The sequence below is a fragment of the Podarcis vaucheri genome (genome assembly GCF_965113315.1).
Source record: "Podarcis vaucheri genome assembly, chromosome: 6".
NCBI classification, from domain to species: domain Eukaryota; kingdom Metazoa; phylum Chordata; class Lepidosauria; order Squamata; family Lacertidae; genus Podarcis; species Podarcis vaucheri.
In genome coordinates this window covers 84758218-84882362 of record NC_138764.1, presented here as the reverse complement: position 1 = coordinate 84882362, position 124145 = coordinate 84758218, and the positions used below count along the sequence as shown (strand labels likewise).

At 43.1% G+C, this 124145-nt stretch overlaps 4 protein-coding genes across 13 annotated transcripts; 2 read left to right on the top strand and 2 right to left on the bottom strand.

The window, feature by feature from the left end:
- The first annotated feature begins 19240 nt into the window (after window positions 1-19240).
- Window positions 19241-28288, top strand: TTPAL (alpha tocopherol transfer protein like). 4 transcript variants are annotated; one of them, XM_082226400.1, is made up of 5 exons: window positions 19241-19360; window positions 22052-22506; window positions 23767-23960; window positions 24671-24781; window positions 25601-28288. In XM_082226400.1, exons 2-5 carry the CDS (start codon window positions 22068-22070, stop codon window positions 25874-25876), a joined length of 1020 nt encoding a protein of 339 aa, XP_082082526.1. In that variant the 5' UTR covers window positions 19241-19360; window positions 22052-22067; the 3' UTR covers window positions 25877-28288. The 4 variants fall into 4 exon arrangements, with proteins under 4 accessions (XP_082082526.1, XP_082082529.1, XP_082082528.1 ...); XM_082226403.1 differs by lacking the exon at window positions 19241-19360 and adding an exon at window positions 19426-19557; XM_082226402.1 differs by lacking the exon at window positions 19241-19360 and adding an exon at window positions 19598-20031.
- Window positions 28289-28592: 304 nt separating this feature from the next.
- On the bottom strand, window positions 28593-40635 carry SERINC3 (serine incorporator 3). 3 transcript variants are annotated; one of them, XM_082226241.1, is made up of 11 exons: window positions 40440-40633; window positions 37753-37805; window positions 35940-36101; window positions 34926-35086; window positions 34160-34239; window positions 33437-33574; window positions 32676-32845; window positions 32157-32247; window positions 31601-31784; window positions 30799-31023; window positions 28593-29408 (listed from the first exon to the last, which is right to left on the bottom strand). In XM_082226241.1, the coding sequence occupies exons 2-11, from the start codon at window positions 37759-37761 to the stop codon at window positions 29270-29272; spliced, it is 1359 nt and encodes a 452-aa protein (XP_082082367.1). In that variant the 5' UTR covers window positions 37762-37805; window positions 40440-40633; the 3' UTR covers window positions 28593-29269. The 3 variants fall into 3 exon arrangements, with proteins under 3 accessions (XP_082082367.1, XP_082082368.1, XP_082082366.1); XM_082226242.1 differs by having other exon boundaries at window positions 37753-37802; XM_082226240.1 differs by lacking the exon at window positions 37753-37805 and having other exon boundaries at window positions 40440-40635.
- Window positions 40636-55802: 15167 nt separating this feature from the next.
- PKIG (cAMP-dependent protein kinase inhibitor gamma) lies at window positions 55803-82251 on the top strand. Of its 4 annotated transcripts, XM_082226578.1 has the most exons (5): window positions 55803-56102; window positions 62292-62362; window positions 72882-73061; window positions 80764-80942; window positions 81271-82251. In XM_082226578.1, exons 3-5 carry the CDS (start codon window positions 72922-72924, stop codon window positions 81348-81350), a joined length of 399 nt encoding a protein of 132 aa, XP_082082704.1. In that variant the 5' UTR covers window positions 55803-56102; window positions 62292-62362; window positions 72882-72921; the 3' UTR covers window positions 81351-82251. The 4 variants fall into 4 exon arrangements, with proteins under 4 accessions (XP_082082704.1, XP_082082703.1, XP_082082705.1 ...); XM_082226577.1 differs by lacking the exons at window positions 55803-56102; window positions 62292-62362 and adding an exon at window positions 72057-72106; XM_082226579.1 differs by lacking the exons at window positions 55803-56102; window positions 62292-62362 and adding an exon at window positions 72235-72348.
- A 4798-nt stretch (window positions 82252-87049) lies between these two features.
- ADA (adenosine deaminase) lies at window positions 87050-121921 on the bottom strand. 2 transcript variants are annotated; one of them, XM_082226376.1, is made up of 11 exons: window positions 120938-121921; window positions 113829-113890; window positions 112383-112505; window positions 110149-110292; window positions 107406-107521; window positions 99093-99217; window positions 95906-95977; window positions 94714-94815; window positions 94427-94494; window positions 93105-93234; window positions 87050-90584 (listed from the first exon to the last, which is right to left on the bottom strand). In XM_082226376.1, the coding sequence occupies exons 1-11, from the start codon at window positions 120971-120973 to the stop codon at window positions 90480-90482; spliced, it is 1083 nt and encodes a 360-aa protein (XP_082082502.1). In that variant the 5' UTR covers window positions 120974-121921; the 3' UTR covers window positions 87050-90479. The 2 variants fall into 2 exon arrangements, with proteins under 2 accessions (XP_082082502.1, XP_082082503.1); XM_082226377.1 differs by lacking the exon at window positions 120938-121921 and adding an exon at window positions 118877-118917.
- Window positions 121922-124145: the final 2224 nt, after the last annotated feature.

Below are 124145 nucleotides of genomic sequence, written 5' to 3'. Positions count from 1 at the left end.
GGCCGCACCGGGCGCAACATCTGGGGGTTAGGGTTAGGGGGCGCAAATCCATGGGTTAGGGGGCACAAATCCACGGGTTAGGGGGCACAAATCCACGGGTTAGGGGGCGCAAATTACTTGCCTTGCCCCGGGTGCTGACAACCCACGCTATGCCACTGGAGACACGTAGCTATTGATAGACAGGCAAACAGATCTTTAACATACAATCCTATACCTGTCTACTCAGAAGCAAGTTCCATTTGGTTCAACAGGCTTTGTTCCCAGGTCAATCTGTATGTGTAAGGATGCAGTGTTGCTAAAAGGCTACAAAATACCAGAGGTGCAGCCTGTGAGCTCAGAAGTTTTCAGGATAAGTGCACAAAAATTTTAGGCAGATTGATTGGTTCTGAAGAAAGCGGTGCTCCCACAATTAAATAAGGGAACAGTTCCCCCCCAAACCCCCTCTTGAATACACCTCCATAAACCATAGCCATCTTAGAAGGGACATTTCCCTTTTCTCTCCCTTTCATGGATCGGTCATGCATTTGCTCAGGCATTTTCCTGCTTGAGACAAAGCACTAGATGGCAGCTCTTCTGTATGTTGCATCAGGACAGCATCCTCCACTGCACCCAAGGGCAGCAGGCAACGGCCATGCACGGCACACACAGCTGCGTCCTCCCAACACTTTGCGGCCACGCCCCAGTATCTGCCGCCTGAGGCAGCCCCCTCGCTCTGTTTAACGGTAGGGCCAGTCTCGCCTCTGTTGTTTCTTAGACCTGGGCAACCTAGGAGGGTTCTTGGTGTGACAAGATACAGTGGTACCTCAGGTTACAGATAGCTTGGGTTACAAACACTTCGGGTTACAGACTCCGCTAACCAGGAAGTAGTACCTCGGATTAAGAACTTTACCTCAGGATGAGAACAGAAATCGCGCTGTGGCACAGCGGCAGTGGGAAGCCCCATTACCTAAAGTGGTACCTCAGGTTAAGATCAGTTTCAGGTTAAGAACGGACCTCCGGAACGAATTAAGTTCATAACCCGAGGTACCACTGTATTTTTATTCTTCACTTAAAGCTGAGACCCTGGAACACATTGGTGGGTTCTACCTTTGAGGCTCCAGGGAATGGTCTAAAAGCATTGACTGGGCTCGGCAGATGGCCTGGGCCTGGAAAGCCTCCTAGCATGCTACCTTCAGCTCGCTTGAAGAGAAGTGGGATATAAATGTGATGAGATAGTGTCCCTTTCCAAGGACGTCTGTACTTGCATGGCTGAGACAGAAGCACCCATCCTGTGGGACCACTAACCCGAGCCAAGTAGGTTTTGTGCCTGCCTTAATCCTTCGCATAGCTCGCTGGGTTAAGTGGATGACGCCAAGGCAGGATAGAGCCAACAAAGCACAAAAGGAAGATAAAGTGAAAGTTAATTTGTTACCGGTTGTAAAAGTGAAGAAACGCACGGAAGATTAGGAAAGGCTGTAAACAGTTTTCACCCCCTCCTCGCCAATCACAAGACCTCTGTGTGCCGTCGGTCGGACATGGCAAAACATGTGCACTGAACCACAGAAGAGAGATGCAGACGTGGTGGTTAAGGGAGCAGGATCGCAAGGGCAAAGCATCACCGACCGGCATGGTCCTCCTGGTACCGGGAGTTTGCCTGTGAGAGACTAGCAGCCATTGGTGCTCCAGTAGGATCCAGCAGTGACTGACTACAATTTCACTGGAGATGTCTGAAAAGGAACAGAGGGGCTACATGTGGAGTTGGACGTCTTTCTGGACATGATAGTTGGAAGGATGACCCCTTCAAGAAATGGAATGACCCCTTAGCCTCAACATGGGTGCTAAAGCGTTAAGGAATAGGGGCTCCCCAGTGAAGCGGCATGCAAATGGGGTGGTGGTGGTCCATTTTCAACTTAGGTCCAGAATAATCAAGCAGGTGAAGCAACTCCCTTCTGGGGGAAAGGCTGCAGCATTTGTTTGGGACTTCTTAGGTAAGAGAAAGGTAAGAGGTAAAGTTGACGACACTATGCTTGGCACAGAGAAAGTGGACAGAGAAGAGTTTTCCTCCCTCTCACTAGAATTGGTGACCATCCATCCACTAATGAAGATTAATGTTGGAAGATTCAGGACAGATATTTAAAAGTACTTCTTCGGGGAACTGTAGTCCCTTAGAGGTGCTGACAGGATTTAGGAGACTCCATATTCCCCTCCCAGAACTACAGAGTGTTTTAACACTCCCTCCCTCTTCATAGGAAACCTGTAGCTCTTTGAGGGGAGTAAGAGCCTCCTAACAACTCTCAGTACACTTCACAAACTCCCAGAATTCTCTAGGAGAAATCCATTACTGTTTAAAGTGGAATCATGGTGCTTTAAATGTTTGGTGTGGACGTGACCATAGCCATTCTTGAAGGAGACAAGTCACTTTCAGGTATGTGTGCAATCAGGAATGGAGAAGCAGTGGGCAAAGAGGGAGGCCTTAGCCCTTCCCATAATTCCTGGCTCCAAGTTGTCCCCCTCAGTGGCTCCACCCATCGACTCACCCACCCACACCCCTGAAGCGTTCAAGTACGTTTTAAGGACCCCCACTCTCACCTCTCCACTTCCATTTACCAGGGATAACATTTATTTCTCTAAAAGGACCACCGCCATTTGATATCATTAGTTCTTTATCTTCTTTTAAGGTAAAGGGAGCCCTGACCATTAGGTTCAGTCGTGGGAGACTCTGGAGTTGCAGCGCTCATCTCGCTTTATTGGCCAAGGGAGCCGGCGTACAGCTTCTGGGTCATGTGGCCAGCATGACTAAGCCGCTTCTGGCAAACAAGAGCAGCGCACAGAAACGCCATTTACCTTCCCGCCATAGCGGTACCTATGGATCTACTTGCACTTTGACGCGCTTTCGAACTGCTAGGTTGGCAGGAGCAGGGACCGAGCAACGGGAGCTCACCCCATCACGGGGATTCAAACTGCCGACCTTCTGATCGGCAAGTCCTAGGCTCTGTGGTTTAACCCACAGCGCCACCCGCATCCCTAATCATATATATACAGCAATCCAAAAAAATTCCCTATTAGAGAAAATGAGGCACAGCACAGCACAGGTCAAGTTAAGCACTTAAGTCTCTCTGATTTCAGTGGGAAATCGGGGAACCCTGCATTGAAATTTATGAGTTGCAATATTTCAACTAGATTGCACTCATGGTGTTTAAGATTATACACTGCTGTGAAGTGAACAGCGTTTCTTCCTTTTCTCCCTTAAGTATTCCTGAGTGAGCTCCTCTAAAAGGCTTCAGAACTTTCTCTACCACCTCTATGGTCGTTTAAAACTTCTTCGTGGAATATGGTGCCGCTGAGAGCATTTTATGGCCCCATATATTATGCTTTTTAAAAAAAATCCACCAGCTATTACTGCTATAAAAACCCACACCTATTCAAAGGCCTGATGGCCATAAAACTGAGAGGCTTTGGGGACGGCCCAGAGACGTGGCAGTGCTGAGACAGGCATTTACGTGGGCCAGCCTTCTCAGATCCTTCAAGGTTGAATGCAGTTGAATTTTTGTGCAGTTCGTTTGGTGACAATGGGCTGCCTTCTGTAAAAAAGAAAAGAAAAGGAGGGTGTCCCGTCCTTTTCGAGGAACCACGCTAAGGAGGAAGTTCTGTGCATGAGTTTTGGAGCTCCTGTCTTAACTCATATTTTATAGAAAGGCGAGACTCACCTTCAAGAGTAAACACTGTGGCTAGAACTGCAAATCAAAACTCTGGCCCATAAAATCACGGCACAAGATTCCCAGCTTTGCTGTGGGTGTGTACGCTGCAAGCAGCAGCAGCAGCACCGCCATATATAATAACACTGACTTCTGTTAAACCACAGACCTTATTTATAGGGTATATCGACACTGACAAATCAGTACCCTGGGGTTAGAGATCTTTCACGTTGGCTCACCAAACTACAGTTCCCAGGATTCCTTGGGAGATGCAAAGGACCCGACAGAGTTGTACAACAGTGATAGGGCATGGCTACTTTCTGAACCTAAGGGTGAGTTCACATAGAACACCACAGAATTCACTGAAAGCTTACAGCTATGATGAAATATACATAAGGCTATTTGTGACTTCTAACCACAATAGCTATGTTCTACCTCCGCTATTGGAACATGGGTGACGCTGTGGGTTAAACCACAGAGCCTAGGTCTTGCCGATCAGAAGGTCGGCGGTTTGAATCCCCGCGATGGGGAGAGTTCCCGTTGCTCGGTCCCTGCTCCTGCCAACCTAGCAGTTCAAAAGCACGTCAAAGTGCAAGTAGATAAATAGGTACCACTCTGGCAGGAAGGTAAACGGCGTTTCCGTGCGCTGCTCTGGTTCGCCAGAAGTGGTTTAGTCATGCTGGCCACATGACCCAGAAGCTGTACACCGGCTCCCTCAGCCAATAAAGCGAGATGAGCGCTGCAACCCCAGAGTCGGCCACAACTGGACCTAATGGTCAGAGGTCCCTTTACCTTTTTACCTCCGCTGTCAAGAGACAGCTAGCCTCGAAATACTGGTTGCTGATACTCACAGAGCAGAGTGCTGTGGTCCTTCTTGCAGACTTCCCACTGGCATCTGGTTGGCCACTGTGAGAACAGGATTCTGAACCACATGGGCCTTTGGTCCGCGCTAGAAGGGCTCTTATTAGGTACTGTGGATGCTCTCAAGTAGCCCCCATTGGCTTCTTTTTATGTTAAGTGATGTCGAAAGAGAGGTGGTTGCGTCAGGCTGCCAGTATCCCCAGCTGGAGATCCCCAGTGCTTTATACCAGATGTGGGCAGACCTCCTGCTTGCAAGATCTGCTTTCTTTTTTTAACAGAACCTTTAAGATCCACCAGTCAGAGTGAGGTGCAAAAGACATACACTTAAAACTAAAGGATTCTGGGCCTGGGAATATATTTTGACCATCAGAACCAAACTAACCTTCCACGTAAAAATCCAATCCCACCTCCCAAACTCTTTTAATTTCAACAGTGCAAAAGATTTAGGGCAGGGGAGTCATTTTGCTGTTGCCACTTGAAAATATTTGGAGTCCGGATTCCTTGCCAATCTACTTTCGATTACCTACCTTTCCTCACTCTTGTCTTAAAGAAATGGAGATTGGCTGACAATAAGAAGGCAGGAGGGTAACGATGTCCATTCCAGCTCATGTTTGTGGCATGCAGTGCTGTTTCCATTCTGCTGCAGTTCGACTTCCAACAAAACAACATTATTTGCCTTGCTGTCCGCTGTGGGAAGAATTTCCGTTAATGAATTAGTTAATTAGTTGCATTATTATGTTATCCCTTACCATTCATTTCAGTGCAATGGAAATGCAGTGCAAACTGGGTTGTGTCCTCAATTCTGGATTAAGAACAAACAGCAGCAAATGCCAGTCATAGTCACTGGACTGATTTCCATTCTGGACATGAGACAAATAAGCAAACAGCAGCAATTTCCACCACCGTTTCTGTCGGAATTCTCTGACACCCCCTAACTGACAAGTCCTAAGAGCTCCATGTCAACAAAGGTCTTTTGATACATTTCAGTTCCATCTGTAATATCTGTGAGTGTCCATATGTATATGATGATTCTGATACCTAGTTTCAGGATGATGTATTTTGTGAAGAAGGATCCCTTTGTCCTAAGCAACTTTATTTATGTGACACTAAATATTTGAAGACGCAGGTGGCGCTGTGGGTTAAACCACAGAGCCTAGGACTAGCCAATCAGAAGGTTGGCGGTTCGAATCCCCGCAATGAAGGGGTGAGCTCCCGTTGCTCTGTCCCTGCTCCTGCCAACCTAGCAGTTCGAAAGCACGTCAAAGTGCAAGTAGATAAATAGGTACTGCTCCGGGTGGGGAGGTAAACGGCATTTCCGTGCGCTGCTCTGGTTTGCCAGAAGCAGCTTAGTCATGCTGGCCACATGACCCAGAAGCTGTCTGCCAGCTCCCTCGGCCAATAAAGCGAGATGAGCGCTGCAACCCCAGAGTCGGCCACGACTGGACCTAATGGTCAGGGGTCCCTTTACCTTTACCTAAATATTTGAAGCTAGGAGGCATTTTCTGAAATACAACTGTTTAAATGCAAGCAAATTGCTTCTTGGAAATGACACCAAGGAAAGAAAAGAGAACCGGAACACGTTTTTGCTGACAATAAAGACATGTTCATTTTGGTTCAACTTACGACCCCCCCCCCAATCCTTTTAACTAATAATCCTTCCAGGAAACTTTGGGAACAAGTCAACTGACACTCTGCAAATTACCGCAGAAGGAAAGTCATTAGCTCAACAGCACATTCCCTCACCAGATGTGTTTTGTTAGGTCCAGTTTTTGCAGAGGGCAAAAAAAAATAATGTGCTGCCTTTTGGAGAAGAAGCCAAACATTAATGTGATTGCAAGACAACACTGTAAAAATAGAGGCTGGCAGTGTTTAGGTTTGCCTGTGGAGGCCTTTGGGCTGCAGAACCGCTGTGTTTGTGGCGTCTTTCACTAGATGTTTTCCTACACTCTGCGTTTTGGTCTCTGATGCTACAGCAGTAGGCAATAAAATATTGGATAACTAAAATGGGCTCTTCATGCCAAGCAGCTTGTGGATTAGATTTGTTTAAAGCTGCTGGCCAAAACTATCATTTGCAAGGGATGGGCCACCTCTGCACCCATGAATCCAGCTCCAGTGTACTTCCATATCTGAAACCTGTTTATATGGAGGGCTTATTTCCAGGCGGAACTCGCCGGAACTCAGTTCCAGCACCTCTCTGGTGGGCACCTTTGCCATTACAAGAGAACAGAGGAGGCATTCGTGGGGAGTTCCGGCACCTCTTTTTCTAGAAAAATTGCACTGTGGACATGCCATACTTTTAAAGCACATTCAGAGGACATTCCCCTCCCCACCCGATAAATACAAAGAATCCTTGGAAGTGAGGATTGTTAAGGGTGCTGGGGATTGTAGCTCTGAGGGGTAAACTGGTTCCCAGGAATTTTGTGTGTGTACTTTGAATGTGTTTTAAATGTATTGTGTCTACACAGCCTTACTGTGGCTGTGGAACAGAATGGAACAGAATGAGGTAGAAGAAATTATATGACTTCAGACCAGTGTTCGAAACTCCCATTGTTCTAGGCGCATTTTGCGACAGGGAAATTCGTTAGTGCGAGCAATTTCTGAGCTCTGGGCGCAGTACTGCACCAAATATTTCAGATTAAAACTGCAGAGTGGAAGGAAAGGAGGACCTTTTTTCTGCCTCACCACTTCCAGCTACTCTCTGGAGACTGGAGAAGAGACCCTCTTAAAAATATTAGGTTGGTGGGCAGGGGTAGGACCAGTGCCCGATTTACATATGAGCTAAACAAGCTATAGTTTAGGGCGCCACTCTCTTGGGGCCCCCCAAAATTTTTCACTATTAATATACTTCCTTCTTAATTGTATTTCAGTTCAACAATTATTTTGATAAAATACATTATTTTGTTACGTGCACATGGCTTTAGATGCCTATTAGGTCCATAAATTACCATATAGCATATATTCAACATAAAAAAGCAACAATTTGTTGTTGACAAAGGACAGCTGGACATATAAAGGGCCCCATTACCTTCAGTAGTAGCTTAGGGCCTCATCAAACCTAAATCCGGCCCTGGACTAGACCATGTGAAAAACGGACATAATATTTTAGCTGCAGTGCATTCATTTTCAGCTTTGAATTTTTGCTATATGAAATATACTCAGAGTTGCAAAGTGATTTCATGCTCTTTATTCAGCTCATAGTGGTGAGGAGGAATGAATAATAGTCCCCTCAAAGTATCTGCTTTATATACATTATTTACACAATGGGCTGCACATGATTGGTTAATTCTGGAATTCTACTGTAAGCCAATCAGATTGTTGATTCACTTATATCTGGAGCATGATTGGGTGGTTCCTGCCAACCAATCATACTGCTGCATTCTGAATCCTATTGTTCTAGGACCAATCAGACTGCTGCAATTTGGATCCTATTGTTCTAGGACCAATCAGACTGCTGCAATTTGGATCATATTGTTCTAGGACCAATCAGACTGCTGCAGTTTGGATCCTATTCAACTCAGTACATAACACCCCTCCCCTCTAAGTTCCAGTCCTGCCCGGGAGGTCGCATTCATAGTCCTCGAGGTACGCCGGTGGCCTACGTGTGCGTTGCGGCCTGTGGTGTTCCCTGGTCCGGGGTTCAGGTTCTGGCTCGTGTTCCAAGGATGCTGGCTGTGATGGGCCTGTTTGGTCTGGCGCAACCGGCTCGCTCAGTCGTGGTTCTGGTTCCGGTGTCCTTTCGGCCTCGCGGGTCCTCTCTGTATTTACTGATTCTGCCTCTCCTGCTGGCCCCTCCTGGTCTATGGGCCTCACTGCCCCTCTGTTCCCTTGGGACTCCTCTGACCTTTCCTCCTCCTGGTTTTCTCCTGGGAATCGTCGCCGTATCTGGTCACAGTGGCAGCGCCAGCATTGCCCCCCATCCGTTAGCACCTCGTACGACACGGGGCCAGTGACCTTGGTGACTGTGGCGGGTACGCATGCTGGGCCTGCCCCAAAATTCTTTGCGTACACTGGGTCCTGGGCCTCGAAGGTCCGGGGGTTCCTGCCTTCCCCCACCACTACCTCATCCTGAGCTCTATCGGGGTGAAGGCGGTCCAATCTGATTGCAAGGCACCGACCCATTAGTAGTTCAGCGGGGCTCCGGCCAGTCGTTGAGCTGGGGGTGCTGTGCTGTGCTAGGAGGAATGTGGCAAGGCGGTACTCCCAATCCCCTTGCGTCATGCGGCGAAGGGTGTCCTTGGTGGTCCGCACCATGCGTTCTGCTTGGCCATTGGTGGCAGGGTGGAATGGCGCCGAACGGATGTGGCGGATGGTGTTCTGCGCTGTGAAGGTTTGGAATTCTCCTGACGTAAATGCAGTCCCGTTGTCTGAGACGAGAGTGTCAGGGAGCCCGTGGGTTGCAAACAGCCTGCGTAGTACCCGGATGGCTGCGGATGTAGAAGTGGACGGTACCAGTGTGACTTCCAGCCATTTGGTGTAGGAGTCCACCACTATGAAGAATGTTTTCCTCTGAAAGGGGCCAGCGAAGTCCACATGCAGGCGTGACCATGGTGCTCGGGCGGACTCCCAGGACTGGACTGGGGCCCTTGGGGGATCTGGGCGGGATTCTTGGGCAGGCCTGGCAGTGTTTGACGCAGGCCTCTATCTCTCCGTCGATCCCTGGCCACCACACATAACTCCTGGCAAGGGCCTTCATTCTTACTACCCCTGGGTGTGTCTCGTGTAGGGCTGTGAGGACCCTTTTGCGGAGGGGCTGGGGAACAACGACCCTGCTTCCCCATAACAGGCACCCCTTGTGGGCCGACAGTTCATGTTTGCGGGTTGTGTAGCCAGCGAATTCTGGCCCAGGGCTGCTGCTGGGCCATCCCCTCCACACCCAGTCCAGGACCCGGGAGATGACCCTATCTTTCTTGGAATGGTGTGCAACTTCTTGTGCCTGAATGGGGCGGTCGGGAAGCAGCTCCAGGCTCATAACCTCTTGTGCTGAGGGTGTCCGCATGGCCCATTGCCTTCCCCGGGCGGTGAATCAGTGCATACTGGTAGCTGGCAAGGAAAATTGACCACCTGAGGACGCGAGGAGACAGCACTTGGGGGGGTCTGCTTTTTGGGGGCAAACAAGCCAAGCAACGGCTTGTGGTCAGTCACCATGGAAATCATGGAATTTTTTTACTCCCTTCACGATTGCCAGACCCTCCTTGTCTATTTGCGAGTAGTTCCACTCGGTTGCGTTGAGTGTCTGGGAAAAGTATGCCACCGGTACCTCTCTTCCATCCGGGAGTTGGTGTCCCAGGACAGCGCCAATGCCATAGGGCGAGGCGTCACATGCTAGCACCACTGGCAGCCTCTCGTCGAAGTGTGCCAAGACCGAGTTTGAGACAAGCAAGTCCTTGACTGCCTGGAATGCAGCCTCCTGGTGCTGGCCCCACACCCAAGGGGCCCGCTTGTCCAGGAGTCTGTGTAGGGGCTCTGCTACCACCGCCTTGTGGGGAAGGAAGGAATGGTAAAAGTTCAATAGTCCCAAGAAGGCCTGAAGTTCAGTCTTGCTCTTGGGCGCTGGGGCATCACAAATGGCCCGTACCTTGTCCCCAGTCAGGTGGACCCCTTCTGTGTCCACCATAAATCCCAGAAAGTCCACCTGAGGCACTCCTAGTAGACATTTTTCCCGCTTCACCTTGAGACCCGCCGTCTGGAAACGGTGCAGAACGGTGCGGAGGCGGTCCTCAAACTCCTCTGGTGTGGGCCCGGCAATCAACACATCATCGAAGAAGGGGGTGACGCCAGGAATCCCTTTAAGGAGAGAGTCCATTAGATTCTGGAATATGCCTGGTGCCACACTGACACCGAATTGCAGCCGCTTTACCCTGAACGCTCCTCTGTGCGTCACAATCGTCTGTGCCTCTGCTGTGGCCTCATCTACTGGCAGCTGTTGATATGCTTGGGCCAAGTCCAGCTTGCCAAAAATTTTCGACCCAGCCAGGGTGGCAAGGACATGGCTGGCCACTGGCACTGGGTATGCATGGGCCAATCAGACTGCTGCAGTTTGGATCCTATTCAACTCAGTACATAACACTATATATATAAAAAAGTGCGCCTAGACATTCCATTGCTGCACCCATAACTTTAAGGTGCCATTGATTTAGCTCCTAGCTTTCATATCTGTTTCTCGCACTGCTTCAGACTGCAGGCAACATAGACAATGTTCGTGCACACCCAACTGAAGTGCTGCCTTTGATGGATACTTCGTTTTCAGCCCCAGAAGCTGCTGCCGACTCCTCCAGTTATCCCAGCAGGCAAATCACCCGATTGATGGATCCTTGCTCTGGGCCAAATCTAACCTGAGATCTGCTGTTAGCAATAAAGTTGTGGCCTTATTTAATCCATGCTCTTGTCTATGGCTCATTATAGTTCCTTTGTTTATGGCCCATTATAGTTCCCAGCACTTGCACCCTGCATGGATCACCCAGCATTGTTGACGCTCACTTGCAATGGCTTACCTACATTTCAGGCATCCATTTTCCCCAAGCTCTAATGGAAAGACCAGGGTCTGTACCCCATGACCTTTTGGATGCAGAACATGTGTTCTACCACTGAGCTACAACCGTATTTCCAGTTGTGCCAAATTCATTTGCTAGGGCTGAAAGCACTGTTTTATGACCTGCCGGGATGGATGTGATTCTGGGAGCTTCCCATTCTAAATCTTTCCTGCTCATGTTCTGTTGCCAGGCCTTTATAAAATATAGCTCACCATTCTGAGCTGTACATCAGCTCTGGGACATGTGGATGAATGGCGCTATAAACAAATGGCAGCCAGAGTTGGTTTATATTTAATGGGCTCCATGTAATGGTCTTCACTTCTTGACTCACGTCAGGTTCTCAGCCTGGGAAAATTATCTCCGGTTTTCATTTCTTCATTAAAAAACAAAACAAAAGCTTCTCCACCATTAGCAATAAAACCTTTTACGGCCATAGGGAGGTGGTTGATTTGAAAGCTGGGCATATCTTCAAACAGAGAAAGCCTGGGGAAGATATTTAATCTCAAAACTGAACAAACATAACAAGTCCAGCCATAAAGATAATCGACCTGCATTGCAGAGAGCGAAAGGGCCAATCCTGAATTCTTGTTTCCTAAGGTGGGCAGGTCGAGGCTCAGAATTGGCTTGAGTGGCAGCCTTCCAGGGTTTTCTGTAACTAAGATAATTCTCGTTATAATATTTTGTACTGAATATACCATACTTTTGAGGCACCTCCCTGAATCCTGGAAACTGTCGTTTACCCACAGAGCTACAATTCCAAACACCCTTACCAAATTACATTTTCCATGATACTTTGTGTAGAAGAATGTGCTTTAAACATGTGGTTTGTGCATAGCCTTGCTCTGTATTTAAGATCATCATAGCATCCATAGGATGGTACTGCCTGGTGGTGATGTCATGGCTCAGGTAAATGAAGTGGCACACTGACTTTTGAATTCACGAAACTCTTTGTCAGATAGAATGAGAGAGAGAAATAGCCAATTCTTAGTCCAACAAAAGAAACTAGGAGTTGTTCTAGTTGCCATCTGTATTGGAACTAAATTGATTTTATATGTGTGGTGGTGTTGTTGTAAATGCGCTACAACTACACACACACACACTTATTTATGCAAATATTCTAATTGGGTTGTAAACAATGGAGCGCTAGGTAACCCTTGCTCAGTTGGAATAGCTCAATTGGTAGAGCACGAGACTCTTAATCTATTATTCTTTCTGTTAGTGGAAGAAGTCATGCTTGCTCACAGGAGCTTTCCCTGGTCTCCACATACGATACACCCCATAAATCTGTTCTGGGCTTCCCCCCTCCTCCAGAGCAGATTTGGGGTAGGCGCAAGGGGAGGAGAGTGGTGAGGGGAAGTTCTGTTGCACAAGTATAAAACCTCATGCTAGCGGCACAAGTGCATTGGAGATTGCCCAGTGGTTTTGTACGTGCAATTGTGCCCTGCACACTTTTATTATCGTGAATCGCTTTGGGGTGCCTCATTGCAGGCAATCCATAAATGAAATAAACAACCATGATAAATAAAAAGGGCCACTCCATTTCTGTGACTAATCTGTTTTAGATGCTTTTTGATTCTGAATTTTAAATTGTTGTAAGCTGCCGTGAGAGCTGTAGGTGAAAGGACTGACAGCAGATTTAATGTTAATAATCAATAAATGGGAACTGGCAAGGGGATTGGGACATTCTGTATGTGATTTGTGGGTATCAGGTGTGCAAATTATGATGCTAAACACACCAACAACTGCCTTGTCTCTCCTAAAATGTGCACACCCAAGTTTTCAAGCCCCATGGATTTAAATGGGAACCAAACCTCCTAAACTTCTTCTGGATTGTGTTCAGATGCTGGAATTTACCTTGGTGGCAGGGAAAAAGAAAACAAATCTGTTTAAAGTAATTGAACGTTTTATGGATGTTTTAACAGGACACCTTTACTGATGGAATGAAATGTGATTACTTTGGGACCAGACAGAAGATCATTTGAATGTGTTTACGAGTATATTTTGAGGGGTTTTTTATATATATAAGAAAGCTGACCTTGGTGATAAAATTTCACCCAAGGAAAAAGTCCAAATCGTCTGCCTGAGTTCAAAAATTAATCAAAGCAACTCAGCCAAACCCCATTAATGCTCCTGTTTATATAAGAGGAGGCAGTGGCGCTTCTGTGGAGTCAGGCTTCAGTTCTGTCCTGGTGTTTATGATTACTTTTTTGCGGTCAGTGAAGGAGTCTGAAACTGCAGAGTGCTGCTGCCATGTTTTGGAAACGTTTGGGATCCTGTCTGGTTTCCAGGGCAGCATCAGAAGACCTCAAGGACACTATTTGCCACACCACGCTAAGCAGAGCTGCTGGCTGCTGACTCAGAAGGTTCACAGGTCAATGTGTGATTAGCAGATGACCATCATGCACATTGCTCCTTCGGGGAACATCAGGAGGACTCCCAAAAAGGACTCTCTCCCTCAATGCCCAGTGCTGCTGACCTGCTGCCACACATAAAAAGTTTGCCATCACATACACACAATCACATTTCTGCCCTCTATACAGTGGTACCTCAGGTTAAGTACTTAATTCGTTCCAGATGTCCGTACTTAACCTGAAATTGTTCTTAATCTGAGGTACCACTTTAGCTAAAGGGGCCTCCTGCTGCCGCTGTGCCACCGGAGCACGATTTCTGTTCTCTCTCTTTTTTTTAATGATATTTATTAAGTTTTCAAAGGAAAAAAGTTACATAAGTAAAAAAAATAGACGAAAAGACAATAGAAATAAAAGAAAAAAGGAAAATACAAAATACAAAATACAGAAAAAAGTTAAAAAACATTTAAAAAAGGGAAAAAACATCAATCTTTCCATATCATATAGTCATATCCTTGCTTCCCTGACCTCCTCACACCTCCCTTTTTTGTATTCCAGTTCAGTTAGTTAATTCAGCAGTTTCTTTCCCTCTTTATTTTTATCTTAATCCTTTAACTTAATATAACTTTAAGTTCTCACCTATTATTAATCCATTTTTCATACACCTTTAAAACATTCCTGCTTAAACCACTTAACTTCATTCTGACATCATTCTAACATTCATTAATTTTGCAATATTTCTGTAAATAGTCTTTAAATTTCTTCCAATCTTCATCCACCGACTCTTTTCCCTGGTCCCGGATTCTGCCAGTCATTTCTGCCAGTTCCATATAGTCCATCACCTTCATCTGCCATTCTTCCAAGGTGGGTAGATCTTGCGTCTTCCAATACTTTGCAATAAGTATTCTTGCTGCTGTTGTGGCATACATAAAGAAAGTTCTGTCCTTCTTTGGCACCATTTGGCTGACCATGCCCAGGAGAAAGGCCTCTGGTTTCTTCGGAAAGGTATATTTAAATACCCTTTTCAGTTCATTATAAATCATCTCCCAGAAAGCCTTAATCCTTGGGCACATCCACCAAAGGTGAAAGAATGTACCTTCAGTTTCCTTATATTTCCAACATTTATTATCGGGCAAATGGTAGATTTTTGCAAGCTTGACTGGGGTCATGTACCACCTGTATACCATTTTCATAATATTCTCTCTTAAGGCATTGCATGCCGTAAACTTCATACCTGTGGTCCATAACTGTTCCCAGTCAGCCATCATTATGTTATGTCCAACATCTTGTGCCCATTTAATCATAGCAGATTTCACCGTTTCATCCTGTGTATTCCATTTCAACAGCAAGTTATACATCTTTGACAAAATCTTAGTTTTGGGTTCTAACAGTTCTGTTTCTAATTTTGATTTTTCCACCTGGAAGCCAATTTTCTTGTCCAAATTATATGCCTCCATTATCTGATAATAATGAAGCCAGTCTCGCACTTTGTTTTTTAATTTCTCAAAACTCTGCAATTTCAGTCTATCTCCCTCTTGTTCCAAAATTTCCCAATATTTCTTTCCCAAGAAACCAGAGGCCTTTCTCCTGGGCATTGTCGGCCAATTGGTGCCAAAGAAAGATAGAAACTTTTTTATGTACGCCACTACAGCAGCAAGAATACTCATCGCAAAGTATTGGAAGACACAAGATCTACCCACCTTGGAAGAATGGCAGATGAAAGTGATGGACTATATGACTTTGGCTGAGATGACTGGCAGAATCCGTGATCAGGGGAAGGAGACGGCGGAGGAAGAATGGAAGAAATTTAAAATCTACTTAAAGGACTATTACAAACTTGACGAATGCTAAAATGTTAAGGTTTACAGAAAGAAAGGGTTACAGTGACACAAGATTGGAGAAAAGATAAGATTAAGATGACAGAGGTTTGAAAGAAATACATATAACTTGCTAAAAAACTTTGGACATGTGGATGCAGAAAGGGGGGGTATGGGGGAGTCTGAAGAAAGAGATTTTTGAAAAAATATTATGAAATACTATATGTGTTTGTATGTTGTTTTATGTGTTTGTTTGTTATAAAAACTTTGTAAAACCAATAAAAATCTTTTTTTTAAAAAAAACAAAATTTCCCAATATTTCGGCCATCTGACCTCCATATTAAGCTTTTTCTGAGCTTTCGCTTCCATCGGTGACAGCCACCTTGGAGTTTTGTTTTCCAATAAGTCCTTATATCTTATCCAGACATTAAACAATGCTTTCCTGACAATATGGTTTTTAAATGCTTTATGTGCTTTGACCTTGTTGTACCACAAATATGCATGCCATCCAAATACATTATTAAAACCTTCTAAATCCAAAATGTCTGCGTTTTCCAGAAGTAGCCATTCTTTCAACCAGCAAAAAGCTGCTGATTCATAATAAAGTTTAAGGTCTGGCAGGGCAAATCCACCTCTTTCCTTTGCATCTGTTAATATCACGATTTCTGTTCTCATCCTGAAGCAAAGTTCTTAACCTGAAGCACTATTTCTGGGTTAGCGGAGTCTGTAACCTGAAGTGTATGTAACCTGAGGTACCACTGTATTCCATAACCACTGCATTCATCAAACACAGTTAAGACCCTCTCCTGTAAGCATGCCTTGCAAAGTATGTTTGTGTGTGTATCTGAGAGCCCTCCTTTTAAAAATCACAAAGTACTCCCACAACAATCAATCTGGATCTCGCCAGTTTTTCCCCTCCCATCAAATATCTTCTATAGCTCAGCTGGTAGAGCACAGGGCTCTTATTCTCATGGTTCTGGGTTCGAGCCCCACACTGAGCAAAAAAAAAATATTCCTGAATTGTCGGGGGTTGGACTAAAATTGCCCTTGTGGTCCTTTCCACTTCTACCATTCTACGATTCCCTGCCACAGCGAATGCAGGGGAGCACAGCACCAGAACTTCGCTCAGATGGGGGCCGAGAGGCTTCCCTCTCCTCAGCTGAGCATTTCAGGGATGTTTTGATACCCCTCCAGCCGGAAATGCATCAGGCCTCCCTCAAAGGTGTCTGCCTTTGCCTAAGCAGGCAGGCAGGCTTCAACTTTCCTTCTGGGGTGGTTGGGCGTTCTGGGAGGAAAGATGCAGTCTTTCTTCCCAGGTGAAGGCAAGTAGGCGGCAGTCAAGCGCACAGAGCCTGAGAAGCATGTTCTCCATGCATCTAGCTGCCAATATATTGCAGCTCCCTGGCTGCCGCCATCACAGCGCAGGCAGGCAGGGAGAAGGAAGTGCACTGAGCTGGCAGCAGCTGGGGAGCCGCAATGTATCGGCAGCTCAAAAAGTCTGAAACCGGTTATCGTGATGTGAATGCCATACCGGTTACAGACAATGAAACGGAGGATCGCCCAGCTCTACTAAACAGCATTTTTACGTTATGCTCTTCAGGCCTCTGGGTTACTTCTAAGCCTGCCATTATGGTGTCAGTCATTCAGTATTTTGGGATGAGCCTAAAAGCGAATTTAAATCCATCCTACAGAAAGAAGTAAGACTATACTGCAGGGGTCAGCAAACTTACCGTGCCTCGGGCCAGTGTCTCCAGCGCTGATCGCATGGCAGGCCGGAGGAACGTGTGCCCATACACGTGCAGACATGCTATTTCTAGCGCACTTCTAGGTCAGAGGAGCACTGGAAATACCTTGTACACATGTGCACGGGCCTCCTCCAACCCAGATGTGCACCGGAAATAACACTTGTGCATGCGCAAATAACGCTTGTGCACGCGCACAAGCTATTCCCGGTGCTCCTCCAACTCGGAAGTGGGGAGCCACACAGCGCAGCACTGGTAAGAGTGGGCAGTGGCAGCGGGTGGCGGGGGTTGCTGCGGGCCTGATAAACAAGTCCCTCGGGCCTTATCCGGCCCGCAGACCTTAGTTTGGGGACCCCTACTATACTGTATGAAAATTGTACGCATTTGCGGCCCTGCTTCAATTTGTGACGTGCATTTGGCACCCTCTGCTGGACAAATGTTTTAAGTGAACTAACTGGAACAGATTACAGCTGGCGTTGCCCCCCATGATGCTCTCCAGACAGGGCTGAATCAACTACCATCATACCTCGGGCTGCAAATGCTGTGGGTTGCGCATTTTTGGGTTGTGGACCACACCAAACCTGGAAGTACCGGAACAGGTTTCGGCGCTCGTGCATGCGCAGAAGCACAAAATGACATCACACGCATGCGCAGAAGCACCGAATTGCATCACGTGCATGCACAGATGCAGCGCTGCAGGTTGCCTCCCACACAGATCACGTTCGCAACCCGAGCTATGACTGTATGAAACTAAGGTAGGATTGCCATATTTCAAAAAGTGAAAATCCGGACACAAAAGTTGTTGAGATTTTTTTCCTTTTTTTTGGAGGGGGGAAATTGTTGAGCTGCTGCTTCTTTTTTTTGGGGGGGGGGTAGGACAAAATCTACACTTACAAGCGTAGACATTTCCCCAGACATTTCCTGCAATTTCCGTCCATACACTGTTTCCGGCAGCCAAATACCGTCTATGTCCAGGAAATTCCGGATGCATGGCAGCCCTATCTAAGGAAGCTTAAGCTCCAGGGCCCCTAATCCACTGTCCACATCACTTAACAAAATCAAACTGGTTATTTTTGGGTTGTATATAATTCAACAACCCCGATGTTTGAGAGTCAGTAGCACAGATGTTGCAAAGGTGGAATGTCACGGTAAATTGGCTGTTCTGCTAAATAGCGCTTAAATTCTTTATGTATATTGTCTCTAGAAAATGACATCGCAGGAAAGCTCTCATATGATGAAACTGTACTTGAATATGTTGCTAGGAAAAACCAGAAAAAGAGTATTTTGTAAAATGTGCTTCATGTAATATGAGATAATCCAATACAATCTGAAATGTAGTAGTTAATTGAAAAAATAAATTGTGGTGACATGACATGGGACAGCCCCACTGAAGATAACAGTGGCTACTCAGACCTTGTTGCTGGTTGCGAAGGGGGCGAACCTATAACAGTTCAAGCTTCAGGGCATGGGCGTTGCCAAGGGGGTCAAGTAAATAAATAAATAAAAATACTTAACTAATTGAGGTTCTGCCCCCACCCCAACATAAATCCTGGCTACGCCCATGCTTCAGGGACCCAAAATTGTAGGTCTGCCACTGACTGCAGATGTTTCACACCACAATCTGATGGGCCAGATGTTCTGGAGTTGTGGTCCAAAACAACTGGGTTGGAGAAGAATGCTTTAAGCGGTAATGAAAACAAGCACTGAGCCTTATTGTAACAAGAGAAGCTTCCTTTTGCCTAACACCTATTGAGTCCAAGCATATTGCATGATTACATTAAAAGCCTTAGGTCATGTTTCAAAGCCCTGCCGCAGAATCCGGACAACATATCCAACTCTGCCCTTAAATTAACTTTTTAAAGGTGCGAAGTACAAAGACGAGCAAACACACTAAAAGTGCCCTGGAGGAGTCTTTCCTGAATTGCCCTTTGGCCAGTTTCTTTTCTGCAAATAAAATATAGATAGATAGATAGATAGATAGATAGATAGATAGCAGGGTCATTTCAAAGCACTTGCGATCCTTTAAAAAAAAAAAGGACAAAACCCTACCTCTTGTTTAACTCTACCTTATTAGAGCTTGGATTCCCGTCCTTTCCTCTACCCTCCCTGACCCTGCGCAAGGTGGATTTTAAGCCCTGACATACATCGGGAACCGGAATTACGGCTCCGAACCAACAGACTGCGGCCCTTTGCTCCGCAACTGCGCCGCCTTCCAGGAATTCCGCGCATGCCCAGTCACACACCTAGTTTACCCTCCGCCCACCCGCGCGTTCTTAGGTTCACTCAGAGCGGGCCGAGATTTGTGATGTCACGCGAGTGCTTCCGGGTCGCGAGCGGGTTTTCTTCCTGGAAAGTGTCCCTTCAGTTTCCAGTGGAGCTGGAGCTGCGGTGAGGGGACGGGGAGACCGGAGGGAGGGCGGGAGAGAGGTGTCGGCGTCCGCTTTCCGGCTGCCCCTTCTGAGGTGGGAGCCCGGGGAGGCCTGGCTGGCGGTGGCCGGGCTCCAGCCGAGGACTTGGGCTGCCTCCTGGACGTCGTTTCGGCAAAAGCCGCGCGCGGTTTCCCAGGGAACTGGAGGCTTCCTAAGGTTACTCGTGAGGAGGGAGAGTTTTTCTTCCCTCGGGTGGGAGCGGGGAAAAGGCGGCCCTGCGAAACTGGCAGGCGATTCAAGACCAGTAACTAGCCCGGATCCAGCCAATTACCTGGGTTCCATTGAAACATATGAGCATAGCTGCCAACTTTTCCCTTTTCTTGCGAGGAATCCTATTCGGAATAAGGGATTTTCCAAGAAATCCCAACTTTAATGAAGTGGCAGACAAAAATGTTTGAATACATAGAATTGGCGAAATTGACTTTATAAGATTCGGAACCAAAGTTCAAAAAGGATTGGAGTAAATTTGTTGAATGTATACGGAGCAATTGTAAGAATTTAAAAACTGTAGCAGGGTTAATGTAAATCTTGTGATGTGGATGGAGTGTAAATAAGAAACTGTAAGAAAAGATTTGAGACATGAAAACCGTTGAAGGGATGGAAGGAAGTCCAGGCGCAATAAGGCGCAGAGTAAATAAGAAGACATACAAATTTTTGAATGTAAGAGTATTTATTTTATTTGTTGTTGTTACAAAAAAGCAATAAAAAGTATTTGGAGGGGGGAAATAGAATAAGGGATTTTCCCTTTAAAAAGGGGAAACGTTGACAGCTATGCATATGGGGCTTGGGAGTCGCTCTTCGCTTTATTTTGCTTTCAGTGGGGTCAGAAGTGTGGCTGGCATGGCCTGGATCCAGCCTGCTTTGTACGAAATTGCGAGGAGAGATGTGCTTTCAGAGAAGATGACGGTGGGCATGCTGTACATCTAGTGCCAGATTTACGTACAAGCTAAACAAGCTATAGCTTTGGGCCCCACTCTCTTGGGGGGGGGCCCCAAAAAAATAAAGGGGGAAAAACCTGGATGTACATTTCCAAAATAGAAGATAAAAAACAAATAAAATAAAACCTACATACAGCAACCTATTAGGTCCATAAATTACCATATAGCATATATTCAACACAAAAAGTGACAATTTGTTGTTGACAAAGGACAGCTGGACATATAAAGAGCCCCATTACCTTCAGTAGCTTAGGGCCTCATCAAACCTAAATCCGGCCGTGGTCTGGATCTAGTCAGATGTGTACGAAATTGGGAGGAGTGATGTGCTTTCAAAGAAAGTGGCGGTGGATATGCCATGCATCTAAAGCAGCAACACCTACCCACTCCAAGAAAAAGAACATCAGGGGCTGTAGTTTTTTACCCCTCAAAGAGCTACAGTTCCCAGATTCTTTAAGGTGCAAGTGCTTTAGATATATGCGGCTAGTCAGATTAATGGGCAGGAAAACACCTGTCATTGCCTGTGAGTTATGGTAGGTATATGACACCTAAATGCTCTGCGGAAGCATAGTTCTGTTTGACTCCTAGATTCTGGGATTCAATGTGGGAGGGTTGCTGCCTTCATGCCCTTGCTTGTGGGCTTCCAGGAAATGCCTGGTTGGCTACTATGAAAAACAGGATAATGGACTTGATGGACCTTTGGTTTCTTCTGGCAGGGCTTGTCTTGTGTTTTTATGAGGGACTGTTGTAACATGGAGTTGTAATTCTGCCTTTGTCCTCACCTGTCTTCCCCCCACCCTGTCAGCTCATAACCTTAGGTTGACAAGTTTTAACACTTCACATTATCAAGGAATAGTTACAGCTTTGGTCCCCAGCACAATAACAATAGATTTGTCCATAAATTTTGGCATGATACTCATAGGTAGCCATTGGATACTGCTCTTAAATAGCACATGTTTTCCTTTTCTCTCCTGCATCAGGGATGTTTGGTTTAATGTGTTGTCTGAACCCAGGCTCATATTTTGTCTCGCTCCAGATGAACCTTGAGAAGAATGCTGTTGTGCTGTGCTCAGCTCTTTCTTGTGAGTTTCCCATAGGCATCTGGTCGGTTACTGTGAAAACAGGAGTAGATGGCCTCATCCAGCAGGCTCTTCTTGTGTTCTTACAAATTGTAAACCAAGAACAAGATTACAGCTCATCCTTTGTCTGAATGAGACAAACTATGAGCTTAGGTTCCTATAACACGCTTAACCCTCAGCAGTAAAAGACTCGAGGCCACAATCTCCTCTCCAAGAGCTCACACGCTCAAGTTTTTGCATTAAGTGATAGTTTGGCTTACCATTCCTGCAAATTGAGTTCTGCATCACTTTCAGAATATTGCAGCTCTTAGTGGAAAAGCACCCTTCCCTTTGAAGTTGAAATGAAATCTTATATGCAAATTTAAGTGGTAGGTGATATCTAACAGTATCTTGTCATAAGCAATGTGCAGTTATACTAGGGTAGGTGGAGCTATTCCTGTACAAACATTTCTCTGAATCAGAGCTGACTAAAGAATATTTCAGAGTGATTTTTAAGCCCAAATAGAACCAATAATTAGGTGTTTTATTTTGGAATTCTTAAGACTTACATGGAAGACTAGGTAGATGCTTCTGACCACTTTTCCTAGATGCTGTTTGTTCATAGTATTGTGTTGCTGTTTTTTATCTTCCTTGCAGATTTTCCCACTAACCAATGTCAGGAAATGGTGATGGCACCATTCCAAGTCCCTCTGTGGGATCTCTGTCAGAGATTGAGGTCCTGCCAGATCAGCCAAAGTATGTGTGCTCATTGTCCGCTGAGCTTGTCGCCAAGGCACGTGAAGAGCTGCAGGAAAAACCTGAGTGGCGGCTTCGAGATGTTCAAGCCCTCAGAGACATGGTGTGCAAAGACTATCCTAACCTGGGAACATGTTTAGACGACGCTTTCTTGCTCAGGTTCCTTAGAGCCCGGAAGTTTGATTATGACCGGGCACTTCAGCTTCTTGTGAACTATCACTGCTGTAGGAGGAGTTGGCCTGAAGTTTTTACTAACCTGAAACCATCTGCTATAAAGCCTGCCTTAGAGTCTGGTTTTGTCACTGTGCTTTCTCACTTAGATACTGAAGGACGTCATGTTGTTTGCATTCGCCCAGGTATTTCTTTTAATACTTCTTCTCCCCCTTTGGTTAACTGTTTAGGATTGCTTCTTGTATCTTGCTACCAAAATCTATTTTTAAAAAAGATACAAATATTTCATTTGATGCTGATCCTTTCTTTCCCCTATTACCAATAGTACTGCATTGCCCAGTAAAATGCTGTTAATGACTTGAGAACTGTTTCATTAATTCACGTACTTCAGGGAGTTCAGTTTTCAGAACACATTTTTTTATCTCTAATTTCTGTATGAGGAGATGGGATGTTGTTGTTGTTGTTTGTTGTACTTATATAATTTCTAGAGGACTGAAATCCTACATTTCCTTTTGTTCCTTCCTGGCATTCCATAAATATTTAGTTTTTCTTCTTGTTAACACCAGTCTTTTAAAGTAACACTTTAAATTGCTACTTAAATCTGAATTGTACATAGGAGACAGAATACGTTTTCAATGCTAATATGGTATGTTGTAACATAATATATGAGCTAACAAAAACAAACATCCTCAGTACATACATATAGTATTTTCAGGCATATATTATCATTGAGGAAATCACCAAAAATATTTCAAATTACAGTTGTGAGCTAAAACGCTGGTGCAGACATATCTTAGAAACTCGATTTTGAGTAGGCCTGCCTTAAACAGACCATAAAGAAGTATGATATTTTTGATCTCTAATGGAATGGTTTGGACAGTGTACTGTTGAAGAAAGTAACTGGGATTTATTTGTCCCTGATTGGTTAATCTACTGCTGTTATGTTCTGGGTCCAATTCATTGACATAGGAGAAAAGATGTGGTGACGACAGTTTTATGGATGGAGGCTGACAATTTGGCCTCTTAGTAGTTTAAACCTCCAGTCATCTTGTCCTGACCTTTGGCCAACACCATGCATGGTGACAGCCCAGAGAAAAAACCAGGCAAGCAATTTTAGCACTCCCTGCCTGTTGAGATCAAACAGGTGCCTTCACTTTGCTCTTTTGGGTGCCTGCAAAAAAGCATTCTTGTTTTGATAAACCTAGCCAGGTGAAATAATTTTAATCGGTTTAAGTATTTTAACTTTTGTGTGTTTTAAATTATGGTTGTGAATTGTTCTTGATTTTATTGTTTTATCTTTTTGTAAACTGTTTTGAGGGTTTTTTTTGGTTTTTTACACACTAACCGTGTATAAGTTTTATGAAATAAATAAGTGATATAAATAATAAGATGTACTGTTGGTTTATTCAGCTTTGCAACTTATCATCTCTGTCTTATAACCATAGACAGATGGATCCCAAGTAACTACCCAATTACTGAAAATATTCGTGCCATATACTTAACATTAGAAAAGCTCATTCAGTCTGAAGAGACCCAGGTGAATGGAATTGTTATCCTTGCAGACTACAAAGGAGTCAGCCTATCTAAGGCATCTCATTTTGGTCCCTTTATAGGCAAAAAAGTGATTGGAATTCTTCAGGTAAGATCTGAATCTATAAACTGAAAAAATACCGTATTTTTTGCACCATAACACTCACTTTTTTCCTCCTAAAAAGTAAGGGGAAATGTCTGTGCGTGTTATGGAGGGAATGCCTACGGGTGGCATGCCTACGGATTTTCCTCCTCTAAAAACTACGTGCGTGTTATGGTCGGGTGCGTGTTATAGAGCGAAAAATACGGTAATTATATAACCAACAAATATTAAAAGCCATTTCACTTGACACAGCTGCTTTTGGAATTGGGTGGGTTTCAACAAAAGAGTGGAATATCTTTGTGAGCATAGTTTATCTTTGAAACAGTCTTCATTTTCAATTGAAAGAAACCTGGATTTTAATTATAAGAGATCCTTATGAAGGTTCGTGTAATCGGTATCTTCTCTTAAAATATTATATTTCACCTTGGATAAGACGTGTGTGTACTTTAAAGTGTTACCTTGTGGTGTCCTCTCAAGGAAGAATGAACAGCACACATCTGTGCTTTTAATCTTCACAAATATATATAAAAATAAAAAAATTGAATCTTCACAAATGTGCATGCTGCCTACAGATCTTTTGTAAGGAGCTATTTTTGTTCCATTGTGAGTTCATACATCAGTAAATTAAATGTGTGTTTTTGAAAACTGGTAAAAGCTATTCATAAAGTAACCAGTATTTATTTATAAACCTGACTGGTATTTTTTTTTTTTTTTAGGATGGCTTTCCTATTAGAATAAAAGCTGTCAATATTATAAATGAACCTCGAATATTCAAGGGCATTTTTGCCATCATCAAACCCTTTCTGAAAGAGAAAATAGCAAATCGGGTAAGTGGCTATTTTTATTTATTCATTCATTTAAAGCATTTTAATCTTGCTTGTCAGCTGAAAATGCTGCCAGAGCAGCTTACATAACATCAGTAAACACAAGACAACCCTTGCCCCAAAGGCTTACAGTCCAAAAGACACAACAAAAGTAGCTAATATTGCAGACAGGCTATTGTTCATTCATAGAGGTCAGACTAGCAAGTTGCATATATCTGTAGTGTAATTGTGACCAATGAAATTCTACTTGGCATAGCTGGAAGGGGCCTCCTCTTATCTTCTCCCACTTTGCACAGCTTACAATGGCAGAGGAGTAGTGGCTGTTGCATCCAGGTGGGTAAAGGTAAAGGTACCCCTGACTGTTAGGTGCAGTGGTGGACGACTCTGGGGTTACGCGCTCATCTTGCTCTATAGGCTGAGGGAACCGGCATTTATTCACAGACAGCTTCCAGGTCATGTGGCCAGCATGACTAAGCCACTTCTGGCAAAACAGAGCAGCGCACGGAAACAAAATTTACCTTCTCACCGGATCAGTACCTATTTATCTACTTGCTCTTTGACGGGCTTTCAAACTGCTAGGTGGGCAGGAACAGGGACCAAACAACGGGAGCTCAATGTGGTAAATTTGTTTCCTGCCATTCACCAGCAGGCCCCAGGGTGGGTCACAATTTAATATTACGATCAGCCTGGTCTCTTGTTGCCACAGTTGTTTGGATACACAATGTGAATTATACTCTGAATTTCTTGAAATTGAGGTATCACATTATTATTTCAAGAATACTGTATCAGTGTTGTTGAAACTTCTGGGTTTTTCTTTTTCAGTTTTTTCTTCATGGGTCAGACTTGAGCTCTCTTCACCACAACCTTCCACCATGGATCCTACCTGAAGAATATGGGGGCACTGCAGGGAAACTGGATATCTCTGCCTGGAATGAGCTGCTGCTGGCCTCAGAAGATGACTTCCTGTATGATGCTTCTCTTCTGGCTCCCTCCACTGACTCTTCTCCTCTCGACCCATTATTGACTGGGGAGATTGATGAGAAACAATGTGATGACTCTTTGCGAAGCTTGAAAACGCAACTCTATTCCTGCTATTAACATAGCAGTTAAAGCTTCCAAAAGGTCACCTTCCTGTTTACAAAGGGATTACGAACTCTGCCTCATTCTTAGGTAGACTGTAGCCTAGGGGTAGAGACAGCTGAGGGAGGCACTTTACATTGGAACCAAAGCAAATTAAAAAGGGGAAGCCATGGAGCAAGGTGAAGTTCTACCACAATCCAGGAGAAGGGTGCAGTTTTGAGGCACCGTAGACGTTGTGGTTTCTTGACCCTTTGCAAACAGCAGCATCTCCTAAGATTAAACTTATGTGACTTAAGGAACGTTGCTAACGCCAAGGTTTTAAGCACAATTATTTGGAAGTAAGTTGCTCTGAAATTAATGAGACCTGCTTCCAAATGAGCAAGTTTAGGGTCAAAGTGCTAGACTTTCTCAGGCTGAAAAGAGCTAAAATGGCCAACAGTTTTGACAAAGCGGAAGCGTCATAATGCATTATACAGTACTGACTTTCCCTAGAGAAGTAAGAAATAATATTGGTTGTGTGATATAATGGTAGCTGTTTTACGGCAGGCTAGTTTCTAGGAGTAAATGTCGGGCTGCCATTCTGATACACTTTGGTTTGACATGCTCTGATTATCGCTATCGTTATTCAGTTATTTCCACATATAAGCATATTCTCTTCTCTTGTAGGGGGTGTGTTGCCACTGAGATGCAAACCTTAGACTTGAATCTTGCAGACAGGGTTTGCAAATGCAGTGGGTATCCTTAAAACCACTGAAATCAATGAAAGCACATGTTCACTCTGCCTAATAGAAAGCATTAAAGAATCTGTACACCGTTTTTATGCCCATACTTGAATTTGTACCAGGACCAACTGAAAGGGACAGGTAATTCTGCTTATTAGCTTAGCTGCCAGTTAATACCCTGCCTTAGTTATAGAATTCTATTACCATAGGTCTTGGGGGGTGTAATACAGAAACTGTCATAGTTGTAGATGTCTGTCCAGCAAAGCAAGGGTGCTTGTTTAGACGTGTTTATTTCTGAGTCTCTGTAAACCAAATGGACAGGGTATTTTACAAGCACAATTTCTGTTTTGTAAATGTAACTATTTTCCGTTCAGTGTGTGTGTGGAGGGGGGGATGTTATCAGTTGGACCTCAGTGCTAAATTGGCTTCCTTTTACAAAGGTCACTTTCCGCCATCCTTCATGGTTGTCCTTGTTAATGTGCATTAGTGCTTTATGTCTTCCTTTTATTTGTGGCTTATCTCACGTGTTTGGTCTTGGAGTTATGTACGCAACTTCCTCTTCTTTCATAGTCTCCGAGTTGTAGATTAACCTAGATATTTGTGACATCCAGCACTTCAGACTGAAACCTTTTTGGAGATTGAATTGACTGTTTCATGTTTAGAGGGAAGCAGGTCAGCACTTATTACCACCTCACCTTTTAGCACTTTCAACTAGATGGTTGGAGCTATTTGCAGAGGCTTTTACTTAGTGCCAACTACAGACCAGAAACTGGTGCTTATTGTAAATATGAGATAAGGTTTTCAGCTGGTGGACTTTTTGTATTGTCAGTGCCAAACTTGTATTTCCCCTCACATTAAAGAAAAAAGCATAACCATCTGCCTCTGTATTGCCAAAAGGTGAAGCAATTTTGTGTGCTTGAACTAGAGGCCCCATTGATTATACTATGTGGTATGTTATCAAAATAGGCCATCATAGGCATTTGAAACAGGTTTTATTATTATTACTCAAAGCTTTTTACAAGTGTTCTGAAATGGATATACTAGGTGTAAATATTTCTTCTGGCAGTCACAGGTAGCTCCTGTGCATGTAAGAAGTGTGAAAACACGTGATACTGAATGATGAAGTTCATTATTGTGCAGAAAAAGATCTAAACTCGTCTTTTAATTTAAACTGTCCCTCTAAGTTTGGGGCAAATTAAACAGCTAGCATAGTGTTACAGAAGTTAAGGTTCAGGTATTATGTTTATACTAATGCACTAATTTTTCAAGTAGAGATATTAGCAGCTAATATATCTAATGTATCCTCGACCTTTATTTAAGAAATTATTTGGTCGTATTGAAACAGTACCAGGCCTTAAGAAAGAGACATTGGTAACCTACCACAACTGTCAAATTGCCTTTAAGTCTAACAGAAAATGAAAGATACTTGAATTTATACAGTGGGCTTGACAGGCACTATTAAAATTTTTGAGGTTTTTTCCAGAATAGTAGTTGAGGTGCTTTATTTCTACTGTTCCGTCAGTCAGTTTTGGCATTTTGCTAAGTAAATTGTTTCAGTATTTGTTTTGCCTTTTGCTGTATGTAGAAGTCAGGTGTTTGGTTACAGTATACACCTGTGAGAATTTATTTTTATATTGCATTTTATAAAAGGAATAGTTTAATTGTAACTTTATGCATGAGTGGATATTAAACCATCTACCTTAAGACAGCCTCATTATTTCAAGACAATATTTGCTTCCTTGTTAAGTCCATTTTAAATTCCAAGTGTATCAGTAAATACAATTAACACAATGGGATTTGACTGCCTTCTGAAGCCATCAAGGTATGTGAAAGGGTGGGGATTGGATTATTTTTTTAAAAAGCAGCTCAGGGAGAGAACAACTGATCTTCCATTCTATGGTGCTCATTATCCCAATTTCCAGACATGAATTGATTTCTCTGAACTGTGGTTTGAAAAGATGTACAGGATTTTTCATACCTCTGCCCAATATAAAGAGACACTGAACAGGTAATTTTAATCAAACATGTTTATAGTGCAAATGCCAAGATTGACAAAACGATGCACTGGCTTTTACTCACATCGCAAATATTAGACAAAAAAGCACTTCAAATTACTTTAATATAATTTAATTAAAGCATAGTAGATACTTGATTTGGAATTAACTGACAAATACTAAAGTTGAGTAGAACTTTTCTATAAAATTGGTCTTCTACAGTGATCCAAAAATTGCTGATTTGAACTTCCCATACTACATAGCATGCTGCTCCATTGAGAAAAACAGATTCTGTATGTTAAAACGCCATTAAGCATGTTTTCTTGAAGTGGAATGTACACCTGCAGTATGGCTTTCACTTCCATATACTGAAGCATTAGAATAACTTTAAAATATATTACTTTAAGCTCAAGCAATTCTTCTTTCAACTCGGTTGTTTACACTACTGGCTTTTTTACGGTATCAAACAGCACAGCTGTAGTAGACTAATGGTAAAGCTAGCTTTCATTTAAACATATCAAAATGTACAGAGCTTAGATTTTTGCATCAAGCATTATACAAGTTAGCAGCTTTCTATTCATCTGTATATGTTGCAGGAGAGATGGTTGGAGCCTTGGCTCCAAGAAGCAATACAGACCATTTGGCTTTCAGCAGAGAGGAACTTCATGCTTCTATGCTTTCAGAGAAATTATCGTTTAATTGAAGTCCCGATTAGGAAGGACAAGAGGTGCCACTAAGGTCCAGAGATAGAGGAGGAGACAAACCCAGCTGGAGGAGATCTTCACCCAGACAGCTGGCCACTTGCTTGTCAGAGTTTTGAATTCGGCATCAGGGCTGTGGAATGAATAAATGGTAAAAATGAATTAAGCTGTAACTTAAAGCCTAATTTATTCATGCAAGAAACTAGGGGTTAGGGTGACTAACAGGAGCACTGTAACCATGTCTACTCAGAAGTAAGTCCCATGAAAGCAACTGTTTCTTCCTGTCAGTGCCCGAGCGGGCTAGCAGTTGACAAGATGTCATGCAGTTTGAAGCATAAGAGAACTACCATATTTTTCGCCCTATAGGACGCACCGTCCCATAAGGCGCACCTAGTTTTTTTGGGGGGAAATAAAGGGGGGAATTATTTCCCCCCCAGGCACGGGGCTGGGGAAGCCCGAGCTTCCCCCGACCCCAGCCCCCAGAACAGGCAACTCTCCGCAAGCCGTGGGAGCCCAGCGCCAGGCTCCTGCGCCTTGCGGAGAGCTGTGCAAAGCCTGGGCACGCTGAGCTCAGTGCGCCCAGGCTTCAGCATGCAGGCAACTCTCTTGTGGAGAGCTGCACGAAGCCTGGAGAGCGACCCCTCTCTCCAGGCTTCAGCGAAAGCCTGCATTCGCCCCATAGGACGCACACACATTTCCCCTTCATTTTTGGAGGGGGGGAAAGTGTGTCCTATAGGGCGAAAAATACGGTATCTAGCTTAATGAGTTAATAGTCAGAGCTGGAATATTACAGTGGCTTAACAGGAAAAACAAAAAGATTCAGCTGTATGACCTATATCATACAGACTGAAGCAGGTACTATGCCACTACCTTTATTTCAAACTTAATTTGGCTATGCGCATATCTATTGTACACTGAGGAATTCTAGAGACAGTGATAATTCTTTTAATTCCAACAATCAGCAAGGCTGGGAAACGAGACTACTAATATACTTCATTAGATACTTAAAAAGGGCTCAGATACACCAAGTACCTATCCTACTTTATAGAGGTTCAAGTCCTACAATTTTGAGACACAACTAGAAGCAGCAAATTAAAGCACACGTTATGAGCTGCAAGCTTCTGGCTTTACTCACAGGGTGACTTTAGGTAAGCCACACACACATGGAAGTAACTGACTTTCATTATATACAGCGAATGCATGTAAAGCTCTCGGCATTAAAGCAGTCAAAGAATACTATTATTCAGTAATTGTGGAAGATCAGATAGTTTCCCTTGCATCTCTAGGCAAGGCTGGGAAAGACAATCTGAAAGCCTGGCAAGATGCTACCAGTCAGTGTGCACAATACTGAGCAACATGGACTAATGTCCAACTTGGTATAAGGCAGATTCCTAGGTTCCCATTTTTTAAGAAAGTAAATTTAAAAATAGTAGTTAATATTTGAGATGATTAAGATAAGCTCACTGTACTTGTCAGCAACAAAATTATACTATCTGATTAAATCTCCACTAGGCTATTCTTACCTGTACCAATTAGTAAGAGTCATCATGATATACAGGGAGGCAAGGAACAGCATGAAGTGGAAGAAGGCATAACTGTACTGGACACCATCCTTTTCATTATCTGGGACCCGGCGAATTTCTCCATCTTCTACATCGCTACCAGTTCCAGTAGTATCATCCAAAATGACGCTGTCACTTGTCGACAGAGTCAGTTTGCTCACTTGACTGTTGTTGGAAGATCGGATACTGCAAAACAGTTCAAGGAAGAGGGTGTTAAATGTTTCAGATTGAATAAGAAAGTTGAAATCTACCAGAAAATAGTTTAGCCTTATTCAAAGTGCCCAAGAACACCTGAGTCTATAAGTATGTAATGCAATTCTACCACAGATGCTATGTAGACCTGGCTACGTAAGCTGCTTGGAAACGAGACCGCTGGAAAATATATAATCTGCTTTCAACTCTGGGAGGAGGAATGAATTACGAGTGTCAAAAATACATTGAAAATCCTTAGAAGGGGTGGGAAAACTATGGCCCTTTAGAAATGGATGGACTACAACTCCCAACTTTCTTGACCATCAGCCATGCTGGGAAGAGATAAAAATTCATGGAATTCCATTACAGTTGAAGTCTAGCTTAAATACTTTATTAATGGCATAAGATGCCCTACTGCTCCAACAATTTGATGAAATGCGCCTAACTGTTTGTTCAGTTAATGTTTCCCTTGATTCAAAACACAGCAGCTACCTGTTCATTACACCTAAACCTAAGATGCGATTCTCAAGAATTTCCCTGAAGTTTTGAAACTACAGAGATCAAATGTTACCTGGAATACAAGAGACAAAGTACGAAGACTGTAAGTCCAACAACGCTCTGTGCATCCCACCACTGCAGCTTTTGTGGTCCAGGTGTAGGAACAACAGGTACAATAGCAGTTACATTTGCTGGGATGGAAGTAGGAGCAGCTATCTGGCTGATGATGTTCAGAAGACTTGGGTTACAGATGCGTTCTGGAAAATAAATTCCACAGATTTATAAAATCGTGCTCACTCTCAGGAGAGTTTATAGCCTAGTAATATACCCAGAATCTCTTTGCCTGTCATACTGAAAATGCTCTACAAAAAACTTCCTTCTAAGGAATTCAATCTAATTCTTTCCCCCATCATGAACTCACAAAGGATATATGATTTCCAGATATGAGGTAGCCGGACAAGAGATTATTTGTTGCCTTCATACTTAACCAAACTGTGCATCTCTTAGAAGCCTGCAGGATTCAAATTCCTAATACACTCAAAGATTCAGTATATTTTTATTTCTTTGCAACTGTCTCCAGTACCATTATTGTTTTGAAGGCACAATTATCTGCACTTATGAAAGCTTACCAGGCTCATTGGACATGGCTGACCAAGTCAGGTACATCGTGTAGAGAGTAATGATAGAAGACTGGAGAAGGCCAGAACGAGGCTGGTGTTCCTGTTTGAGAAAAGCAAATTTTATATAACTGAACTGTACCTGAACCATGTAGATTGCTTTTTTGTTTAACTCCATGTTGGTTAGCCTTGACTGGAAAGATTTCACTTTCACTACGATTTAAGGCTTCTGTACAGAAGCATAAGTAGAGGCACAAGAACTACTTGGGGAACTGATGCTTTTCTCATGCCACCCCTACCCACATATATTATTTCATGTATTTTAATACAGCCTCCAGACTCTTCTTTCAATATCCAAATTGTTTCTTGCAAGCAACTCTTCTATAAATGACTATACAATCTTGCTAGTTGTGTTCCCCAGCCCTCGCATAAAATGTCTGCTGTCATATTGCGTCTCAATGCAGTCAGCTAAACATTAGGTCAGCCTAAGCTATATCCCACACAATAATCCCAATGCAGAATTCATCATACCTGGACTTTTGGAAGGACTGATGTGATTGACACAGCAATGCAGACAAGCATATTAAAACTGATGAAAAACTTGTTCTCAGTACAGGCATCAGGTTTTGTGTAGAAGACATAGAAGAGCACAACGGCAATAAAGGACAGGGTGTAGAAAAGGCCAGTACATGCCAACAGAGCTAAAGAAAAAGCACATATCAACGTTCAATTGTTAAATTACAATGCAGTTTTTCAAAAGATTATCAGAACACCTATTAAGACTCTGTTTCAAATAGGAAAATATTATCCCTCTCATCCATGGGAAATACTGACATTCCGCAGGGCTTGCATAATATAACACCACAAATTAGTTATAAAGCATTTTCTTATATTATATAGCTGCCTTCGCAACTTTTTACTAATAAACAAATTTAATATTCAAAAGTGCTATACAATCACACCAATGTCTCACGTATTTTCTCCATAATGAAAGAAGAGCAACTACCTGGTTTGCTCAGAGGCAGGCAAGACGTTGGCAAAGTTAAGATTTAAATGACATATCCTTCATTATGAATGTCACAACTTCTTATGCAACACCCAATACACACCTTGCTACAGTGATAGCATTTAAGCAACAATGTTTAGCAGATGTTGGTGGATCCCATTTTTTTCACTAGGCACGAACTTGTTTTATCAACAATGCCGACACGCTGGCCAATAAACACAGAGTTTCATACTAAACTTCTTGCCTCTTGCTGATTTTTGCTACTCTCAAGTTAAACGGCACTTACCAGCATACCAGCATTTTGAGTTTCCTTCTTCCATTCGTTCAACCCAGGATTCATTCCAGGAGTGCGCAAAATCAACAAGCAGTACCAGCTGGATTAAAATGAAGCAGAAGGCGCCACAAGTGCCAATAGCAAACAATGCTAGAAAGAAAAGGAGAATGTTATAATCAACCTCTTAACTTTTGACGACCTCTGGCTAAATATATTTAAAGGAAGTTATAGCCTTTGGGTGGAATTCAGCATCTTGCTATGATGAATGTTTCCTCCCCACAAGCATTTCAGCTTACCAGATAGAACCATCCCCCCTTTCTGCCCTCTGTACACTATTCTTGGTGTTCTCCTGACCCCCCTCCGAGTCAATTTTGGGTAACGGGCACACAGAGCAAAAGGAGGAAAGTCCTGTTGTGTAAACTTCGGCTTACAGAGCTCATTAGGTGAATCCAGCCCTTTATCTGCTAAGTGAGTGGGCAAACGTATATGCTCCTAAAAACTTTTGCATTTAATAAGCCCCAGCCCTTCATGAACCCAATTCTTTTAAAAAGAACAGTTCAGCAAAATACGAGCTGTCACCATAGTTGTGACTACTCTAGGAACTCATAAGTCGCCCCCCCAAGGCATGAGAACAACTGAATCAACGCTTAATAAGACACTTTACTGAATACCAAATGCTTCACTGAATAGCAACAAGCTAAGGGAAATTCTATTTCCTCATCCATCAATGCTTGCCTGTTGTGAAAGGTCCTTCTGGAATGTAAAATGCTCCAACCATGATGCCAACAATGGCAGCTATTTTGAAGAACCAAAACCTGTTTTTTAAAAAAGCAGAACACTGATTAGAATAATTTCTCTTAAGCTAACAAAGTCAAGCACCTTTAAGGGTTGTGCCAAAGTATTATAAAGATAGGTGGTCACGTATATCTCTGCAGTTACTTGGGTTGCAATCTTAATCTCACTTAGCTAAAAGGAAGCCCCATGTCTACTTCAAGCGATTCATGACATATTGTCTTTTTAGATACTGTATGTTTCACCTGCTCCTGGTAAATAACCCCCTGGTGATCCCTTCCTAGAGACCCTAACCTAGGGGTGAGAACATGGTCCCAGATCTCCACCAAGGCCTGCCTGCCGGATCCATCTCACAGGAGAATGGGGAAGCACCCAGGAGCCAAGGACTGATGAGCCCCAAATGGAAGTGTTAGGTTAACACCTCAAAGGTAAGCCCCATCAAAGTTGCCCACTTAATGCCTAGTATCCAGTGGACATAAAGCCCACTCTGTCCCACAAATGCTAGAATATATTTAACTGGACTTTGCTGTTAGTCTATGAGTATCTTTTTTAAAAGTAGAATCTAGGGGTTATACCTCTATTTCGCCTCACGGGGGCACTAGCTCCCACTCAGTAAAACACGAACATATTCACTTGGCCATTTTCTATGCTTATGAGTTTAATACTCTGGGCAGAGGAAAGAAGAGACCAGTCCACATTCCCAACCTACCCATTATGTACAGAAGCCCTTGGATCTTTACTTGATTTCACTTGTATCATGATTAGTGAGAAGAGAAAGAAAAACACCGCCATGGCAAAACTGACTCGGTAGACTGCTCTGTATCCAACCAATTCTTCACAGTGAACCACCTTATCACAAAATCCAGGCACCTGAAAGAAGAGAGCAACAAAGCCCAAGATTTTTCTCAGCTGAAGCAGACCTTGAAGGCACCTTACAAAATAATAACAACACACCATTTTACTGAACTTTCGGCATATGCTTCCATTGCTCAACAAGATTTGAAATGCTGATGAAAAATGAAAGCTGATGTTCTCTTTGCACTACCAAATGGGTGGCCCACTTTACAGTATTTTGGGGCTTCATAAAGCCCACAAACTATACTTAAATCACCCTGTGTTATGGCAGACAGACTAGAAGTTTCATAACCCCTCAGGAGGTTGTGGACTCTCCTTCATTGAAGGTTTTAAAGCAGAGGTTGGATGTCCATCAGTCATGGATGCTTTAGTTGGGATTCCTGCATTGCAAGGTGTTGGACTAGGTGACCATTCCAACTCGTATGATTTTAATGCAGTGACATAACACAAACTCATCTTTAATTGAACAGAATAAAGTAGGATCAGCTGAAGGCCCCAGGGCCCCAACCACCAACATGCAAAAGAGGTACACACCTAAGCAGGGAAAGACTACTATTGCAGCAAACCAGAGAATCCTAGTGAAATAGCATTTGAAGAGAGATTGCATAAGGTGGCTAACTGAAGCTTAGCAAAATAAATCTAAAGATCTTCAGCTTATACATGGAACATTCTTCCAATATTAGCTGAGATAGGACACTGGAATATGAGTCCAGTCAAACAATCCACTTGCCCTTCCCTTCTTACAGCAAGAGTCTAATGAAAATACTATCTTCTCTTATTTCAGTCTCTGTTGCATGCCATATGATATGTAGGTGAATCTGTGCACCGTGACTTGTGTTACAAACACAGTCACAAAAAGTCTCAGTACCTTTTTCAGCTGCATTTCCATTCCTGGTGCCAGCATGATACAAGCAACAACAGTACTTAGTAGAAGCAAGAAGGCATAAATAAGCCGAGTCACCGTAGAGTTCTTGCTGTTGGGACAACAGCGACACAGCAAACATGATGCACCGCTGCACAGACATGGTATCTGTAGAATGGAAATGAAAATATTATCTTAAGTGTTAACTCTTACATACAAAGTACATACTGTGTATAGAGTCACATGAATCTAAAAGGTAAAGGACCCCTGGACAGTTAAGCCCAGTTAAAGGCGACTATGGGGTTGTGGCCCTCATCTTGCTTTCAGGCCCAGGGAGCCAGTGTTTGACCACAGCTTTCCGGGTCATGTGGCTAGCATGACGAAACCACTTCTGGCGCAACGGAAATGCCACTTACCTTCCCACCACAGTGGTACCTATTTATATACTTGCACTGGAGTGCTTTCAAACTGCTAGGTTGGCAGGAGCTGGGGCAGAGCAAAGGTAGCACACCCTATCATGGGGATTTGAACTGCCGACTTTCCGATCCGCAAGTCCAAGAGGTTTGGTGGTTTAGACCACAGAGCCACCTGCATCCCACTAAATCTATCAATCTATCTCTACCATGAATCTATCACCATCTTATAAACAAGTATAGTTAGTTTTTAGAAAGAGAAAGAGTATATGGTTTAGCACTATGTCCAAATTGTGTACAGTGGTGCCCTGCAAGACAAATGCCTCGCAAGACGAAAAACTCGCTAGACGAAAGGGTTTTTCAGTTTTGCGTTGCTTCGCTAGACGAATTTCCCTATGGGCTTGCTTTGCAAGATGAAAACGTCTTGCGCTTTTTTCTTAAAGCCGCTCGAAGAGGCGCAGTTGCGACGGACCGTGCTTCGCAAGACGAAAAACATCGCAAGACGAAAAGACTCGTGGAACGAATTATTTTCGTCTTGCGAGGCACCACTGTACGTAAAATAATCATAAACCACAACATGTTCCTTAATGGCTGACATATTTTCAGAATGGTTTGTGCTATTTCTCTACAGATAAACCACTCTCTAAATTTAAAATGGCTTTTCAAACTGTAGCTTTGTCAGATAGCGTTGTAGTTGGGGAACCAGCCAGAGCTAAAAAATGGTGCCATTTGCTGCTGACTCCATCTGCACACTGGATCAAGGAGCACCCATAACTAGATGATTTGTAGAAAATTCTTAGAGCCATACAAAAATAAAATTGAAATATATTAAAATATTCTATAACAAGTCATATATCTGGGCAGTCACAAGAAAATAAAGAAAACTCAAACTGGTTCATCCACAAACAAGCGCTTTAAGCCCCGTGTTTCATAAAAAGAGCAGTCAATGTCTGGCAGCCTTTTTGGCTGATTTAAGAGGAAAAAAGCAAGTGCTAGTTCCAATTTAAATTGTTGATTATAGTTTATCCATCTTGTTTTATTCTTGAATGTGCTGCTTAACGTATATTTTATTGCTAATTCTACTCCTAGTGGAAAGCTGGCTGGAAATAAGCAAAGGCAGACCAGTGAACCATGCAGATACACTATGGGTTGCTACCTGAACAGATGAGTGCCTTCGTCTTACAGCAGCTTTTGAGTTAACTTATTTCTGGTGGCATGTTATCAGTTCTCACAGGTACATTGGAATATCCCAGCAGCCACTTTAAGAATCAATGAAGTGGATGCTGTAAAACTATTGTACTGCATGTTTATTGTTAGTTGCAAATGCCCACGACTCATGCCTCAGGTTCATGCACACACACTGCACACTCCATTTACTCATGCCTGAAAACAAAGGAACACAATACCTTGCACATATGCACATAACTCTCTCTTGATAGGGACTAACTCCAAACTACTACTGGAAAAAGAAAAATAGGCAACTCAAACTGGTGGTGGCGAGGGTAACTCATTTCTACACTACTCTGAGAGGTCATGGAAACGCTGAGGAATATCTCCGAACAACTTTCTGTTCTTTCAAGTGCATGGAACTGCTTTGCAAATGGATGCCATCATTTCAGTGAATTATGAAACATTTGATAACCTGGCAGCACAAAAAAGCTTACTTTTATGTAATAAAAAGTCTTAATATTTGGATGCACTTTGAAAGGAGTTATAGCTGCTAATGTTAAGCTTCATGCCCTCTCTGATGACAAGAAATATGAAATCATCCCTTGTTCAATTGGCTATGACAGCTCTCCCTTATTTAAAGAGATGTTGCCTATTTAACATCACTTAATCTGAATTAAGCTTGCTTATTCTAAATGCCTCAGTGCTACTGCAGATGAACACACATTCTGTATTCGAACATACCACAGTTGTGCTTGTAGAGATCCTAGTCCCCCCCCAAAAAAAAAAATTAATAAAAATTTAGGCTGATCTACTAAACCCATCCAAAACAGCCAAATGGGGCCAGACCAAGAATGTTGATAAAAAAGGACAGTCACCTAATACTGGATTTGTAATACCTGCTTACACAGGAAAAAGCTCATGGATAAATGTTAGCTGTCAACGTGCTGAGAAGGCTATGACTCAGCCACCACTTCCTGGATTAGGAACTAACATCATTCCTAGAGATGAAATCACAGGTCTTGGTGAAGAGAGGAAAGAGAACCACAGTCCAAATGAACTCTCCTTCCTTGCCATAAAGACAAACAGTAGGCAAAAATAATTTTAAAAAACACAGCCCCCCCCAAAAAAAATCTGATGTTTAGGACAGCAACCACTTCCAGAATTATTCTTTTTAAAGCTATAGATAAGAAATATTAAACATATGCCAAAAAAGAGTGTAATACTACTTTGTATACAGTACAGGAATGTAGCACATCAGAGGTTTTCAAACTGTGACCTGCGATTTTCTTGCTCCAACACTGGTGCGCTCTAGCAGTTTCCCACTAAACAAAACACCAGGCCTCTTTCAGCAACCTAGTCCAAGGAGAGTGATAGCATTGCTTTTGACTGAGGGGGGCGGGTGAATTCATTTATGTATCTTCAAACTTAATCCAAAAGCAAGGTGTGTGTTAGCTCTACAGTGCAGAACAAAATGAAGTTTTATTAAGCCATCCACTGAAATCTGAGCAATTCTAAAGTATGCCACAAAAAAGAAGTTTGAGAACCGCTGCCATATTACAAGACTGAAGATCCAAATACCCTATCCTGTTTCCGATTTGATATTAACCTGCCATTACTAGTTTTGCAAAGGAAGCCCAGTATTGCAAAACGCCCTGGATCCTGTGATCATCATCTGAGGCCTTTTTTTCGCCACAAGAGTTCTGGAGCATGGCAATATAAGAATAGGATGGTTCCCCCCTCCCTTTATGGAATACTCTCTGAAGGGAGGCTTGTCTGGTGCCTTCACAATATCTTTAGGCTGACCAACATTCTACACGGCCTTATAAATGTGTAGGTGGGAGGGGGAAGTGTTACTGGTTTGTTTTTGTTCTTATTATGTATTTTGTGTGCTGAACATTGTATCTTTATGTTGCAAACCACCTCGTGATCTTTGGAGGAAGCGTGGTATACAAATCCAAATAAATAAACCTGAAGTGAAGAAAGGCAAGATTATACCAACAAAACTGGATCGGCCTAACAGGGAGAAGCGAAAGCATATCTACACAGAAGCAAGCCTCAGTGAGCTTGAGTGGGGCTTAAAGGTGAAGTAAAGGTAAAGGGACCCCTGACCATTAGGTCCAGTCACGGACGACTCTGGGGTTGCGGCGTTCATCCCGCTTTACTGGCCGAGGGAGCCAGCATTTGTCCACAGACAACCTCCGGGTCATGTGGCCAGCATGACAGAGCCACTTCTGGCGAACCAGAGCAGCGCACGGAAACGCCGTTTACCTTCCCGCTGGAGCGGTACTTATTTATCTACTTGCACTTTGACGTGCTTTCGAACTGCTAGGTTGGCAGGAGCTGGAACCAAACAACGGGAGCTCACCCCGTCGCAGGGATTCGAACCGCTGACCTTCTGATCGGCAAGTCCTAGGCTCTGTGGTTTAACCCACAGCGCCACCCACGTCCCTTTGGAGCAAGAGTGGTATACAAATTCAAATAAATAAATAAATCTGAAGCGAAGAAAGGCACGATTATACAAACGAAACTGGATCGGCCTAACAGGGCGAAACGAAAGCATATCTACATAGAAGAAAGCCTCAGTGAGCTTGAGTGGGGCTTACTCGCGAGTAAAACGGGCATCGGAATGTGGCCTCAAGGTCCGTTCAGACCAGCAGCCATCATGCAAGGGTTCTTGCGAGGCCCCAAACCTGGGTATTTATGGAGGAATAGTGCTCCTAGGCACGGAGGTTTCGCTTTGAACCCCAGAGCCGCCAAAGGCACCTGGGGGCGTCTGTCGAGGCCGCCCCCTCAGCCTCTGTGGGAAACGGCGGCAACCCAGACACCCAGAAACAGGGAATGGGGAACGACGCGGCCTATTTCCCTCAGTCCGGAAGCCGCCTCCCGGCGGGGCCTACCCGACCTTCTCCCGCCAGGTACTTACCCAGCTGGCCAAGGAACAAACCCCTAGCACGGCCCCCATGGCGGCAACGCAGCCCCTCCGCTCTCTGCTTTCCCCCGCCTGGGCGCTTCCGCCTCACTCCGTCGCCTTCCTCTCCGGGCCTGGCGCCGCCTCAGCCGCTTCTGCCGCCGCCGCCGTTGTTGTTGTTGGCTCTGTGGTCGCCGCCGCCACCCTTCCGGGCCGCGCTGATTGGCCGGGCGCCGCAGGCCCGATCATCGGGGGTGGGGTCTGAGCAAGCCGACCAATGGAAAGGCGAGGCCCATCCTGTCGCGAGGCCGGAAAAGGGGGAAAAACAAAAACAGAAAAAACAAGAGAGGAGGGATGTGCAGCAGGGTTGGCGGTGACGCAGTGACCATGAGCGACGCTGATTGGCCATAAGGTTTTTAAAGGACAAGCGTTTATTGTCAGCGGTTGGCCTATTAGAGATCTTGGTCTCTTCGAGGGGGTGGGACGGAGGAGAAGGGTCCTTCCCCCCCCCCTCGCCTATCTTCAATGGGATTAGCCGTCGTTGGTGCGAACGGTTCCCTTGGCAACAGCCTCTTCAGAGCTTGCTTGGTGGATGGGCTGCGACTGAAGGATGGCGTTACCTGGGACCAGGCACTTACTTCGTCATCTGCCTTGCTCTGCAGGCTGTTGCAGGAATTTATGAATTGGGTGGGGGGGGGGGTTGCCCCTCCAGCAGATATCATGCACATGCTACAAAAATCAGCACAATCACTTTTGTGATTTGTCCCCACAAAACACTTCATCACAGTTTCTTCCTATCTATTCAAAGGGCCTTTGCTGCACGATACCAAATGTAAGAATTCACTGATAAATGTATCTATGTACTCACTGGGAAAACTACAGAAATTCATATAGACATAATAAAAAAATTCCTTCCAGTAGCACCTTAAAGACCAACTAAGTTAGTTCTTGGTATGAGCTTTCGTGTGCATGCACACTTCTTCAGATACACTTCTTCATATAGACATGTGAGCTCAGCTACTCAGCAGCCCCTCTGCCTGAGGGATAATTCCTGGCATCCTGACACCTGAGTGCCAGACAGGTAGCCATTCCAGAAATAACAAACCCAGATGAGGACAAAAGGGTGTGGTTAACTTGGCTGGGAAACAGGGAAATGTAAATATCTCTTTTGTTACACTTGATGGGTGTTTGGTGGAGGGCAAGGAGAACCCTGGGGCAAGGTCCAGGATGCTCAGATTACTGCAACCAGACCTCCCCTTTCAAGATGTGACCATGATGTAACCATGATGTAGTTGGGGGGGGGAGTAACATGGGGATTAGCAGCTAAAAATGTTTGGGTGCTCTTTTGTTCGGGCTTCCATCTTGTTCCACCTTGTGGCAGGTGGGAGTCCTGTCGCAACAGTCTTCAATAAAGACCAAGCCTACTGGCTGCTGTTTTGCTCTAGTATTCCTGGCTGGTGTCCTTGTTTTTTGTCCAAGGGAGCCCTCAGATTTCTCTGTTAACAAGGCCTAATGTTGTTTTTGCAGTTGCTCCTTAGCTTCAGCCAGTTTTGCTCAAAAGCAAAGTAAAATTTTACTCTCAAGAACCAAATACATAAAATTTAAAATAGATAAATAAAAAGTTGCTTTCATGTTTCTGCTCACTTGTAATGCAACACCCGGTGGAGGTACAGAAACCCTTGAAATGATCTCCACCCAAACTGTGTCCAAAATTCGTTAACAACTTGTATGATATAAAAATGTGTTTGTGTTGCTAAGTTGTGAAACGTTTCATAAGCCACTAAAATGGTGGCCTCAATTTGCAAGCAGTCTGTTAAGATATTTAATGCTGGTCTATGACAACAGTTTTCCTTTTTGGATTTCCCACAGAAATGGTAAATCCGGATTAAATGTGGGTGGAGGAGTATGGGCTGGCAAAATGTGTGGGTGCTGCAACAAACAAACAAACAAACAAACAAACAAACACCTTTGCATGCAGGAACAGTAGCGATTCCATAATAAACATTCATTTGCCAGTAAGTACTGTGATAGGAATTTTGAGGTCTTAGATGTATGTTAAATGTTCATAAGTGTACCAACCAAGCACGTACATAGATCAGCACAGGAAGACCGACCTGAAACCATTTTGATTCCCAAACTGAGCAAATGTTTTCTCTGCAAGGTCAAAGGAAAATGGAAAAGCCTCCCCACTGTCTTTTCCTTCACAAATCCTGTCTTAAGGCCACATTTAAGATATGAAAAGGGTATGAGCCTGACCTGGCTCAGGAACTAAGTATTTATCATTACAAAAGACTGGCCAGGCTCCCCAGGCAATCCAGTCAAGTGACCATTAAACAGGTAACCTGGCAGGCAGGAGGTAAACAAACCACTCAGATTTCTCATGTAGACCGCCCTTTCTGTGATGTAGGTATGATGTATGGGGGGGGGTCTTGAGCTACACCCCTTCTGTGATGTATGTATGATGTTTCGGGGGGGGGGGGTCTTGATCTACACGGTGGCAAATTCAAAAGTCTATAGAAGGGCTTGCACACCATTGTTCTGGGTTCCTCCTCCCTCCTGTGTGTGGTGAGTGAGGACCCCGTTGCAACAGATCAATAAAGGTCAGGCTTACTAGCTGCTTTGCTTCTCAATATTCTCTGGTTGGCCTCTGTTATTTTCTCCTACCAATAGGGAACCCGTGTAAGGACTCTATATGGGCTCTTGCATACCCCATAAGGCAAAATGAGCAGATTTCGTTTACAACAGTACCCTTTATGCCATCATAAGCTTGCAGCAGCCATTTGTGGTGTTCACCAGATAACTGCCATATGACTGGAATGTAATTCAGAAATATGTGCAGCTTAGTAAATCTTAATCATAATAATAATAATAATAATAATAATAACTTTTTATTTGTACCCCACCCTCCCCAGCCGGAGCTGGGCTCAGAGTGGCTAACATCATATAAATAATACAATATGCATAAAAACAAGCAATCAGTCGATTAAAATGCATCCCAAAATTAATTCAAATAAATTAAAGTTAAAGTTAAAACTGGACAAATGACAATCCTCAAGTGAAAATTGAAAGTGGTTAATACTCGCCAGGACCAAATGTTTCCACTGATATTATAAGGACCTGTGAGCGGGCTGGGAAACCTCCTTCGTGCTTGTTCTTATACAAAGAGAAAATGAGTCAGACTGAACCCTGAGCAAAGGCCTGGCGGAATAGCTCCGTCTTGCAGGCCCTCCGGAAAGATGTCAAATCTTGCAGGGCCCTGGTCTCTTGTGAGAGAGCGTTCCACCAGGCGGGGCCACGGCCAAAAAGGCCCTGGCTCTGATCGAGGCCAGTCTAATCTCCCTGGGGTCCGGAATCTTCAGGGTGTTGTTATTTGCAAGCATGTAAGGTCCTCCGTGGGACATACCAGGAGAATTGGTCCTGTAGGTCTCCAGTACTGTTAAAGATCTTAGACCAAAAGGAAGTCAACACTTTTTTGTGTGTGGTTACACTCCTTAGTTACAATCTCCTTTCTGTTACTGCTTGTACATAATATGTTGAGAGTCCTGCGATCCAACCATCCCTGCCAGGTGCTAAATAGTGGCTCATGGTGTATGGGGGATACCCAGTTAAAGAACAGTGTGCCTCTAAAGAACATGTTCAAGCCGAGAAAATAGTTTTCAGCACCAGAATGGCGTTTAAGACAAAAATCCACTCGTCTTTTCTCCCTTAAACGCCTTTCGTATCATGCAACCTGCTTTAGAAAAGGGGGGTTTTCATTGTTGCTTTTGTTAAACTATTGGCAGTCATAAGAAACACCTTGAACAATCTATCTATTAAGTCCCATCTAATCCAGCATCCTGTTACCACAGTGACTAACCACATGTCTCTGGGAAGCCCAGAAAGCAGGACCTGGGTGCGAAAGCACTGTTTCCCAATTGTGCTCCCCATTTAGGGTCCCTCCAGATGACCTGGTTATTGAGCATTCATCCTGATTTGCTTGCACAAAGCCTATGCAGGTTAGATTATATCCAGTCTCTATTGAACATTTGTTCTGAATCATTTGTGAGGCAGCTATATAACAATTATTCGCTTACCATTTGTTCATCCCACGCTTTCTGGTGCATTTTCCCATCACTTTGCAAACCACAAAAAGTCCTATTCTTTTAAAAAGTGGGAAGTAGACAAATGGTGTTAAGAGGCCACCCATTGACATGTGAAAAACCGCATATTCACAGAGTAATAATAATAATAATAATAATAATAATAATAATATAATACAGTGGTACCTCTAGATATGAACGGGATCCATTCCGGAGCCCCGTTCGCATCTAGAGGTAAACGTAGCTAGCTAAGGCATGTCTGTGCACGTGCACGTCGCTTTTCGCTGCTTCTGCGCATGCACGTGACGTCATTTTGAGCATCTGCGCATGCGCAAACAGCGAAACCCGGAAGTAACGCGTTCCGTTACTTCGGGGTTGCTGAGGAGCGCAACTCAAAGCTTATTTAACCCGAGGTATGACTGTAATAATAATGATGATGATGATGATGATGATGATAATAATAATAATAATAATAATAATAATAATAATAATAATAATTATTATTATTATTATTATTATTTGTACCCTGGCCATCTGGCTGGGTTTCCCCAGCCACTCTGGGCAGCTCCCAACTGAATATTAAAAACAATACAGCATCAGACATTAAAAGCTTCCCTAAACAGGGCTGCCTTCAGTTGTCTTTTAAAAGCAAAAGAGTTGTTTATTGCCTTGACATCTAAAGAGCTTCCACCCAGCACTGACTACTGATATAAAATGCGTTATTTTTACTTACTGCATTTTCTGTAGTGAGGAAAAAATCTAAATGAAATGTAAAAAAGAAGTGTGGGCTGGCAATTTCATAACAAAGTGACATGGATTCAAAAAGAAAAAGAAAAAAATCCAAATGGTTTAATAAATGCAATCAGATATGATTGATATGAAGTTCACTATGGTTATCAAATTACAGAGCAGAAGTGCCGTAAATATTAATGTGTTCAATGGAGCTTACTTCCAGAGAAGTGTGCATAAGATTTCCACCTTGGTAGTGACGAACAGCATGCTTGGAAAGGTGAAAGAGCTGTTCTGTCAAATGCTTGGAGGAAATGGCTATGGGGAAATGCCTCCAAAGATAACATCATCAGAGAACCTTCTAATGGCTCTTTCCCAACAACACAAGGCATCCTGCTTCTGTTCTGCATCATCTCCAGCTGCACGTGTTTAAAAAGAGATAAGGATGAAATCAGCTTTCTGACTGTTGTGGGAAAAGAACCAGAATATGCCAGAAGGTTATCCCAATCTACGAAGCCTGTGATAAATAGCTTGTCAGACAGGAATTCCTATTTGACAGAATGAACTGAGCTCCAATCCACAGTCAATCGTAGAATGAAGGGAAGATGCAAAGATTAAAGCTTTGAAATTTCTGCTGTTTGTGCTTTTAGATCTATATTCTTTAATAATATGCTTTAGCATTAAAGTAGAGTTGCCATACATCCAGATATTCACGGACATGTCCGAGGTTCAAATGGTGAAAATAGCATCGGGGGAGATTTTAAAAATAACCGTCTCAACAATTTTGTGTGTGATTCCTGCCAAAAAGCTCAACAACTTTGATGTTTACTTCTTGAAATATGGGAACCCTAATTAAAGTATATTCAAAACTCTTTCATGAGAATCCTAAATAGCGATGGAAGGTAAATTCAATTCATTTCACATTTAAAAACGAACCTAACTAGTTCACACTTTGTGAAACAATAGAAGAACTAAAACAAAGCCACCTTTCAAAATTCTCCAAATTTTGCAATGCAATTCTCCACTTAAGTAATATGTATGTGTAGAGTTTTCTGTGTAGAGGCAATACATGACATGGGCTGCACTTATGCCAGTTTACAACAAACGTAGAACTAGCATCGGGTTTTAAATAACTACAGTACAATGGCCATTTTATCTTTGACAATGCTGGTCTTTCATTTGCGTTTCAGATCGCTCTAATCTTTCCAAACAGAACCAATTAAACAGTTAATAGTCACCCTGCCCCTGTAAGTAATTTAATCATGTACGCTGTCCTTGGCATCACAACTGACATTTTAGATTCCAGATTTTTGAAGGAATGTTTGGAAGCACTTAATATGTTGCACTTCTTTGAGTTGTTTATATTTTTGCAAAGAGGATGCTTCTCCCCCCGCCCCCATGAAATAGTTTCACATGATCTCCTTAGGAGTCACATCTCTTCCCATGATTTTTGCTAAATTTGTTAATTTTGTTAAGATGAGCGGGAATCATTTAACTCAGTGTTTCTCAACTTTGGGTCCCCAGATACTGTTGGACTACAACTCCCATCATCCCTGGGCTCTGGCCTTGCTAGCTAGGAGTGATGGGAGTTGTAGTTCAACAACATCTGGAGACTCTCATTCCTCGCCCTCTACTCTCTCATCCCTCTTACTTAGTGATTAAAATCTAAATCTAAGTCCAGAACAATTTAGCAGTCAAACACTCCTGACCACAATATCAACTTGAAGTATTTCTCTTGTGGTTGGGCTTGTTTACCCAAAACTGGCTTGGTTCCAAGGCAAAAGTTCCAGAAATGCTTCTAAGTACACCGCAGAAAAATTCAGACTGGCTCATGTCTGCATTTCAGCTTGTGGATCTGTTTTATGTATCTTGTCACTGTTACCACTTGCCAATTTCATGTAGTGGTTAGTGAGAGGATTCAAATCCCCACTCAGCCTCAAAGCTCTGTATTTGGGCATGTGCTTTTTAACTTGTTCATTTTGAATGAACTGGAGCTAGAAATGAATAATGAGATGACATAGGTGGAATCTACACACATATAATAACCATTCTGAAAATGTTTTTTTAAATAATAATAACCATTATACAAGGGAACTGTTGTCGACATGCAGAGGGCCAGGAGGCCAGCTGGCTAGCCCCAGCTGGGCCATCACCTTCCAGCCATCCGGCTGCAAAGACTCATTGGCCTCTGCTCCAACGTAAATCAGCGACCCGGGCTTCAAAGCCAGGGCATGCTATCAGCAGATAGAACTGCGGACATAGAATAGGCGTGAGGCTTGTGGAAGCATACTACAACTACAGATTTATTAATCATAAATCAGGACAAAGAAGCATGTCGTCTCTCTCTCTCTTCGTCTTCTCAGAGAGAATGGGAAAACCAAAAGCTACACACACAACGGAAGTTCCCAGCAAGCTGTGCTGGAATGTAAACAGACATTTGACACGTAACAGTTCCACGTGTCTGCTCTTTAAGATGGAATAGAAATCTCAACACTTGTTGTTGTTTAGTCATTTAGTCATGTCCGACTCTTCGTGTCCCCATGGACCAGAGCACGCGAGGCACGCCTGTCTTCCACTGCATCTTGCAGTTTGGTCAAACTCATGCTGGTAGCTTCGAGAACACTGTCCAACCATCTCGTCCTCTGTCGTCCCCTTCTCCTTGTGCCCTCCATCTTTCCCAACATCAGGGTCTTTTCCAGGGAGTCTTCTCTTCTCATGAGGTGGCCAAAGTATTTTTTTTAAAAAAAAAATTTTTTATTGGTTTTTCACATTTTATATAGACAAATACAAAAACAGACAAAAAAGACAAAAAAAAAACATGTATAATATCATAAAATCTTATTTTCCTAACCTTACTCCCTGACTTCCCCCCACCCCCTCCCTTGCATCCCTATTCCCAAAATTATGTCAGCAAATTGGCATTTCTCCTCTTATGCATCATAATATTAGTCCTTATATAAAAAGAAAGCAAAATAAATTTTTCTAAGTTGGACCCCAGTTCTCTTCCGTCGATTTCCCGATTTATCTTAGATAAAAGCCATATTAACTAAACCCCATAATCTTGAGTGTTGTTAAATACATCCTTCCCTCCCTCCCATCCCCGATTTGCGCCCCTTCCCAATACATGTCCAAAATGTCAGTTCTTAGCCTGGGTCCCACACGTCCGAGGCTCTCAAGTCTCTTTCAGTCCCTCTCCGCCGGTCTTGTTGGTAGTCTTTTATGTCGGTCATCAAGTCTCGAAAAAGTTCTGTCAGAATCAACCCATAATCTCTTCCCATACGCGTTTTTGGAAACTGCTGCTGAAGAATTTCCACAAGGCCTGGATCTTCAAAATCATAGTCAAAGTCGAAGTCAGTGTGGAGGCCCCAATTATATTTCTTTATTTTAAAGTCCTGCATTCCATAAATTCCCGGGGCCTCCACTTTCGTCTTTTGCATCTTTCATAGATTTGTAGTAAACTTAATCCAAAAGTCTCCTTGCTTATATTCCACAGGTGTCAGTTCCTGGTTGGTGCTTTCCAACTTTACTTTCTCTTTTTCTTGTTTAGTCTCTTCCACTTCTTTAGATATCATTTCAGATTCAGCTGTAGATTCTTTCTCATTCAGGTCCTCACTACATTCAGCAGAACTGCTTGTTCCAGGAGTCAAGGTCATAAGTTGTTTACTTATAGCTGAAGTCTGCTCTTGTAGGATTCCCACCAGCTGAAACATTCTTTCGATTTCCACTAGTATTTTTCCATCCACAGCCATTGTAGTTTCACAGAATTCCCCCTAGAGGGAATCTGGATACTTAGTGTTCTTTTCTCCAACAATCCTCAAACTTATTGTTGTTACTTTATTTCCAACAATTTTATTCAATTGTAACTCATTTTAATCCAGAGGGATCTTAAGTAAAGGTTTTTCCACTTTAAATTGCCCGTTTGACAGCTTTGACAGCTGTCAAACTCTGCTCCTCTTACACAAGCTCCGAAACAGGACGCTCCCGGGCCCGGGAGGGGGGGTTGTTTACAACAAAAGAGGAAACTTCCGAAACTCCACTCTCCTGCTCAAAATTTCTTTTTTACGAAATCTTGGAAGTTACTGTCTTTTTTAACTCACCCCTTATAGGGTGGGCTCTCCAGCTTAGTTCTTATGTCGTTGCTCTAAATCGTCTGCAAAGGGGGGGTGCGGACTTCCTTTTAGCACCCCCCCCGGTCGTCTCAAATTCACAGGAAAAGTTTCTAAAAGTCCAAATCCATTTTACTCACGGGTTATTTTCCAGTCCGAATTTCAAGGAAGGAAGTCAGCGCTCTCCAGTCATGGCTCGCGGCTTCACTCGGCGGAGGTAGCGATCGACTCTCAGCGCCGCGCCGCCCCCCGTATCCTCTCCGCAGCCTTTAAAAAGGCTCTTCGTGAATCAGGGGGGGGCGTTTAAGGCACCCACCGAGTCTTCAGTCCGCAGGCTTCCGTGCCTGCGGTTTTTAAGGGTCCCCGTGTCGCCGGCACGGCAAAGACCCATCCTCCGCTGAGCCGATTCCCTCCGGAGCTCGGAGGGGATCCGCCATTTCCAGATCGCGCCAACCCCGGAAGTCGAGGTGGCCAAAGTATTGGAGCCTCAGCTTCAGGCTCTGTCCTTCCAGCGAGCACTCAGGGCTGATTTCCTTAAGAATGGATCGGTTTGATCTTCTTGCAGTCCATGGGACTCTCCAGAGTCTCCTCCAGCACCATAATTCCAAAGCATCAATTCTTCGGCTATGAGCCTTCTTTATGGTCCAGCTCTCACTTCCATACATCACTACTGGGGAAACGATAGCTTTAACTATACGGACCTTTGTTGGCAAGGTGATGTCTCTGCTTTTTAAGATGCTGATCTCAACACTGGTAGCATTGAATACAAGCCCTGGTTAGTAAAATATGCAGTGAGTCTGCATTGCAGAAGGTTGGATTCCTTCCAACCCCACAGTTCTGTGACTCTATCAATACAGAATGGTATCTATTTCAGAATTATTATTTCATGTTTTATTTTAAAAGCAAAAGGATATTACCCAGTGCTCAACACCATTGGGTGAGATATTAAGTAAAAACACAAAAATAGCACCTAAAACATATATCGCCTCACAGTCTTGCTATTACAGCAAATGTTATACCAACGTGTTTTATGGGGTCTTTGATTTTAAAGTGTGAAGTGAAATCAAGTAGAGCATTTTTTTTTTCAGAACAAACACAATTCAGTGTCATATCTTCCAGATACGAATGATGAACACAGAAATTTGAGAAACATGTTTTGTGGCAGATAAATTTTAAAAGTTCTCTTCTTTATAGTCTTCAAAATCAAATTAATAATACTATTGGTAATAATAAATTGCCTGGAGACTGCTTGTATTAGGTGACAATAATAAGAATAATAATAATAATCTGAGACACACATTTTTTAAAAAATCTGGTTAAGCAGTGTGGGAGGGAGTTTTCTTTGGGAAGTAGCTGGGATATAGTTGTGGAATGAAATTCCCCAGAGATGGAAAGCATTTGGGCCCACAAATGTTTTATCTCCACACAGATTATTAGTGCTATAAATAGCTATTTGACAGAGTAAACATTGGGGCGGGGAGCTCTTTGGAGTCTTCTTTAGTGCCGTTTCAAAAGCGACCATCTTTTCTCTTTGCACGTCCACACTTCCCTGGTGACAAAAACTTACAAACCCAAGATGGATAGGATGTGTTTCTTAAGGCACTTTTGTACCATTCATTCCTTTCCTTCTTAGACACCTGGGAACCTCTGGGTCACATTGCTTAATCAAAGTTGGGTACAGAAATTCTTGCAAAACAATTATCAATATACAAATAAAATAAGCAAAAATTTAAAACCAGTGTACACAACTTGTTTACGTGTCTGGATAGCAGGTGTTTGAAATAGTCCCAGAGCACAGGTGCTGCCACACTCAAACCTTTGACTCTGACCAGATGTGCAGTGAACATCACATTAAACTTGCAGGAGCTCAGTTCCTGCACTCTTTCCCTGAAGAGTGGCTCATAAGTCTTTTAAATAAATACATCTTAAAGGACAATAGTTCCATAGTTCTACTGTGTAGGGCCTCCTGCTGCCGCCACGCCGCCAGAGCGCAATTTCTGTTCTCATCCTGAAGCAAAGTTCTTAACCTGAAGCACTATTTCTGGGTTAGCGGAGTCTGTAACCTGAAGCGTATGTAACCTGAGGTACCACTGTATCTCGGGTTTGGGTGGAAATACCACACTTGTGGGGAAATTCTGTTTCTCCATTGGGAGTTTTCCTGGCAACGTTTCTACTTACCCATCGTTCTGCCCGGACACTGAGGTCCAGCGCCGAGGGCCTTCTGGCGGTTCCCTCATTACGAGAAGCGAAGCTACAGGGAACCAGGCAGAGGGCCTTTTCGGTGGTGGCGCCCGCCCTGTGGAATGCCCTCCCATTGGATGTCAAGGTGATGGACAACTACCTGACATTCAGAAGACATCTTAAGGTGGCCCTATTCAGGGAAGCTTTTAATGTATGATATTTTAGTGTTTTTTGGTTTCTGTGGAAGCCGCCCAGAGTGGCTGGGGAAACCCAGCCAGATGGGCGGGGTACAAATAATAAATTATTATTATTATTATTATTATTATTATTATTATTATTATTATTTTCCTGCTTGCATTGGCTGAGAATTTCTATGGCTAAACGGAGGTCTGTATTAGATTATAACAGTCCATTCCTTTCTGCAGAGCAGAAGAACGGAACAGACTGAGCTGAAACAAATGTTTTCTCTGCCCCCGCTCTCTGCCAGAAGGAGACAGATCTGTGACACTCCAGTCGGTGACAGGGGGTTTGCGGGGTAGGGTGACAGGGGGCGTCAGAGCAATGATGTAGAATGGAGCATTGCGCTATTAAAGGTAAAGGTACCCCTGCCCGTACGGGCCAGTCTTGACAGACTCTAGAGTTGTGCGCTCATCTCACTCTAGAGGCCGGGAGCCAGCGCTGTCCGCAGACACTTCCGGGTCACGTGGCCAGCGTGACAAGCTGCATCTGGTGAGTCAGCGCAGCACACGGAAACGCCGTTTACCTTCCCGCTGGTAAGCGGTCCCTATTTATCTACTTGCACCCGGGGGTGCTTTTGAACTGCTAGGTTGGCTAGGTTGGCAGGCGCTGGGACCAAACGACAGGAGCGCACCCCGCCGCGGGGATTCAAACCGCCGACCATGCGATCGGCAAGTCCTAGGCGCTGAGGTTTTACCCACAGCGCCACCCGCGTCCCTGATTGCACTATTAATATTTACTAATACAGTGGTACCTCGGGTTACATACGCTTCAGGTTACATACGCTTCAGGTTACGGACTCTACTAACCCAGAAATAGTACCTCGGGTTAAGAACTTTGCTTCAGGATGAGAACAGAAATTGCGCGGCGGCGGCACGGCAGCAGCGGGAGGCCCCATTAGCTAAAGTGGTGCTTCAGGTTAAGAACAGTTTCAGGTTAGGAACGGAACTCCAGAACTAATTAAGTACGTAACCAGAGGTACCACTGTATTTATCTCCATCACAATAAATACCCCTATAGTAGCCTGTAAACAGCGCCCCTGAATCAATTCATTATGGTCAACTATGACTCCCCAGGGATGCGGGTGGTGCTGTGGGTTAAACCACAGAGCCTAGGACTTGCCGATCAGAAGGTCGGCGGTTCAAATCCCCGCGACGGGGTGAGCTCCCGTTGCTCTGTCCCTGCTCCTGCCAACCTAGCAGCTTGAAAGCACAAAGTGCAAGTAGATAAATAGGTGCCGCTCTGGCGGGAAGGTAAACGGCGTTTCCATGTGCTGCTCTGATTCGCCAGAAGTCATGCTGCCCACATGACCCGGAAGCTGTATGGTGGCTCTCTCGTCCAATAAAGCAAGATGAGTGCCGCAACCCCAGAGTCGGTCACGACTGGACCTAATGGCCAGGGGTCCCCTTTACCTTTACGACTCCCCAAGTGAAAAAGTCACTAAAAGGGCAGAATGGGAGCAGGGCGGGGGCAGAAGGGGGTGTTTGCAGACTTTTTCAGTGAGTTTCAATTTATACGTGATTTCACCAACATACGCAGTGCCTTGGAACATAATCCCCGCGTTAACGGGGGGTGGGGGGTGGGCTGCCTGTATTTATAAATTAATACCGCTATTACCAAATGCAATAGCTTCCTGTTCCCTCATTCCAAAGAAAATAGATTCCAATTAAGCACTGCTCACCACTCAGGGAATCGGGGTATGAGTAACAATATAATAATGTAATGATCTTCACACAACAGCTCCGCAAAGCAGCCAGTATTAATATCATCCCCCACAGCAGAGATAATAGATAATCTCAAGCCACCTATTGCTCAGGGGAAAGTTTAAACAGCAACCTCCCACTTCACATTGAGTTGAGTTGGCATCTGTCTGTTTCGGGAGACAATGGAGAAGTGCATCTTTCGGGGGGGGGAGTGAAATCATTGGAGAGTTACAGCACCTGCTGTGGCTGTAGAGACCAATAAGGGAGAGACATGTTTTGTTGCAGCTGGGGCAGATGAAAGCGACTGGTTTTGCCGATACAGGTGTGCCATGGCCTTTCTTCTCTCTGCGCTCCTCCCAACGGTCATTTTGTTATGTACTGAAGTTCTCACCCTGGGCCAGCAGGGGGATACTGTAGATAGTTTTCACTCATGTCCACATATGTAAATAAGGAATTGAAAGTGACGTTCAGTGATTGGATAGTTACAGAAAGTTGTTACTGTTGCTTTGTAGTTGAGCTCTATATAAGCAGGCTGGCTGAACCCTTCAGCTAAGTTCTGTTCTGGCCTGTGAATAAACAGGAGCTGTTTGAAGAATCACTGTGTCGTGTGATATGTTAACCCACAACTTAACACATTTCTCCTCTGGTCACTGCTGTGGATGCATGACCTGACTGTCTGTTGCTAGGCACTGCAGTCGTCTGCAAGGGATTCCCAAATGGCACGGTTGATGTTGCCAGCCGACATCTTTGTAACTCATAATCACTACAATATACCAGCTTACTCCACAAAAGCTGAGAGCAATTAAGTGTAAAAGGATATCTCACTACCTTTGGATCCTAGCTGTGTATGAAGCCAATTATACAGCTGGAGTGCAGCCAGCACTTAACACAGCCTCTTTGCTAGGCTTGGAAAGCAATCCAGGGTTTAGTTTCCATTTCATGACAGGTTTCAAACAGCCACTTCTCTGGAAAAGCAGCCACTTCTCTGGAAAGAAAAGCAGATGACTTTGGAGAGCAGGGAGCTTTCTATCCATGGGGCAATAGGCTAGTCTGAGAACTTGGGATGTACAGATCAGGCCATTTCAGTTTCTCATTTTAATATTCAGTTCATCACATTTCTGCATCAGTCTGCATTTTTGCAAAACATTGCATTGAAAAAGTCCTCACAAAAATGGATAATAATTTCCCCTAATATGTACACTTTTTACAATATATTTTTCAGTGCATACTTCCCCCTAAAATAGGCATTCTTGCACACCTGTTTTGCTTGGAGAATAGCACTGCAAAATTCAGAGAAGTGAAAATTTTGAAGGAGGGCTGTGCTTCAGTTCAAATATTGTTTCAGGAAGTATAAACTGGCAGATACTGGACAGAATTCCCACTAATTCAGGTGACATCAGATGTCATCAGGTGACATCACCGCATTTGCTGCATTGATTTTTTTAAAAAATATTTTTGAATTGCAAATTTAACAAAGGAACAGAAGGGAGGAAATAGTAACGAAAAAGGAAATGATGTGAATAATATTAATACAGTGGTACCCCGGGTTAAGAATTTAATTCGCTCTGGAGGTCTGTTCTTAACCTGAAACTGTTCTTAACCTGAAGCACCACTTTAGCTAATGGGGCCTCCTGCTGCTGCTGCGCCGCCACTGCACAGTTTCTGTTCTCATCCTGAAGCAAAGTTCTTAACCCGAGGTACTATTTCTGGGTTAGCGGAGTCTGTAATCTGAAGCATATGTAACCTGAAGCATATGTAACCCGAGGTACCTCTGTAGTAACAAAAACAAAAACACCCACCATCAGTTCACATTATGGATACAGTAAACGTCAGTACATGCATCTTAGAGTAAACATATAAGTTAATGTAAGCTCTCCAGATGTCCAATCAGGTATTTGCATGAAATTGATGTTTATATGAAGTATGTTCAAATATAGCCAGGGCACTGAGGCCCTCAGACCATTGCATGGTGGGTATTTATCCTGCGAAGTATAAATGAGTTGAAGGGTCTTAATGTAAAATGGGTAGGTAATATGGGAACTGGGACCCCATTTCCCATTGCTAGGACTCTGAGCAATTACTTAATTGGCAAATGTCTGAGATGCATTCCACCCACAATATGCCTTGATTTTGCCCATAGCTTCCTTAAGAATAAACGTTTGCCTGCACCTAAACAACAGCCAGTGGGTGTATTAAAGTAGGAAGCCTCTTTTGACAAACAGAAAACAGAAGGAAGGATGTTTCAGCCCACAGCTGCTGGGAGATGAGGTTACAATGCGAAGTTAAACAAAAGCAAAGGAAACAGATCCCTCCTGTGTGCGGGGAGATGGCAGCCAAGCAAGTAGCTGCTTGGTTGACATCACGGAGGCCGAGCATTGGATTACAGCAAACAGGGACTTACTTGGCAAGGGAAGGGAGTGAGGAAACGCCTCCTGAGCCCTCAAAGTGCGACTGCATTTAGCAGCTATTAACGCAAGGAAACTGGAAGTCTGAAACTGTGACTAAGCTGTCTGCTCTGGCCCTTTGACATTCCAAGCACACTCATGCTTGGGGGGATGTGTGGGTGACTTGAGCCTTGAGTTTTAACAGTTGGGGTTCCTAACTCGCCACACTGAGAGCTGTTGGAGCTTGGAGCCATCTTCTGTAAGTATAACTTCGCCTTCTGAACAATGGTAGGCAGCAGCTGCGTTGAAACCGTCGCTTTTATGCCACAAAATGTACGGTGTTATATAGTGAAGGAGTGAGTTGAGTGGCTGGCTGGGGTCCTCCCTGGAACACATTTGTTTAAAAGATCTTTTCTTCCGCGTGAACTTTTCGGTGTGTGGCAGAATTGTGTTCACCATGAAATGTATAACAGCTGTGGGAGAAAAGCAATGTTCTAGTGATTTATCAAAGATTAAAAGAAGGGAGCAACAGTGAAATGAAGGGTGAGAAATCTTTTGCAGTCAAGGGAAAATAAAGCAAAGTTTTTACAAAACTGAAATTCAACTATTATTAAAATTACTAGTTTCATACATGTATTGTATTTGTGTTTGTGCATGAGAGTTTTTTTGACTCTGGAAATAATTGTATTTTACATGGTACCGAATGACCATCTCATATTCTGCCAATGAAGGAGTTGGACAATGAGGAATTTTTCAATTTTATGGTTAGGAATATTGAAACTATTGATTGTCAAGCTCCTTCACCTGTTGTGAATGTTAACAACTGTCACCACCAATTAACAAGTGATTGAGAAGAGAAAGAACATTGTGATGTTCACAATAGATTGGCGGCAAAAAGTTGGGCCTAAAAGGCAGGAATGGTTGGTGTGGAGGTCCAAACTGAAAAACTCAATTCATCCTGGTAGCTAGCAAGCTAGCAAAGATGAATTATATATCATAATTTATTATTTATAGCATTCAATTCCTGCCACTTTGCCAAAAGAACTCTCCCGTACTGAGGCAGTCCCTGCCTTCAAAGTTCACAATCTGAAAAGACATGGCACGCAAGGGAAAAGGAATGGGAGGGAGGAGGAAAAAGCAAGCTCAAGCATTAATTCAACAAGTTACAGGTCTTATAAGTTCTTATATACAGTTCTTATGTATGAATATAAATTGCTGCTTACTTCGATATTTGTTTTGTCAAGCCCAGTAGTGCCAACTCTGACTAGCAGTAGCTCTCCAAAATTTCAGGCAGAAGTCCTCCTTCCCCAACTCTGCTATCTGAGATGCTCTTAACTGACTTTCCAGATACTGAACTTGGAACCCTCCTCATACAGAAAACCAGATCATGGGCTCAGTCACTGAACCAGGCTCTTCGCTACAGACATCTGTTGGCTGTGCGAATTAGACCCAGGTCTGACCAGTCCGGTGTTTCACCTATTTGAGTCTCTTCAACAGTTTTATCTCTTCTCTATAACCATCTTAATGTCTGTAGGAAAAAGTAATGGATCCTTTGGCCTTGAAGTTTAGGCCGCCTCAATAATTCCTGTGATTAGAAAAGCACCTTAGTCCCCTTTATGCTGGATCCCTGTTGATGGTATTGCAAACACACAACAGCCAAAAAGTAAAGGTAGCCTTGTTGGCCTATGAGAAAAACTCCAAAACCCACATTGGGCCAAGCAGAATGTCACAAAATAGTGTGCAAGCTCAAGTTCTCCAGTACTCTTAAATCAGGCCCAAAATTCTCAAAATGTCTACCCTCGGGACCCACTCGTGAGGGCTGAGATTTACTGTGTTGGACTGAGACTTGGGAGACCAGGGTTTGAGTCTCCACTTGTCCATGGAGCTCACCACATGACACATACTGGATGACTTCAATCTTGGGTGAGAATTTTCATAAAGAAGTCTATTGGCTGCTGCTACTGGTTAACGGAAAGTTGGAATAAACTTAACCATGAAACCCAGTGTTAGACTAGGAGCTAACCCATGCTTCTGTTTGCCCCATGATATTTTCTATTCGCCCCATGGTTTCCAGCAGTGCCGGATTTACGTATAAGCTAAACAAGCTATAGCTTAGGGCCCCACTCTCTTGGGGGCCCCCAAAAAAATTAAAGAAAAAAACAACCTAGATGTACATTTCCAAAATATAAGATAAAAAACAAATAAAATAAAACCTACATACAGCAACAGTGTTTTGTGTTGTGTAGGCTCCTATGATGCAAGTAATGGGTCCTGCCTGCTAGCCTCCTCCCTAAAATATCACTGGTTTGCTCATTTCTATATATAGGGTTCCTACATTCTGCATGTGCAAATGGCTTTAGAATCCTGTTAGGTCCAAAATTACCAAATAGCATATATTCAACACGAAAAACAGCTACAATTTGTTGTTGACAAAGGACAGCTGGACATATAAAGGGAACCATTACCTTCAATAGTTTAGGGCCTCCTCAAACCTAAATCCGGCCCTGGTTTCCAGGCATGCGTCTGAAAGGTTTTTATTTTGTCCTGCCTTTTCCCTGGGGGAACCCACTATTTACTGCTGAATCAATCTGCAGAGAACCCAATTGATGTTTGTTCCTATTCAGTAGTAAATAGTGGGGTTTCCTGGGGAAATGGTGGGACCTCTCAGACCCTGTGCCTAGAGATCACATGACGGATGGAAATAGGGAGCAGCTCTAGAAGTGGGGCGATCCAGATTCAAATATCCACTCAGCCATGGAGCTCACAAGATAATTTTGGGCCAGTCTCCATTTTTCAGCCTAACCTGCCTCACAGGGCTGTTGTGATTACCGTATTTTTCGCCCCATAAGACGCACTTTTTCCCCTCCAAAAATGAAGGGGAAATCGGGGTGCGTCTTATGGGGCGAATGCCTGCAAGCCTCGCGCGCCTGGCAGGAGGTCCCACCGGGTGCGCGAGGCTTGGGGTGGCAACCTGTCGCCCGAAACACGGGGAGCCCTCGGGAGGGCTCCCCCTGCTTCGGGCGAGTGTCTGCAAGCCTCGCGCACCTGGCAGGAGGTCCCACCGGGTGCGCGAGGCTTGGGGCGGCAGCGGACTGCTTGCGCGCACGCAGAAGCTTGGGGCGCGCTGAGCTCAGCACGCCCCAAGCTTCTGGATTAGCGCAGGGGTCCGCTAGCCCTGGGAGAGGCGCCCGGCTCTCCCACGCTAGCGGAGACCTTGCCGGCACGCAGAAGCTTGGGGCGCGCTGAGCTCCGCACGCCCCAAGCTCCTGGTGTAGCGCAGCGCACCTGGGGGGGAAATAAAAATTTCTTCCTTTATTTCCCCCCAAAAAATCTAGGTGCGTCTTATGGGCCGGTGCGTCTTATGGGGCGAAAAATACGGTATAGGATGAGGAGGAGAATGATATATGCCACCTTGAGCTGGAGGACAGGTGGGATATAAATATATAAAATCAATCAATATTCTTTCATTAGCCTCTGAAGGATTTTTATACTCTCTAGGAATACCCACACTTATATTGCTTCTGTCCCCCTTTTTTATTCTTTTTACAAAGTAATAATAATAAATAAATAATAAAAATGTGCACTCCACCCCCGAGACCATTCCATTGTAACTATCCAACCTCCCTAAATTCCAACACCTCTTGCGATGGTTTGATCCCTTTCCGTTTTAACAGTACAAATTCTACAGACACCTTCCATATCTCCTCCCACTTTTAACTGTTACGGTTTCCCTCAAAGAATGCTGGGAATTGTAGTTCCATGAAGCACCTGAGGATTCTTTGTTAGAGCTCCCAATTCCCCATCATAGGACTGCAGTTTCCAGTGCTTTCCTAGGGAATATGCCTGGCTGTTAAAGCATGTGGTATAGCTATACCTTTTCTCTGAAGCATCAAGTATTGATGCCCACTAGAGAAATAGCAAAACAGATTAATGACCTGGCCTGCACCTCCTCCAGTGTTTAGTCCGTGAAACAAGAGATGTCCTGATGACCTTCAGATCTTGTCATCACCATGACTTATATCTTTAAAGGATTTCCTCTTTGGAACAAAAACTAGTCTACGTAGCATTTGTTGGACAGCTGTACTTCTGGAGCATCTCTACTGAGGTCATTTGTTCCATCGTACAAATTCAGATAACAACAGTTACATCCTCCATCTATACCTATGGAACTGGCACTGTTTTGTAACCAGATATAGTTGTACTTTTGATACCTGCTGACCTAAAACCAGTTTGTCCTTTTTAGGACAGCTTTGCCCTAAAATGTGAAGGATTATATCCGGCTTTTTAGTACCTACATCATTTGCTTTCTTTCGATTCCGGAGATGAAACTTTGATTAAAAACAAAACAAAGTGGCGACGATCACATCCTTGCTCTGGAAGGCAGACCAGCTAATGTTTTCTTGTTGGTGACGTTTTTCAGCTCAGAAGACTACACTACACTAGTACTTGTCAGAAACCAAAGAAAATATATTGACTGAACATTAGGAACAAGCAGCTGCAAACAAGGAAACCCAGAGAAGTTTTAAAGTGCTGAATGCAAGCCAAAATCGTTAAAACCGTGGAGGGGGCGGGGATTTTTCTATGAACTTCACTGTGTGGATTTTCAGCTAACTTACCAAAGACATTTCCGGATCTTGGTCCCTCTACTAGGGAAATTCCAGAATGAAAACTCAGCTGGATACACGCTTATTTGCATACTTCGAAAGGAACCTAGGGGGCAATAAAATAAAACGAATCAGTGAATATATAGCCCATTTTTTCCAAGCCAGAAGTAAAAATAAGGAGAAGACATTAGTGGGAAAGTTTTCCTACACCATCTTGCCACATGATTAGATAAACAGAATCTTTTCATTATGGACTTGCCTGATACAGTATAACCGCCATTCTTTGGAATTGGAAGATGGGTACATATTGTCATGAGTGTTCTCAGTATCTCAGCAAACTATTATTCCTGGGATTTCTTAGGGGATGCTAAGATGATATAAAATCAGTATAACTTTCTAAAGCAGATATGGCCCTAGTAGCAGCAATTTCACAGCAGCAACAATGTTAAAATATCCTAACGAGAGCAGATTTTAGGAAGCTGAAGCAGGAGGAGAGAAAGGGGAGATTCTGTTGTGCAGATGGAAGTCAACTTATGCAGTGCTGGATACAACCACGATGTATCTTTTAAATTTTCCAGTTCCCTTCCAGTTCCCCTTGTTACGGAAAATCTGGGTGCGTATCTACCCTGCCACCCAGCCAATCGGACCAAGTCCGTGGATTCTAGCGGAAGAAAAGGAAGCTCAGCCGGACGCAGGAGCAAAATGCGAAGATCCAAGTTTATTGCGCAACAGGTTCAAGACGAGATTGAACCCCGAGAATGGGGCGACATAAACTTTTAAAAGTTCCCACCAAGTCCCATAACACAGTGCGAGAAACGTCATGAATACATTATGGGAAGGTTGGATTTCATGGGTTACATCATGAATACATTACACACGTCATGAATATGTCAGAGAAAAGGTGGGGTTAGACTAATTTACATTTGAGGAAAGGGAGGGGGAATATGCAGAGCGAGGGTCATACACAAATATACATTTCATGAGTACCGGTGGCGGTGAGACAATGGGTTACTGATATGCACTGTCTGCCACCTGGTATTGCCCGGGGGACGGGCTGGGCAGAGCGATCTGACAGGATTAAGGAGTTCCTGTGTACGTGACTTGCCGTCTCGAGGATTATGGAGTCGGCCAACATCATGGAGTCCTGGGGAAACTGAGTCGAATGACACCAAGAGCAAGAAAATTGGAGCTGCGGTTGATTTTATATGAATTTTGAAAGGTTCTGATGACTTTCAGTCCGTTCCGTAGCCTAGATCAAAAGCGGAAGCAGAATGTATCCATTCTTGCAGAAATGGATACATTGTAACAAGGGTTTGACAGTTTTACGAGGTCGGGAGTTTCGGTTCTATTGTTCTCGCCATGGGGGGCCGTCAGCAGCTCGTCAGGAGGTTAAATGAGGCGTGCAAGAGCTCCCTGAGCTAGCTCCTGCAGGACGAATGCATGGCTGTGATTGGCCAAAGCGCGGCCATAGGAATAAGCGGAGAAGGGAAACACTCGGTCTACTCATTCTAAGTATGGAGCGCAGATAGGCATAGGAAAGGATAGGGAATATATATATACTCGAGCTTATTTCGCTCGGGAAAAGGTCTGGGAAACATGTGGTGCTTGTGCAACGGTGAAGGGGGTTCGAGGGTGGGTGTGCGGTGGTACCCTTGAGGTCATCGCCTCGGACCGCCAAAAGGAAGGGAGGAAATAGGCACCCCCCCCCTCAGTCCGTATCACCCTTCAAGTCTTCCCTACCCTTCAGACTTGTGGCCACAGAGTCCTCAAAAGGGTCCAGAATAAGTGTTTGCTAATGATTAAGGACCACGTTTATCCTCCTTTCCTTTCTACTTCCTCTCCAGAACTACTTGGTGCCTTCTGGTGCATGGAGCTAGATGTCTGTCCTCAGCAGAAGGAAAATGAATTAAGTAAGGTATGTTCCCAACACACACACACGAGTTGGTGGTGTTATAAACAAAATCTGCCCTTTCCCCCTTATGGGGTATCCAAGAGCCCGTATAGAGTCCTTAAGTGGGTTCCCTATTGGTAGGAGAAAATAACAGAGGCCAACCAGAGAATATTGAGAAGGAAAGCAGCTAGTAAGCCTGATCTTTATTAAAGCTGTTGCAACAGGGTGCTCCCCTCACGTGCAGGAAAGGAGGAGGACCCAGAACGAAGGTGTGCCTGCCCTTATACAGACATTCCTTGCCCTGGGGCTCAAGACCACCCCTCCATACATCATAAATGCATCACAGAAAAGGTGGTCTGCAACAGAAATTTGAATGTTGTTGTTTTTCCTATCTGTTAGGTTATCCAATAATGCCTTCTCTGATTGCCTTTCCTAGTAGTCTGCCCATTCGTTTGAAATGGTGAATACTTAATTCCTGTAACAAAGAAGGTTTTTTTTTCACCTCCTCCCTCCTTGCAGAGAAACATTTGGTCAGCTTGGGAGTCAAAATGGTTTCAGGACTGTCTTCCTCTGCTGATCTATGTATGTGCTTGGTTGGTACATTTATGAACATTATATATATATATATATATATATATATATATATATATATAACCTTAAATTTTATTATTACAGTGGCTGTATGCGTGTGCAAGCGCTGTACTATTGCAGATATTCATATTTGGCAGTTTGAAGCAACTGGATGCATAAAAACTGACTCCTTTTTGGAAATGAAACACTGTCAATGCCCAAAAGAAATGTTTTAAAACAAAACAAAAGCATCATATGATGGTGGCCTCAGAGCAAGCAAGCAAGTGGAGCTCAGCCAGCCAGTCCACCAGCCCTTGCTATTGCAAATAGACAAACAAGTGGGAGGCCAGGCGGGCCAGCAGGCAGCCAGGTGTTGCGCTGGCCGGCCTTGTGCTTGCTCTGTGACATCCAGACACACAAACCGTTGAGCATTTTGTTAAATAGTGGGTAGACATAGCAGACGACACAGCAATTTCTCCAAAGCAGCTCTGTATTTGTAAGCTGTCACATAACTGAACAGCAAACAGCTCAGCCGGCCTGCTTTTATAGGCAGCCGGCTGTCAACATTGTAGCAACAACAACCCAGGGTTTCCCGCCTAAAATAACTGATGTGGACCTGAGTGAAAACTACATACACAGTACTCCTGGTGGCCAGGGTGAGAACTTCAATACATAACACCCCTCCCCACCGAAATAAAGAGTTAGTTACAGCACTACACGTAATGGTTCAATTAGGCACAAAGCATATCGGTTACATTTCACATACTTCCATTAGACCAACAGTGTTACATGTCCAACAACATAGTCCTTTAAATACGGTCTACTGGCCTTGTGGATTTCCTGGGCGGAGAGTTCAACAGCTTCTGAGGCCATGACCTCCTCAGCGGCTTTCTGCAGCGTGAGGTCTGGCTTGGCGAGGAGATGCCGTTGCAAACGGATGTCCCAGACCCCGCAGACGATTTGATCCATCAGGGCATCATCTAAGTCTCGGAACTCGCAGTGCATTGCAGCCTGTCGGAGGGCAGTGGTGTAGTTGTTGATTGACTCCCCCTCTGCCTGGTTCCGGTGGTAGAATGCATGGCGGGCAGCAATCTTGGATGGCTTTGGGGCGTAGTGGTTGCGGAGCTTCTCTTGAATCGTGTCCCAATGTGCTGCCTGGACTGCTAGAGGCGCAACCAATGGTTGGGCCGTCGCGAACACTTCGGGGCCACAAAGGCTGAGGAGAGGCCCTGCTTCTGCTCTATAAACCCTCTTGTCAGCTCATTTGCTTGGAGGTAGCAGTCAAACCGAGCGAGGTAGGAGTCCCATGATTCAGAGGCTGGGGCAAACGGCGGTAGAGGCACGAGTAAAGCCATGGTTCCGATGCTGACGTGGAGGCGATGGATGGAACACTGTGCTCTAGCCAGAACGGTCAGCTCTGAATTGGTTCTGCTCCATGATTTCGCTCAGTGTTTCAGCTCCGTGATTCAGCTCATCTCAGAGGGTGGCCACATCTGGCTGTGCTCTGTTGTCCATCGATCCCACCTTCGTCGCCAGTGTTAAATAGTGGGTAGACATAGCAGACGACACAGCGATTTCTCCAAAGCAGCTCTTTATTTGTAAGCCGTCACATAACTGAACAGCAAACAGCTCAGCCGGCCTGCTTTTATAGGCAGCCGGCTGTCAACATTGTAGCAACAACAACCCAGGGTTTCCCGCCTAAAATAACTGACGTGGACCTGAGTGAAAACTACATACACAATACTCCTGGTGGCCAGGGTGAGAACTTCAATACATAACACATTTTTTTGTGCAAAAACAGAAAAAATATGAAGCCTGGACACTGTTTCCGGCCAACCAAATCCCTTTGGCCATTCTCCGTTGGGTCACAAAGGCTGGGGGCATCCTCTATGCCTTGGAGAGGGGGCAGTGTGGGGAGAGGCACCTCTCTTTAGGGCAGTGGAGCAGCTCACAGATTGCGGCAATGATAGCTGCTGCCTGGAGGACTCCCAAGGAGAGAGGAGAGGAGACTGAGGGCACACTCCACAAGGGAGGGTGTTCGAAAAAGGGTGAGAAGAAGCCAGCTCTGCAGGCAAGGGGTGACATAACTGGGCTCCTGAGCCCCACAGGGGTGCCACAGAAAGAGTGTAGCTGGTCAAAGGAGCCAAAGACTCAAAAAGGTTGAAAACCTCTGGTTTAAGGACTCCACTTGGTGTTAAGTTGGTTTGAGAAACTGCATTGAACAGTACAGTGGTACCTCGGGTTACAGACTCCGCTAATCCAGAACTTTGCTTCAGGATGAGAACAGAAATTGCGCAGCGGTGGCACGGCAGCAGCAAGAGGCCTCATTAGCTAAAGTGGTGCTTCAGGTTAAGAACGGACCTCCAGAACAAATTAAGTTCTTAACCCGAGGTACCACTGTGGTATTTTGTGGGTTAAACCACAGAGCCTAGGACTTGCCGATCAGAAGGTCGGCGGTTCAAATCCCCGCGACGGGGTGAGCTCCCGTTGCTCAGTCCCTGCTTCTGCCAACCTAGTAGTTCGAAAGCACATCAGAGTGCAAGTAGATAAATAGGTACCCCTCTGGCGGGAAGGTAAACGGTGTTTCCGTGCGCTGCTCTGGTTCGCCAGAAGCGGCTTAGTCATGCTGGCCACATGACCCGGAAGCTGTACGCCTGCTCCCTTGGCCAATAAAGCGAGATGAGCGCCGCAACCCCAGAGTCGGCCATGACTGGACCTAATAGTCAGGGGTCGCTTTACCTTGCAAGAGACATATGCATTTTGGATAATGTCGTGTGAACATGGGAGTAAAAACCCAGCACTAGCGATGTGGTGAGTGCTACAAAGCATGCATATCTTATTCGGACAGTTCTTGCCAAGTCAAATCATCTGTCCCACTCATTTGCAGCACTGCACTAGGACTGAAGCAAGGGATCTAAATGTAGTCCTGAATTCTCTGCCTAATGAATAGTCCACTGTGTGTAGTACGGCAAGACTGCTGGAATTTACCCTAACCCATCCTTGCTTTGTTGAGGAACACTACAGTCTTTTTTGGACATGCAGTATTTACTATACATCCCTGAGAAAATCAGGAATTTTACAGCGCCTTCAAAGGAGCTCAGACAAAATGAAAGCATTGCTTTAAAACAAAAACAAAAAACCAAGAAGATGGAGGAAGACAAACAACAGCATCTTGGGAGAGGAGAATGCTCCCTGCTGCAATTCAGCATAACTTCATTCCATAGTGACACCCTCTTGGGTCCTCCTTTATTTCTGTTTACTGAGAGCTGCAGAGAGAACAAAGTTTTCTGCTTTCTACAGATGATTCAGATTTCTTTGGTGGGGAAAAACCAGGAGCTTTTCTTTTAGGAATAATTGGTGGAGAAGTACCTACCAAAGGGGGGGGGGGAGTTTATGTATGCTACCACAGCTGCTTGACTGATTTATGCCCAAAGATGGAAGCAAGAAACAGTTCTGACAAAGGAAGATTGGCAATTACAGTAATGGAAGAATAAGAAATCAAGAGAAGAGACTTTTAAAAATAGAATGGAGGAAATTTATTGACTATTTGAAGACACATTGGAAACAAATTAAAAGCATTAGCGGGACTGATAAAAACACGTGCAGTAAGAGACAATTCAGGGGAACATAAAGAAAAAATTATATATATTTGAATTGGATATACAGTAATAAAAAGATATGAAATAAATATCCACAGAAGGGAGGGAAGGGAAGTCGAGGGGGAAGGTAAATTAGATTTGTAAAGATTTCGTTTTTCTTGTTAAAATATTTATAAAAGCTGAAAACTTTTTTAAAAAAATTCTTTTCCTACCAATGGTTTAAAACTTATCTCCTATGCAAAATAAATGTGCTGTTGGAAAGTTGCAAATTCTGCAGAATTCAGGAAGATCACACAGGGAAAAGGAGGCTATCCCAAGCTTCTCCACAATCCCCAGAATATTTATGAACTTTAAAAAGTTTCCTTTTGAAGAAAACCGAATAAGGCTTCAAACCAACAGCAACACAAGAATATTCATGTGGAATTAAAATTTTAATTTTTTAATTTATTTTTTTAAATTAAAAGATGGCCGGGCTGCCTGCTGCATTATGTTGAAGGGGCAACACTGATGACTCGGCCAGCATTCAATTCTCCAGGATGCTTGTCCACCTTTGGTCTCCACCTTGCACTAGGGTCTCACCTAAAGCTCCTAGAAGCTGTCAGCGTGCAACAGCAGCCACACCCTGGGTCAACTGGCTGGCTAAACCATCTGAGGATAGCTAACAGATCTCAGACCCTTGGTGAGTTAGGGATTTCCCCTGCAACGGATTGAGTGGACAAGATCAATAGTGGGTCCAATGGTCAAAAAGGAAGTTTCTGCATCTGCATGTACTGTAGAAGGAAGTGAGAGGTAGCCCATCTAGGAGAAGGAAAACTATGATCCTCAACCTTCGTGACCATTCGGGATATCTTCTGGAGAAGAAAAGGCTAAGGAGTAACACCTACACAGATTTGGAGTGGAGTCCCTAAGACTGTTGGATGGTGCCTTGGGCATCTCCTTCCAGCAACTCCTGAAGCCAAGCTGTTGCCAGGCGTATTGCTCTGTGTTAAGTTGTGGGTGAATGTCTCAGATGACACAGTGATTCTTCAAACAGCTCTTGCTTATTCATAGGCCAGAACAGAACTGAACTGAAGGGTTCAGCCAGCCTGCTTATATAGAGCTCCACTACAATGCAACTGTAACAACTTTCTGTAACTATCCAATCACTGAATGTCACTTTCAATCCCTTATTTGCATATGTGGACCTGAGTGAAAACTATTTACAGTATCCCCCTGCTGGCCCAGGGTGAGAACTTCAGTACATAACACTCTGCTTTCCTTTGGACCACATCACTGAGACTGAGCTCCCTACACGTTGCCCAGGCTTGCACCCTGGGGAGGTCACTTGGGTGCTACTAACATTGTGGTTTGACTTTACCCCTGGAGACGCCCTCCATTGTTTCTTGAGACAGACGGATGCCAACAGCAACAAGGGATATGAATGTATTAGCATATTAAGGTTAAACTCACCCATAATTTGTACTGCATTTATCAGATCGTAGTGACTGAAACCTTATTTTTCCTACCCCTCTGTAATAAAATGTCCCTTTCAAAATTTTCTCTGCTTTTGGATATGATTTTTTGGGGCGTAAGCACATTTTCAGGACCACACACATTTTGACTCATGTGAAAAGATTCATCTCTCTCATATTCACATTTTTGGGTTCAGGTGTGAATCGCGCTTATTATGCATTTTCCTAGAGACACATTTAACGCTGATAACTTGCTGGTATTCACCTGCTCAAGCCAAGTTGCAAAATCAGGACTGTTCTGCAAGGGGGAAATTTGATGCCTGCATTCACCTTCCGTTCAGAGCTCTGCCTATATTTTAATACAGGGATAATGATAATATGGGGATAATGTTGGCTGATGTGAAGAGCACAGGCTGCAGCCTGCACCCTGAGAGGGAGGGGAAATATGTGTCATTACTCATGTGGTCCTTACTACCGCCACCCAGTGGATATCTTTAGCTCCTGCCAGACTAATTTCTTTCCTGGGTCAACCAGCTCTCTAAACTGGATAGTATGGTAAGGCAATTAGGGGCCTAATTGTTCCTTTTTGGGGGTGGGGGAGAGACACTATTCGTAGTACTGCATGCTTCCAATATGTTCAACACCACCACCCCCAAAAAATATCTGCAAACAAACCAAATTTAGCTTTTACTAAAGGTTTCTATAAGGCAACCATTTAAACAGCTGTGAAGTTGTTAGTAAAATAAAAATAAAAATGAACATTTAACCACTAGAACAAATGCAAACTACACAGGGAAACGCATCCTGGTACCCAGTTTAGACGAAGTGTTAAAGCAACTCCCAGGCTTTTCAGTGTTAACTTTGATCCTGGAAAATCTGCTGCAGTCCTCTGGCTTTTTCCTTCTGGTTTCTGTACTTTTTTCTTCAATAGCACTCTAACAAGACAATCTAACGATGTCTACTCAGCTGCAAGTCCTATTGAATTCAATGGGGCTTCCTCACAGGTAAATAGCGATAGCTCTCTTCTTTGTCAGATCTACTTACACACCTCGTTTCCAGCGCTTGCCAAACCTGTCAGCTAATCAAAAGCGCAGCAGTAGAGTTTTATTTGCATTTATCGCCCTCATAATTTATTTGGTTTCTTCCCACTCCCTCACTCCCCTTTAAGGCTTTAGGTTTCCTTTTCCCCTTTAGTGTCAAACATCTTGGTCGAACCTTTGCCCCTTCTGATCGGAGCAACTCGAAAAACATAAACCAACCAAGAACAGAATATAAAATGATGAAACAATCCTCTTCCTTGTGGTGCATTTGAAGTGCTTTTGGCGCCTTGAAAGCACTATATAAAAGTTAATATTTAACCTCATAGCATAGCATCAGTTCATTCTCTAATCAGTTTCTGCATCAGGTCCATATATGTGAAAGTGTCTATTCCACCTCTCTGTTCATAGAGTCCAACATAGAGTCAACGGCAAAACAAGGCTTAGACTCTGTGAAAGGATTCTGTGGAACTGCAACAACCTTTTGTGTGGATTGTTGGACTCTGTGAACAGAGAGGTGGAATAGACACTTTCACATATATGGACCTGATGCAGAAACTGATTAGAGAATGAACTGATCCACTGGGTCTTCTACTTTTTTCGTTGAACTTTATGAGCTTCTTCTGTTGAAATCTACAATTCAATACAATACAATGAATAGTATACATTATTTTTTCAAACGTACAGCCAGTTACGTCTTGTGTGTTTATTGGGTATGCAAGGCTTTGGCAAAGGCGGACCTCACCTTCCTATTCTGCCTCAGGTGGTGAAACAGGATGGGCTGCCCCTAACCCCCACTAACAATGAGTAGCCCATGGGTGCCGAGGTAGGCAGAAGGTAGTTCCAGAGCGATCTACCAGTAGATCTCGGAATGATTTGCAGTACTGGGTTTTTGTGTGGCAGGGCTGAGAGTTCAGTTTTGGAACTGTATGCAAATTCCTGGGCTGAGCATGTGCTCAGAGGCTAGTTTGTGCTTGTCTCAAGTTGGCAGATCTTGGGTTCTAGTAAAAAACCCAACACACACACACACACGCGCGCACACACACACACACTCACACACGATCCCTCCCAATTCTGAGGTCTGCCTGCCTCTGGCATACGATATAAAGCATTCAGTCTATATGCGCCATAAGCTTAGTCATATTATTCAATGGTTCATGTTAACGTGAATAATATTCATCAGTTTGCATTACAGATATTCAGGTACTTACATATATGTAAACCAGGTGCTACCCACTTGATTGACATGCAGTAATTCCTTCCATACCTGGATAATCATCTACTAATAAAATCTCCAGGGAACACGATAACCATATAGCTTTAATTGCTATTGCTAGTGAAATGTTAACAGGAAAATTTGTAGTGATTCTACTTGAAATTTGGTATCTTGGGGAAAGGCCCACAACCCTAATATTTCCCCCTCTCTTTCGAATAATACTGTCACAGTAGCCACAATGAAAAAGCCCAGAGGTCTTCTTGATATCCAATACTTGCATCAAATAAGATCTTAGAAGTAAGTAATCTGTACACTTTAAATCATTCAAGAGCTCTAGGGGAAAGTTTGAACACTGGCTGGAAAGGGCAGGAGGGCAGCTATTTTTAAATGCTGTTCGCAACTTTTCAAATAGTTGTGCAAATTTATAAACTAACTGTATCTTCACCGGAGATTCAGTATGCCTGTGACTGTTGAGGGCAGTTCACAAACGTTTGTTGTTTCACCTGAAAAAGCGGAGATAAGGATATAATATATGCACAGTCAAATCATGAATGGATTACGCAATTCATATATTTTGTAGACCCACTTGTGAGGGTTTTAGCCTGAAAGGCAGCCTAAAAAATACAACAACAACAAATATTTAAAAAATCTGGATGCCGCCTGTCCCATTTTTTCTTGGCATCTTGTGAAGTGAACAGCATCTATTGGAAATCCACATCCCAAAAAAACCTAGGCATGGAAAAATTTAAATAAATGGCCTCCCTCCCCAGGCCACTCAAGGCCAAATTGGGCATTACATGCAGATAAGTAGTATACTTCATCAGTTCAGCATTCCCCCCCTTTTTTACTATTGTATTTTGCAGATCTCTTTTCTCCCCCCCTTTTTTCTTTTTCCATTTTTTTTACAAAGTAATAATCACAAATAAATAAGAATAAAAATGTGCACCCCACCCCCAGGACCATTCCATTGTTAACTATCCACCCTCCCAAAATTTCAACACCTCTTGCAATGGTTTGGACCCTTTCCGTTTTAACAGTACAAATTCTACAAACACCGTCCATATCGCCTCGAAATTATTTCTCCTGTGTATTCCCTGTCTTACCTTAATGGCACATGTTAATTTATCATTAATAGCTATATCCCACACCTCTTTACACCATCCTTCCATTTTAAAGTCTTCTTGCCCCTTCCAATTCCTAGCTACCATCATTCGTGCAGCTGTCAATAAATCTGTGAGCAAGACCTTCATGGCCTGCAAACCTTCCGCCTCTTCAGCATCCTTTTTAAACCTGAAAAGTCAGGTAGGACTGGAGATATTGGAAGAGAAGGGGGTGCTTAAGCCTTTCTCTTGTGAGCCTTCCAACCCGTCAATGCTTTAAACCAGTGGCTCCCAATTGGTGGTCACCCACTAACGGGGTCTGTGGCAGATACCCATCAACTGTCTGGGACATCTCATTTTGGGGGGCTGTGCTCTCATGCAGGTCACATGACTCATGTGGGAGGGAGCATGGCCCGGAAGATGTGCACCCCGGTTTTGTGCCGGGGGCATGTTGGAGGGTATGGTAGCAGTGGCGTAGCGTGGGGGCCGCACCGGGTGCAACATCTGGGGGTTAGGGTTAGGGGGTGCAAATCCACGGGTTAGGGGGCACAAATCCACGGGTTAGGGGGCGCAAATCACTTGCCTTGCCCCGGGTGCTGACAACCCACGCTACGCCACTGTATGGTAGCACCATTTACAAGACTACCAGAGGGATAACATTTTCAAAAGCAGGGGGTCCATGGCTTGACTTTTGAAAAACAAGGGGTACGCAGTACTTAGCTAATTGGGAACCACTGCTTTAAATGGTTGGTGTCCACGCATGCCAGTCCACATGTGCCTCCCTTGGGGAAACAGGTAAAAAAAGAGAGAGTTGAGAAGAACTTTTAGTAGCTGTACCACCGCAGCCCTTCTCTTGCTTTGGGGCTGGGGCAATATAATCCCATTCTTGTCACTCCATCCCACCATGTCCTCTGCTCTGACAAGGCTGAGTGGGGCAAAGGATTCCATTCAGAACTTGCAGGGCGGAAAGAATTGCACATGTCTGTTTCACAGTTGAGGCTGTTGGATCTTTAACTGCCAGGTCATTTAAAAAGCGGGTATATGGCAGGAGTAATGGGGGAAGGAAGTTGCTGGAATTAGATAACGGGTGAGGGGTACGCATGGGAACAAAGGGGAGCAGCTTCACACATTCATTCCCCATTAGGCCAGTTATAGGCCGAGTTTAAAGCCTAGCTTAAGCTGCCACCCTTCTCTGGAACTAAAAATGGCCACTGGCAAATGGCTGTCGTGGCACAAGATGTAGGGCCTCTGGCTCACATCCACTGAGCCAGTCAGAACCTGAAGTGAAGGGAGAAAGCAAGCAAGGAGTAGATAGTACAGGTGGTCGGAGTCAGTGAGGAGCTGAAGAGAGCAGGAGCGCTTATCAAGAAAACAGAAGTTCCCTAAGTATATCTCCATACACTCCAGTTGCCCCTATCAACAGGATTTCAGTGGGCATAAACACACTGGGCTGTGCTAGACAGTAGCTCCTGATTCTAAAAAGGAGAATAGGTGGTTAGGCTGAATTACAGGGTTGCTGCATACCTACTGTTATGTTGTTAATGCTTTTCCCAATTCCCCTTCGCTGCAGTAAGTCCAGGACTGCTGAGCCTGCCAGTTTAACATTTGGAATGGCCGAGAAAAAAAAGGTAACCTTACTCAAACAATGCCAGAAATGCCTCATCGACATGAATGGAGACATGTTAGATGCACAGGGTATATGTCTTCACTGCAAAGCTGAGGAGCAGCAAAAGAATCAGAAAGGCAAGAGGTAAGGCAGGGTAGAACAGCAAGGTTTGGATTAATTTACGGAACTCACCAACTACAGTCATACCTCGGGTTACAGGCGCTTGAGGTGGCACGATTTTGGGTTGCGCACTGTGCCGAACCCGGAAGTACCGGAACAGGTTACTTCGGCGCATGCGCAGAAGTGCTGAATCACACTTTGTGCATGCACAGAAGCGCCCAATCGCAACCCGCGCGTGCGCAGATGTGGTGCTGCGGGTTGCGAATGTGCTTCCCGCACGGATCACATTCGCAACCCAAGCGTCCACTGTAGATGGCTTAAAAAAAAAAAAGTACCATTGGAGAATGGATCCATCAATAGCTACGTTAACTAGACAGAGCTTCCATGCTCAGGGCCATAGCGAAGGGAAAATGGGGCGGGAAAAAGCAGGCTCTGCTTATATACTTCCTGTAACAACTTGGTTGGCCAATACGGGGAAGAGAATGCTGGGCTGGCTGGCTCTTTGGTCTGATTTGGTTCTTGTTAAGTCTGGCTGGGGTTGGGGTTAAGAGAGAGAAGAGGAAGCTAGAGCATTCATTCAAAGACCCTGTGACTTAGCTGGCTAGCATGACCATCAGAAGAGCACTTCTGCACCAGAGCAAAGGCCCATTTCATCTAGCACCCTCTTCTCCCAATGGCCAGCCAGAGGTCGAAGGGAAGTCCACAAGCAGGGCATGATCACAACAGCCCTCTCCCCACTTGTGCTTCACAGCAACTGGAGTATTACTCCACGCCTGAGAGTAATACTCAGCCATCATGGCTTGTAGTCATTGGTACCCTCAACTCCCAAGGCGTTCTTAAAGCCATCCAACTTGGTTGCTACATCTTGTGGCTACGAATTCCATACTTTGTGTGCTATGTGAGGAAGTACTTTATTCTGTCTGTCCAGGATCTTTGAATATTCAGATTAACTGGATGACTTTGGGTATTATGGGAGAAGGAGAAAAACTCTCATCTAACTCCACACCACATAGAATTATACACACCTTTAAAGCCCTAAATGGCCTCGGTCCAGTATAACTGAAGGAGCGTCTCCACCTCCATCGTTCTGCCCAGACACTGAGGTCCAGCGCCGAGGGCCTTCTGGTGGTTCCCTCGCTACGAGAAGCCAAGTTACAGGGAACCAGGCAGAGGGCCTTCTCGGTAGTGGCACCTGCCCTGTGGAACGCCCTCCCACCAGATGTCAAAGAGAAAAACAATTACAGTGGTGCCTCGCAAGACGAAATTAATTCGTTCCGCGAGTTTTTTCGTCTAGCGAATTTTCCGTCTTGTGAAGCACGAAATCCCATAGGAATGCATTGAAATTCAATTAATGCGTTCCTATGGTCAAAAAAAAGTCCAAACAAAGCCAAATTTGGTACAACAAAAGTTTATTAAGTGCTCTTTAAAGTCACACATACTGTAAAGAGCATTTCAAAAATTGAAGGAACAATAAATTAAGTTTCTAAACATGACAGAAAAACATTTAAAAATCAACAAAGTGTACAGTACATTTTCTAAGACTCTGGGGGACAACTCAAAGAAGGTTCCTCTTCCACTCTTTGCTTCTTGCTGAAGAACCCCCTCCTCAACTGTTCCCCCAGCCACCCACCACACAGAAATTCAAATCCAGAATTTTTTTTAAAAAAAACAGCAGAGTGGCCCAATGGTCACAGAAAATCATAAAAATGCAGAAAAAAACCACACAAGCTTCCATATTCTTGCAAACCCCTCCCCAACACCAAGTCCTTGAATTCCAAACACCCCAACCCAAAATCCAACCCCCCCAAAAAAGTTTTAAAAGTTTAACTTACCAAATGGCTGCAAAAGAAGTTTTGGAAAAGCTTCAAAAATCACCAAAGTTTTCAAAAACCTCAAAAAAGGCTACCACACCACGTTCTATGAGTTGCTCCTCGAAGTCAAGTCGCAACTGTATTAACGGTGTTAAGAAAAAGGAAACAAACTTGCAAGAAGTTTTCGTTTTTCGTCTTGCAAAGCAAGCCCATAGGGAAATTCGTCTTGCGAAGCAGCTCAAAAAACGCAAAACCCTTTTGTCTAGTGAGTTTTTCGTCTTGCGAGGCACCACTGTACCAAACTTCTAGAAGACATCTGAAGGCAGCCCTGTTTAGGGAAGCTCTTAATGTTTAATAGGTTATTGTACTTTAGTGTTTTGTTGGAAGGCGCCCAGAGTGGCTGGGGAAACCAAGCCAGATGGGCGGGGTATAAATAAATTATTATTATTATTATTATTATTAGTAGTAGTAGTAGTAGTAGTAGTAGTATCATGGCCTCCCTTACTTGTCTTTTGTCTGAACTAACAAACTTGCAAATGCTTCCCTTTCCTGAACCCTTTCCAGCTCTGCAGTATCCTTTTTGAGGTGTGGCAACCAAACCTGAACACAGTGTTCCAAGTACAGCCTCACCAGAGAGTTGTATATCGACAACATGATACAGTCTCTCTTCCCCTACCCCGCCGCCCCCAATCCTATTCCAAACGATCCCGAACACAGAATTTGCCTTCTTCACAGCTGCGTATACTAGGCCACTGTTACGACCAAGCTATCTACTATTATTCAACGGTAGTCTTACTCATCATCACCACTTCAAACCTCACTAGCACATCTATGAAGTTTTGGGATGCACATCACTTTTTACCTGGCTTATCTCTTTGCACATTGAATCACAGTTGCCATTTTAATGATCATTCAGCCCAACTGAATGAGAAACTGAAACCGATATATTTGTTCACCCTTACTTCTGAAGCTGTGAACCTTCATATTCTAAGATGTAGTCTCTTAGCTTCTTTACCCAAATCCCAAGATTCTGCTCTCAAAATTCTGCTGGCAAAATTCACTTTTAAACAGAAAAATCAAGCTTGGTTGGAATTTTATTGCTTACTTTCATTTTAAAAAATGCAGCAGTAGCATTGTTTTACATCATTTTCTATTTATGATCAAGTATGCATCACATCTCTATATAAGGTAAAAGGTAAAGGAACCTTGGACGGTTAAGTCCTGTCAAAGGCGACTATGGTGTGCAGCACTCATCTCACTTTTCAGGCCGAGGGAGCCAGTGTTTGTCCGCAAACAGCTTTCCGGGTCATGTGGCTAAACCACTTCTGGTGCAACGGGACACTGTGATGAGTGCCAGAGCGCATGGAAATGCTGTTTACCTTCCCGCCGCAGCGGTACCTATTTATCTACTTGCACTGGTGTGCTTTCAAACTACTAGGTTGGCAGGAGCTGGGACAGAGCAACAGGAGCTCACTCCGTCACACGGATTCAAACTTCAGACCTTCCTATCAGCAAGCCCAAGAGGCTCAGTGGTTTAGACTACAGTGCCACATGTGTACCTACATCTCTAGATGCAGATACAAACACCAGTGCTCAAAATTTAAATATTCAATGCCACCTCAGTTTCAAATGACCGGGGCTGTGACTTTGCACTCAGTGAAATATGCACGCAGGAACTGATCACACCTTTATATCCTGCAGATAAAGTTCTGGGCTTGTGTTACCAAGACAGTGCCAAGTAGGTGAAATGAGATTGCAAAACTGATCAGATCAGATCTAGTACACCTCCGTGGCCAATTTTCTTTTTATATGCACCTGCTTCTATTGACAAATTTTGAAATTTTAGAAGCCAATGAAAGACCTCCTTGTGCTTGCTTCACACCTCTTATTCTCTAGGACCAACTTAGCATTATGGGTGCTTCCAGATTATATGTTTATTGTGCACTGGTCCTGATTGGCTCACAAGGAGGCTTGACAATGTTGGATTGAAGCAAATGCTATCCTACCCTTTCCATTGCATTTGCTCCTAACTTTCCATATCACAAAACGTTAGATCTCTTGAGGAAGTAGGTTTGTTGCCCAAGAGCTCCAAATCAACTTAAATTTGCCAGCATGTGAATCCTCCTTGGAAAAAAACCCCACACCTTGATCTCCATTCTAATACCACCTCTGGCCTCAGGGAAAAACAAAGCAAAACTCAGTTATAGCTATTGTTCCAGAGCTTTTGGAGATCATCAGCTGAAACATCAGATGAATTAGAGTGGAATACATTGCCACTTTCCCTCATCACATTGCAAAAAAAAAAACAGCTTTCCTTTCTAGTTGTTGTTGTACATTTCTTCCATCAGATTCTGATGGCCTCACTCTCAGGCTTAGCTGCAGTAAGATGGATGCATCATGTATCTTTGGACCATGCCTTTGGACTTCAGTCTTGCTGCTTGAAAACAAAAACAAATAAGCACCATTTCATGTGAGAACCTGTTTGTTTAAAGCAGCTTCCCATAGAGCTGAGCCAATCGCCATGCTGCTTGTTGAGAGCAATCACAACCGGCTGCAAAACATGTGAACCTTGACAAGATCCCATGTTTTACTGTAATGGGAGTTAAACATAACCCAAAGACTCCATCTGCTGGCCATACAATGTACTCAGTCCAGCACACCAGACTTGTCTCTTCTCTGTCTTAACAGGAGCCCCAGTATTTCCTAACTATAACTCTAATATTTCAACCCCAAAGATATTCCATGAGCAATGAGTCCTGTCAAAATCTATCTAGCAAAATAGGATGCAGCCCACAAAAGTGTGTCTTACAAGAAATTTATTGTTCTATAAGGTGCCACTGGACTCTGTTCCTCTGGAACTACTTACAATAGTAATCTCCTGAGAGGATTTTTACATTTCCCAACAAATATATTTATAAGTTATTTACCATGCCTTTTTTCTTACCAAAATCAAGGTTATTTAACATGTATCAAATACTAAACAAAATCCAGTGATAGAAAATGGTGCATGAATTCTGGGAGGCAGAATAGCTTCACTAGCTACTTCTTTGTGAAAGCCACGGTGGGTAGAGGATAATCTAGTTAAAAATGGAAGGAGTCAGAGAAGCTTATCACAGTTTATTGTGGACCCAGTGCTGCAAGTCTTTTACACTGTGCACACAATGTTGTCCTCATCAAAATGCCAGACACACACCCATACCGCCTGCAACCCAGACTTACCACGTCCACCTGTATTTTCCATGGATATGATGAATCCAGATTCAACAGGGAAATAATACGGGGCATGACTTTGATGAGGACATTGCCATGTGGAAAACACGGTGCAAAACATGCTTGCATGAGCAGCACCAAGACCACAGTGAGCTGCTGTGTATGGAGGCACCCAGAGTCTCATATGAAGAGTGTGTGTGGTTGGTGTGCAAAACAAAGAAAAAAGTTTAGTAAGTGGTTTGATGAGACCTCCAGCATTTTTCAAGTGCTCTGATAAAAGAATAGTTTGAGAACTGAGGCAGTAGGGTGTCTAGATGCAAAGAAAGGACATCTTTAAATGACTATAAGAAGAGAAAAAGTGCAGCTTGTCATATAGGGATGGGGGAAAGCTGCTTCATGGTGCATTTCTAAGTTATTGGCACCAACCCGACATTCTCAGTACAGCGGTACCTCGGGTTACATACGCTTCAGGTTACAGACTCCACTAACCCAGAAATATTACCTCGGGTTAAGAACTTTGCTTCAGTATGAGAACAGAAATCGTGCTCCGGCGGCACAGCGGCAGCGGGAGGCCCCATTAGCTAAAGTGGTGCTTCAGGTTAAGAACAGTTTCAGATTAAGAACAGACCTCCAGAACGAATTAAGTACTTAACCCGAGGTACCATTGTAGTATTTTGTAGCAAAGTACAAGAGACATATGCATTTTGGATAATGTCGTGTGAACATGGGAGTACAAACCCAGCACTAGCGATGTGGTGAGTGCTACAGAGGTACCATTGTATATGTTGCCAGAAATACAACCAGCAAATGACTAGTATCTATAGTAGCTGCTGTGAAAGCTTGCAATAAGAGAAACCACATGCTGTCTTTAGTCCTCTCCTCACAACTTCCCTCATTTTTGCAATTCATCGTAGGCTTTATGGTGGGATTGTTGCAGCTTTGACAGTTATTTGTTTTTATTTGGGTCCTGAGGGTGTCTTTTAATGCTAGGTACATGTGCGCTGCCCTTTTCTGAAAGCTCCCATCTCACTGGTCCCTGATTGCTGTTCTAGAATACAGCTGTTGGGTCAACTCTGTGTCACCTTCTCATACCAATGTAGCAACCTGATCAGTTGGTTTGCCACAATTTTCTAGCATGCTTGTTCCAGTAAATAGCTCCAAAAGGACAACACCACAACTCAGAATGTAGGCGTGTATTCTCAGATCCTGAAAAAAAGAAATCCAGATCTAGAGAAGAGGAAAGACAGTGTGGATTCTATGGACTTCAGGAGTTCAGTTCAGGTCTTTCCATTTTGGACTTCAGACAGATAATATTTCTTGAGGTGGCAGAATGCCCCGGTTGGAGAAAGGGCATCTTTGTAATGCTGAAGGTGAATACATTTCTCAAGGGTAATCAGTTTTTAGCTCTGTGTTCCTTTAGCTCCTCATCAATCATGGACTTTACAGCTGAGCTTGGGGGAAGGAGGGCAGGGGAGAAAGGATGTTATGCCTGGCAGTATTTTTGTACCAAACCTGCTAAGCTTAGTAGGGTGGTGGGGCCCCTCCCGATAACCTGTGCATTGAACATTCATTCCAACGGTGGCCAGCTTTTTTAGTTTCTGTGTTGCATGTTCTCATAGGTGTGAGGTACGATGCTGATGCCACCGTGCCAGCCCAGCGCCGTGCCCTAATCTTTGGGGCTGCTGGAAGCAGGGCACCGAAGAACATTGAAAGAGCCAGGCACTTTCACGATTCTCCCTCTCTTTGCTTTTAAAAATTCAGCTATGGGAGACTGAAATCAGGAGTGGCAGCCCTTGGCTGGAGTGCAAAGACGGGCTATTTAAACTGTTAGCTTCCTTTCCCCAAAGCAGGTGATGTGCAGGACTAGGAGACAAATTTGGCTCAGTTGACCTTTAAAGGTGAATCTCCCTAATTTATGCCTTCTGAAACAATACATGAAGCAAAGCATTGCCATCTTTTGAAAGCCGCACGTCTCTGAATTTTGCAGTACAATTCTCCAGCCACGAATATGCACGTGTTGGTGTAAACAGGATACAAAAATGCACTGTATTAGCGAACATTGCTTTGCAGATATGTGTATATTAGGCAAAGTTGCATATTTCTTAAGAAATGTGCATATTAGGAGAGATTTGTACTAAATTGAAGAAGTTTCATGAGAACTTTTAAAAATTGCCACCTGCTGTGGATATGTGGAGAACTCAGCTTAAGAATAGAAAAATGAGAAACCAACATTGAGTCACCCATTCCTACTTCCCATTTTTGTGAAAATGGAAGTGAAAGTAACCTCTTCCCCTGCCAGCCCTCCACCCCTGCTTTTAGCCTTCTGTGGGTACTTTTCATACCAAAGATATATATACAGGACTGGGTTTACTCTACTGGCATCCTAAGAGGCTTTCTGCTTTCCAAATTGTATCTGGCACTTCCTACCGAGCTAGATGGTCACGTGGTCTGCCAATAGGAATTGGTTGTTATTATTATTATTATTATTATTATTATTATTATTATTATTATTAGGAATTTCATATTAAGGCAGTGGGTCTGGCTTGCAACTCCTGAGCTATATGGAGAAAGGCATAATTTCAAAATGGCTCCTTGATTACATTGGCTAGTGACAGTGGTTTCATATGATGCTTATGAATTGTTCATTGAAAATGGACCTCGTGCCCCTTGACGTTTTCTCAACCCTACACATCTCCGTTACACAGGGATCCTGCCTCATACAATGTGAATGAGACGATGGAGACCGAGCCTGCCTATTCTGACTTCATCAGCTGTGACCGGAGCGGCCGGAGAAACGCAATACCCGACCTTCAAGGAGACGCAGCTGCTCTTAAACTGGAGAAACTGGCAAGCACCATGGAGGATATCGCTATTGCAGGGGATGGTGAGTCCCTCTTTGCCCAAGTCCAACCCGAGCTGGCAGCTGATCTAATCAGGAAGCTCAGATGAACATGTTCTCTGCAAAACACACAGGGCTTATCTAAATCACTGCACAATGTATACCAGTTGCATCATGTAATGCAGATGGGACATAGGTATATGCTACTAACATCCAACTTCTCACACTTCTTAACACGTTGCTGAAGAGCTAGTATTCTGCTAGTACCACTGAACCATTGGCAATAGCCACACCAGCTATATTTGCTAAATAAATCAATTTCCTTTGGATCCAATTCACACAACTCTCTGTTTGATCATTTATTTTTTTACAGAAAACCAAGATTCGGCCGATGCTACCGAGAAGGAATCTGGACTGACTCCTAAGAGCGAAGACGGCAGCCCGACCTTGTGAGAGCTCTGATTTAGGCTGCGGAAGGGTGGACGACAACAACTACGGCTCTTCCACCTGTTAAGAAACCAAATTGCAATAAGGAGTCCCCTCTTAAAGGTTTCTGCCATGGCCATCTGGCTCTTACAGTCACTTTCTGTGGCAGCTGGTACCTTCAGAGAACTGTCTCTCTCTCTCACTCTGCAACACTACACACCAAGAGATGTTTAGTGACTTGAGCCACTCAGAGAGCCTTTTGGCAACTATCTTCCTGTATAGGAAAAACACAATTTCAGTAATAATATATAGACTTCAGATTTTATCGTACAAGGTACATTTTGCTCACACGATAAACTATTATTTATTCCTATCTCCCTGTAGATTGTTAGGTGACTTGTGGTAACTTTCTCACTTGTGCACATGCTGCACCTCAGAAGTGCTGATATTTTGGGGGCTGTGAACATTGGTGAAGAGAAGTATGGGACATAATCCGCCAGCCACTTCTCCGACATGGACACCATTGTAACCAATGAAGTTTGGTTCTTTTGTGGCATAAGGGCAGGTGCAGCCTTGCACAACACTAATTCAGTTCAGTGGCAATTCCACAAGAAGTGTTCTCCATGAAAGAGGCACCAGTGACCTACCACTTCTGCTTACGCCACTGCTTCTTTCTGGTATGCAGAAAAAGGGTTTCAGAGGCACAAACCAGTGGATTCAAAAATTGGTTTAATTGTGCGTGCTAAAAAGAGAAGGCAGCACTACTTCAAGCAAACTCATTAGCAAGTTCTAGAGTTCCAATGCCTCTGGTAGATTGTTGCATCCTCTGTTAAGAGTTGTATCTTGTGGTGAAACTTGTATGCAGATCCATAAACCTGTTGTCCCCCACCCCATCCCCCAGCAATTAAAACTAAATGAGTTCTTCATTCATGTGTTTTGCTCTTTTCTAGCACTTTATGCCCCAGACTTGCAGGGTTTTCATTTGGTCTTATAAACCAGTGCTTTTTTTTTCTTTAAAAAATGTTTAGGGTTACTCTCATTTTCCTACTCATATTGAAATAATGCCCCTCAATGAGGCCAAACTTAGAATCACAAAATGTTTAGGGGTATGCGCACCCCAAGAAAAAGCACCCAATCTTAACTATGAGTGTGCCAGAAAACGTTTGCGTTAATTGGAGCACCCCAATTCCTGTGCCAATATAAGTTACTGCTGCAGTGCTGCAGGGACAGATATTTACGATCGGAGTACAGACAGCCATGTCTATTCATGGAATATGGCAGGATTCTCAAACTGGCCTCTGGGGGGCATTAAAGCACTGGTCTATGTGTGCACACCTCAAGCAGGGTGGGGTGGAAATGGCAGCTGGCTGCCCCCTCACAGCAACATGATTTTAGCTGTGTGAGTGTGGCAATCTAAGAACAAAAGAACTTTGTTGGATCAAACCCAAGGCCCAGCATTGTTTTGCCCAGCAGACAATGAGCACGACATGATAGCCATAGCCCTCTCCTGCTGCTGGTATTCAGAGACATACTGCCTTGATTATATACTAGTACTAGCCACTGAATATATTGTTCTCCATCAATTTGTCTAATCTCATTTTAAAACCATCTTAAATTGTTGGCCATCTCCACCACAGTCTATAGAAGTGAATGTCGTTGTTTAGTTGTGTCCGCCAGGCACTCCTGTCTTCCACTGCCTCCCGCAGTTTGGTCAAACTCATGCTGGTAGCTTCGAGAACACTATCCAACCATCTTGTCCTCTGTCGTCCCCTTTTCCTTGTGCCCTCCATCTTTCCCAACATCAGGGTCTTTTCCAGGGAGTCTTCTCTTCTCGTGAGGTGGCCAAAGTATTGGAGCCTCAGCTTCAGGATCTGTCCTTCCAGTGAGCACTCAGGGCTGATTTCCTTAAGAATGGATAGGTTTGATCTTCTTGCAGTCCATGGGACTCTCAAGAGTCTCCTCCAGCACCATAATTCAAAAGCATCAATTCTTCGGCGATCAGCCTTCTTTATGGTCCATATAGAAGTGAATACCACAGATTAACTCTGAGCTGTAGGCAGTTCTTCCCTTTGTGTGTCCTGAATCTATCCCCATTCAGCTTCACTGGATAACCCTGGATTCTGGTTATTATCAGGGAGAACACAAAAATTATTTCTATATTTTCTCCACACCACACATTAATTTTATACAACTGTCTGTCATGTCTGTCCATACACTTCTAAACTAAGCAGCTCTGGACATTGTAATATTTCCCCATAAGAGAGTTGCTGATCATTTTGGCTGCTCTGTTCCAGTTCTACATTCTTTCTTTATAAAAATATTAAGTTTTCAAATTTACAGTTCTCAAAGAAAACACCATTGCCATATGTAACACAGGAACAGGGTTGGGGTGGGGATAAAAGGAGGAAAGGGAGCAGAAGAGGAAAAAATAGAAAAGGGGGGGGGCTCAACAGGACAACATTCATTCACACAAAAAAGAAAACACAGAAAATCTGACAAATATGGCTGTTGTTAAGGGATGGGATGGGATAAAAGGAGATGTTTACAGTTATGAGTTTAGGAAATTATTTCTACATTCTTTTGAGATAAGACCTGAACTGTACACAGTGTCAAATACACACAGTCTACTGGCTCATTCCTATCCATATGAACCCACTCAAATACAGTGGTACCTCGGGTTAAGTACTTAATTCGTTCTTAATCTGAAACTGTTCTTAACCTGAAGCACCACTTTAGCTAATGGGGCCTCCTACTGCTGCCGCGCCGCTGGAGCACAATTTCTGTGTTAGCGGAGTCTGTAACCTGAAGTGTATGTAACCTGAAGCGTATGTAACCTGAGGTACCACTGTAATTCTAAAGGTTTACTGAGACTGGACTTACCATTGCGGAAGCCTTGCTGATTCTTCTCCAGCAAGGCACATTCTCCTAAATGCTTGATAATTTTTGATTTTCATATCTTCCAGTAATTTAGACATTAAGCTACTGGGTATGTAATGTTTTACACTTACACACACACACACTCCACCACCCTCCAGATCCACTGTAAAATTGGTGTTACATTGGCAGCTGTCCAGTCCTCTAGTACATTAGGCCAAATGACACATTTCTGTTAGAAGATTAGCAATCCACATATGCTTTAAAAACACTTGGGTGGATTCCAGTGATGTGTTAATTTTTAATTGACCAGTAATTCATTTAACTTCAACTATTCCCCACACTATCTGTGTCAGCTCTTCAGACCTACTTCCTGAAGAAGTCAGATCAGGCTATCTACCTAAGGCATAGGCAAACTCGGCCCTCCAGATGTTTTGGGACTACAATTCCCATCATCCCATCACTGGTCCTGTTAGCTAGGGATCATGGGAGTTGTAGTCCCAAAACATCTGGAGGGCTGAGTTTGCCTATGCCTGATCTTCCTCAATTATTCCATGGTTAAATCAGACTCAAGAGTTGGAGTGGGACTATTAGATCATCTAATACAACTGCCTACTCAATCCAATCTCTCTCAATAACATGCCAGTCACTCCTTCCCCTTCCAGAAAGCCAAGAGGCTTTGTGTTACCTCTTTCAATAATAAACCAGTCTCTGCCCTCTCTCCTTGCCCTTTAATTGGGGTGAAGAGTTATAGGGTGGTGTCAATAAGGAAGAGCTTTCTGGGACATAACCAACAGCAATTCCCCTGTTCAGCAAAATGAGTTTTCCTGCTTCAGTCTCCTACGCAAACCCACACTGGGGGAAAAGAGGGACAGTAGGTTATTCACTAGTAACTGTGATATCACAGGAGACATGCTAAACATAGTGCTTCTAGCCTGTTAAGTATGCCTGGGTTAAGTATTATATTTAGCCAAATCCCCTGTGAGCTGGTTCCAAGCTACTTCAGCATGAAGTTTCAGTGGGGAGTTAACATATGAAGAGCATTTGCCAATGGTACTGAAATATCATGCTCTTTTAAATCATGTAACGTCCTGTTTTCCAAAGGTATTTCCCACTGACTGACATGCAGCCATTTATTATATCCGGGTTATATAGTATTTCCTAGTTCCTTACTATATAAGTTGGCAACCAAAGTTGATGGATCTTGCATATGTAGCTATATAGAAAGATGTGAATATTCAGTTTCAGACTTCATAGAATCATAGAACTGTAGAGTGGGAAGGGACCTCGAGGGTTATCTAGTCCAATTCCCTGCAATGCAGGAATCTCAACTAAAGCATACATGAAGGATGACCACCCAACATCTCCTTAAAAGCCTCCAGTGGAGAATCCACCACCTTCCAGGGCAGTCTGTTGTCAGTAACTTGTCCGTTGGCCTGCACTACATTGGCCTTCCAAAGCACTGTGTTACCTGCTGGAATATCTGGTGATGCAGTGACCATTCAAACTCTTACAAGTTTTATCTGCTCTATCTATTGACAACCACTTGGTCCCCCTTGTAAGATGTTTCCCTTTGACTGATGTCCTTTTTGGACAAAAGATTCAAAGCAAATTCCAAAACCGATTGGATTATTTCAGGCCAATCTAGATGGGAACAAAGGAAGTTGCCCTTATACGAAGGCTGGACCAAATAACCCACTCATTTTTCATAGGACCCTTCATAGGACCCATAGGACCCACCAGATGTCAAAGAGAACAACAACTACCAGACTTTTAGAAGACATCTGAAGGCAGCCCTGTTTAGGGAAGCTTTTAATGTTTGATGTATCACAGTATTTTAATATTCTTTTGGAAGCCGCCCAGAGTGGCTGGGGAAACCCAGCCAGATGGGCAGGGTATAAATACTAAATTATTATTATTATTATTATTATTATTATTATTATTATTATTATTATTCCCTGGTGAAAGTTAGATGGTATCAGTGCTTGGGGAGTGGGGCAGGCAAAAAACAAAACAAAACAAAACTTAAGGCAGGACTGAGCTTACTTTAAAGATGAGGTGGCCCATTTATTTATTTTTAAGAAACAAAAAGCAAAGCTTCACCGTTGCTTCAAGCAGTGGCTTGGCAGCCTGGCATTTCTGTTGGGAGTTTATGCCCCAGGGAAATGATACCACATCCTGATATAGCATCTTGCCAGGATCATTCTTTTGGGGTGTGGGGAGAGATATAGTGGCTCTCATTAGGACCTCAGGCAATGAAGGATCTTCCTCACTACCCCCTTTTTCACTGGAAATGCCAGGGCTATCCACCTATGGCTTCTTTCTAAGTAAAAAGAATCCCCGAGAGTCTGTAGTTGTGGAAGAATGACATGGAAACAGTGTGTGCAGCACTGCTTAACCCTTTTCTTTCTTCCCTCCCCCAGTTGCTTTCCTATACTCAAACTCACAGCTTTTAATTTCTATTTTTTAAAAAGAAGCAGCTGCCACAGCCAGCTGCTGGGGAAGAGGCATGCAGCTGGGTGTCACATCTAATTTGGCCTTGAGAAGCATGAAGAACAGCACAAGTTCTCGTTTCTTCTGTGTTATGTAGCCACGCATTGCCAAGTGGATGTCTAGCCCACAGTTCCTTTATTACAGTTAATTTTGCCCATCCAGCTGCCCTAACAGGTTTCATAGCTACTGCAGTCCAGGTGGAATCCAACGGGACATCCCTCTATCCCCTTGTTCTACCAAGTGACAGTACCTGCCTTTGAGATGAAACCACAACATTTCTAGTTTTGTTTTTTAATTGAATCACATCTTGCAGACCTGGGCTTGAAATCTTTTCCGACGCAACAACAATGACATATGCATATAGTTAAAATGGAATTTATTTCATTAAACCAAAATAAAAATTCTCCTTTGTTCTTCAGGATGTGAACAACATAAGAAAAATTTATAAGGATAACTTTTCATTGACATTATAAAAATAACAAAATAATTCCTATATATATATTCCTGGTTATACATAAGACATTATAGTTTACATTCAGAACTTATTTTTGGAGACAAGCGCAATGCAAGGCTCAGTCTCTTTTTCACATGCGACCCAGTGACGTCAAAGCCATTCATCAGAGGCATATTTTTGGTGTCTGAAGCTTTGTAATACCAGCCTATATAACCACTGAAATATGGCATTGTATGATTTCCTCAGCTGTGTTTATGAACTTTTAAAAACATTGTAAACCTAAGCCTATATCACTATTATATAGAAGAATTAGTAGTACAGCATCAGAAATACAGTGATAGACAGGCTCTGGGTCATGCAGACTAAGGTTCGCCTGTATCACTTGTTATCTCTGGTGCTAGATACACCTGATAGGAATAAGCCTTGCTTGCACTGTGATGAAAGCAAAGATGTGTGTCATTCCTATGTCCTACAAAACTAACACTTCACGGCCACACTTAAGACAAAAAAGGACCACTAGTCCCAGCAATGTCAAGAGCTACTTGGTGATAAGCTCGAACAGACAAAGGGCTCTGTGAAGAGCTTTCCTTTCACAAAGAAACAGTGTTTAAAGCAAGTCCAGCTCCTTGATATAGATTCTTTTCATTTTTTAAAAAAGCATGAAGATATGTTCATTTTATAAAGGGCCTCAGTCTCATTTTCAGCTCAGGGTAGAAGCCTATGATAAGCCTCCATTTGTTGTGAACAGTTTAATACACATTCAGATTGTGCGCCAGCCATGTTCACAAGTACGTCAGTCCAGAAATGTTAAACTAAGATAAGAAATCCTGCTCTGTCGATAGAAAAAAAAACACGATTGTGTGAATTCACTTTTGTGTGGCTGAAGACATGTGTCTATGGACCAAGCCAGATTTATATTAAGTGCACAGCTGTTACTGAAAATGGTAACTGAGGTTTTAGGCACCATCCTCCTGTCCATGACATCTAGAAGAACTCAACTGCATTCTGATGTCACAACGCCACTTCATGTTGTTGGCTGCCGCTTGGAAGGAGGCAGAAACATGGTGTGTCGTGATCAAATCAGTAAGTTCTATTAAACATTATGGAAGGGGAGCTAAACACGTGGTTGCAGCAGATGCACTTTTGCTAGAGTATCTGTTTGTGCCCTCAACAACTATTCCTTATGAATGAAGCACAAAGGTAAAATAAATAAAACCTGGGTATTTTAACATATGCTGAGCCACTGCACAAATTATTCATGCTCCACTACTGAAAGCACCTTGAGGCATCTTTAGAGGTTCACAGATGCTGATCACCTTTCTAGAAATCTGATAAAATGACATCATTTAAAAGATCCACTTTAAATGCTGCTCTGTTCATGTAAGAGGGGGAGCAAATCTTGCCAACTCCTTCCTCCATCTGCAGCCCCACAACATATCTCACAACACATCTAAGGCTCCCCAGTCCCTAGGAGCAGATATGCAAAGGGAAGGGAGAATCAAGAAATCCCTGTTCTATGAACTCTGTTCTATTCACGGAAAGAATAGAAGTTCAGATCAAAGCATATGTATTTGGGAGTTTCAAGTTCCAGAGTGGAAGATCTCTGTGAGTCTAGGAGACAAATTCTGTAGTACATTAGTCTTATCCGTGCAAGTACAAGACTTCCAGGTTCCTTATAATGAAATACAAGGACAAAAGGATCTGCTCAGATACATGGAGACTTTGTGGATATTTTTAAAAGATTCTCCAACAAATGAGTATTTCTAAAAGATGCAAAATAGAACATTATAATCACTAGAAGAAATCCCACAAATATATGCGAGATGAGGCCTCCTGGTATGGTGCTGATGCAGTATTACTTTGATTTGGATACTATATTTTCTATTTCTGCAAAAGACCACTGACATGTGGTTTTTAAGGTATTTACTTACAGAGTGACCATAACTTGGTTAAACCAAAGTATTTGCATAAGTCAAATCAGTCCCATGGATGGGTGTGTGTGTGTGTGTGTGTGTGCATCACAAGACCATGAAGTTCAATTCCAGAAATTCAGACTAACTGGTTTGTGTACCAGGCAGTTGAAAACCTACCAGATAACGTAGCACCATTAGCTAAATTTACCATACTATTGGTAACAGACAAGAAAAAAACATTATGCTATATAAAACAGAGCTCAGTCAAAAATGCTAGTTAAAAAGGGCAGCAGTTCCAATAGTGCAGGCAGCAGACAAAGCAAGTGTACTGGAATAAAGGAGTTTGCTTCTTTTGCAAATCAATCCTTTTTAAAGTGCTGTGTTGTTCTTTGAACATACACAGCTTAAGACATCTTGGACAAGTCTGATTTGGGGAAAGGCAAGATACTGAATCTGGACTACAATTGCCCCAATTCGGCAGCGACCCCCTTACTATATTGGGACCTATATGCACAGATCAGATGCATGTGACTCAGAAGAGTCATTCAAGGTGATCACCATTGACACTGTCTTCTGGATAGTGATGCACGCTCCCAGCATTCTTGAAATACAGGTAGGAACTGTTATCTTCCAGGTGCACTCAACAATCCTTGGATCAGAACCACTATTCTTTAAGTATTAGCTCCAAAGAATTTGATGACATTTAAATAAGTATTAAGTTGGTATTAAGGCCAAGCAGAATCAAGGAAGGAATAAACCCAGCCTATGACTGGGTCAAACAGAGAACCAGGGATAAAGTGAAATACTCATTTCTATCAGAGATTCCCCACTAAAAGATGTTAAACATCTGAAAAAACTCAGTTGTGATTCTCTCTGTTTCAAGTGTATGGGCATACAGAAGACAAATTACAGAGAAATCTTAGTAAGGCCAGAGATAAGTTATAGCTTTCAAGAGAGAGAGGAAAATGGTTTGAGAGATGCTTTGCTTCCCATTGTATATACACATTCTTTTGTCTCTCTGTCGCTTCTGGTCAACTAGGTTCTTGAAATAATCCAGTCTCTAAAACCTGCTTCCACTTTGGTAAACAGAGGTAAATTCAGCCATTACAAGAAGCAACCCCTCCTCCAAACTTTCCAGTCTCTGAAAAGATTATTATCTTTAGCCTAAAAAAACAAACATGTAAACTCATAGCACCCATCTTATTTATGGGATCTGGGTGCTCTAGGCAAATATAACACAAACACTGTAGGAATACTGTTCTTTATATATACTGTATGCCCCCACTCTGTGGATGGTAATAGTAAACAAGATAGTAACACAGTACTAAGTTTGTGCGTTGTCTTCAAAGAAACAAAATGGAGGTCTCTGACTACCATGAAGATGTCAGGAAAAGAGGTCACGAGTAGACGGCATCATATGGATCAGAACTCTGTGCTTTGTACCATCCCATAGGCTTCATACAGCTTGTAGAGAAGCTCCTTTTTTTCTTTCTCTGGCAAGAAGCTAGACTTGGCAGCATTTATGTTCTGCGAAAATTGGAACAAACACAGAAGTGAAGCTCAGCAAGTATAATATTCTGCTTGTGTCTTAGTATGCATTACTAGCCAAATCTAAGTGAAAGTAATGGATGCAGTTTCCAACCGTACATTCTCAGCTTTTCGTTAAGTGGGAAAATGGCAGCCTTTTAGAAACAGTCTTTAGGCTTTGATCACTTAGCTGGGATTAAGTCCCAATACTCCTGATTAGACATGCAAAGTGGAGCACTTTAAGAAGCACACACAGTCATATTCCAGAGATCTGGTAATCAGTTGATGCAACACTGCCTTATGCTAAGTGAGAGCAATGATCATCTATCTATCAGGACTAGTGAGGGCTCTATGGAATCAAAGGTAGCATTTTCCCAGTGCTGCTCCTACCAAAGAACTTTTAAGTAGAGATTCCAGGGATTAAAACTGGGACCTCCAGCATGCAAATTATTATTACCAGATTTTTCTACCGCTACTACAAAGCTTCCGTAATCACGATCACACTCAAGGCATGGAGTATTAGAAATTAGAAAGGTTCCTGGTGGGGAAATCAAAGTTTCAATCACTTGGCCCACTTCTCATTCCAGCGGCCCACCATCACTGCCACCAAAAGAGGGCTCCAGCTCCAAGGGAAACCTAAGTGTGCAGAAATCCACATGGTACTCTCCCTTCAGTTGTCCATGCCTAATATACGGATGTCGGGGCTGCGGCAGGGGAAAGCTGTGCGACAAAGCAGTACAGCCCTGCTCCCTGATGGGATGGGGAAAATGCATTGGCTCATAAATTAAGGACCCATTAAAAATCAAACACGTGTTTTCCTTGCCTGACCAATTTTATGCCTTTGCTAGTCATTCCTATGCTATGGGACATGTCTCAGTTGTCAGTGTTAAGGTTCAGAGTTTTTAATACCTTCCTCATTACAGCTGCAAAGGTTTATACTTCTCTTTTGTTCTCATATTACTGTCTGTGTCAAAAGGACTTCAGGTCTGGGGCATTATGCAGGGATCCCAGACAGGAACAAGTGGACTCCCAACCTGTCCTCATGGGCGGACCCTAAGCGGTAAGGGCTCACATTTCAACCTCTTTAAAGGGCTGGGTGGTACCTGCCACATCTCCTGGTTAGTCTCCATAGGTGAGAGAAGCAGACTACACTATGAGCTGCCCTATGTTAGTGGCCTTCTTTCCCCAAAACTCCTTACCTGTCCTGTCAGGCTGGTGTGAACCATTGGCAGCAAACCATGGTGATGCACAAAAGTTGGAGCCTTGTGGGCTTATTGTTCAAAACTAAAATACTGCTCTGAGAGCGCAGCAATGCAAGCAATAGATGGCTCTGTGTTTTGACTTTCAGAAGCAGTTTAACTGCTGATCTCTGGAAGCAAGAACCTATCACCTCATTTTTTGTAAAGTTCCATATATGTTGGTAGTGCTGCTACATAAATAACATGTCATATGCTGGCTTGTTGGCTAAACGATGTGGTGACTCAGCACTCTCTTTCCTCCTGACATGTAATGTGCCTGCCAGGATGAGTCAACATTTCTCCAGAGAGATTGTAAACGGAGATTGTTTTTCCTGGCTTGTAGTGAAACTGAGCACTTGTCTCCATTTGTATGCCTTGTGTCTTTGTTTTCATAAGTCAAATCCTAATATATTTTCTGCATATCCACATGCTTTCTTCCTACATGGTTCTTCCTTTTTATGGGCACAGTGTTTAAAATAAACAATTATATCCATGCTCCCACATACCAAGTCAACAAGGCTCTTGGGGTGAATGGGCAGATATGTGCCCATTTTTAAAAAAATGACTAAGCAAAGAACTGACAGTTCTGGAGAAGGAAAAAAGGGGCTGAATGGGTGGGTAAACAGAAATTCAGCTAAAAATGGTTTCAAGAATGGGAGAGGAAACACTCCAGCTATGAAGTGGGGAGGAGGACAATGGCTGCAATAAAGGACACTGTGTCCTGTAATAAGCACTTGAATGAGTTTATATAGAATTACTCTTCTCAACAACTCCTTAATGAGTTAAGAAGCACTCCACTTCCTGGTTATTTTATTATCTGAAGTAAGGAGCTAAATCTATCAGTCAGAGCATGGGTTGAAGTGCATCAGTGCCTTACACAATGACAAAGTTTATGAACATATGCAGATACAGATTGTGAATTAAGATGTCCATTTACATAGCAGTAACCTTTCTGCAATGGTCTTATAATTATGTGGGGAGCTGACTATCTACTGTGCCTGTCTATATGGCAGTTAAGAATCTCACCATACCTCTACAATCTAGAGTTGTGATTTGGTGCAGGTGTGGGGTACAATTCACGGAAATGGACAGGATGCAGATGTGGTTCTATGCCCACTATGGTGAGCTCCTATAAGGCCATTTCTGTTTTGGAGAAGTAACTTTAGGAAGATTTACTTTGGCTGCAGATCGAAGCACAGCTTACTTGGAAGTAAGCTATTCTTTCAAAGCAAAGATGTTTAGGATCAAGCACAACCAATGTGAAAAACCGAAAACAATTTACCAGCCTCTTGAATTCTTCCTCAGTGAAGCCCATGCAATCACGAGCTATTTTGTAATCCGTGTTAACTGTGGAGTTGAAAATGAGTGGATCATCCGTGTTCAAGGAATAATTTGCTTCATCTTTCATAAACCTGAAAAAAACAGAATTGAAAGAACATCAGGTTTTTTTAGAGTATAATATGCATTTTCCTCATGGGGAAAAATATAGTGAAGCCTGTTTTCTATCCCACTTGTACTGAACCCCATAGACAATTTCCATTAAACTACAGTCCAAACACCAAATATACTTTTTATTTATTTTTCACTGTACAGTCATACCTCGGGTTACAGACGCATCGGGTTGCGCGATTTCAGGTTGCGCATCGCACCGAACCCAGAAGTACTGGAACGGGTTACTTCCTGGTTTCGGCGCTTGCGCAGAAGCGCTAAATCGCGACCTGCGCATGCACAGATGCGGCGCTGCGGGCTGCGAACGTGCTTCCCGCACAGATCACATTTGCAACCTGAGCATCCACTGTACAATAATGTGACATGATACAACACATTTCAAGTAATCCGCATAAAATATCACAGAGGGAGAAATCACTAATAAATGTGATTTATTTACTATACATCATACATTTACTATTTATTTACTATACATCAAATCATATTACGTTTTCTCAGATGTTAAGAATAATATAAGATCCAATGTATATTGTTGAATATTTTCTTGTCATATTACTTTTCTTTGTTATAGAAAAGACAAATTAGATAAAGTGCTAACTGAATGCTCTAGAAGGCAGACGGCTTTCTCAGAAGTGGCGCCCTCCCTGTGGAACACCCTTCCTTCGGATGTCAAGGAGATAAAGAACTACACAACTTTTAGAAGACTTCTGAAAGCAGCCCTGTATCAGGAAGTTTTAAATGCCTGATGTTTTATTATGTTGCTATATATGCTGTAAGCCACCCAGAGCAGCTGGGAAAACCCAGCCAGATGGGCAATGTATAAATAATAAAATTATTATTATTATTAGATGACAAACTGGGAGGCTTAAACCTCATGGCTCGCCTCAATATTAGGTATCTGAAGAAGTGTGCATGCACACGAAAGCTCATACCAAGAACTAACTTAGTTGGTCTTTAAGGTGCTACTGGAAGGAATTTTTTTATTTTGACTATGGCAGACCAACACGGCTACCTATCTGTAACTCAATATTAGGATTTGAGCTGATAACTGGGTAGTGATTTTGATTCAATAAGTGAGAAATAATGTCAGAATAATTAAATAAAATGTAGCATGATTATTCCAAAGTTAAAAAAAACCCCAACCCAAATCCTTACCTTATTAATGGATGCTTACTGAAGTTGGTTTGGCATGCACTAGTGAGGTGACTAGACCAAGGGCAGATCTGTATATTTATATAAAAAACAAAACAGAATCAGTACACATCCCCTTTAAAATACTTATGTTCATAATTTAGAAATGCTGGGCAGTGAAGGGAGACAATACTGAGCTAGGCGGACTAATGGCCTGCCTTGATACAAGGCAGCTTCCTCTGTTAATATCACCTACAGCTATTATCTGGTTCAAGTAACAGAGTTGGGAGACTTGAAAGACATTCCATTACCTCAAAATGCATATTTTCTTTCAACAGCCGTTTATATAGACTTTCATCTTCCAAGACATGGTAGCCATGGCCAATTCGCTCTGCCTTTAGGATGTTGACTGCCTATAATGAAAGACAGGGGGTGGTGGGAATGTAGAAGCAACTTTTTGCTAATTAGGTTACTCTCGATTGCGCAGTTCACGATAACTACAGCCCACGGCATTGAAGTGAGAGCAGCTCTATAAATTGTTTTGAGCTATGACTCCTATTATATAAGGTATACTTATCACAATCCGCTAAAAGCTTATTTAGAAACACAGTCATACTATGTATGGCACAGACCTTCTGGAGACCCCCCCCCCAAACCCTTGAATTGTAATACTAAAAAAAAGTGGGAGGGTATGGTTTAGTTTGTTTACATGAACAAGCATTGGGCTCACAAGTTCCTTCCTCTCTTTTGCAAATAGCAATAGTTTTCTTACCTGAAAAAGTAATCTATGTAGCTTGCACTCAAATCACAATCAAATTAGAGAAAAGGGTGGAAGACAGAAATAAAACACCTGGTATAACTTTTTTTCTTTTGGGTGCAGTGGGTGCAGCTCTGTTTGCCACTCCTGAGTGGATTACTCCTGTGAAATTACACCACACTATGGTGGCTTTTTTTTTTAAGGAACAGTTTATAACTGTTTTGATTTTTTGTAAGAATTAGATGAAACGTACATGGATGTTTGCCCCTTGTGAGGAGCCGAATCCCACCAAATTTCAGAAGGGTAGCTGCAGCAGTCTTCTTGCAAGGGCAGCCCTTACACTTTGGGGTGTGTGTAACAAAAAAGAGAGGAATCATTTCATCTCCTGTGGTCTGAAAATTGCAGACATGAGAGGTAGCTCTAGGTAAAAGTATCAAAATTGCACACAAATTGGTCTAGCAGTTTTTGAGCTGGGCACCTTTAAAGTTGAATGGAAGGCAGAAAGAACTAAATAGGATTCACTTTCCACCCTCAAGATGATGGAAATGGAGAGTCTAAGTAAAATTGTTCCCTCTGATTACAAACTTGACCTATCAGTCACAACAGAGCTCTCCTTCCATCCTCTCCCCCATCGTTCAGATCGTACATTCTACGGTTTGCTGTATATTCAGTGTCAATTGTCAGCCTTTCCAATGAAACAACATCCTTTTTTGTTTGTTTGTTTGTTCTGCAGTACAACTTCTTACCTCCTTGACAACCTTGGGTGGCCCAACCTCACCAGCATGAACAGTTCGGTGAATGCCACATCTTTCAGCTTCCTGAATAAAAAGGAACACAAGGAAGAGAATAAAAACTGACTGGCAAATGCTAGAGATCCATAGAATTTCTTAAGGTAACAATTTGCTACTTTATCTTTCTTTGGTTGTAGTCTAAGCAAAGCTGCTAAAAACTGGAATATGCACAATAGAAAAATCTGCTTAAAATTGATTTTTCTCCCGAAGAGGAAAATTTGTTATTTTATTAAAACACATGTAAAACTAAAGATTGTCACTTTTTGCTTCACAACAATCATGATAAAATGTGTAGTAAAATACCACTTAATGCCAAGGCTTCAAAGTGGTTTACAAAATATAAAAAACACAATAAAAAACACGATTACACAGCATTGTTAAAATACACACTAAAACAATTCCATTAAAACATAAACATGTGGAATTAAACTATGCAATAAAGCTCCTTGGATATTAAAACAGGAGACTGGTTGAAAGTTCTTGGGCATGTCTTCAAATGCTAGTGGAATTACTTCATTGTAACCGAAGGTAACAATGATACCAAGATTTTTCAATAAGCCTAGCAGAAGTACATTTCCTTCCCAATCTCCTTCCCACTTTTATATGTTCTGGCACCTTTCCTCCCTCCACTCTTTCCAGGCATGGTCTGTGCTTTAAATCTTTGTGTCTGAGTACACACACACCCTCTGAGTTTTCCCTGCAAAAACCCACTCTTCAAATCTTAATGGGAGGAAACAGCAAAACATGGAAAACCTGAATTGACGTGCTAAAGTGCAGGTTTCACAGGGGAAGCTGTGTAGGTTGGGGGGCAGTGGCAAATGCTTGGACAAAGAGGTTTTAAGTGTGGATCTGTGCCTAGAAAGATTGGGGCAAAAGGTAAGTGTGGACAAACTTCCGGGTTAGCGCCATCGCCGAATGGCGGACTCCCTCCGAGCTCCGGAGGGAGTCGGCTCGGCAGGGGCTGGGTCCTACCGCGCCGGCGACGCGGGGACCCTTAAAAACCACGGGCACGGAGCCCGTGGACATGGTGACTCGGCTGGCACCGTTAGCGCCCTCCCGACTTGTGAAGGAGCCTTTTTAAAGGCTACGGATTGGGTGCCGGGGAGCGGCGTGGTGCTGTGAGTCCTCTGCTTCCCCTGCCAAGCGCAGCCGCATGCCGTTCGACGGAGAGCGCTGGCTTCTTCCTTTGGAAATTTGGACAATTGGCGACAACTCGTGAGTAATTGGGTAACCGGGTACAAAAGGAGGAAAAAAAATGAATTTTTTTCCGGATTCGGCACGAGCGGGGGGGAATCTAAAAAGGAAGTCAGTCCCCCCCCTGATTGTAAACATGCTAAAACAAGGACTGGGAAACCAAGATCGATCCAGAAGTTTATTGATGACAAAACTATTAACTCCACGATGGGAAACTACAAGAATTGTGCTGGAGGAGAAGAGGGTGAGAGGAAAAGGCAACCCCCCCTGGGAACCGGGGCGATTTGGAGAGCCTGGTGAAGTGAAACGGAGAATTTGACAGCTGTCAAAAAAGCTGTCAAAGCTAGAGAATATAAAGAGGACTTTGTTACAAGTATTTTGCTGGTTAATTTTGTTATAATTTGATACAATATGGACATAAACTGTCGAGGGAAAAAGAAATAACAATTTGACTTTTGGATTAGAGGATACAAAGTTATTGCAATCCCCCTAGAGGGGTTTCGGGACATTACAAGTGTCGTATGTGGAAAACTACTCTGGGATGTGTACAGGTCTTATCTCCTGGGAAAGCTGTAAAACTGAAATATTATTATGTCTACAGAGGTGACCATAATACAATAGAATTTTCTATTGAAGCAAGGAAGGAACTGGACGTAAGTCTTTGTCCCTGAATAACAAACCTCTGTAGAGACACTAAACTTTGGAACAAGAATGGTTGAACAGCTGAACAAGATAAAAACCTGAGAAAGTAAGAAATAAAAGAGCAAAGAACTAACTACGACACGGAAAGAACAACGGGAGGAGCAACAAACGATTAAGGAAAATTAAAGGCCTCTAACCAGACTGGATTTTTGAAGTTAAATATTATTAAAACAACCAAATCTAAAGAAACCGGCAAGATGGACTGAGAAAAATTTGGCTGTGGACTTAAGATCTCCAGGCCGACAACATACAGACAGATGGACATGGGGAATCTAAACCGGGGAAGGGAGGGGGAATCTTAGAATCCAAAGGCTATGTAACCAACTTTTTGAACTTTTCTATATTTTCTATCTTATATTCTTTATAACTTTGATCTTATATGTTTTTGTTTTTTCTTTTTCTAAGAAAGGGGGAACTCGTGGAAGGAAATGAGAGCTGACCTTGGGGGGAAAATCTTGTTCTATAATAAGATGAGGAGTGATGTTAAGATTGTGTAAATTTAAATTGGTTTATGAGTAAAATATATTAGGTTTAAATTGGGAATGAGAGCTTGTGGAACCAACTTAGGGAAAGGGGAATACAGTCGGGTGGGGAAGGAGGGAGTCCCAGAAAGAAGGCTATGAAAAGAAGGGTCTAAATTTGTTTCTTTTCTTTTTCTTTCTTTACTTTATCTCTTTTATTTTTCTTATTTTGTTATTATTGGAAATTTCAATAAACATGATTTAAAAAAAAAAAAGGTAAGTGTGGACAAGCTTTTAGTCTGGAGGAAAATGTATTTCCCGCACCCCCAAGAGTCTTAAGTCTTTCACAGAAGAGCCTAGCATCCTTGGGCTAAAACTGGGGGAGCACCTGCAAAACTCTACCCCATGCATAACTGTTCACATAGTTGATAAAAAAAAAATCCAGCAAAAGCATATTGATTTATACCTGAGTGAATCTACAGAGAGGAGTAACTACACCAATCTTCTATTTGGAAAGCTTTAGCCAGACATTTCTTATCTCTAGCCTCAGTCTGTGACTGAAGGTTTGCTAGCAGCTGGGATTAGGTTCTCGTACCTGTAGACCAGTCCCGTTTTAATAAAAAGATGTAGCAGGTTTTACATGAGTGCATGATAATAAAACACTGGAATGGGAGTCTTATATGTTGTTCTTCTCAGATTGCATGTAAGGCAGGCACTGAGGGTTTTGAACTACCCACCTCCCCCAATCCTGTTCTTTTGGCTCCTTACTCATCATCTGAACAAACCTCATAAGCCTTCCGATGATCTGGGTAGGTCTCAGCATTTATCAACTCATCGCCAGCTAAGTCTATAGCGACCACTGTATCATTCTGATACTTCTTGCACAGTTCCACCACTTCCAGTGACCAGCCTGGAAAGAAAAGCACAACAATCTTGTAAGGATGCAGTTGAGTTTCTGCAGCTGCCAATGACACACACACCATGTATAGGAAAATATTTGTCACATTAAAAACAGCACTTTGTTTTCTAGAGTTTCCCTCCTTTGACAAGGCCTTGTTGGTAAGGTAAAAAGGTAAAGGACTCCTGAACGGTTAAGTCCAGTCAAAGGCAACTATGGGGTTGCAGCGCTCATCTCGCTTTCAGGCCGAGGGAGCCGGCATTTGTCCACAGACAGCTTTCCAGGTCATGTGACCAGCATGACTAAACCGCTTTTGGCACAACGGAACACCGTGACGGAAGCCAGAGCGCATGGAAATGCCCACCTTGCTTTGATAGAGAACAATTAAAAAATACACACCATGGTTCTATAGAAAGCACATTATGCAGGCCACTAAGCTATCCAGGATCAGAGAAAAATACAAATCCTAAAATGGTCTCCTGTGAAAAAAGTAAACTTGCAACAACAAAAGCTGTGAAGTCCAGAGGTCAGGAGTTTAGAGAATGCTAAGCACCTTGTTAGGTGTAATTTAATTGGGTCAGCTGCCAGACAAAATAGAAAGCAGATGGGAAGATAAATATAAGCCTCTTCTAAAATACTGAGGACATCTTAATAGTGTGTGTATGAGAGGATGGGGAGGAAGATTTGCAGTATAATTGCAAACATTGCTGGAAAGCAGTTTCTGCCAGAACCCTTTCCATTTCTTGGTTTTCAGCAACTCTAGTTATGATTTCATAGGAAACTGTAAGTTTGGCATGCAATCAAACTCAGCAAACACTTTGGATGCACCATGATTTTTTAAAAAATCTAGAATCCCATCAATTATTGCATTACTCTACTCACTCCTTCGTGCATGGACCACTATAATTTATGCATAATTACAAGTCAGAGAAAAATGACACACTGTATTTCATTGATCCAAGCCAAGGATTCCCAAACTGTGGTCTGTGGACCACCAGTAGTCCAAACTTCATCCAGACAGTCCATGACATGTCTGGATTTGTGGTTGAAGACAGTTGAAGATGGGAGATGGCACACCCATCACATTAAATTTTCACATTGATTTATAACTGTATATTTATTGTGTCTTTTATTTCTTATATATTGTATTTTCTTGTATTATTCTATGGAATTCAAACTGAAATACAATAAAATCCAGAGTGCACCCAGGGTGTTAGCTGAGTTTGTTTGCAGGCAAAGCCGACAATTTTTAAGAAATAAAAATATAACTGGTTTCCCTAAAAACCAATTAATGGGAAGTGTTCTGACAGAAGCTGTTTTCAAGCACTGTTTACAGGTATACTGCTTTCATTCTCTCTCTCTCTCACACACACACCCAACTTCAAAAAGCAATACCAACAAACTTTCTTTCTTTCTTTTGTACAACTGAAGAGGTCCAAGTACCGTATTTTTCGCTCTATAACACGCACCTGACCATAACACGCACGTAGTTTTTAGAGGAGGAAAACAAGAAAAAAATATTCTAAACGAAACAGTGGATGTATGATTTTTGTGGTTCATGCTGTGGCCACAGACATGTGATCTGACGGTGGGTTTGGGGTAGCCCAATGCAAAAAATCCTGAGGATCCATGTGGATCCATGCTTTGTAACCACGTTTTTGCGCCACTGCGGCCCCATGAAACAGTGTGTGTGTGTGTTTTTTGGTGCAGGCTGTAGCCATGGACATGCTATGTGATCAGATGGTGAATTTGGGGTGACCCAGTGCAAAAATCCTGAGGATCCATGTGGATCCGTGCTTTGTAACCACGTTTTAAGTGGGGAGGGAAGGAAAAGCACTCAAGGGACAAGAAGCACGCATGGGGTGTGTGGAGAAGGATGCTGCTAATAATGAAGAAGAGGCTCCTCTCTGGCTTTGCTCCTTTAGAACAAGCAGGCTCTGCGTCTCTCCCTCCTCCCCGGCAAGGAAACCACGATATTAACCACTCTGAGACAAATCAAGAAAATTGCGACCAACACTCTCCCCCAACAAGCGCAGTGAGGTCAACACACACACACACACACGCAGAGAGAGAACTGGCCCTAAAGTTGCAGGGCGCTGGAAGTCGCAGGGGCGCTGGGGGAGTGAACGGGAAGCAGAGAATGAGAACGATCCCTCACACAGACAGACACACAGAGTGTCAATTCTAAAGTCGCAGGAAGAGTGAACGGGAAGCAAGAAAAGGAGAAGGAGCCCTCACACACACAGAGACACACAGAGTGTCAATTCTAAAGTCGCAGGGGCGCAGGGAGAGTGAACAGAAGCAAGAGAAGGAGAAGGAGCCCTCACAGACACACAGAGTGTGGATTCTAAAGTCGCAGGGAGAGTGAACGGGAAGCAGGAGGAGAAGGAGCCCTCACGCACACACAGACACACAGAGTGTGGATTCTAAAGTCGCAGGGAGAGTGAACGGGAAGCAGGAGGAGAAGGAGCCCTCACGCACACACAGACACACAGAGTGTCGATTCTAAAGTTGCAGGGGCGCAGGGAGAGTGAACGGAAGCAAGAGAAGGAGAAGGAGCCCTCATAGACACACAGAGTGTGGATTCTAAAGTCGCAGGGAGAGTGAACGGGAAGCAGGAGGAGAAGGAGCCCTCACGCACACACAGACACACAGAGTGTGGATTCTAAAGTCGCAGGGAGAGTGAACGGGAAGCAGGAGGAGAAGGAGCCCTCACGCACACACAGACACACAGAGTGTCGATTCTAAAGTCGCAGGGAGAGTGAACGGGAAGCAGGAGGAGAAGGAGCCCTCACGCACACACAGACACACAGAGTGTCGATTCTAAAGTTGCAGGGGCGCAGGGAGAGTGAACGGAAGCAAGAGAAGGAGAAGGAGCCCTCATAGACACACAGAGTGTGGATTCTAAAGTCGCAGGAAGAGTGAACGGGAAGCAGGAGGAGAAGGAGCCCTCACGCGCGCACAGACACACAGAGTGTCGATTCTAAAGTCGCAGGGGCGCAGGGAGAGTGAACGGAAGCAAGAGAAGGAGAAGGAGCCCTCATAGACACACAGAGTGTGGATTCTAAAGTCGCAGGGAGAGTGAACGGGAAGCAGGAGAAGAACGATAGCTCAAGCACACGCACACACCCTACAGTGGCTAATCCAAAATCTGACAGCACAAAACTGCAGGCAGGGGCAGAGAGCAGGGGTTGTTTTAAAGCAGCTAACTCCCGCTCTGCTTCTCTCCCTCCTCCCCGGCTCCGCTAGCTGACAGGAGCCGCTTACACCCGCTTTGCTGTTTCAAAGGGAGCCACGGACTGCTCACGACTGCAGCAGATTCCCCCGCCATCTGTAGGCATTCGCTCCATAACACGCACAGACATTTCCCCTTACTTTCTAGGAGGAAAAATCTGCGTGTTATGGAGCGAAATTTACGGTAATTGCTATATTAGTGAATCAAATGTAGTTTTATTTAAATATTTTGCTTTTTATTGTACCACTTCCTAAGTGCTCTGGGTAGGCAACCGTTCAAGGAAAGCAAACCATTAAAACTAATCAGCTAATTTAAAAAACAGTATAGATCTTTTCCGCCTTTGTTATTTGCTTATTGAATATCAGCTGAAACAGGTAGGTATTGCATCGCTCACGCTTAGACAGACTTTAAGGCAATGGGAGGTTTACAGCCTTTTAACCCAACAAGAACACCTCTTTGCATGTTATTTAACTTAGGCATAGAGGACAGTTGGTCTTCTATCTTAAACATCAACTTCAAAGGTCCATACAGCGAAATATGTCTGCTGTTGTCTAATCTAAACAGCTTCCATGCTTTCTTACGCTGAAGCGCTATCCCTGCATTAAGGTCATGTATATCAGAGTGTTTGAAAGAACAAGGGGAAGGATATCTCATTATCTAATCTGTAATTGCAAAGGTTCTTTTCATTATTGCCCTGGGCCAACCGCAAGGAAAATAAAGGAGCAGTGAGTTCAAATATTTTCTTCAGGCAACAGTTAACTTATAATTCAGATTTGACTATTTAGGTTAGACTTTATTGGAGAAGACCTCCTCAAGAAGATATTTTCAGGAGATACTCACAACTGTTTCCTATTATTATTATTTTTACATTTGTTAGTCAATTTCCTCTAGACATGCTTGTTACTACATAATTCCATAGCTGGTTTGAAAGCTGTATTATTGCTCATTGCTCAACTACAGTTCTGAGTAAGCACAGGGTTAGCACAGAAGTCACAATGGAGTTAGTTATGCAAGTGACTATATCTGTACTGCAGATTATCTTGGCCCTGAACTTGAGTCATTCCAACCACAATGCCAATCATAATATCAGAGCTGTCAGATTTCCACACACTAACAGGAAAGTGTGACCCTTTCCTTATAAAGCAGTGGATTAACTCTGTCTTGGCAAGTCTCAGTATAAATGCCAATACATTTTCAGAAGCTTAATATGGAAATCACTTAAACAATAACCATAGCAGTCAGTTCTGTGACTTCCAGCTGTGAGCTAAGAGGAAGGCACGTTTGGCAAATCCTCACTGGAAACCTATGTCCTGACTATGGAAGGATGTGCGGACCCAGAATTGGCCTCAACAGTCGCTTATGGACACACTGTTAAGACCATATTCATGGAAGACAATCCTACTCGGCTGCAAGTGATCACCAAAGAAGAAGCAGCCAAAGCACTTCAGGGTTCAATCCTGCCCATACCTGAGGTTCAGATGTGGAAGAGCAGAGGGATGATCACCCTCCAGCAGATCCAGCCCTGCCAGTGATCCTGAGGAGGTTACCTGGCTTTCTGGCTGGCTCTGCCATGTAAAACAATCCTGCTATCAGGAACAGCCAATTCCACAAATATCTCATCAACGGAATCTTCCATCGTCATATTTGCCTTGTCTAAACTGAGCTTCCTATTTATTCATCCACAGCCATCCATCACCCATTACGGAGGTTGCACCTGGTTCAAATGAAAGGGAGAAATAGGGCAGCCCTACCCATTCTTGTGCCCTCCTGATGTTGTTAGACTACAACTCCCATCAGCACCAGCCAACAGGGCCAGTGTTTCAAGGATAATGGGAGCTGTAGCGTAACATTAGGAGGGGACCAGGTTGTAGAAAACTGAAACAGAGTGGGTACTATGGCACACTCCACTTACTGTATTTTTCTGTGTATAAGACTATATTTCCCCCCAATTTTTTAAAGTTTAAAATTGGGGGTCATCTTATACACAGAATGTTGCAACTAAATATATAAATAAATTTATTTCTTAATTTTGGGCTCAAAAATAGGGGTTGCCTTATACATGGGGGCGGAAAAATATGGCACTTCACATTTTTTATTAATTTATTAAAGTTGCAGTCACTTTATCTTGCCCAAAGCATCTTACAACCAGACAAACAATAACTCCACATAGATACATTGAAACCAAGAAGAAAGAGAAAGACTTTAAAAACATCCCACCCACTTCTAAAAAGCCACAGGTAGTTAAAGCCCAAAGGCTTGGTGATAGAGGAATGTTTTTGCCTGGTGCCTAAAAAGATATAATGACCGCTCTTTATTAAGAACAGCTGTTTGTACTGCACACAGCAAAGCACCTGTTTTTAGGTGTTCCAATTGCAATATTATTTTATAAAACAGGTGTTTGCTAAAGATGATAGTACAAACAACAGCTTATACCAAGAGGCTCGACCGATCTGAACTTCTGCCTGTTTGCAACTTCCTTTCAACTTGCAGTCCAGTTCAATGCAAAGTAAGGTATGCCATAGTCCACTCAAATAAATGGACTTAGGTGCACCTAAATATATAAGACTGGGCTGTAAAAGGGCTGTTCTACGTTCCAGGCAATATTTTGAAATTAGCTCAGCAAGATCTTTAATACCTGCCAAAGTTTCAAGGCATAGACAAAGCTTCACCGACACTAACTTTAATTGACTGCTGCTTTCACAAAACTCAAGACAGAAAATTCTCATTAGCTTGGCAATCTGTGATTAAGATGGTATGTGGACTCTTAATTTATTACATAACCATACTTCAGCAAAGAGCAGAGATAAGTTAGCATGTTGTTAACAATTAACTACCTACTGTGTAGTGCTCCGACACATTAAGGCAATTTGTTTTGTCATTTAATAAAGATCAAACCTCACTGTAATCATTTCAGACACTTCAGCTACATTTAGCAGACATTAATATCCAACCTGCCATTTTCTCCAAAAATTCTGGCAACAAACATCTTCTAAGATCAAAATATTTTTAGTCCAGAAAGCAGAACATGAGCCCAGTCCACCCAGGGACAGTTGTGGGCAAGATTCCTGCATTGCAGGTGGTTGGACCAGATGACACTGAGGTCTCTTCCAACTCTACAACTCTATGATCCAGCACTGCCTCACCTAGCCCTTCCTGGTGAACACAGCTCTGCCATCACTGGGAGGGCACAGCTGCCACTCTACATGCCACATGTTCCACTGCTGCTAGATTGTGAACTATAAACTCTATTTGAAATTAATGCGGGTGGCGCTGTGGGTTAAACCACAGAGCCTAGGACTTGCCGATCAGGTCGGCGGTTCGAATCCCCGCGACGGGGTGAGCTCCCGTTGCTCGGTCCCTGCTCCTGCCAACCTAGCAGTTCGAAAGCATATCAAAGTGCAAGTAGATAAATAGGTACCACTCCGGTGGGAAGGCAAACGGCGTTTCCGTGCGCTGCTCTGGTTCGCCAGAAGCGGCTTAGTCATGCTGGCCACATGACCCGGAAGCTGTACGCCGGCTCCCACGGCCAATAAAGTGAGATGAGCACCACAACCCCAGAGTCGGTCACGACTGGACCTATTGGTCAGTGGTCCCTTTACCTTTTTACGAACTCGAAGAACCACATCTGCCTAAAATAGCGCAGAAGCATTTCTGTATTATACGCCCATATGCCCACAATTTAATAGCCCCAGGAGATGAAGTTTTAGATGTTTATTCAGAAATTTATTTATTTACAGCCTGCACTTACATAAATACATATAAGTATTTACATTCTATCTTGCAAAACATCAGGCTGGTGACAACTTTTAAAAGCAATACAAAGCAATCATTAAAATGACTGTCTACTCAAATGAACACACAAGCATTAAAGTATGACTGAGACTTCTTGCATGGATAAAATAAATGTTAAAAAGGGGGGGGGCTTGCATATTATTTGCCTTAGGGATATTGTTAAGAATTAGATCAGCATATTGTTCTCAGTGGCTGAGAAGATGCCAGCAGGCAGGACCTGAGGGCAATAGCGCTCTCCCTTCCTACTGTTCCAAGCAACTAGTATTCAGAAACTGCCTGCCTCTAACCATGAAGGCAGAGCATAGCCATTGTCACTAGTAGCCACTGATAGCCTTACCCTTCATGAATTTATCCAATCCTCTTTTTAAAGCCATCCAAGTTGGAGGTCATCACCGCTTCCCATGGGAGTGCATTTCATAGCTGAATTATGCATACACTTGTATCTTTCTTTTCTACCCAGGAACTCAAGATTGTGTAGGTTTTCCTCCCCTCTCCCCTTTTATTTTTGCAACAGCGCTGTGGGGTAGGCTAGGTTAAGTTAACATACGTACATAAGCATACGTACATTAATATCTGAGGGGAAAAAATAGAAGGCCAACGTAGAAAATACTAGGATGTAATAATTTGTTAATTGTGTCATTAGAACCATGCACAGAAAGTGAATGAATGAAGGATGGCAAATAGAGAGAAAAGAACTGTGGAAGAAGTCTAAGATTACCAACACCAACCACAACAATTGCACTGTTAATTCATACTTGTCAAAAGTTCCCAACTAATTACTACAAAATTAGCCCTCTCTCTCATGCCTGAATAGTTAGCAACCTTTTCAAGTTTTCTTGGCTATTGTTATATTAAGTTATCTTCCTCCTGCCTCTATTTGTTCCTCTGTTTCTATCCCTGGGCCTACACTTAAGTGAGAATAGTTAACGAGGTTATGTTGTGATTGAGCATCTATAATAATAATAATAATAAATTTTATTTATATCCCGCCCTCCCCAGCTGAAGCTGGGCTCAGGGCGGCTAACAGCAATCTAAACACAACAAATTACTTACTGATATATTGCAAAAGGATTTGACCTCAGTGTATGGGGAAGGGATGGGGAGGCAGAGAGGTGAGCAAGACAGATTTGATAAAGTAAGAATCAGAGCCACAGATGACCTGTAATACATTACTTGGCATGTGACGCATGCAGCATAGAATAGACCTGGCTTTGATGTTGAAAGCCTTCTCTCCAGCTTTTAACCCCCGATTAACAAGGCTAACCACTTCATCTGGAGTTAGGTCTCCCCTGTACAAAGAAAAATACGAAGAGATCAGTTAGGGCATCGTTGTTTCCAATTATCAGTGCTCAAGGAAGTGCTCATAATCCTATCACCAAGCTGCTTGCATCTCAGGCTGAATTACAAAGGACTCAGTACAACCAACATCTGGGTACAAACAGCAAACAAGTCTGCCAGATAAAACCTAGTTCAGTGGTAGAACAGATGACAGGAATGCAGAAGATCCAGGTTCAGTCCCCAGCATCTCCATTTGAAAGGATCTCAGGGCTCATCCACACTTGCAAAGTACGAGAGGTTTTCTGTTTGGGTCTGAGCAGTTTTCAATTTGCCCTGCCACTTTCCCCGAGAAAACCCGCTCTTTAGCGCTGAATTGGAACAAACATCAATTCACAGAAAACCTGACTGATGTCAGCTCCAGTTCAGTGGTAAAGGGTGGGTTTTCCCAGGGAAAAAGGGACAGGGCAAGCGGAAGTGTGGATGAGCCCTCAGATAGCAGAGTTGGCAACAGCAGACAATATTGGTCCTCAAGGGATCAGTGGTCCAAATCAGGGCTAAGGATGTCTCCTCTATTCAGATCCAGCAGTTCCCAAAACATTTTCTAAGCACTATAAACATACCAGAAAAGGTCTAGGTGCTATTCTTGGTATTAAGTCAAATGAATTTTACATCTGTATTGGTAATGTCCATGGTAGATCATTGAGTATTTCTATAAGGAAATGGGTTTTTCCAGCTGGAATAGCATCCTCTCTGTTCTTTATTAACATGCATGGCTTCAGTCTTCCCTGGCAGGAATTGCAGGCAATAGCAGCAAACTTTCCTCTATTCTCACTCCCGAAACTCCCTTATACAAATTAGCAGTGTATTGTCAAACAAAGCTCTGGTTTCTTCTAAACAAATTAAGAGCTAGAAAGATCACCTGCAGGGTTTCAAACCAGTAGCTGTAACAGTCAAAACTGCAAGGATTTTTTTAATTCTTAAATAAGAGCTGGGGAAGAAAAATGCTTGTGTTTGAGCTCTGGTTCTTTTCTTCAGCTAAGAGTAACTTCTGCCAAGAACTCTTACAGCTGCTTCACACAGGCAAGATGGATGAAGTACTCGGGGCAGGAGGTCTCACTAACGTGGCAGCATTCTCAGAGAAAAGGAGGGATGGAGGAAAAAACACGACAGGCTTGATAAATCACCAGCTCTGCTTTCTAAAATGGAAAGCTAAAGGCAGATGGTCTTCATGTGCTCTGTAAATACAAAAGCTGTGGATTTCATATTCTAAAACTAAGATTATTTTCTTGTCAAAAAAGTAGAAACACAAGGCAAGCCTCAACAATTCTGTTAATTGTGGGCGCATCACAAATACTTATTTTATTTATCCTACACATGTGGTGCTTTTTATTTGCAACCTGTTGTAACATAGTCCTATTGTAACCTATTTTAAATTTGGGTGTGTGGGGGCACGCAAGTCGTGGCAACTACATAAGGGTAGCTAGAGATCTTTGTCTCCTGACTAATTACAGTAACCCAATATTCAACTCTGTTATGTCATATTTGAGGTGCAAGATTTTACTATCTGTTCACTGTCTACCTCAAGCAACGGCTAATTTTCTAAATATCCGTTTTCTGTTTTATAGTTGAAAGTTTAGTTATTTTCTATTGTGCAAAGTAAAGAGTTTTATGTACCGTATTTTTCGCTCTATAACACGCACCCAACCATAACACGCACATAGTTTTTAGAGGAGGAAAATCCGTAGGCATGCCACCCGTAGGCATTTCCTCCATAACACGCACAGACATTTCCCCTTACTTTCTAGGAGGAAAAAAGTGAGTGTTATGGTGCAAAAAATACGGTAATTTGAAGAATCTAAATATGCTGCTCCATTAAGAGAGTGAGTGCTTGTGAGGATGATCCAAAAACATGGAAGTATTTTAACTAGGGAATGAAATTTTGGAGTATCACTGATTTCTAAGGGAAAGTTAAACAGTTCCTAATCCCTGTCTATGACACCAATTGGACTTTAATGCTACAAGCTTATGCATGCTTACGTGGAACTAATCCACACTGAGTTCAACAGGTTTTACTCCCAGGAAAGTGAACATAGCCTAAAATGCTAACTTTAACAACAGTGCACTTTCATACTTTTCTCTCATTCTCTGGGGAAAATATAACAACAGTATATGCAAAGAAAGTCAATTAGATATCCATTGTTGAACCATATCTATCAGAAATGCATGGGCAGCATCCTTTAAGCCAGCGGTTCACAACCTGTGGGTCCCCAGATGTTGTTGGACTACAACTCCCATCATCCCTGAGCTCTGGCCTTGCTAGCTAGGGGTGATGAGTGTTGTAGTTCGACAACATCTGGGGACCCACAGGTTGAGAAAGGCTGCTTTAAACAAAGAGACTGGTACATTTTATTATTTAGACTCTAGAATGCTGGTTGGGCATACTGCACTGATCCCTGGTGTAGGGTGGAGTGCAGTGAGCCATGTGAAGGAATTTCACATTGCCCTTGAAGATGTACTTATTTTCAACATATTTTCTTGAACTGCATGCTGTCAGTTAGTAGTATGCCACCAGCTATTTACCTCTCTTAAGAAGGTTACTTTATATTGTGTTATCTTACACCTTTAAGAAGGTACTCACTCTTCTTGGTTCCAAGGGATAGGATGCACTTTGCAGTTGGCTAGGAGGTGAGGGCTGTACCGGGCTTCAACATAGATTACACCTTCCTTTGCTTTCATTTCTACAAATTCATAAGCAATTCTTTCCACAGCCTCACGGTCCCCCCTGTGAATGTAAAAAATGTTGATTTCTATAATTGCTGCAGTCAATCAACAATCTAAACTCTACAAAACTTGGATATGCGGTGCTGTGGGAGTTAATGCTTCTCAGCAGACCAAAATTCTACACCTCAGCAACACACTGTTCAAACCCTTGTGAATTTGCAAGACTGATATGACCACAGATTAATAAAATTTTATTTGGTACATTTATATCCTGTTTCCCCAAAGGAATTTAAAATGGCTCACGATAATTAAAATCAAATAAAAGGAGCCTATATGGTCTTATCCAGTTCTTAAACCCAAAATATTATGAAGCAGCTAAGGTATGTTTGCCACATTAATGCAGGAAAAACATTTTCCCTATTTGAGCATGAGCTACATAGGCTAATGGGAAAATTCAGGATACTTAAGTAGCCAATTAGCTGCAGCAATGAATCTTTTTGATCCTTTTTGCAATCCAAGTGGCAAGGCACTCAGTTTAACTCTCATACAGAGTTGCAGATAAGGAGCTGAAGAAAGTGGTTGTAGTTCTAAGTGTGCAAGTCAGATAAAAAGCAAAGTGTACTTTGGATTCACTGGATATGGGCTGTGTACTTATTCTGTTTTGGAATCAGCACTTTCTCTACTTGCCAATGTCCTCCTACCAGTCATCAAAATGTGACATTTCTGTTATTTATGAGTGCCTAAATTTAAAAGTAGTGTCCATAAGCTATGAGTCAGTTCTAATACACAATCTGAAAAAACAACAATATGAGCCAACACTGTCATTTCCTAAGCAGCCAAATTTCAAGGATGCCAAAGAAGCCTGTAGGTTCCAAAAGAAACATCCCAGTTCTTCCCAGTTTTTAGACACTGTGGCTTGCCTAGTCAGTTACTAGCATTCACACACCATGATAGTTCAGATGTAATACAAACTACTGTTTGAGGTTGCATGAGATTCAAATTCACACACTATCTCTCTGTCTCCTCTTGATTTCTTAATCACCGCTATTGGCAAAGCAGAGTTTGCCTTTTCATCCAAAATGTGTACCTCATGGCACATATCAGTGGCAGACTTTAAAATTTCAGCAGCACCCTGTGCAACACCAAAATTTGGTGCCTTCCCATTTCTGGCCTTCCACTGTTTGTCATTGCTCAGCACCCAGTGTGGGCAAATGGGTTGCGCTTCTCTAAATCTGCCAATGCCATACTAATCAATGATTATTTAAGGATTTAAGAGTGTTGCTACTTTCACAACTGAATGGATGTTAATTTGGATTTCAGGAAGTAGTATGCTCTCTATTTTGAATCACCCCTAAGTGACCCACTAAAAGTTTAAAGGGTTCGAGGAAAAGGAATGTCATGTTTGTTGTCATCTGTGACCTTGGTCCTGTATTTCCCTCCCCCCGACCCTGCAAATTAGGATCCTAGTTGGAAGGGAAGTAAAAGCTCCCCTTTTTGCTATTAGAGTACAGAGCAAATAAAAAAAACCCAAAAGCCATATTTCTCAAGTTAGCAGTAGTTGTGCTTTTCCTAAATATGGCCTGTCAGCAATACAATTAAGCCTGTGTTCGGTTAAGATCTAGATGGTTAATGTGGACCAGAATTTATTCCAAGAATCAGAATGCAAAAAATCTATGTACTGGAAGAGATTTCTCCAATGTGTCAAAATCAGTAAGCTCTGCAACCAGTTCAGTAGTCTGGTGATCATTTTGCTATGCTGAAAGCATATTGTGCTGGTCCCAATGAATCCAATCCTGCTGACAGCAGTTCTAGAACTGCCCACACAGGGCTTCAAGGACAAAGATAGATTACGAACCTGTTCCACTCATTAACTACTGATAGGGTACAGGGTCACCATGCACCAGCAAGTCACATACACCAGGCTGTTTCTTTCTCAGCGGGAATAATGACACAGATCTCTAAGCAATCTCACAAATTATAGGTTTGTGCTATTTTGGTCTAATGCTTTAATGGCAAGAAAACATAATCAGGGCAAAACCAAAGCAAGTTTTGCTTGGGAGTCATATACTATGCAACATGCATCAACAGCGACTCAAAGGGATAGAAGGGAGGTTTGACAACAGTAAAGATGGAGCAAGTTACTTTACTCACGCAATTGCTGGCATGTAGACAGAAAATTTTTCTAGGAACTCTGTGAGACTGATAGGTTCGCAGTAGCTAACATGTTGTAGAAGGCCTTCTACTGTATCTGCAGGAAGCTGTTTTCCCCTTTTCCTAGATGTTAAACAAAATACATACATCAACTGCTGTAGGCTTACTTGGGTAAGTTCTGAACTAAATTCTTTTAGTAAGTCGGTGAAGAAAACTGATGGTCAGAAAGCCCTAGATATTTTTCATGTAGTCACTGGTTAATCTGATGGCACTTTCTGTGTCTATAATTCCTCTCTTATGCTCTGGAAGACTATAAAAATATACATTGTAACATATGTAACAACATACAAAGTGACTCTATGTGATTAATGGAATTATGTCTTTATTTTTAGATTATAAAATTTCTTGTTCTTATGTTGAAGGAGGCAATGTTGACAGCCTGAGGACAATTCTCTTAAACCAATTGAACAAAGAATGTAAATGAAGCACACATTTGTAGAATCTTGGCTTTCTGATTAAATCAGGAAATGTTTGTGTAGAATCTCCATCCTCACCTAAAAGCCAAACTAAACTGAGTGCTGGCTAATAAAATAGCAAATTCCCTTTTTGGAGTACAATTGCTGGTAAGCTATATTCTTGTACTCCAGATGTTTCATGGCCCTTACTTCTGGTTCTTCTGTCAAATTTCCTTTTTTCATAGAAACTGGTATCTCTGTAAACAAAAGCATCTGACTTCGGCCTTAAGCAGTCCCCTTTGCAAATCTGAATTCCTAATGCAGTAACCTTATATGACCTTCCCATTTTGCTGTAATCGTTAGGGCTGAAGTATATTTATAATAGGTTATTATCTGCAAAAATCTTTGAACTTTTAAATAGATTTTCACATTGGAAAAAGTTTTAAAACAACAATACCAATCAGTGATAGTCTTGATTCTGAATAGACTCTTTTAGTTCTCTGCAGAGAATCAGGCTCTCTCTCACTTCTTAGCTTGCTTGATTCTTTTCTGTCTCTGACTCCCAGATTCCCCTACCTTCCTGACTGGGGATGGATTTCGAAATAGTTGCAGAAGGATAGTTGATGAGAAACATACCACTACTGCAGCTTGCAAACTTTGAGGCTGAAATCCTATGCACCCTTACCTGGGGATAAGCTCTATTGAGCACAGTGGGACATACACATGCACAAAACTGTGCTTTTGATGTATTTCCCTTACCAAAGCACACTAGTTGTTCTATAACAATTAGGTGGAATCTTACTCTCTAAAATTGCATTAAACTAACAAAATGCAAGTAATGAAGCCTGATCAAAGGTTTTGATATTTCATTTGCTTTTATCCTGGAGACATTAATGACCAAGGAACATTTTGCAAACAATTCAGACTAAGCATGAGCTTCTGAAAAAATAAAAAGGAAAAACACCACCCAAACCCAAAACCACTCACTCACTTGCCAAAGTATAAAATGGTTTCTGGTTTAATGGCTCCATCTAGGTGGACATGAAGTTCTACCTGCAAAACAGTTGAAAGAATGTGAATAGTAATATACATTAAAGCCCTTGTGACCTAAGAGTGGAAAATGACATTTCTGACAGATATGTGCATGCAGTCATAGTTTTTAGTTTAGCGCAGCAGCTCTCTCTCCCCATCCTCCAAAATACAAGCAACTTGAAAGTTGGTAGCATGTAAAACCAGCTTCTAGAGCAGCATAGGGAAATGATAAGCTAGCTAAAGCCTCTGGTTTCTTTTGCAATTATGACAACTTCTCAGTGTCAAAATTTCAGATGTAAAAAGAGAACCAAATATTCTTACTCTCTGATCTCTGAATAATGCCTGCTTACACAACACAATCTAAACAAATAAAATGAGGATAGTAATTCGGCTGATGGTTGCGTAGCAGCTCCTTATGAAGGAAGAAGCCACAAACATATCAGATTCCAAGATTTGCTTCATTTGCCTGCTCCCAATGAAAACGCCTATTATGGACGCTCTTTTGAACTTGTTTGTAAAAAGCAGCATAGCTCAACATGAGCGCACTAGTAATTTCCTTTTGTGGTAAAGAGATCTCTGTGAGTTTTGGGTTTTGCAAGCTAACAGCATTTTGGAGTGCTGGCACTCTCCCTCTGGAGATCTGATGTGAGAGCAGTTGATCTTGGAATATTTAAGCCCTGCCTTCCCCTACACCCAACCTATATATTTGTAAATACACTCAAAATATTACAGAACACCATACACTTCCAGTGACCCCTTTCCAAAGAAAACTAAACCTAGCATATGCTGAACTTCTCACCACTCAGAGAAGTGGAGAGAACAGAACACTATTCAATATAATATGCCCAATCCAAGCAGCCCAGGGTTGTGAGTTGAAAATAGAATGTATTCAGCTAGTTTAAGAATAGTGGTACATACACTTCAGCAACAAGTAGCAGACTTCCCCCCCCCCCAACGTATTATTTCTGAAATTTCTATCCCACCCTTCCTCCCAAAAGAACCCAGAGTGGCTCCTTATGTACATGACAATAACCCTGACTGTAAGTCAGTGAGTCTGCAGAAGGCTCATATTAAGATACACTGTATTCAAAATTCCAATGCCTTCCTCTGACATAGCAAATGCTGCTAGAGATGGAAGATATAATCTATCAGGCTGCCTGATTTGGTCTAGATCTGATAAGTCCACAGTGCAATGTTTCAACTGCTGTACACAAAAAAGAAAACTGCTCAAACCTTATACAAACGAAGCTGCACATTGTGAGAGTTCTGACAAATCATTAGGATTGCGCAGTACATAAGATTTCTATGTTACATTAAGAATTTATTTTTTATAGTTCCTTGTAAAAAAATTGTACAAATTTTAGATGCATTTTAATTTCATGTTATTAAATTGTTTTATTACTAGTAACTTTATTACTAAAACCTAATTATATAAAGCAGGTTAAACCAATTCTTGACTTCTCTAATATGTTTCTGCCCAATGGAGGACTACTCTGATTCCCTGACATCTATTGTACTGAATTGCCCCTCACTAATAAGTGTATTTTCAGATTAGTAGCAAAGAAAGCCTCTAATTTATGAGACGTAAACATAGTCATTACTCTCATTTCCCTTCCTAACAAAAGAAACTGGTACAAGCTGAGGTGTGGTATTTATAGGGCATGGATAAAATTGTACTACACTCCCTGGGAAAGGATCAAAGTGATCTCAAGACACTCATGCAGCCAAGGGAAATCATAGCAATGCTAGTGTTCAACAAGCTGTTGCAACGCCTCAAGGGTTTTAGTAGATGAATAAGTTCACAGTAAGTCCACAACACTATCATTACTCTAGAATACTTCTTCCCACTCAACCAGTTTCATTAATTACAGCTTGACAAATACATACAGACTTCTTTTCAAACCTTTTATACTGGGAAGAGCAGTGCATTGTAAATGACCTGGTAGAATCTTAAAATTGTAGAGTTGGAAGGGACCCTGAGGGTTATCTATTCCAACACCCTGCGATGCAGGTATCCTGCTCACAGCTGTCCCTGGGCGGGCTCAAACCACCTATCTTCTGGTTAACAGCCAGGCTCACTGACTCATTGTACTACATACTTCCACTGATACAATGACTGGGTGTCTCAATGGTATAAAGGAGCACGCAGAGCTTGAAGAAAACGCCCTCCAACCAATGAAATGGAGCCTGTTCAGACATTACTTTCTGGAACCACTAACAACACATCTCAGCAGGGAGAAAATGGCAAATGAACTGCCCTGTCCCAGCTACCACATATCTCTCTGGAATAAATGGATGGTTCAAAATTGGGAGAGAAATGCAGTACAGCTCAGTTTATTATCTAATTTATTAATTACATGTTTATTATATACAATCTAATTTGCTACATTAAATTTTAATAAATTACTCTTATCAGATACTTGGAAACATGCATATGATTTTAGGTTTGATCCCAAAATGTTGTTTCATAACTTTTTCAGACTAAACATATTTAGTGGAATTATTCTAATTACATTGCTTTGCTTTTAAAATTATTTCATTAATAAAATTCGGCTCATTGCACTGCAAATCTATGACATGCTGTATTTTCTAACAATAAAAATGTAATCATGATAGATGGCTGTCATCCAATTAAAGAAATCTTGCAGTGTAATCCTAACCATGGCAACTCAGTATAAGTCATACAGAATTCTGCTGGTCTTATTCCCAAGTAAATGAGGTTAGAAATGTAGCTGGGTAGTTAATTAATCCACAAATTAAATTTATTTATGGGTAAAAACAATACTCCTGAAGCAAGAATAAACTTTTGCTTGTTTCTAGATGATGCATTCCCAAAATAAAGTTTCACAAACTGTGTTCCATTGAACGTATCCAATTCTGAATAGGATCAGGAGCAATATTGGGAGGATTTGCTGAAATAAATTTAGGAATTGAAATGCAGAAAGGGGATGTATGGGGAGGTCGGTGAAATAAGTTTTAAGAAAAAAAAGGATATGAAATTATACGTGTTTGTTTTTGTATGTTTTGTATTGTGTATTGTTTGTGTTTATATAAATTGTGAAAAACCAATAAAAAAAACAAGAAAACTCTAAAAAAAGAGCAATATTGTTAAGGATCAAGAGGATCAAAAGCAGTACAGTATTGTTGAAATTCTCCTAGCTGTAACCAAACAATTGTCTATCTTCAGTACAAGTCTGAAAGCCTCACCATATGATTATTATGCCTCTGTTGTTTATCTTTTCATAAACAAATTCAGAGCCAAAGACCAAGAACTCACTTAGATGTTATATATAAATAAAACAAGGAGCGCTGAAGCCTGATACTGCAAATTCTTCAGTATGCATACTGAACTGAACTACCAAAAGTCTTCCAGCTGATGCCACTTATCAGAAGAAAGCAGATGACTCCTCCTCAGTCTTTGACGTCAATGAGACTACTTAGGGAGGGCAAAGAGCTCTTAAGAAACTAGGGTCAACATTTTTATTATAATAAACTGCTTAGAGAATACTCTAGTCCCTGCTTTTGGATTTCCCAAAGGCATCTGGCTGGTCACTAACATAAACCAAGATGCCGAACTACATGGACCTTTGATCTCATACAATAAGGTTTATCTTTTGATTTATAACCAGAGCTGACAAACCCATGGCACTGTCCTCTTCCACATATCCTACTGAAATTTGTAATCAATCATGAGTGTCATCATTACTATATTATCTGGAGTCTGAAGCATCAGAGAAAGGCAGTCCAGACAATTGCACCATAGCAGTAAAATAGTCAGTTTCCTAAGGGTTGCCAACGTTTCAGCTTATTTCAAAAGTGTTACAAAAGATTGCCAGATGTTCATAAGCATCCTTCACAGGAGGTCTGGAGGGTGGCAACACAAAAATGGGCCTTTTCTGTAGTGGCTCCCTGTTTGTGGGATGTTCACCTGGCACCTTCATTATATATCTTTAGGCACCAGGCAAAAACCTTTCTCCTCAACCAGGCCTTTGGCTGATTAATATTCTAGTATTTGACATGTGTTTGTGGGAGGGGGTTATTGTTTTGTAGTTTTTATTTTAACCCTGTATTTCTGTTTTTAACCTGTGTTTTTATCTTGTGAACTGCCCTGAGATCTTGTGATAAAGGGCGGTCTATAAATCTAATAAATTAAATTAAATAAATGTTGTTTTTAGGGATGGAGTAATATCGCTGCTACCAATATTATTTTTAAAGAGGTTGTGTTTCACTGAATTTGTGTGAACTTTATTATTTAATGAATTAAGTTGAGTTTGAGCAGTGAAGAAACCCACAAAAGGATGAAATGAGTTGGCACAACACAGAACTACCCCAAGTCATTTTAACCCTAATATCGGGATCTAAGTTTAACTACTCCCACTGAGTAATGACTAATGGCACCACTTATCTCGTAAATACGTAAAATCTTGTTTTATCAGATTTCTGCAAAAATGTGAAGATATTGTGTCCCAAAACGGCAATGAATCATAAAAAGAAAAGCTATTTTTAAACTGACTTCATGTCTTATTCTTGCAATTCAGCATTGCATATTTAACTTCCTCATCATTTGGAACTTCCCTGCTGATTGGAACTTTACTGACTAGCAGAATGTGCTGTCACTGAATGTTAAACAAGGCGAGTGTCAGAGATGCAACCCATATGATTACTGCATAGATTGAAGTAGTTTCCAGGGTTTTTTGTTTGTTAAACACTCCTACTTGTTTCTGCTGAGCCTTGTTGAAGATAACTTTTTGCTGGAACCATCTTATTTTTTATTTTAACCCTGTATTTGTTTTTAACCTGTGTTTTTATCTTGTGAACTGCCCTGAGATCCATCAGTGCCATCAGCAATGGGTGCAAGTTCATCAGTGCTGAATGGATTAGATCTATATATTACTAGTCGTTAAGACTGTTGGACTACGAGCTCAGAGGCCAGGGTTCAAATCCCTGCTCTGCCATGACGCTCACTGGGTGATCTTGGGCCAGTCAGTGCCTCTCAATCTAACCTACCTCAGAGGGTTGTTGTGGTGATCAAATGAGGAGAGGGAGAACCATGTCTACCACCTTGAGCTTCTTGAAGCAAAAAGGTGGGATATACGGTAAATAAAGAATAAAGTGCTGTTTTACTAAATGGTTCATGTAAAGTTATATGCTTGAAGTTGGTGTGTGCAGTTCAGGTTGCAGGAGCTGCTAAAATACACCAAAAAAAGCATACTGCAATTTAGCAAAATTTTCACCCATTGGCTTCCCTTTATAAAATGTGGATGTATGCATCCACGTGGAGACAGTACTCATGAATGTCTTAACATACCGTATTTTTTGCACCATAACACTCACTTTTTTCCTCCTAAAAAGTAAGGGGAAATGTCTGTGCGTGTTATGGAGGGAATGCCTACGGGTGACATGCCTGCGGATTTTCCTCCTCTAAAAACTATGTGCGTGTTATGGTCGGATGCGTGTTATAGAGCGAAAAATACGGTACATTCAGATCATGTTACTACCCAAAGGGTAGTAAAGAAAAAGAAAAAAAAAGAGTTAGGTCGCACTTGTGTAGTTTGCAATCAGATTCAGATTGAATTCGTTGAATTACTGACAAAAGCAGAAGTCGCACCATAAAAACACTTTGATGAACCAGATACTGTTTGCTCACTCTCTGTATCAGTACTTAAATCTGAGTGCCTATCCTGACGTGGCCAAAACAGCACTTATCTATGAACAAGACAGAAGTACAGTATCAGGAAGCTCTGAATGCTGAGTAACTCAGCCACAAGTTTCACTGGGTGTTATTGGGCCAGTCACTATCTCTCATTCTAAACTACCCCACAGGGTTGTTGGAATGTTAAAATGAGGAGGGAAGACAACCCCATGCATCCTTGAGCTCCTTGGCGGAAAATAAATGCCGTAACCGATAAGCAAAATCTTGTTTTCTGTTACAGATAGGTAGCCGTGTTGGTCTGCCATAGTCAAAATAAAAAAATTCCTTCCAGTAGCACCTTAAAGACCAACTAAGTTAGTTCTTGGTATGAGCTTTCGTGTGCATTGTTTTCTGTGTAACACTTTGGTGATAGAAACTGGGCAGACCCACAAACAGGATGCCCAAAGCGGGGCTAAAGGTCATAGGAGTAGCAATGCTAATGTTATCATTTGATGGATAAGGCAAGAGAACACTTAGGCCAGGAACAGACAAGGTGCAGCAGGAACATGTGCAACGGTAGATAAAATGCAAGAGATAGGAAGAAAGTGGGGGAGAATAGGCAGTTTGCTATACTGTATGTGTGTGTGTATACATATATATATATATATAATTTCTATTCCATCGTTTTCCCAGGGGAACCTAGGTATATCAGGCAGGAGCAGTAAGGCAGGTAACATTAAAGGTAATAGGGTGATGGGAGGGAGAGGCAGGAATTGAAAGGGAACTGGGGTCTTGGGAGTGGGGTGCAAATAAAGTGGGGAAAGCCGAAATAAAAAGAGGTGGTTATACAGAGGTAAGCGAAGGGGGCAGATAATAATGATGATGATGATAATGATGATAATAATAATAATTTTATTATTTATACCCCGCCCATCTGGCTGGGGTTTCCCCATATAAGGCAGAGCGGGGAAGCCCACCTACCTTTATAAAGCAGCAAATAGTAACGAAACAACAAAATACCACCGGGGTTTTTTTTTTGGGGGGGGGGGAGTTGGGTCATCTGTTTCTGAGACCCCGTTTCTGGGAACGGGTGTCTGAGGAAGAGGTGAAGCGGGCACCTCCCCGAGGCGTTAAAGAGGCAAGAAAAACAGAAATAACGTTGAGGGGGAAATGAAGGTGGGGAGGAGTTGCTGGGGCAGAGCGAGAAGGGCAGGAGAGGGAAGCACGGGCAGGGATCCTCCCGCCAGGCGCGCTTCCCTGGGAGTAAGTCCCGCTGAGGCACCGCGGGGCTTCCTGCCGAGCAAGCGCGAAGCCGGCAGGTCCGCAGAGGTGCCATAGGCAGGGCGAGCCCGGCGGCGGCGGTCGGTCGCCCCCTCAGCGGCCCGGGAAAGCCGCCTGAGCTGACGGCGAGCTCTGGGACGCCCAGCCTCTCTCACCTTGGGCTTGTCGAAAACCCGCGGGCTGTTCTCCATGCTGCTGCCTCCTCCTGCTCCTCCGCCAGTCCGGGCTTCAGTGGCCGCCGGCCCGGCCTGTTGCTCTCTGCAGGGCTGGCTCCGCCCAGCGGTCTCTTCTGGGACCGGCCCGCCCGGTGTGTGAGGCGGCAGCGAGAAGGGCGGCTCAGGCGACGGGGAAAAAACAACAACCCTTCCCTGCCAGTAACAGACGCTGCCGGTCGCGGCCAGGGCTGTCAGGGCTTCGAGGGTTACGAAGCCGGCTCATCTCTGACACACATACAGAGTTTTTTTCCTCACCAACCACACCTCTAGGGTTCAGTGCAGGTTATGAATGCCAGACATCAGGGCCGGCCCAAGGCATTTTGGCGCCACAAAATGGCGCCCCCATTCTACCAGGCAAGAAAGGGCGAATGAAGAACAGCTGCACCACCAGCGACCAGGAGGGATCTACATCAGGATCTCCTGCCCCTGCGGGTCCTGACGCCTGCCTGAGGCAGTCTCCTCACCTTGCCTTTGCAAGGGTGGGCAGGCCCTACCAGAGAGGCACACAAAATGAGGTTAATGCTCCCGCCACCCTTGAGCATGTGCGGAGTTCGGTTAGGAACATGCAAGCCTGCCTTGAGGCCTTAGCTCAGGATTGTCTGCACTGACTGGCAGCAGCAGTTCTCCAGCGTTAGGGTCAGGGGTCTCTCCTAGCCTCATCTGGAACAGACTTGACTGATTGGTTGATTGATTGTTATACATATACAGTGGACGCTCGGGTTGCGAACATGATCCTTGCGGGATGCACGTTCGCAACCCGCAGCGGTATGTCTGCGCACGCGCGGCTTACAATTCGGGGCTTCTGCTCATGCGCGACCACCGAAACCTGAAAGTAACGGGAATAGGTTACTTCCGGGTTTCGGTGCGTCCATAACCTGAAAAAACACAACCTGAAGTGTCTGTAACCCGAGGTATGACTGTATTGCTTGATTGCGGGGGGGGGGGGGAGGGAAACCCCAAAGAAGTTTACAAAAAAAGCTAAAACTATCCCTAAGAAATTTACAACTGTAATTTGTAAAATTGGGATAGCTCAGCTGGCAGAGCAAGAGACTCATAATAATAATATTGTTTATCTCTTTGACATCTCTTAGGAAGTACTGCTAGAAGGCCCTCTGCCTGATTCTCTAACGTCTTGCAGTGAGGGAACTGCCGTTTAGGCTTTAAAGGTCCACACCAGCACTTTGAATTGTGCTCGGAAATTTACTAGGAGTCAATGTAGGTCTTTCAGGACTGGTGTTATACTGTCCCGGCTGCCACTCCTAGTCACCAGTCTAGCAGCTGCTTTCTGGATTAATTGTAATTTCCAGGTCACCTTCAAAGGTAGCCCCACACAGAGCGCATTGCAGTAGTCCAAGCGGAGATAACTAGAGCATGCACCACTATGATGAGACAGTCTGTGGGCAGGTAGGGTCTCAGCCTGCGTACCAGATGGAGCTGGTAAACAGCCATCCTGGACACAGACTTGACCTGTACCTCCATGGACAGCTGTGAGTCCAAAATGACCCCCAGGCTGTGCACCTGGCCCTTTAGGGGCACAGTTACCCCATTCAAGACCAGGGAGTCCCCCCACCTGCCCGCCCTCTTCCCCCAAAACAGTACTTCTGTCTTGTCAGGATTCAACCTCAGTCCATTAACTGCCATCCACCCTCCAATCACCTCCAAACAATTACATAGGGCATTCATCACCATCAATGGTTCCAATTTAAACAAGCCACATGACCCCTGTCTGAAAAACAGGTGGCATTCCTTCCTGCTATAAGTAAGGAAGCTTAAAACGGAACTCCTATAACTGTGTTATTACTGTCTTAGATCCAAAACAAGTTTTACATGAGTTCATATAGAATAAAAGACTAAGATACTGATGGCACTGACAACATTCTGCAAATATCACCTGCCATGATACTAGATTAACAGGTTTGAACTAATCTCTGTACACAAATGTACAATGAGGTATTTGACTTAGGTTTGATGCTGCACATTCAACAACACAGAAAGTAGTAGTTACAATTTAAGTGAGCGCTAAAAATGTCAAGCTTGATTAATTCTTGATTAATTTTTTGATGGAACCCCTTATATGGGATTTTGTATATCAATTTTCCCTCAGCTCTTCTTGCTGGCCCATGTAGGACCAGCATGGATAGTTGGCCCCGGTGAATATTTGACGTTTTCTCCCCTTACAGCTTTGATCTATGGGCTACACATTTATCCAATTTTGTATTGAACACATTGGCATTTTTGTTTTTGTTGATGTCACAATTGCTGGGGGGGGGGAAGGGAATCTAGAAGGGAAGCCTTTTTAGTCTGTTGCAGAGCGTACAAGTCCTGTATTAAGGTTGGCGTCACCCCTGTTTTACAGATGATATGCCTCTGTTTGAGGAACTGTCAGATAACAGCCCTTTATCTGAAGGCATTCTCTGTTTGAAGGGATGCCTAGTAGTCCATGTCCAATTTAAAGATTAAAGAAACATCAGAAGAGAGAGCAGAAGGCACCTTGAAGTTATCTGTCAGCAATTGTACCTGCAATTTGTACCTGGACAGCAGACTAAGCAGGCACGAAGATCTTCCACATTATGGCGAGATGCGTTTCCTTTTAAATTCTAGTAACAATAGTGTGCAGTTTTTATGCAAGTTTGTGCTTGCTTTTCCCTTTCCTCTCCCCACCCTTTTTTTTTTTTGAGGGTGGGGGTGCATAAGTGACAGCTCTACCTGCAGCACCATGAAGATCTACACATCCACTGTGGCATAAGCCTTTGCGGGGCCCAATTTGTCAAATGAAAGGTGCAGCCATTCTGGAGAGTGTGCTCTAGGACTAAATGTGTTCATGGCTGCTATGTAACTTTTGTCATCTGACTAAGTTTTTAACCTTGCTGTATGGGGCGCTTGTACCTAATTCTTGTGAATGCTTAAAACAAACTCTTGTGAAACCTGTTTACAGTTCACAGATGACTGATGATGGTGAATAGGACAGGCAGGTTCCGGCAAAGCTGGGTAAATAGATGTGGTTTCAGATCGCCTTTTTGGGGAAACCACAAGTTGGCACTGAAAGGTCGACAAGGAAGTCCCTAGATTTTTTGACATGATTAACTTAAAGAGTTCCTATGGTGGTTTTTTCCCATGCTGCTTCAGCTGCACTGCTTCAGCATGCTGT

What these genes read in the sequence shown, in the direction of transcription:
- TTPAL (XM_082226400.1), top strand. Translation starts at nt 22,068, where the DNA reads ATGTCAGGAAATGGTGATGGCACCATTCCAAGTCCCTCTGTGGGATCT. An exon ending in TGTTGTTTGCATTCGCCCAG is followed by an intron (nt 22,507 to 23,766) that starts GTATTTCTTTTA and finishes TTATAACCATAG; the next exon opens with ACAGATGGATCCCAAGTAAC. An exon ending in AAGAGAAAATAGCAAATCGG is followed by an intron (nt 24,782 to 25,600) that starts GTAAGTGGCTAT and finishes TTTCTTTTTCAG; the next exon opens with TTTTTTCTTCATGGGTCAGA.
- SERINC3 (XM_082226240.1), bottom strand. Translation starts at nt 40,478, where the DNA reads ATGGGGGCCGTGCTAGGGGTTTGTTCCTTGGCCAGCTGG. An exon ending in CTCAAAATGCTGGTATGCTG is followed by an intron (nt 32,846 to 33,436) that starts GTAAGTGCCGTT and finishes CTTTTTCTTTAG; the next exon opens with CTCTGTTGGCATGTACTGGC. An exon ending in CTTTGTCTCTTGTATTCCAG is followed by an intron (nt 31,024 to 31,600) that starts GTAACATTTGAT and finishes ACTGTTTTGCAG; the next exon opens with TATCCGATCTTCCAACAACA.
- PKIG (XM_082226577.1), top strand. Translation starts at nt 72,072, where the DNA reads ATGCCAGTCCACATGTGCCTCCCTTGGGGAAACAG. An exon ending in TGCCTCCCTTGGGGAAACAG is followed by an intron (nt 72,107 to 72,881) that starts GTAAAAAAAGAG and finishes CCTTCGCTGCAG; the next exon opens with TAAGTCCAGGACTGCTGAGC. An exon ending in AAGAATCAGAAAGGCAAGAG is followed by an intron (nt 73,062 to 80,763) that starts GTAAGGCAGGGT and finishes TCCGTTACACAG; the next exon opens with GGATCCTGCCTCATACAATG.
- ADA (XM_082226376.1), bottom strand. Translation starts at nt 120,973, where the DNA reads ATGGAGAACAGCCCGCGGGTTTTCGACAAGCCCAAG. An exon ending in CTGCATGCGTCACATGCCAA is followed by an intron (nt 99,218 to 107,405) that starts GTAATGTATTAC and finishes TTTTCTTTCCAG; the next exon opens with GCTGGTCACTGGAAGTGGTG. An exon ending in CACCCAAGGTTGTCAAGGAG is followed by an intron (nt 94,816 to 95,905) that starts GTAAGAAGTTGT and finishes CTTTCATTATAG; the next exon opens with GCAGTCAACATCCTAAAGGC.